The sequence below is a fragment of the Manis pentadactyla genome, chromosome 10 (genome assembly GCF_030020395.1).
Source record: "Manis pentadactyla isolate mManPen7 chromosome 10, mManPen7.hap1, whole genome shotgun sequence".
NCBI classification, from domain to species: domain Eukaryota; kingdom Metazoa; phylum Chordata; class Mammalia; order Pholidota; family Manidae; genus Manis; species Manis pentadactyla.
In genome coordinates, this window is record NC_080028.1 from 18,877,986 (window position 1) to 19,005,485 (window position 127,500).

Below are 127,500 nucleotides of genomic sequence, written 5' to 3' on the forward strand. Positions count from 1 at the left end.
GATATGTTCATGAAGAAGTTGCTCATGTTTATGTCCTAGAGATTTTTGCCTATGTTTTTTTCTAAGAGTTTTATGGTTTCATGACTTACATTCAAGTCTTTGATCTATTTCAAATTTACTTTTGTGTATAGGGTTAGACAATGATCCAGTTTCATTATCTTACATGTAGCTGTCCAGTTTTGCTAACACCAGCTGTTGAAGAGGCTGTCATTTCCTCATTGTATGTACATGGCTCCTGTATCGTATATTAATTGACCATATATGTTTGGGTTAACATCTGGACTCTCTGTTTTGTTCCACTGATCTGTGGCTCTGTTCTTGTGCCAGTACCAAATTGTCTTGATTGCTGTGGCTTTGTAGTAGAGCTTGAAGTTGGGAAGTGAGATCCCCCCCACTTTATTCTTCCTTCTCAGGATTGCTTTGGCTATTTGAGGTGTTTTGTGGTTCCATATGAATTTTAAAACTATTTGTTCCAGTTCATTGAAGAATGCTGTTGGTAAGGCACTTTATTTTTATTTTTATTAAGATATTATTGATATACACTCTTATGAAGACTTCACATGAAAAAACAATGTGGTTACTACATTCACCCCATTATTGTGCCCCCCCATACACCATTGTAGTCACTGTCCGTCAGTGTAGTAAGATGCCACAGTGTCCCTACTTGTATTCTCTGTGCTATACTGTCTTCCCTGTGACCCCACACACACCATGTGCAATAATCATAATACTCCTTAATCCCCTTCTCCATCCCCCAGCCCTCCCTTTTGGTAACCGCTAGTCCCTTCTTGGAGTCTGTGAATCTTGCTATTTTGGAACAATGTACTTTAGAGATGGGGGGAAGAAAGAATAAATCTTGCCTAATCATTTTTGCTTTGGTTTTAATCTCAACAAATTTCAAACTGTTAGTCAACAGCCTGGCTGATGCTTTAATTTGAACGTCACACACTCAAATACCAGGCCAGCAATAACACTGAGGCAGGTAATGTAACTGGGTGACTCAGGAGGGCCATCACATATACACATAAGAATATCTTTATTTCCACGCATGCACAAAACCCTCTCCCCTTTGTACTTGAATCACGTGGCCCTCTTGTCTTCCATTTACTGTTTTTTCTACAGGTGTGTGTGCAAATATTTCTCACCTGTAAAATACATAAGAGTGCAAAAGCATTATGATGAATGTCAGCTGACCCTGAGGTTATGAAAAGGAGATGAATAGTGGTGGGGACCACGGTGAGCATGAGCCCCTACTAAGGGGCAGGCAGTCCCTGCTTAGCCAAGGCTGATTGTTGCCATGAGGAAATGTGGCCCGTGTGGCAAACACTGTACCACTCCCATAAAATCAGCGTCTCCTAAAGAAGGGCTGAGAAGCGTAAACAGCTTAATTTGGATTGGAGCGAAGGCAATCCTTTTTGCAAGTCTGTTCATTCCATCTGGACTCCAGTTGATTACGTATTTTGAGTTCTCCCTGAAGCTGGCTCTGAGGGGAACTCTAAAATTATGTGAATGATGGGAATATTGGTTAAGTGTGTTGTTTCTCAGAGTGATTAGGGCAAAAAAAAAAAATCGTAATAACCTGGGTATATTGGGAGAGAAAAAAAATCTTTCTAAAATAAGTGGCGCCACGGGATGCCTTCCTAGGAATGACGTGGTGCCAGAGTAGAATTAACTGACCACCTCTGCGTTGGCTCCCTTCCTGTACATCGCACAACTTCTATCGTAACTTTTTTGTATTTAGTGGGGTGTGTTCATCTCCTCGACTAGACTGTGGGACCAGTGGCCAGGTCTAGTTCATTTTTGAAAACCCGGCCCCAAGCGCTGCGAGGCACCGGACACGAACCACACACTTAAGAATTTCAGTTTGGGCACATTTAGCCCAAAGGTTTCCTCTTTCAAACAAAAGGAACTATACAGCAGCTCCTCTTAGTGCAGTAAAAAATCATGATTTCCCAATTACTGTCAATACAGAAAGGGGTTTGTGCACAAGAACAATCAAGGCATTACAGCGCCGTCTGCGGGGCGGTGTCCTTGCGGGGCGGGTCCCAGCCACCTCCGCCCGGAGAGTTCGCCGCGCAGGCGCAGACGGGAGGGCGCGCGCCGGCCCTCCGCCCCTCCGCCCTGCAGGTGGCGCTGGCGGTCCGGCTGCTGCCGCGTCTCTCCGGGCCCGACCCTGGCGGCGCCTGCCGCCTCCCGGGCCGCGGGTCCGCCTCCGCCGCGTGGAGGGCGTGGGCTCCGGCTCCCGGAAGCGGCGGCCGCGGTGCAGAGCCGAGCGGCCGTCGGTTCCCAGAGCGACAATGCGTGGCGGCAGGAGGTTGTGACCTGAGCTCGGGCGCCGGGCCGGGGCTGCTGAATGGCGGCTCGTTGAGGCGGCGGCGACGGCGGCTCTGGCTGCTCGGGACGTGCCGCGGCGGCGGCCGGGGTGATGCTGCTCAAGCTCTTACAGAGGCAGACCTATACCTGCCTGTCCCACAGGTATGGGCTCTACGTCTGTTTCGTGGGCGTCGTGGTCACCATCGTGTCCGCCTTCCAGTTCGGAGAGGTGAGTATGCGCGGAGCCCCGGCCCGGCAGCTGGAACCCGCACGGCCCCGCGGCGCCCCTGCCGCGTCTTCCGAGCCCAGGCGCGCCGCATCTTCCCTGCAGCTCGGGGCAGGTCCCAGCGTCTGCCTTTCCCCCGGAGCTGCGAGAACTCAGCCCCGGGCTGCGTTTCAGTATCTGTCGAGATCCCACCCTCCCGGTGGTCTGGGGGGAGAGGTGCTCGCTCTCCCGATTGCCTTTCCTCCGGGTTCTTTCTTGGGGCCCACAAGTTTGACTTTCTCCTTCAGGCCTTGTCCCTCTCCACGAAGACCCTTCCTGGGACCCAGCGTTTTTGTCTTTTTCGCATTACCAAATTCTTCTAAATTCGCACTCCCTGCCCTTCCTACAGCGTTTCTCCTCCAGGTCACCCTTCTACTAATCTTTCCACCGTAGACAAAGGCATGTTATCGTCTTAATCCCGTTTCTTCCGGATCTCAAAACTGTCCAAGAGGCGTGTTTCTTTGCACGTGAAGTTGCAGTGGGAAGGGTGTACTGTCCTCAAGTTTAAAGGACTTGCGTGTGAAGGGTGATTTTTTGTTTTTTTTTGCACTTTCGCTCCTATTTGAGACAACTGTACATCATGAGCCCGAAGAGGATCTGCTGGTAGATGTGCACACACCGATGTTGGGAGGGTTCTTCGCAACTCCACACGCTTTTCTTTATCCCGAGGTCAGCTGAGGCTAGGACCCCTTCACATGACCAGGACACCTGACTAACCTGGATTCCAGCACCTGACCTTTTGGGATCCAGCACAAGCCCTTGGGTTATGGGATCTACTAGTAATTTTGACTCTAGATCACACAAACCAGGCCTTTCTCGATCTGTTTATAGTTAATGTGCAATAAAGTAGTTCAGTTAGATTGTAAACTCTTTAGGAAGTCCAAGCAACAGGTTTGAGAGGTGGAAACACCCAGGTTTAATAGATTTTGTTCCCCTCTGGATATATAGTTTCAACATTTTCTTGAATGAAACAACCTCTTGGTTTAGGTGGGGTAGTTATGTCATTATTGACAGTCTAATGCAGTATTCTTTATCATAAAGAAGTGTAGAGACACTGCATAGGTCAGAACCGAAGAGTACACCTCCTGTGTGATTTTAGAGAACACAACTTTAAAAAGTTAAGTGTCTGTAGCAACTGGGAGAAAAGTTATATTTTCACATTGTTAGAAATTCCGTCTTAAATTTTCTCTCTCCCCCATTTTTTTTTTTTTGGTAAGAGGCTGCAGAAGGTTTTGTAATTAACAGTGGTTTCTAGAAATGCTGCAGTATACATTTGCTTGAAGTTTGTACCCTCTTGTGGATTGTAAACTCCACAAGAGAGAGTGCTAACTACTGAAACTCTGCCCCAACCCTGGTACCAGGTACTGCCATAGTATGCAGTCTAAATATTTGTTTAGTGAATGAATGAATTATATGGCATGATTTCCAATTGTACACTTTTAGTAGTTCCTGTTCTAGGGGCTAATAAAACAAATTTTAAGGAAGGGTGAGACAGTGCCCAGAATTGTAAGTGTGGAATATGTGCCTAATACTATACCACCTGCTATTCTGTCTTTGTTTCATGTGTTGCAACTTAATATAGTGAATATATCTATGTATAGTTAAATGTCTTATTGCTGATAGAAGATTTCTTTTGGCCCTGAGTAGTTTTAAGTTAGCTATTTATTAACACCCCTGCAGTGTGAAGGTGACTGAAAGGCATCAGTTGTTAGAATTTTTCATTTTGTATATTCCATAGCTAATCATTTATTTACCAAAAGAAAGACATTTGTCAGCCTTGAAATGGCCACAGATCTTAAACTTTGGAAAAGATAAAAGAAATAAGAGGTAAAGAATGTCAGCAGGTGCCATGGGAGGTGGAGACAACCGGTTTAATACTATTAATATATTGCCTGTAGTTAATTTCTACAGCTCAGTGGAAAAAAGAAGCTGTAGGATTAGGATAGACTTGGGTCTGAATGCTGGGGGTGCCAGTATTAATGATCATGATTATAGCTAATGACATAGTGCTTACTGGATGCCACTCTCTTAACTGCTTTACATATATTAACTCATTTAATCCTCACAACATCCTCCCTGTGAGATGGGTACTACTATTATACCCATTTTATGGGTGATGAAATGGAGGCATTTGCACAAGGGAATTCAGTTAGTTCATGCAGAGCTGGGCATCAGACCAAGGCAGTATGTGGCTCCAGAGCTGTACCCTTAAAGCACATATCTTTATGGTCTCTCAGACAGCGCAGGCTATTCCTTGTATGATCTTGGAAAGGATACTTAATTTCTTTGAACATCAGCTTCCTTATTTTTAAAATGGAGGCAAGAATACCTTGTAGGGTTGATGGTAAGGATGAAAAAAGATCCGTATGTAAAGCACCCTTCACAGTTCCTGGTACATAACAGAATCTTACTAACTGGTAGTAACTACAGCTGCTAATATTCATCATCAGCTGTTTTATGCCCTTAGTCCTTATTTTGAAATAAACCCTTGAAATAGAATACTCTCATCATACAGTTAATGTTACCGACTTGTTAATTTCACTAACTGTAGTGGATTAAAGGACTAAGAAGACCATTGTTAAATGTGAATTCATTATCTTTTCTCCCCTTCTGAGTGGCATTGGCTGCTAAATTTTGATAAGCCGTTTGTACAGCTCATCCACCTTTAGAGAAAGAAACGTGTAATTGAGGGAGGAAGGAATTAAGATATTTTTTCATTTTCACCTTCAGTTGAGCCAAGTACTTCTTGGAGAACCCTTGGGAACTCTGATCTAACAAAAATAGAGCTGGATCCAAATCACAGGGAGGGCCTCAGGATGGGGACCAGTGACCCCTGAAGTATATGCTGTGGGGTGAGGGCAGCAAGGAGGAGCTTGTCTGTTGTAAACTCGTTGGCTTGGGCAAGTCATGTGGCCTCAGGGAGCCTCAGTTTTCTCATCTACAAAGGAAGGCACTATATTACTGTGCTCCTAGGATACTTTTTAGCTCAGAAGCTTCTAAATTTAAATGTTTGGCCTCTGTTAGTTGACATTGTATAGATTTTAAAACATGCTTTTGAGGTAAAAATTTATTATTTCGGTGCCATCATTACTTAGCAGAATCGTTTATTTGCAAATCTACAATCTCATCTGAAATTTCAGCTGAACTATCTTATAAACATTAGTATCTTTTACAGTGAAACATGACTGTTCATACTCGGTGAGGAAAATAGACTATAAATAACTTCAAGTTATTTTAGGTCAGGTTTTGCCACCAAAGGAATTCTCATCTGGCCAAGCTTTGCTGCCAAATGAGGTACAAAGAGATAGATACTCAGTGTTGAGAGCTCTTTGGCCTTCAGGATTGGGAATTTCTGCTAGGTGTGTATGTGTGTATTTGTGTGTGTGTGTGTGTGTGGCTTTTGTGTGTTTAAAATATCTGACTTCCTCACATGCGCTAAGTATGGAAACAAATATCCAAAAATCGGCTTCCACAAGGAAGTCAGATAGGTTCAGACAGAATCTGCTGACACTGGGTAGTAACCTTCCCCTGGCCTTCCTGCTCCCTTTTGCTTGTCTGCCTTCTGCCATTTCGGATTAGTACAGTATTGTTCCGTGAAAGGAAGATCACAAACTAGGTCCAGCTCAAGCTGTGTTTAGCCCTGGTGGTCAGATTCCCATAGTGCCTCATTTCAGGAAAGAAATTAGTTATCTTGTTTTTATTTGATTAGTTCACTCCCTAAACAGATGTATTTTGAGCTTGTTCTCTGCCAAAGACAACAAATAGGGGAAGTGAAAGGGGCCTGTCCTGGGACACAGGAGACAGCCTGGTTTCAGCTCCACCACAAACTGTGAATCTCAGCGGTTCCCCAACTGTGTTATTCCCAGCTGCCTCCTGGTTTGGGGCAGCCATTATTATCTGTTTTGCATACATTTCTTTTGACGGTGGGGAAAGCTTTCATTGTTAAAAATAATGTTTTAAAGTTTCTAGACTAGAATTCTAACACCCGCGTTTTAGTTTTAATGTTCTGTGAATATACATTTGTTGGGTACGTCACATAAGAAGTATGAACTAAGGACAGTACAGTGGGGTTTGTGCTACAGAGAAAATGTCAGTGGCTGCAGAGCCTTCTTAAGTGGTCTCTTTCTTGTGGGGGGCTTGGGAGAGATACACAGCCCAGCTAACTGTCCGAGCAGGGACCTTGTCTTATTCCCTGATGTATTCCTAGCACCTGGAAAGTGCTTGGTATTCAGTTGGTGCCTAATAAATACTTGATGGAGGGATTGATGGATGAATGAATTGGAGTGATCTTAACTAACATTTCCTTCAAGCTCATTTCCAAGCTTATTTCCGGAGGAATTAAGTAATTGAGTGTCTGGGTTGGTATACAATAATTGCTTAGAAAAATCAGAGGGAGGGAAGAAAATTAAGTGTGAAACATCTTAGAGGAAGTTCAGACTTTTACAAGGAGGCAGGAGCATTTAAAAAAAAATTATTAGTGGTTTAAAATTGCCACTGCTGTTAGCAGCATTTAGTTGTGACAGAATCCCAACTTAGACCTGGCTTAAGAAAAAAGGTAATTTTTTTACTTGTGTCATTGAAAAGTATAAAGGTGAAACTTCTGGCAGGGTTGGATCAAGGCATTCAGATGATGTCATCAGAAGTCTCCTTCTGTCCCTGTTCTTCAGCTTTGTTGGTTTCCTTCTTAGGCCCCTCTCCCCATGTGGGAATAAAGATTGCTGCCAGCAACTCCAGCTTCTTGTCTACCAGTTGAGTAACTACAGCAAAAACAGGACTTCTCTTTAGTGCCAGCTAGACCCAGGGTGACTTGGCTATCCAAGGAATGAGTGCCCTTGCTACACCCTCATTCACCACCTGGATTATTCCCAGAACCAGGGCTGTGGGGGAGCCGCCACTCTCATCTCAACCATTTGAAGTGAGAGTTCTCCAGAGGGAAGTCACCAGGTTGTTAGCAAGAGCAGTGCCAGAGCAACAGATGTCACAGACACCGGCTTGAGTCAAAACCCATTTCCTTTCCTTGGCCTTAATGTTGACATTGTGACTCTGATAGCTGTTAGCCCTTTATCTTCTAAAAGATATAAAAAAGAGTTGTTTCTGTTTTTAATATCTTGTTAATTACTCTGTGTTCAACTTGTATTCTTAGGTAGGTATTTAATACAGAGTTTAGTTAACCACAGCTCATGTGCCTTCATAAATCTTTCAGTAGTAATTCATTATACAATCTTTAAGTTAATATGGTGATTTGATAGTTGCATTTTTGGTACTGAGGGCTAAATACTGATTTTGTTAATTAAATTCAGCATGTTGTATGAGAACATGATCGAAGATGACCGTCTGCCGGTCTCTTGTGCGTGGCCCGCATCTGGTGCGCAGGAGACCCCATCCTTGTATCTTTAGGAGAGGAAAGATACTTTTCCTCTACTCTTCTAAGTAAGTTCTCAGCTACGGCCACTATAACAAAAGACAGATAAACGACAGAAAAGCATACCCATTCATTCAATGATTGCTTTACTGATACGGAATTCATAAGGAAATTTCCTCCTCGAGGAAATGAAGACTTAAAGAAGCAGTTAAACCTGGGTATTTTTATGGTAGGCTTGATGAAGAGTGGGGAGTTGTGGGAGAAATGGTGTAGAACAGAAGAGGGTATAGGCTGAGCATAGTAAGCTGGGGAAGCCCAAGACTTGTGCATTCAGATTCCTTTTGGCTGCGCTTTGTCTTGGGTGATGAAGATACTCCTTCCCTCCAGGTATGGAGAGGGCGCCTCTCACAGAGGGTCTTACGACCTGCTTTAGGGGAAGGTCAGAAAATCCTTCCTGCACTTTCTCTTTCTCAGATTCCTTCAGCTTGAAATATTCAATATACCAAGGTGCCATATTTGGGGTTGCATAGCCTGAACCCCGTCAGCTGAAGGCGGGGAAGTGTGGGCTGATTCCAGCAGAGCAGCAACCTCTCCCTTGGCCTCAGAGCAGTTAGCCCGCCAGCCCCGTATTTCTCAGGTGTGAGACAGATGTGGCACCCACCCAGTTGCATCGACCGTTAGTGGGCTCTCTTGGCGATTCCATTGAGCCCTTTGCCTGGGCTTGAGGTGAAGGGAAAGCGATTTCCACCCCTCCCCTTAATGAGGTGAAGCAGAATTCACAGAATGCCAGCAGCTTCCAGAAACCCTCCTCTGGACCTGTGTACCATGATTTGAATGAGTTTTCAGCTGCCTCCTTCTGGAAACTTTTCATCTTGGTCTAACACTTCACTTGTGGTATCCGGTACTTGATGCCTCAGAAGAAACTTTCATTTCTATGTGTGTAACTTCTCGATGCAGGTACCGGTTAATTGAGCTTGTCCAGGAGGTGAAACTTGTCATTTCTGTACTCAACATCCTGAATACAGAGACATTGTATCTTTCTTGTCCTAGAATCCCTGCACCCCAGCAGAGCACAGGAATCAGTAAGTTTTTATTTGAGCACTGTGTCAGGCCCCTGGGCATATAGAGAAGTGAACAAAACAGGTTCCTGCAGACAAGCTTCTCTTGTGGTTGTGCAGTCAGACATTAAATGCCACCTAATTACAGTTGTGAGAAATGCTACAAAGATGGAGAGAGTGTTATGGAAGAGACCAGCAATGAGAACCAGTCTTGCCTGGTGGCTGGGTCAGGGGAGGCTGGGTCAGGAGTTCAATTTGGAAGGGTCAGAATTACTGAGCAGAGGACAGAGGAGGGCAAGTCTGCTCTAGGCCCCTGGTTGTCAGCTGGGGGCGATTTTGCTCCTCAGAGGCATTTGGCAATGTCTGGAGACATTTTGGGTTGTCGCAGCTGGGGCTGAGGGTGCTGCTGGCTTTTAGCTGGAGACAGAACATCCTGCAGCGTACAGGTCAGCCCCGCAATGAAGGTTTCAGTACTTTACACATCAACAGTGCCCTGGGTGGGGAACCCTGTATTGAAGGGAGCAAGAATGGCTGCGGGGCCCTTGGGAGCCTTGGAGTAGGCTGGTGGAAGAGCATATTAAGAAAAGTGGACAGATTTGAGAGATTTGGGAGGCAAAATCAACTGGGCTTTATGTTGCATTGTGTGCCAGACACTCTGCTGATGTCTTGACCAAAGAGAGCAAGATAGTAGAATTCATTTTGGCTCTCCCAGACCCCAACAATAGGTGTGCAGTGAATACTTATTTGTTGAATGGATACTTATTAATGTTTACTTTTGCTCACTGATTGTGATTGCGCCTAGTGAAGAAAGGTGGTTTAAATGAGATGCCTAAGTTATATAAGGCACCTTGCACAGTGCCTGGCACATGTCAGTAAATGCCAAAATGCCACACGTCCTGTCCCAGGACTGTCCTTCCCTTGGCCATGAAGACACCTGCAGGAGACTTTCCTTCTGGGCTGATGGCCAAGGTCACCACGAAGAGTATAGTAACCTTTCATTAGACAGCCGGAAAGTTCAGTTTCTTTACCTGAGTGTACTTTGTTATGGTTGATATGAAGGCAGAGAAAGCAAGCGTGTTATTAATTTAATACTTGCTGCACTTTAAATAATGTATGTTATTCTAGTTCCTTCTAGAAGGTAACAGGTCCTGCTATGGTGTTATATATATTCACCATATATATTTTTAAGTTCTTACTGTCCTTTAGATGGATTGTTGTAGTCTTGTGATCCACATGCAGTGTCTTTACCAGGTGATTAGTCAGCCTGTGTGTGATTCATGCTTGTGCTAAATTAAGCAGGAAGAAAAGTGATCTTTCAAAAATGTTACAGACTAAGTTACACTTGTGCAAGGAGAGCCAAATGCATCCTACAATCAGACTGAAAACTGATTTAAAATTGCTTCCTAAATGGTTTCTTCTCTTAGTTTTTAGTTTCTCTTTCTCCTTTGATCTACCTTTTCCCCCCATTACCCCATTCCATTAATTTCATTTCTGTCTCTGATTAATTCCAAATTGGATGAAGCTTCTTTACCACATTTCCAGAAGTCTTCATTCAGCAGAGCTATGTAGAGGGGTTTACTGTGGTCCAGGTACTCTCCTGCTTACCAGAGACACTAAGATGGTTCAGTTTCTTTCTGCTCTTGAACTCACTCTCCACACAGGGAGATTGACAAATAGACAAATTTAGCTGCATTATGATAAATTAAGTTGAAGAGCTAGACATGGGTGTCACGGCAAGTTTTCTCAGACAGAGTAACATCTGAGCTTGATCTTGAAGGAGATGGCTGAGGGAATAAAGGGGAGCCCCACCCTGACCCTCCTCTTAAAGGGGGGTCATAGGTAAAAGTTGCCATAGGTATACAGGTTCTGGGTATGAGAAGCACTGTCACCCTGTGGGACCAAAACTAGCTCCGAAGGGCTGCCACATACCAGGGATTAAAGCTGGAGAGGCAGGCAGTGGCTTATTCAGGACATGCCTATTGAGTGGTGCTAAGGAGTTGGATTCATCCTAAAGAAAATGGGGACCATTCATATGATTTTAAGCTGCAAGGTTGAGGGGAGAGATTTTAAGCAAGAGAGTGATGAATCAGATCTATATTGAGAGACCAGTTGCTCTGGAGCTGGTGTTGAAGACAATTGCAGGTGCCAGAGAACTGGTAACAGGAGACTGTGGGGTGCAGTAGAAATTAAGGTGAAAATACCATGTTGAATACAGTGTTTCAGAATTAGTGGGCTTTGAATTGATTTTTATCATTGTACAAAGGCCTTGAAAAAAGGGTGTCTTTGCTTTTTGAAACTGGCATTATCTTTTGCTGATTACTGCTTGACCTTGGGCAAATTTCTTTATTTGAAATTTGTCATTACTTAATAGAATGTAAAGTAGAATAACTTATATCAAAGTATTTCAAAGCCATTGAGACTCTAGCATTTAAAAGTAAGCTCTTACCCTAACCCAGCAGTTTTCAAAGTATAGTCTGGGGTCCCTTTCTGGCTCCTTAAGGTCAAAACTATTTTTATAATACTAAGGCATTGTTACGTTTTTACTCTCATTCTCATACGACGGAGACAGAGGAGTTTTCCAGAGGCCTTCAGGACATGTGACATTGCAACAGACTGGAAGCAGAACAGACAGATATTCCAGTTCTCCTACTAAACCAGACGTTGAAGAAATTTGCGAGGATTAAAAACAATGCTATTCTTCTCACCAAATTTTCTCTGGGAAAATAGTTATTTTTTTCATAAAAATACTTATGTTAACTTTAATGGGTTTGTTTCCTTTTAAATGAACAAATATTTTTAAATTTCCTCAGTGTTAATTTTAATATGGTGAATATCAATAAACATAATTCACATTTAAAAAAAACTGGGGTCTTAAATTTTGATTTTTTAAGAGTATAAAGGGGTTCTGAGACCAAGAAGTCTGAGAATCTCTGTTCCAAATGTTTAATGAGAAATGCAAGGCATTTCTGTTGTGCAGAAACAAATATAAACCACCCTTACCTTTCACCACTCTTGTTCTATTACAATCCATTTTCCACACTGCAACCAGGGTATGTTTTTAAAAATGTGAATCAGATTGCATCATGCTCAGTTACACAGTAGAAAATGCAGACTCCTTCAAATAGTCTGTATGTAAGATCCTAAATGCGCCAAGTCTGCCCACCTCTTTGAGCAGGGTGTATCGTGTATCCACTGTGCATCATGTAACTATTTCTACAAAAATGCTCTGTAGCAAACTACCTCAAAATTTGCTGGCTTAAAACAGGGGCAGCAAACTACATGTATTTTTGTATGGCCCACAATTTAAGAGTGGATTTTACATTTTTAAGTGGTTTTGACACACTAACAGAAGGGTAATCTTTCCTAACATGAAAATTATATGAATTGCAAATACTGGTGTTCATAAATAAAGTTTTATTGGAACATAGCCATATCAATTCATTTACTTGTCTATGGCTGATCTGTCATTCCAACAGCAGAATTGAGAAACCTAAATGGCCTGAAAAGCCTAAGATGTTTACTGTTTGGCCCTTTACAGAAAAAGTTTTCAATGTCTGGTTTACAGTGATTCTCTGGGATGTGCAGGTCAGCTGGGAGTTGGCTCATCTGGGTTGGTGGACTCAGTTCGCTTTGCTCCACATTTCTTTCATCCTCTTGGGACCTGTGGGCCAGCCTGGACATGCTTATCTCAAGGAAATAGTAAAGGCACAAAAAATCAGGTGGATACTTGCAAACTTTCCTGAGGGTTTAGGTTCAGAACTGGTGCATCGTTTTTTCCCTTGAACACATTCAGTTTATTTCTGCCTCAGGACCTTTGCACTCTCTGTCACATCAACCTTCCCGTGGAACATCATGTGACATGCTCCTTCCATCCCAGTTCATTAACAGCCCAGTTCAGTAGCACTTTCCCCACCACCCACCCTAAGCCACCTTTCACCAGGTTATTCCTTACTATATTCCTTCCCTCTCTTCTAAATCTTTTTAAAAATAGTATCTGATATGCATCAGATGTTTAAGTATGCTAATACTCAGTTGGAAAATGTGTGTGTATGTATAGATTTAATGTCTCTCTCACCAAAATGCAGGCTCTATTGGAGCAGCGTTTCTGTCTTATTCACCACTGTATCCTCAGCCCCTAGAATGGAGCCTGGCATCAAGAAGTTGAGTGCAGAGGTATTTTTTCCCAGTGCCTACATATCCAAAGGTCACCTGCAGTGATCAGTTTCTAAATTCAACCTCAATAGCAAGTATATAGGTAGAGTTGATATTAGTTGATAGACATGTATAATTAAATCAGGGTTCTTCAGATAAACAGAACCAATATATGTGTGTATAGAAATAAATTTATTGTATGGAACTGGCTTGCACAATTCTGGAGACTGAGAAGTCTCCAAGATCTGCATTTAGCAAGGCCAGAGACCTGGGAGAGCCAGTGGTGTAGTTCTCATTTGAGTCCAGAGGCCTGACAACCAGAAAACTGATGGGGTAGTTCCAGTCCGAAGGTTAACAGGCTCGAGACTGAGGAAGAGCTGATGTTTCAGTCTGAAGGCAGGAAAAAAACTGATGTTTCAGCTCAAGGTAGTCAGGTCAGAGGAAATTCTTACTCAGCCTTTCTGTCACGTTTAGACCTTCAACTGATGGGATGAAACCCAATCCACTTAGGAGGGATATAGGCTGCTTTACTCAGTCTAGGAGTCAAATGTTAATTTCATCTGGAAACACACCCAAAGTAATGTTTGGTGAAGTATCTGGAGACTCTGTGGCCCAGTCAAGTTGATAATTTAATATATTTGATGTTTCAGAGCAGTTTTAAGTTTACAGAAAAAATTGCTTAGAAAGTACAGACTTCCCATATACCCTCTCTCCCCAGCATAATTTCCCGTTTTTAAGTTTGCATCAGAGTGGTACGTTTTTTATAATTGATAAACCAACATGAATACATTATTATTAACTAATGAGCATAAATTAAATTAGAATTTATTCTTTGTGTTGTACTGTTCTATGGGTTTTGACAAACACATAATGTCGTAGATATCTGCCATTATACAGAATAGTTTCAACTGCACTAAAAATGTCCTTGTTTTACACTCTGCATAGTCATCTTCCCCTCCCTACCCCCAGGCAATCACTGATTATTTTTTTTTTTACTGTGTATATATACTTATGCTTGTCCAGAATGTCATAAAATTCATTTCATAAAATGAAAAACAAAATTCAAGCAAGGATATTTGAAATCTACTTGGTTTTATTAAGCAACTCATGAATTGGGCAGCATCCCATCTAGGAAGTGGTGTTGCTCTGAGGAGTCTTACACTGTGGAAGGTCTTTATAGGAAGCAGGGTGGGGCAAGGAGTTATTCGCAGAAGAGAAGGGATTGTTTCAGGCAAGGTCACCTTCCCTGAGGGCTAGGAGCAAGGGTCTTATAGGTAGATGACCTCATCTTTTTCGGGGATGGAGAGGCAGCTGTGAGAGACTATCTCCTTGCCGACCAGAAAATACCTGACTTACATTTCTGGGGGAGTTTGAAACTGCAGTGAGGGTAGGTATTAAGCCCCGGCTTGGTGACTTGGCTTAGCAGAAATGACCCCGGGCTGTGGTTTTCTTTTTAACATTTTATTGCTGGTATATTGGAAAGCAGTTCACTTTTGTCTATCAACTTTGTGTCCTGCAACCTGGTACCTACAACTAAATCATTTTTTAGTTTGAGGAGATTTTTTTGGGCTACTTTTGGTCTTTTCTACATTGACAGTCATGTTGTCTGTGGACAAAGACAGTTTTATTTCTAGCTTTCCCATCTGTATACCTTTTATTTCCTTTTCTTGTATTATTGCATTAGTTAGGATTTCCAATATGCTGTTGAAAAGCAGTAGTGAGAAGGGATATCCTTCCCTTGTTCCTAATCTTAGTGAGAAAGCTTCAAGTTTCTTGCTGTTAAATGTATGTCAGCTGTAGGTTTTTTTGTAAGTAATTATTTTTCATGTTGAGGAAGCTCCCTTCTATTTCTAGTTTGCAGAGATTTTTCTTTTTAAATAAAAAATGGATGTTGGATTTTGTCAAATGCTTTTTTGTGCATCTGTTGATATGGTCACACGATTTTTCTTCCTTGACCTCTTTATGTGATGAATTGCATTAATTGATTTTTTAATGTTGAATCTGCATTAAAAAATTCATACCTGGAAGAAATCCCACTTGGTTGTGGTATATAATTCTTTCTATACATTGTTGGATTTGATAACATTTTATTGAGGATTTTCACATTTATGCTTGTGAGAGATACTGGTTTGTAAAGTTCCTCATAGAATATGTTAGGAAGTGTTCTCCCTGCTTGCATTTTCAGGACAAGACTGTAGAATTCACCAGTGAACCCATATGGACCTGATGCTTTCCATTTTGGAGATTAAAATTCTTTAATAGATATGGCCCATTCAGATTATCTGTTTATCCTCATTTGAGTTTTGGTAGCTTGTGTCTTTTAAGGAATTGGTCCATTTCATCAGAGTTACCAAATCTGTGGTCATAGAGTTGTTCATTTCACTAAACTTTTCTATGGCAATTAAGTTCTGCCAAAATAAAGTAAAAAATGAACCTTAACTTGACTAGTTTTGGCTTCTGGTTTAATAATTGTAACAAATATTTACCAGATTCAACTATGCTTTTCTTGATAGTTTGGTTCTACTTTTAACATGATTTTTGTAATTGTTTTGTATTTGTCTCCCCAGTAGTCCATGAGTCCCTTTAGGGGATAAATATGTTCAATGTTATTTCATAGTCTTAATACCTTATATTTCCATTGGTCCTTTGTAGTTGTCAGAATTATGGTATATAACAGCTCACTTGATTTTTTTGTAACAACCCCCTATGGGATAAGGTATTATTTAACTTTTACATTTGGAGCTTAGGTTTAAGTGCCTTGTCTAAAATCAAAAAACGGGGGCTGAGGTCTGGGCCTTCTTTTGTGACACTTAATCTCTAAAGATTGAATAGCCACAACACTGTCCAGTAGAACTTTGTACTGTGAAGGAAATGTTCTGTAACTCTGAGTTGTCCAGGACAGTAGCCACTAACTACATGTGGCTGTTGAGCACTTGAAATGTGGCTAGTGTGACTAAGGTACTGAGTTCTTAAAATTTTATTTTGTCTTAATTTAAATAAACACATGTGGCTGGAGGAATTGTGGACAGTGCAGGTGTAAACTCACAGGGAGAGTACCTATTTGCCAGGACCTTACAGTAGGGGCTCAAAACACTGGCAGCAGAGGCGGGCACTGAATTTAAAGTCCTTCCTATACAGTTCTACAATTTTGTGATTCTAGAAACTCTGAACCGTAAAACAAGTAAACTTAACATATACCTAGAAAAGTCAGTCTGAGCACATTTGCAAGTTTTTGTTTTTTAGTTTCCTTTTCCTTTTATCCCAATGTGGTTGTAGGAGCTTCTCTTTTTCCCTTCTGAGAGAACTTTTTTATGCTAAAGTGTACTGCCAAAGATTCAGCGTTCTTAATTCTGCCTTTTAATACAATTTCCTCCTTTATTTTGTCCCCATCTCCCTCACCAGCCAGAGGCAACAAGCCTCCCTTTTCTCTCTGCTCCTCTTATTTCCTTAAAAATCTCAGCATTCATCTACCTACCACTTCAGCATTTTATTAAAAATAATAATAATAAAGAGCGAAATGTGGTATCCACATATAAATCAAGTATAAAAATCAAATGAGTATTCATATTTGAACTGACTGTTTATAGTTCATAATGCATGAGCAAAACCGAAAGCTTCTGTGATGACTGCCCTTGTAATGTTCACCATGTAACTTATTCACTATGTAAGAATTTGTTCTCCATGTAAGAACTTGTTCATTATGCTTAAGAAGATTCGAGACTGATGAAAATTAGGCTTGGGGTGGATTAATGATTGTGCATTGAGCATTGACCCCCCTATACAGAATTTTATTGTTGTTAACAACCATTTGATCAATAAATATGAGAGATGCCCTCACACACACACACTATATATATATATATATATATATATATATATATACACACACACACTTCCAATTGTAAAATAAATAAGTAACCGGGATGTAATGTATAGCATAAGGAATATAGTCAAAATATTGTAACAACGTGGTATGGTGATAGCTGGTACCTAGAATTATCATGTATATAAATGTTGAATCACTGTGTTGTACACCTGAAACTAATGTAATACTGTGTGTCAACTACCCTTCAATAAAAAATAATTATCTAAAAAAAAAAAATTTCAGCATTCTCTCCTAGGAAAAGGAGAGAGATTTTGTTAAGCTGTTATGATTATAACCCTACCCTTGATCATTCCTTTTCCCAGAGAGTAATTTTTTTTTTAATGTTAATTAGCATTATTTATTTTGATATCGTTAATGTACAACTACTTGAACAACATTATGGTTACTAGGCTCCCCCTATTATCAAGTCCCCCCCACATACCCCATTACAGTCACTGTCCATCAGCGTAGTAAGATGCTATAGAATCATTGCTTGTCTTCCCAAAGAGTAATTGTTTTCATCTGTACTCATGTCTAAGCTGTTCGATAAGTATTCCTAAATCATTTCATGCAAGTAAGTGATTAGTCCTTAAAAGAGAAGTCAGCTTCTTGGGGACAGAGTCTTAGTTTCCATTTTGTGCTCCTTAATGTGTTCAATAAATGGATGTTGTGTGTGGAATTCTGTGAAGGATTCAAAGAAGGTAGAAATGGTGGGAAAGTGTCCTTGAGTTTAGTTAATGTTTGAGTGAGTAGTGGTCATGCTTCTTGGGTTTGGATCATTTCCTTTATGCGAAAAGGGGAAATTACCTCAGTTTTAATCACCATTCAAGTCCTGAGAAACGGGCTAATCTTTTATTTTAGCCACTTCATATTGGGAAATGTTACAGACTAAATGTTTGCATCTGCATTTATATGTTTATAAGTTTAAAAATTTATATATTGAAATCTTTTCCCCAGTGTGATGGTATTGGGAGTGATCAGGTCATGAGGGTGGAGCCCTCATGAATGGGATTAATGTCCTCAAAAAAGAGACCCCAGAGAGCCCCCTTGTCCCTTTCCACCCTGTGAGGACAAAACAAAGTCCTCTGCATGGAGCAGGAAACAGGCTCTCACCAGACAGAATCCGCTGCGCCTTGAGCTCAAGTTTTCCCCAAATCCAGAACTATGAGAAGTACGTTTCTGTTTATAAGCCGTCCAGTCTATAGAATTTTATCATAGCAGCCTGAACAGACTAAGACAGGAAAACAAAATGAGCATGTTTAATCAGATATGATTAGAAATGCTGCTGGTGCTGAGAAGCGTTGACTTCCTGATTGGTATCAAAAGAGGCAGGAGGATTTAGTAGAAAAGATAAAGCTTAGAACATCTTTAAGATATCTTGGTCTCTCTTTTCACACCTCTTAATGCAAAATATATTTTGTTTTCAGAAACTATGAAGAACCTGTTGTAATCTAGGAATATTATAAAATTCTGATGTGATTATCAATGTATGAAAAGCTCTGTCATTGTTACTTAGAGTTCTTACTGCTCGAGGTTGGAGGGCCCCAATATCTTAAGTTGTACAGGGTAACCTGTCACATTTCTGTGCTTGAAATACTGAAAAAGGGACCCATGCTTTTACGGAGAGAGAAAGTTTTCTGTCATTGTGTGCCTGGGTCTGCTGTTGTCTCTTTGAAACTCTAGCCTCTTTAGCCTTTACCTTGGCTCTCTGGGAATGGATCTGAACACAGAAAGGTCTAGAGGGAAGCTTTGGAGTGGTAAGCTGTTTTAGCATGTTTATTGGATGAAACTCTTAGCCACATCCATTCATTCTAGAATGTTTACTGATTTGGTGCCAGGCACTGTACAAGGTTCTGGGAATAAAAATAAAGAGATCAAGTTTTTGGCTTTCAGTTGCTCACAGAGATATGACAGATATTTATACGAATAAATTACATAGCATTGTAAGTGCTGTCTTTAAGAGACACGTGAATAATTTGCATGTAAGTATTGTTGTACAGCCCTATATGATTTGCACATCTCATTTACTCATTAAAACAATCTTGTGAAATAGGTGATACTAATATCCTCATTCTACAAAAGAGGAAATTGAGAATAGAGAAGTACCTTAGATTTTATTATTGGTAAGTGCCAGACTTAACTCATGTCTTCTGATTGTAAGTCTTAATGATCTTTGTGGTAATGCACCAGTTCTCTTCTTAATGATTACCTTTCTCCTTTCCCTAGCTGGGGAATTGCTCTGATATAAAGGATTAGGGGCTTGACTCTCATTCACTATTACTGTACCATAGGTGTGCATTTAATTCTGTTCTGGGGTCATAAAAATCTTCAACAAAAGTGTTGAAATTTATAATTTTTTAAAGTTTGTCATCTGAAAATTTTAGCATTTGTGTGCACAAACCAGAGACTATTAGACATTCTAAAAATATCAAGGAAAAACACAGCATTTATTATGTGACTGTGGTCATTTATAAACATGCCAGTTGTGGGTCATTAAATTAAGGGTGATAAACATACTAGTCTGAGAACTGGTTAAATGAACACATTCATAACTGTGTGTGTGACAAAGCTCGCTCTGTTACAGAAGCGTCAGAGGAGGCAGCCTGGCGAAGCTGAGAGGCCTGGGCAAAGGCGACCGCAGGATGGGCTCGGAGATGGTGGATTGCCGTCTCAGCCCCAGCATGCTCTGCTCTGTGGGCTGGAGCTTCTCTTTGGAAAATGAGTCACTGTGGTACCTGCTTCTCAGCTGGTGCCTTGTTACAGGGAGTCAGTGTGGAGGAGCCCCTGCAGGAGGGTGCTTGGTGAATGCGTGTATGTGCTCCTGCTCTTGTGCAGTCACGGCACTGAGACTGATTTTGGCTGTTGTTTTGTAAGACCTGGCCAACAAGTGGTCTTGAATATTTTGAAACCATTATTGGTGAATGGAAGTCTTAAAAGTGGTAAATGTTTTTAGTAAAATAAACTGCCTTTAGAGAGTTTTTTAAATTCTTTATTAATAATGCATTGTTTATGTGGCATTTCAGAGCTTATGCAATATTTTAATAAATTGTATTTTAGTTCATTGTATCTAAATTTTATCAACGACCTACCCTTAGTAGTGGAGGAAAGTAAATGCTCAGGAGATTAGTGTAGAGAAGATGTGTCTGTGTGTGCCTGTGTGTGTTGTGAGTGTGGGGTGGGGGAGAGTTCAAAATGTCAAGTAGGGAATTTTTTGAAGGCTAACATTGTATCTAAAAAAATCACATCAATTTTCCCATTTTTCTCTAGAAAAAATTTGTATTACTAATATAATATTTTAAATGTCTTGCCAATATGAAAATGGTGGTTCAGGAATATGTACTTTGTTTACCCACAACATTTTGTGTGCCTGGCAAACAAACTTCTCATGTCCCTTATTCTCCCACATTACGTGAGAATCGCTGGCCTAACACAGCAACACAACAAACTGATGTAATAGATTTTGTACTTAGTTCATAGTTGAATAAATTGAGGCCTGAACATTTAAAATTTACCCAAGGTTACCCAGCTACTCAGCTGTAGAACTGGGAGGGAAGTTCTCCCAGGAGGTGTCCCAGATTCCTAAATCCAGTCTTTTCCGTCACTCCTGCCATAACGAGATAATATATAAGAAGATATTGTGTAATGAATTGTGCTGGTTGTGAGTTGATGACAAATAGAATTGTAAGTAGTTCTCTACCCCTGAGTAGTGTATGACTTCATTGATGTGACAAGATGCTAACATGGAGGGAAAAGGTAACAATAACAAAGCTAAGTGATACAAGTTAAGACATGTTACAAGGCAATGGGTAATTGACTTTAAGTAAATGACGGATGTAAGTTAGAGTTCTGAGTGGAAGCTCTCAGACTGGGTTGACGAATGTGGAAGGGCTTTGTGGAAGGAAGCAAAGAGACTTGATTTTACAATAGTTAGTGTTCTTTTATAGTCTTTTCCTCTTGTCTTTTGCTTATTGCTATTAATGGCTGACAACAAGGTCTACGTACAAGTGTAAGTCTCTTTTGGCTTCTTTGTTGTTTGGAAGAAATTTATATTTTTATAGTTTACCTTGGAATTATAATTTGATGATTCCCTGTTCAAATTTCTACTCTGCCATCCTTGATAATTTTAAGAAAATGATCTTACATTAATCTTCAGATGAATTTTCTTTTTGTATCATTAATCTGCAGTTACATGAGGAACATTATGTTTACTAGACTCCCCCCATCACCAAGTCCCCCTCACATACCCCATAATCTTAAGATGAATTTTATTTAATTTACAAGTCTCTCCTTTTTCATTTCTCAAATAGTGCATTACTCATTCACTTAAAAAGGTTTGTTAATAGGGTGTAGTTGACAGTTGGGATTAAGCAGAAAAGGGAACTGATTATGATGGAAGAGATTCAAGTTTAAATGTTGGTGGGATTAGGGCCAGGGACAAGAGACCTGAAGAGGCTGAAGACAGGAAGAGACTCAGTGTTCTGATGGTGTGGACGTGTGGGCAGGGGAAAGGAACTGCGCCAAGCACAGCATCACCCACAGCTCTGCACCTCCTTTTGTCATATGCTTTTAGGACTGGAAGGCATTTCAAAGACAGTTTGGTCACACCCCCTTCATTTTACAGGTGAAGAAACAGCCCAGAGGGTAATTGCCTTGCTCAAGGTCTCTCATAAAACTGTCAGAGCTGGGATGAAACCCCCAGTCCCCTGAGTCATAACCAGCATTCCTGCTGTCTCCCCTGAGAGCTAAGTGTGCTGAGCTCTGGGCTAGAAGGAATGTTCCTCCATGTGTTAGATAAGGACTGTTTGCTCTGTTGTTCTTTCTAATACAACAAAGTGGTTTGGAGATGATGAGATTAATTTATCTGATGAAGGAAGACAGGTTGTGTCAACATACAGTATGTCAGCATTTCTCAACCATCTGTGAGATGTGCTCTCTGATGTTTTCTCCCCACCTTCTGAGTAGCCCCACTAGCCAAGACCAGTGATAGTGAACTTGTATTTTTTGTGATTTGTTTTATAAAGTAGCAGATACACTGGTTGTCCCTCTGCAAATGACACAGGGATGTTGATAGAGAACCACTTCTGTTTGAGGTCTATGAGTTGATCCAAATCAGTACGCTTACATTGTTAAAAATAGATACATCTTCTATATTCAGCAAAGGAGATGACATTTTATAGCAATCACCCTTGATTCTCTTCCTCTCCTTCACTCCCCCTTCCAGTCTGGTAGCAAATCTCTTTGACACAGCCCCTGTTCCCTAGCTGAACTGCTGACCAAGTTCTGCTTATCCTTTAAGACTGTTAACATTGCTTCTTTTTTTTTTTTAATTGTAGTATAGTTGATATACAATATTGTATTGGTTTCAGGTGTATAGCATAGTGATTTGACAATTATATATTTTATGAAATGCTCATAACTAGTAACTGTCGCCATAGAAAGGTACTACAATAATATTCAGTATATTCCTCATGCTATACTTGTAATGCCTGTGACTCAGTTTGTAATTGGAAGCTTGTACCTTGTTATCCCCTTCACCTATTTCAGTCATTCTTCCTTACCCCCTGTGGTAACTACCAGTTTGTTCTCCATGTTTATGAGTCTTTCTGTTTTGTTTGTCTGTTTTATTTTTAAGATTTCATATATAAGTGAAATCATAGTACTATTTGTCTTTTTCTGTCTGAATTCACTTGGCGTAATAATGTCTAGGTCTATCCATGTTGTCATAAATGGCAAGATTTCATTCTTTTTTATAGCTTAGTAATATTCTGTGTGTGTGTGTGTGTGTGTGTGTGTGTGTGTACACCACATGTTTATTTATCTATTGATAGATGCTTAGATTCCTTCCATATCTTGGCTATTGTTAATAATGCTGCAGTAAACAGAGGGGTACATATATCTTTTTGAATTAGTGATTTTGTTCTCTTTGGGTAATTTCCCAGAAGTAGAATTACAGGTCATATGGTGTTTCTATTTTTAGTTTTTTGAGGAACCGCTGTACTATTTTCCATTGTGGCTGCACCAACTCTCAATACTGCTACAGTTTAAGAGGGTTTCCTTTTCTTCACATCCTTGTTATTTTTGAGTTTTTGATACTAACATGAGGTGATAAGTCATTGTGATTTTGATTTTGTTTCCTGATGAGTGGTGATGTAGAGCATCTCTTTATGTGTCTATTGGCCATCCAGATTTCTTCTTTGGAAAAATGTCTATTCTTGTCCTCTGCTAATTTTTTAATTGGATTATTTGTGGAGTTTTTTTTTTTTTTGGTGTTGAGTTATAGTATGAGTTCTTTATGTACTTTGGATATTAACATCTTATTGGATATATCATTTGCATATGTATATTCTCCCATTCAGTAAGTTGCCTTTCCATTTTGTCAATGGTTTCCTTTTTTGTGCAGAAGCCTGTTAGTTTGATGTAGTCTGAATTATTTGTTTTTGCTTTTGTTTCCCTGCCTGGAGAGACACAGCCAGAAAAAAATCACTAATGCTGATGTTTAAGAGTATATTGCCTATATTTTCTTTTAGGAGTTTATGGTTTCAGGTCTTACATTTAGGTCTAGTCCATTTTTAGTTTGTTTTTGTGTATGGCATAAGATAGTGATCCAGTTTCATTCTTTTGCATGCAGCTGTTCAATTTTCCCAGTACCATTTATTGAAGAGACTATCTTTTCCCCGCTGAATATTTTGCCTCCTTTGTCATGTATTAACATTGCTTCTTCAGGGAAGTCTTTTTAGTGTCTTTCTAGAAGGAGTCAAGTGTTCCTCCTTCTCTGCAGTTGTAGCCATCAGTAAACTTGTCTGGTAAAAATAGCTGGCTATACATCTTATTACGCTGATGGTCAGTGATTCCAATGGGGTGGTTTGGGACTTGATAATATGGGTGAATGTTGAAACCACAGTGTTGCTCATGTGAAACCTTCATAAGACTGTATATCAGTGATACCTTAATTTAAAAAAAATAGTCGGGTATTATGCTCAGTGAAATAAGCCAAGCGGAGAAAGACAAATACCAAATGATTTCACTCATCTGTGGAGTATAAGAACAAAAGAAAAACTGAAGGAACAAAACAGCAGCAGAATCACAGAACCCAAGAATGGACTAACAGTTACCACGGGAAAGAGACTGGGGAGAATGGGAGGGTAGGGAGGGATAAGGGCGAGGAAGAAGAAAGGGGGTATTACGATTAGCATGCATAATGTGGGGGATGGGGGAAAGGGGAGGGCTTTGCAACACAGAGAAGACGAGTAGTGATTTTACAGCGTCTTGCTATGCTGATGGACAGTGACTGTAATGGGGGGGGACTTGGGGTAGGGGAGAGCCTAGTAAACATAATGTTCTTCAAAAAAAAAAAAAATAAATAAATAAAAAAAAATAGTCTGCTATAGTTGCTTGAAGTAGGTGACATTCTCTTTGTAAACCTAGTATAAGGCACAATACACCCTCTGTTTTAAATCAGTACATTTTAAAATCAATTGTTTTTAAATCAGTATATTGAGAGAATTATTAGTTGAATTTGTGGAATTTATGGGGCATCCCAGTAAAGTGAGACTGTCAGAGCAGGGAGAGGCCAGATCTTGAAAAGGCTGAAGGCCACTGAAAGAACTGAGCAATGGTAGCTGGGCATGTAGCTCCACAAGGCCTTCCCTGTAGCCAGATGTTGTCACCTGACCCCTTCTGGCCAATAAAGCAAGTGGTAGGTGCCCCTTCCAAGAAGTCCCCTTGAAGGAGGGTCGTGTCTTTCCCTTTCTTTCCTTTCTGCTGGCTGGAATGAAATCTGAATGACTGGGGCTACCTCAGACATGAGTGTAGCTGGGCCACGTTCTAGGACTTGTGGGACAGGAAGCTGGAAGAAGCCTTGGCAGGAAGGCTTTCTGGGAAGAGAAGCAGAACGAAAGGACACATTTCATGAGATAGAGGGCGATGACCTGGAGAAGGAGGCTGAAAGGGCGTCACCAGAGTGATGGGAGGAGAACCAAGTAAGTGGCTCGTGAGGGAGAGCTGGGCCACTGCTGCCAGCCGAGTGAGATGGAGAGGGGAGAATGCCAGTGTGTCTGACTGCACAGGGGCCTGGGCAAGGGCACGGGCACAAATGGGGAGCGCAGAAGTGATGCTGGAGTGGGCTGAAGGAGAGGCAGAGGAGGAGGTGACTCTAAAGAGATTTGCCCTTGAAAGAGGTGGAATTTGGAGTAGAGGGACTAGCTGGATGGGGGCGTGGAGTGAAAGGAAGGCCCTCCTGAGACCCTGGGATGTGCTGATGTGCTGATGGGAATAACCCTGTTGAGAGGGAAAGAGAAAGGGGGTAAGGTCTTGAGAGGATGAGTTGATGAGACCCAGAGCAAATGGAATGAGAGGGATATTTGCAAGGAGGGGGCCCACTTACTCGGTGGTAAAGGGAGTGAAGAAGAAAATGGGCATATGTGTGGGTAGGTGTATAGATTCAGGGTGCAGACATAGGGAGCTCCTATTTAAAGCCTTCCGTTTTCTCCAGAAATATTTAACAGGTTCATCCGTTGGAACCTCATAGGGAGTAAGGCCACTGCGCCCCATATCCTGTTGGTGTCTTCTGTCAGATTGTATTCTCCTGTGCAGTGAGAAGAGCCTTTCCCAGGTTTTGGTTGGGTCCTGTAGGGCCGTAAATCCCTTCAGCGCCTCCACTCCCCATGGCATACAGGCACCTCGCAGTCAGCACCCAGCCTCCTTTCGCAACCCCATTTCTCTCCAGTTACCACCTGTGCTCTAGTCAGTCAAACGTGCCATTGCCCTCCAGGCACTCGCCCTTGCTGCTCCTGGGCCTTCAGACATGCTGTTCCCCTTTCTCCCTACCTGGTGAGCTCTTTCTCCAAGACCCAGCTCTCATATTTAATTATTTTAAATCTCCTTGATTCCCCTCCCCCTTCCACAGGCTAGGAACCACAGCTTTTATTTATATAAATCTGTGTAACTATCCTTATACTGTAGCATGTTCACCTGGATCGAGCAGGATGTCTGTGTATGGCAGGCAGTGAGAGAATGGATGAATTTTGATTCCTTTACTTGTTCCTCTAGCAATTCTTAGTGAAATTAAAATGAAGTGAAAATTATATATTCTTAGTATTTGATGCAAAGAATTCAGTGTTTCTTTTTTCTTTCTTTTTTTTTCCTAGGTGGTTCTGGAATGGAGCCAGGATCAATACCACGTTTTGTTTGATTCCTACAGAGACAACATTGCTGGGAAGTCCTTTCAGAATCGGTGAGAAGAGATCAGGTTTGGAGAGTGGTTAGTCTGGACTTAAGTGATGAGTCTTAAGGAAACACCCTGGCTTTAAATATAATAGTTGAAGGGGTCTTTCCAAGTTATAGATATGGTTTAACTTATTCAAGACTGCTCCCCAGTGAAGGAACCTTGTAATCCATCTTCACGTTTTATGGATGAAAAATCTGATTCCCGAAGAGTAATCCTGCCTCGCAGTTTCTTGAGTACTTTCAGTTACATGATCTCATTTCATGCTTTCTCCACTTCTGTGAGGAATAGGTAATTCCATCCCCCTGCGGGGTAAGGACGCTGGGTGGCTGCTCTGCGGCCAGTTCCGGGCCCTGGCCAGTGTTGTCTTTCCTCCCCGTCAAGACAGACCTGAGTAGCAGCAGTCTTGCCCAATGTTCTCCTTCTCTTCTTATAGCTGAAATGAATCACAGAGGCTCTTTTTTTTGTCAATAAAACTGTTATGTGTAGTTTTGTATCATAAAAGCAGTGGTTGAACGCAGTTCAAACAATACAATTCTTGGCTATTGTAAATAGTGCTGCGATAAACAGGGGTGCATTGGTCTTTCTCATACTTGATTGCTGCATTCTTAGGGTAAATTCCTAGGAGTGCAATTCCTGGGTCAAATGGTAAGTCTGTTTTGAGCTTGATGTACCTCCATACTGCTTTCCACAATGGTTGAACTAATTTACATTCCCACCAGCAGTGTAGGAGGGTTCCCCTTTCTCCACAGCCTCGCCAATATTTGTTGTTGTTTGTCTTTTGGATGGCAGCCATCCTTACTGGTGTGAGGTGATACCTCATTGTAGTTTTAATTTGCATTTCTCTGATAATTAGCGATGTGGAGCATCTTTTCATGTGTCTGTTGGCCATCTGTATTTGTTTTGGAGAACTGTCTGTTCAGTTCCTCTGCCCATTTTTTAATTGGGTTATTTGTTTTTTGTTTGTTGAGGCGTGTGAGCTCTTTATATATTCTGGATGTCAAGCCTTTATCAGATGTGTCATTTTCAAATATATTCTCCCATACTGTAGGGTTCCTTTTTGTTCTATTGATGGTGTCTTTTGCTCTACAGAAGCTTTTCAGCTTAATATAGTCCCACTTGTTCATTTTTGCTGTTGTTTTCCTTGCCCGGGGAGGTATGTTCAAGAAGAGGTCACTCATGTTTATGTCTAAGAGGTTTTTGTCTATGTTTTCTTCCAAGAGTTTAATGGTTTCATGACTTACATTCAGGTCTTTGATCCATTTTGAGTTTACTTTTGTATATGGGGTTAGACGATGGTCCAGTTTCATTCTCCTACATGTAGCTGTCCAGTTTTGCCAGCTCCATCTGTTGAAGAGACTGTCATTTCACCATTGTATGTCCATGGCTCCTTTATCAAATATTAATTGACCATATATGTCCGGGTTAATGTCTGGATTGTCTAGTCTGTTCCATTGGTCTGTGGCTCTGTTCTTGTGCCAGTACCAAATTGTCTTGATTACTATGGCTTTACAGTAGAGCTTGAAGTTGGGGAGTGAGATCCCCCCTACTTTATTCTTCTTTCTCAGGATTGCTTTGGCTATTCGGGGTATTTGGAGTTTCCATATGAATTTTTGAATTTGTTCCAGTTCATTGAAGAATGTTGCTGGTAGTTTCATAGGGATTGCATCAAATCTGTATATTGCTTTGGGCAGGATGGCCATTTTGACGATATTAATTCTTCCTAGCCACGAGCATGGGATGAGTTTCCATCTGTTAGTGTCCCCTTTAATTTCTCTTAAGAGTGACTTGTAGTTTTCAGAGTATAAGTCTTTCACTTCTTTGATTAGGCTTATTCCTAGGTATTTTATTTTTTTTGATGCAATTGTGAATGGAGTTGTTTTCCTGATTTCTCTTTCTGTTGGTTCATTGTTAGTGTATAGGAAAGCTACAGATTTCTGTGTGTTGATTTTGTATCCTGCAACTTTGCTGTATTCCGATATCAGTTCTAGTAGTTTTGGGGTGGAGTCTTTAGGGTTTTTTATGTACAGTATCATGTCATCTGCAAGTAGTGACAGTTTAACTTCTTCTTTACCAATCTGGATTCCTTGTATGTTTTTGTTTTGTCTGATTGCTGTGGCTAGGACCTCCAGTACTATGTTAAATAACAGTGGGGAGAGTGGGCATCCCTGTCTTGTTCCCGATCTCAGAGGAAAAGCTTTCAGCTTCTTGCTGTTCAATATAATGTTGGCTGTGGGTTTATCATAGATGGCCTTTATTATGTTGAGGTACTTGCCCTCTATTCCCATTTTGCTGAGAGTTTTTATCATGAATGGATGTTGAACTTTGTCAAATGCTTTTTCAGCATCTGTGGAGATGATCATGTGGTTTTTGTCTTTCTTTTTGTTGATGTGGTGGATGATGTTGATGGACTTTTGAATGTTGTACCATCCTTGCATCCCTGAGATGAATCCCACTTGGTCATGTTGTATGATCCTTTTGATGTATTTTTGAATTCGGTTTGCTAATATTTTGTTGAGTATTTTTGCATCTACGTTCATCAGGGATATTGGTCTGTAATTTTCTTTTTTGTTGGGGTCTTTGCCTGGTTTTGGTATTAGGGTGATGTTAGCTTCATAGAATTAGTTTGGGAGTATCCCCTCCTCCTCTATTTTTTGGAAGACTTTAAGGAGAATGGGTATTATGTCTTCCCTGTATGTCTGATAAAATTCCGAGGTAAATCCATCTGGCCCGGGGGTTTTGTTCTTTGGTAGTTTTTTGATTACCGCTTCAATTTCGTTGCTGGTAACTGGTCTGTTTAGATTTTCTGTTTCTTTCTGGGTCAGTCTTGGAAGGTTGTATTTTTCTAGGAAGTTGTCCATTTCTCCTAGGTTTCCCAGCTTGTTAGCATATAGGTTTTCATAGTATTCTCTAATAATTCTTTGTATTTCTGTGGGGTCCGTCGTGATTTTTCCTTTCTCATTTCTGATACTGTTGATTTGTGTTGACTGTCTTTTCCTCTTAATAAGTCTGGCTAGAGGCTTATCTATTTTGTTTATTTTCTCGAAGAACCAGCTCTTGGTTTCATTGATTTTTGCTATTGTTTTATTCTTCTCAATTTTATTTATTTCTTCTCTGATCTTTATTATGTCCCTCCTTCTGCTGACCTTAGGCCTCATTTGTTCTTCTTTTTCCAATTTCGATAATTGTGACATTAGACCATTCATTTGGGCTTGTTCTTCCTTTTTAAAATATGCTTGGATTGCTATATACTTTCCTCTTAAGACTGCTTTTGCTGTGTCCCACAGAAGTTGGGGCTTAGTGTTGTTGTTGTCATTTGTTTCCATATATTGCTGGATCTCCATTTTGATTTGGTCATTGATCCATTGATTATTTAGGAGCGTGTTGTTAAGCCTCCATGTGTTTGTGAGCCTCTTTGCTTTCTTTGTACAGTTTATTTCTAGTTTTATGCCTTTGTGGTCTGAAAAGTTGGTTGGTAGGATTTCAATCTTTTGGAATTTTCTGAGGCTCTTTTTGTGGCCTAGTATGTGGTCTATTCTGGAGAATGTTCTATGTGCACTTGAGAAGGATGTATATCCTGTTGCTTTTGGATGTAGAGTTCTATAGATGTCTATTAGGTCCATCTGCTCTACTGTGTTGTTCAGTGCTTCCGTGTCCTTACTTATTTTCTGCCCAGTGGATGTATCCTTTGGAGTGAGTGGTGTGTTGAAGTCTCTTAGAATGAATGCATTGCAGTCTATTTCCCCCTTTAGTTCTGTTAGTATTTGTTTCACATATGCTGGTGCTCCTGTGTTGGGTGCATATATATTTAGCATGGTTATATCCTCTTGTTGGACTGAGCCCTTTATCATTATGTAGTGTCCTTCTTTATCTCTTGTTACTTTCTTTGTTTTGAAGTCTATTTTGTCTGATATTAGTACTGCAACCCCTGCTTTCTTCTCGCTGTTGTTTGCCTGAAATATGTTTTTCCATCCCTTGACTTTTAGTCTGTGCATGTCTTTGGGTTTGAGGTGAGTTTCTTGTAAGCAGCATATAGATGGGTCTTGCTTTTTTATCCATTCTATTACTCTGTGTCTTTTGATTGGTACATTCAGCCCATTAACATTTAGGGTGACTATTGAAAGATATGTACTTATTGCCATTGCACGCTTTAAATTCATGGTTACCAAAGGTTCAAGGTTAGCCTCTTTAGTATCTTACTGCCTAACTTAGCTCGCTTATTGAGCTGTTATATACACTGTCTGGAGATTCTTTTCTTCTCTCCCTTCTTATTCCTCCTCCTCGATTCTTCTTATGTTGGGTGTTTTGTGCTGTGCTCTTTCTAGGAGTGCTCCCATCTAGAGCAGTCCCTGTAAGATGTCCTGTAGAGGTGGTTTGTGGGAAGCAAATTCCCTCAGCTTTTGTTTGTCTGGGAATTGTTTAATCCCACCATCATATTTGAATGATAGTCGTGCTGGATACAGTATCCTTGGTTCAAGGCCCTTCTGTTTCATTGCATTTAATATATCATGCCATTCTCTCCTGGCCTGTAGGGTTTCTGTAGAGAAGTCTGATGTTAGCCTGATGGGTTTTCCTTTATAGGTGACCTTTTTCTCTCTAGCTGCCTTTAAAACTCTTTCCTTGTCCTTGATCTTTGCTATTTTAATTATTATGTGTCTTGGTGTTGTCCTCCTTGGATCCTTTCTGTTGGGAGTTCTGTGTATTTCCGTGGTCTGTTCAATTATTTTCTCCCCCAGATTGGGGAAGTTTTCAGCAATTATTTCTTCTAAGATACTTTCCATCCCTTTTCCTCTCTCTTCTTCTTCTGGTACCCCTATAATACGGATATTGTTCCTTTTGGATTATTTACACAGTTCTCTTAACATTGTTTCATTCCTGTAGATCCTTTTATCTCTCTCTATGTCAGCTTCTATGTGTTCCTATTCTCTGGTTTCAATTCCATCAATGGCCTCTTGCATCTTATCCATTCTGCTTATAAACCCTTCCAGAGTTTGTTTCATTTCTGTAATCTCCTTTCTGGCATCTGTGATCTCCCTCCGGACTTCATCCCATTTCTCTTGCATATTTCTCTGCATCTCTGTCAGCATGTTTATGATTCTTATTTTGAATTCTTTGTCAGGAAGACTGGGTAGGACTGTCTCCTTCTCTGGTGTTGTCTCTGTGATCTTTGTCTGCCTGTAGTTTTGCCTTTTCATGGTGATAGGAATAGTTTGCAGAGCTGGGATGAGTGACGGCTGGAAGGACTTCCCTTCTTGTTGGTTTGTGGCCCTCCTCTCCTGGGAGAACAGCGACCTCTAGTGGCTTGTGCTGGGCAGCTGCGGGCAGACAGGGTTTCTGCTTCCTGCCCAGCTGCTATGGAGTTTGTCTCCGCTGTTGCTGTGGGCGTGGCTCGGGCTGCTGCTCCAAAATGGTGGAGTCGCGTTGGAGCAGGAGCTGCTGGGAGGCTATTTATCTCCGTAAGGGGCCTCCGAGCTCCCTGCAGCCCAGGGGATTAGGGTGCCCAGAGATCCCCGGATTCCCTACCTCTGGATTAAGTGTCCTGCCCTGCCCCTTTAAGACTTCCAAAAACCACCCGCCAAAACAAAACAATGACCACAAAAAAAAAAAAAAAAAAAGTTTAAATTAAAAAGAAATGGCCGCTTGTTTTTCTTTATCCTCCGACGCCAGCCTCAGGCATCTGCTCACCGGTCTTGCTGCCCTGTTTCCCTAGTATTGGGGTCCCTATCCCTTTAAGACTTCCAAAAAGCGCTTGCCAAAACAAAACAGCAAAAAAAAAAAATGGCCGCTCGCTTTTCTTATGTCCTCCGGCGCCAGGCCTCCGGTACCCTCTGACTGTTCTTGCTGCCCTGTTTCCCTAGCATCCAGGGCCCCCTGGGCACGTACTGTGTCTGCGCTCTGGCCCGGATGGCTGGGGCTGGGTGTTCGGCAGTCCTGGGCTCCGTCTCCCTCCCGCTCTGCCTGCTCTTCTCCCGCCGGGAGCTGGGGGGAGGGGCGCTCGGCTCCCGCAGGGCTGGGGCTTGTATCTTACCCCCTTCACGAGGCGCTGGGTTCTCTCAGGTGCGGATGTGGTCTGGATATTGTCCTGTGTCCTCTGGTCTTTATTCTAGGAAGGGTTGTCTTTGTTATATTTTCATATATATATGTGGTTTTGGGAGATTTCCGCTGCTCTACTCACTCTGCCGTCTTGGCTCCCTCAGTTCAAACAATACAGAAAAATAAAAAGTAAAGCCTCCATTCTGTTCTGAACTTCCCCTCACCCAGAGGAGCCAAAATTCATGAATTTTTATTTTGGAGTCTTCTGGTCATCATTATTCTAACTTTAAAAACTGAGTTCTTCCCTTTTTGACTTACTCACCTCATGCAGTATCTGCTGACTCTCCTTCCCATGGTGATGCACACAGCTAATCTGTATGCGGAAGGAGTGACCACAGCAGATGCCGGGTAGCTAACAAAGGTGGCCAGTCTCACAAAAGACCATAACCAGAAACCGCCCTCGATCCTGACTACCCATTTTTCCCTCAGGCTAGGTCTCACAGACCCTTTCCTCTGCTCTCTCTGAACTAGAACACCTAATGAAATGCTAATAATAGGTGTCCGTTGGTGCATCTTGGCAGTTGTCTGATAACCTCTAGACTTTCACCAATTCCTCTGGAGCCGTTGTTCATCTTTCAGGAGCACTTCTTGTCCCTCCATTCACTTGTTAGGTTTCTATCAAATAAGTTGTTTTTAGAATGACTTACTAGATGTATGCACTATTTATGTATGCACTGTTAGAGTCCTAAACTTCTCAGTGAAGGGCGGTGGGGTTCCTTGGGCTGATCTAAAGCTTCACTCTTTGCTTTCATCTTTGAAGTACCTTATCTATGAATCACATTCCTCAATTTGTTCCTTCAATGATGATGGTATCTTTGAGCCTTACTCTGTTTAGACACTGAGATATGACTATCTACTATAAAGAATTTCATATTCTAGTAGGAGAGGTAGCTTGTAAGCAAGTTACTAGTGAAGTAGGGAAACTCTGTGTTTTTCTCTGAGGATCTTGTTAAAATAGCAGTTTTCAAACACATTGGGCGTCTGCAAAATCAGAGCTATTTTTATGACAATACTAAGATGTTGTTTGCCTTTTTAATTGTGTTGACATTTGCATGGTGGGTAAAATTGCTACACCTTAGCACGAGTCACTGTATTCTTCACCACCACATTTTGCAGGGGGAAGAAAAAAGCTAGTTTCACTTAAAAATGTTCAAGATGAGGCAGAAAAAATTAATTTGATTCCATCTTGACCCTTTGAGCACGTCTTTTCAGTGTTCTGTGCAATGAAATGGGAAGTACACAGCGCACCAGGCTGCTTGGTGTTTGTTCTGAGGAACAGCCCTTGTGGGACTGAGTTGCAGCCTGAGCTCAGCTGTGCTGTTTCACGGAACACTATTGTTACAACTTGAAAAGACAGGTGACAGTATGATTGCTCAGACTTAAGTTATTTGGCAGGTGTTTTCTTGACAGTGAACAAAGCAATCCGATCATGAAGAACAAATATCTGTAATTGTATTTGTTGCCAATGATAACATTTGAGCTTTCATGTGAAAATTAAAATTTTGGAAAAGTTGTTTCTAGCACCATGAGCTTAACAGCTTCATAGTATTGTAAAGGTTTCTCTGATTAGATTTGTGACGTTATTAAAAAAATTGCATTTGTTAATATTATGTAACAAGATTAAGGAAATGTGCCACCCTTTGACGGATTTGCATAACTCAGAAAGTTGTTATTTTCCAGATAACTGATACATTGATGTTACAGAATCTCGCATGGGTAAAAGAGCCATTCAAAGTGCAAGAAACACCATTGCATTTTAATGTAAAAGTGCAAAAAGTTCACTAATGTGGTTGGTTTCAGATTCCACACTGCAACAAATTTTTAAGAAACTACAACGTATTTTGGCAGTTTATTCAAAGAAGGATATCATTATATGAAAAGGCTATTAAACCTACAGCTCCCCTTTCCAGCTACCTAGTTGTGTGAACATGGGTTTTCTTCATGTACTTAAACCAAAATAACATATGGGAACAGATTGAATACAGAGGATTTGAGATGTTTGCTTTTTTCTATTAGTCATTAAGGAGATTTGCAGAAATGTGCAACAGTGCCTCTCCTCACTAAATTTTTTTTTGTTTTGGAAAATACTGTCATTTTCATTTAAAAAATGTTAATTCTTGTTAACATGCTAAGGAGCTTATTGTTTTAAAATGTATTAATAAATGTTTTAAATGTCTGTTGTATTTTTGAATATGGCAAATATGGGTAGTTATGACCTATAAACAAAGTTGTTTGGGATCCTTAATTTTTAAGGCATGATAGGTCCAGAGACTAAAAAGTTTGAGAACCATTTCCTTAATGTGGTAGTTCTCAAACTTCAGTGTTGGGTAGAATCTCCTGGATGGCTTGGGAAAATACAGTTTTTTCCCCAGCCCCAGAGTTTCCAAGTATGTAGGTCTCAGAAAAGCTCAGAGAATTTTAATTTCTAACAAGTCTGCTGGTGATAACCAAAGCTGCTGGTCTGGTGACCACAGTTTGAGAACTATTGCATTAACAGATTCTTAGTGAAATCAAGTTTTCCTACTTCTCTAATTTTTGTTTCAACAATGCTGATTTTCCCAAGAAGAGATCCAAGATTTTTTTTTTCACTCAACCATTTATTGAGTACTTATGCAACCTACTGTGCCTTATATTATTCTTGAGGCTGATGGGCCCACAGTTGCATAAATCACTGTCTGAAGGAGCTTCAAAACTTTTAGAAGGAAAACTGGCTTAGAAAATTGATATATTGAGGTCAGCAGTTTTAATCTAACATTCTTGTTCTGTTTCTGAAGAATTTGTGTGTGTGTTAAATATTTCTCCTCCTAATTTTAGATTGCACTAAAATATAGTTTGATTTTTTATGTGGGGTTATTTCAAAATTGCCTAATTTTGGTGGTGACAAGTAAATGGATCATATATAAATAACACATCTTCTTATATATTTTAAAATGCCATAGTGTTTTATAGGAAGTTTTTATTGTTTTGCTGGTTTTCCTACAAGTATTTTTTAAAGTTATTTGCTCTGAATGGGGGAAAAAAATCCCCTTCCTCTGTGTCAGTAACAAGTGAGTATGTGAATTATCTACTGCTACTAATTGTGAGGTGTTAAGTCAACCTGGGGCTCAGTTTTACTATCTCTAAAATGTAGATAATAGATTAAATATAAAGTGTCTTCAGTTCTTTGGTTTTTAAGACACTATTTAAGTTCTGTGTTTTCTTACCTACTTGAACCAAGGGACTGTTAAATGCGTTTATATTCACTTAAACTAAACTGATTAAAATAAAAGTATCACTGTCACTGTGGCTTTGGTTTTGAGTCATAGTTGACTTATTCAGACTTTAGCTCTAAGGCAAAGGCTTCCTTCTTATCTGGGAAGTAAGATAGTGGTCTTGTGGTTAGAATAAAGGACTCAAGCTCTCTGTGACCAAGTCTAAAAATAGCGAAACAACTGGCTCACTGATCTGCGGCAGATCACATGATCTCCTCAGGGCTGTCAGTTTAACACCAGAGAATTAAATTGATCATGTAATATGGCCCTATTAGAAGAGCCAGTACATAAATGCATTCTGCGCTTGTATTGTTTTCTTCAGCTCAACATATATAGATATCTCTTGATTCTATTAAAAAATCTTCAATAGCACATAATTACTTTTATCAGAAAGCTCTGGAATGTGCAGTTCGTTATTTCCTTCTTTTAAAAAACCTTTTAGAAACATGTCACTTAAGCAGTTTTTTTCGAATTAATTTTTCTTCTGATCACAGACTGGGAATTTGGGAGTAAGATGACCTTAGACAATTTATGTGTGGGTAATGTGAGGCAATTTTTTTTTTTAATGGAAAAGACTGATGGATGTGTTGAGGGAATGAGCCAATAGTGATTTAGCCAATAGTTATATATTAAGCCCCACTCACGTACATGGCACTATTCCTAGGCATGTAGTAATGAACAGGAGGAACTCATTGACCTCATGTAGAACTGACATTTTAGTGGGGAAAGCTTTTTTTTTTTTAAGTTAAAAATGGGAACTGTAATCTACATATATATATATATTTCAGCAGTTCTCAGTAAATTTCCAGACCAGCAGCATTGGCATTACTTGGGAACTAGTCAGAAGTACATATTTTGTGACTCCACTCCAGACCTGGTGAATGAGAAGTTCTAAGGATGGAGCCCAGCAATCTCTTCTACAAGTCCTTCAGGCTATTCTGATGCTGCTAATGCTTGAGAACTATTGGTGCAGGTGCACGTAGGAAAACCTAGATAGGAAGCTTTTGCATATGTTACAGTGGGGAGAGGAGAATGACTGAAGCAGGCTACAGAAAGCATGTTACCATTTCTGCCCCCTAGACACTGCATTTAGTGGAAAGTAGACACACATAACAAATAGAATTCAGTGTGCTAACGATTTCTTAGAGCACAAAGTACAGTGGAAGCTTCATGTTAAGTAGTACATTCTCGTGGGAAGGGAGGGAAGAGGGCAGCAGGGGAAGAAGGAAGCAGTTAAGAGAAGCGTGAGAGAAGGGATATTTTAGGCAGAGAATGGGTCGGTCATGTTCAAAGGCACAAAAGCCTGCAAGTCCTACCTGTTTGAGTAAAGGTGTATAGCTGCAGCGTCTAAGAGCCCAAGGTGCCGATTAGGAAGATTAGATTTTATTCTGCAGGCACCCGTGAACCTTGACAGGAAGGTTGGTAGCCACTAGTTATCACATGTTCCTGAGTATGAGGTGACTCCTCATTTTCCCCATGAAGCTGTGAGCCCCCTGGTGCCTCTTTGACTCTCATCTCCTCTTCCCTGTGTTCCCGTTGTCTCTGCCATACAGACCTCTAGTTCCTTGACCTGGCGTCTGACTCAGGGCGTTTTTCCGTGGGGTTTGTTCCCTTTCTCTGGACCATTCCTCCCTCACATGACTGGCTTCCTTACATCCTTCACATCCCTGCTAAAATGTCACTTTCCTGTAAGGCCACCTCTGATCTCCCTATTTAAAACTGACCTCCCACATAGATATATTTTATATCCCTATTTTCTGTTTTATTTTCTCTATAAAATTTAATATCATCTGACTGACTTTATTTATGTGGTTTATTTAGTGTCTTCACCTTTCTAGAATGTGAGCTCTATGAAGGCATACATCTGGGTTTTATTTTATTTACTGCTGAGTCCCCAGAACCTGGTACAGCGTCTAGCACATACTAAGTGTTCAATAAAAATTGCTTCAATGAATGGATGAATACTCCTTTCATCCAGTCACCTCACCCACTTCTTCTAAGCAGCTAAAAGTGGTTGTCACTTGTATTTATTTTTTTCATTCCATAGTTTGAAAGATTTATCCATCAAAGAGCATTTATTTTCCCATGAGGTAATTAACCCTCCCCTAAGTAATGTGATTGCAGCCAAAAGCAAAGATGTGATGTTGTGGTTAGTCTTTGGAGCCCTTCATCCTGCCCTGGGCCCGGTCCCATGCCTGGCCTCTGAGGAAGACAAGAGGAGGGTAAGCTTTTGTCCTTGGACTTAAAAAAAGCTGTACCAGTTCTTCACAAAGACCAAACTTGAAACCAGACCATCCAAACCATGTGTCATTATCGCTGTGAACTCCTGTGTTGTAAATCTGGAGCAGGCTCTGAAAGATGGATAGGATTTTGGAAAGTTGATGAAATAAAGGGGAGGAAAGCTTTTAGTAGGGATAAAACCTGAATCAAAAATGGGGCTCAGACAAGGCACTCAAGAGTTAAAAGCCTGCTTGACTCCTTATTTTGAGGATAAGGTAATAAGGGAAGATCAAGCAGGTTCAGGAAGGTCTGTGCTAGTGTCTCATATAAATCACTGATTCATTCAACAAATATTACCAAGAGTTTATGCATCAGACACTCTTCTAATCAGCTGGGTACTTTACTGAACAAAACAGGAAAGTTGCCTGCCTTCTTTGGAGCTTACATTGTGCGGGGCAAACACTAAAGTACCAGTGCAGGCAACAAGTTAATTATTTAACATGTTAGAAAGGTGGCAAGTGCTACATAAAAAAGAAAAAAAGGTTTGGGAGGGGGCTGGCTTGGGAGCAGCAGGGAATAGGAGCCCTGCAGCATTGAACAGTGCTAGGTCTTTGTGGGCTGTTGGGTGACTCTCTTTCGGTAATTTTCCTTATCTTCTAATTTCTATGTTTGGCTTCATTTGCATCCCAGCTCCTTCATGTGCTAAACTGAGAAAGAGCAGTTTAAACTGATCGTCCAAGACCTCCCCAATAATCTTGAAAGTGGAACAACTAGTAGCCTCCTTACAGGGTATTTGTAAGAAGCACATGATGCAAAACTACTTAAAGTGTTTAGCATAATGCAACACACAGAAGAGATTCTCAACAAATACTAGTTTCCCAGCTCCACTTTGAAAACTTGCAATTCTGTGACACACATCATGATTGGATTACCTTTTCATTGGCTTTTAAACATTACCTCTTAGTTTAAAACCTGTTAGGCTCTTGTTTCCGAATGTATTGGAAGAACGCACATAAGCCGGAGGACTTGTGGGTTCACCCTAGGCTCTGTCTGCCCATGCCCATCGATGTGGTTTACACCTGGGTGAACGGTACTGACCTTGAACTACTGAAGGAGCTACAGCAAGTCAGAGAACAGATGGAGGAGGAGCAGAAAGCAATGAGGTAAAGCCGATTTTTTAAAAAACAAAACAAGTTTTATGAATATAAGTTAACAGTGCATTTCAGAAGGGTAAGGTGATGTCCACAATGTTATTCAAATAAATGCATCTCAAGATTCATGCCATTACAAGGTTTTGGCAGTCATGCATCCAAACCTTGTTTCTTGGTGTCTAAGGAGGACTCAGACACTTTGGTGCTACATCCTGGCCTCATTTTGTTAGATGGACTTTTTATGACTGGGGTGCTTCAGTGAACCTTGCTCTCTGAGGGGCTGAAAGGTCAAGGAGGCTCCCAAGGGAGTCCTAGGCCTCCTGTTCAGCCTGAGTCCCAGGTGTGATGTCTTCGTGAAATGAATTACTATGCAAAGTAACTTCACAGTAAGACTTGTTATTCCCTTGAAAAATAAAACAGGCCTGCAGACTTTTTCCCATTTGATAAAGGCAGGAAAACCTATATTCTGTTTATCATTGATACCCCTTTATTATCAAAGGATATAAATTGATATCCCTTTAATATCAAATAGTACACTATGGAACTAGAAACTTTGGTAATTTTTTTTAATACAGAATTTTGATCATTTTATTTATCTAGGAAAGGTACAGTGTGTTTGTGGGGAGCCTTCACAAACTGATATAACTTCACTGATTCCTCAGGAGTATTTGCTAAGAATTTGCCCATTTATTTCTTCGTAAATGTTATGGGTACACCCCAGCTGCAGGTCACTGGACACATTCTACTGCAACAAAGTGTCTGTTTCTCTGAGGTAGAAAATACAAAGACCTTACCAGTGCATGAAAATGACTTTGATGGCCATGTTTTACTGATAAGATGTAAAAGCTTTTATTTTAATCTTTCATGATTACTGTGGAGGTTCATGACAATATTTGTTGATCTTTTATTATGTATTTTAAACATTATAAACATTGTAGTCCCTCCTAATTTACTGATGACTTGCAGTGGAGTAAACAAGAAAACCAATGTTGGAAGTTAACCCTCTTACATTTAGGGCCAGTACTGGTCTGTGCATATGTAATGAAATATTTTTGCTTTCATTAGAGAAATCCTTGGGAAGAACACAACCGAACCCACTAATAAGAGGTAAGCAACTTAATTTTCCTCTCAGGGATAAAAGTTGAAGGATTGAAGTGAAATTTCGAGGTTCTCACTTGTTTTTGTTGGGTTGTATGGTATTGTGTATTTACTCCATTACACTGTTCAGTCCCTTTTCTGCTAGTTGGACCCCCAAATTAAGTGTGTCCATTAGATGGGAAATTTTGTAGTGCCAGAGGCATATTTGATTGAGAACCCTGGTTGTTTAGTTGTAGATAACTATTGCTTTATCATTTCTGGATGGGTTAGGTAAAGTTTATTTTCTCTGTTGTTTCCATTATTCTGTTTTGCTATACTTGTTTGCTTGGTCCACTTAAAGTCTAACTTATGCCCATTGTTTTCTTTTACAGAATTTATATCCATCACTGAATTGTGTTCAATATGTATTTCCTTATCTTTAAGAGATGCCATAGTTATGTCTTATATTTAAGGCCTTGGGCAGGGAATATTGCCCAGTGACAAGAATCAGATACAAATACCTCATAAATTCATCCTAGAACCATGTCACGTTTGCTTTTGCTTGCATCAGTGTGGTGTCCTGTCCGATGTATTTAATTATATTCTAATTGGAATTGGTAAATTGTGTCTGGTAAGATGACACTCTGTTAACCAGAATTTATCTACTTCTAGTCTGCCTAATAATGGACTTTACTGGAATTTTTATGAATAATCTTTAAAGTGATAGTAATGAAATGATTAGTTTTTTGTATACCTTTAAGTTAGTAAATTTTGGTGGCAATCTTATTAACAAGAGTTTGAAAGCTCTGTGTTTAGAGTTGCACTTGGTTAATAATAACTTTATACTGTACTTAACTAAATTTTTATATTTATATAAAATCCCTTGTTTATTGAAAGATTAGGATTTTTTGCAGGATATAGAAAAACATCTGGAAAATGTAGTAGTACCAACTGGCTTTTCAGTGCTGATTGAATTTTTCAAGAATGTAGTTATGAGCTTGTTGGTGTTCTTTCCAGTGAGAAGCAGCTGGAATGTTTGCTGACCCACTGCATTAAGGTGCCAATGCTTGTCCTGGACCCAGCCCTGCCCATCAACGTCACACTGAAGGACCTGCCATCTCTCTATCCTTCTTTTCATTCTGCCAGTGACATATTCAATGTTGCAAAACCAAAAAACCCTTCCACTAATGTCTCAGTTGTTGTTTTCGACAGTGCTAAGAGTGGTAAGATCTTTTTGTTGTTGTTTAAAAATCATGTTATCGTTGGATGTTTGAATAACAAAATTCTGAATCAAACAGAAATTCAGTTTTAACGAAATGCTTGATGAACTAAAAACATAAAGACAGAAGCAGAAGAGCTGCCATTGTATTGGAGCCCTAACCCCAGAAGGAGATGGCCTGTATTTTACCCCTTGTAATACACTTGTCTTTCTGTGCTCTGGTCAGGACCTTGAACCTGGTACTCACACTTAAATTATTCTTTTGGCTTTGAGTTATTCTGGAGGCTTATTATTACTGTTATTTACCATGTAACTCCTCAGCAAGGTTTTCTGCATTTTGGACAGATACCTAGAGTATTCTAATTAACTGCTGGTTGCACAATGTGGCCATATCATAGAATTGAAACTACACCTGCATCTTTAGAGATTCCCATCCTCCCTCCTGGCCACTGAGCTCTTGAGTCCCATGCCTGTGTCACCTTCTCTAGCTTCTTGCCTCTTATTCTTCCTCTGCACTGAGTATCTTTTCTTGCAGGTTCTGTTTTTCACTTGTGTGAAATGAAAACTGTCATGTTCCCTTTATAACATTGAGTCCTAGTCTCAAGTTCCCAGTCTTTCAATGTCCTAGCTCCCAGCTTAAATCTCTGTTACCTTCCTTGACCTGGTCCTAATTTTTAGCTTCATAACTAATAATTAACCCCATGCAGTTACTTGCTTTTTTTCACAAGTGATTCTTAGATTTTTACCTTCTTACTCTTCTCATTTCTTCTATACCAGACTGAACTCCTTCACACAGGCGCCAGTAATAGACACCTCGCTGCTCTGCCTACCTGTATAGTTCTTCTCCAGTCTGTCCAGCACACAGCTATAAATAAATCAGAAAACTCTGATTTTATCAATTCACTCCCTTTTTGGGGAGACAAATATAGTAGCAGTAATATATTTGTTTTTCACATAGCAACAAACTCTCTTCCTGGTATTTAGGATCAGCATTGACTGCTTTGATTCTGCCCATTGATCCTCACGTCCCTGCCTTCCTTGCATCTTCTTGAAGCTGCCAGTGTCACACATGCCTCTCCCAGCCCATCCCAGCCCATCCCAGCCCAAACCCCTCCCACACATGCCTTTCCAACCCCATCTCAAGTTCTATCTCCAGGAAGATCCCAGACTAGTACATTCCCAATAATTTTATTTATTTTAACCTTTCTACACCCCAGTAGTACTTGGGACCTAACTAACAACTTGGTTTTTAATTGCACAGGAGTTGATGGTGCTATTAGCTAATTTCTTTATTGAGCAGAAACCTTATTGCTCACCAGTTTGTGTCCTGAGCGGATGTCTAACAGAGTGCTCACTGCCAGGTACTTGATAAGTTATGTGTAATTGGAAAGGAAATTGAAATGTATCTCTCTTTCACACTATAGATTTATTTCTGAGCAATTTTTTATAGATAAGTTATATTTTTCTATTGAAGTTATATTTTAAATCTATAGGGAAAGTAACGGGATAATCTTTGACAAATTATAAGAAATTATCTAATTTACTGTGTGGCTAAATTTACCTGTTTGTTTCTAAATTAGGATTTCTTTAAATTAAGGTACTTTGATTTCACTTGGAAAGAAAAAGAAATGACATTATGTTAATAATTACAACCCAGTTATAACATCTATAGAGAGAATCTTGGATTTTTCCCTACTAATTTTATAACAGAGCAGACTTAAAAGATTGTAAAACATTGCCATAAATAAAAGCTGTACTATAGTCTTTCAAACACTGTTTTTGAATTCCTACTAGAGTTTCTATTTGACTGTCCTCCTTCTCATATCCATTCACTCAGTGAAGATTTGTTGAGCTGCTTGCTGTTCTGAGTTGGTGGTTTTTCTAAGTACCAGGGAAATAGCAGAGAACAAAAAAGACACAGCCCCACCTTCATGGAGGTTACATTTCTCGTAGGCCACAAATTCACTCATTATCATTCTCAGTCATCTGGATCAGGGAATGCCAAATTCTCTCTTAAAAGACTAGGTAGTAAATATTTTAGGATTTGAGGGCCAAGAGGCAAAATGGCAGATAATGTGTAGGTATTTACCTAAGCATTAAACGTTTAATCATTTAAAAATAGCCAAAGTGTTCTTAGCTTGGGGCCATACTAAAATAAAATAGGCAGTGGCTAGATTTGGCCATGGGCTGCCAACCCTTCATCTAGATTAAAAAATTTGTAGCCACATTTGATGCTTCATTTAACCTCTTTGCAGTTAATCATCGATATTTATTGACTTTTTTCCCATCTGAACTGTGTCATTTCTGCCCCTCTTCTGATGACTCGGCCCCTTCACTTGTGTCCCGGAGTCTGTTAGCTGGACAGCACTCCATCAGTCCTACAGGCCAGCCTGCGCTTCCTCAGCAAAGGGGTTTATCCAGTCAAGCTTATCCTCTTAAGTGGATGTTCTCTTGAGACAATTCATCTTACCTCTGGACTGTATAGACTTACAAGGAATTACAAAGGGCTTGCTTATAAGCTTTCTGACACTTTTAAAATTTGTGCCCCTTGGTGTACTACAGAACCAGTGTAATCCCCTTCCCATGTGACAGTTCTTTTCATTTTTGTTCTTCTCATGATGAGCTTTAGTTTCTATTACTTTTAAAGTGTGTCTGCTGGAAATGAACATTCTATTTCACTGTTGTTCATTCTGCGAAGAGAACGGAACTGTTCATTCATTCATTATTTATTGAATGCAAACTATAAGCCAGGTACTTACTCTTCTTAGTGCTGAAGGTGCAGCAGTGAGCAGACAGGCAAAGCTTTCTGCGCTCACCGAGTTTATATCTTGGCAGAGAGACAGACAATAAACAACATATAAGTAAACTGCATAGTTTGTGGGAGATAAGTGCTGTGGAGAAAAATTGAGCAGGGGAAATTTGGTGGTAGGGGCAGACTCACCGAGAGGGTGATTTTTAAAAAAAATTAATTTTGTTGTCATTAATCTGCAATTACATGAAGAATATTATGTTTACTAGGGTCCCCCCTTCACCAAATCCCCCCCACATACCCCATTACAGTCACTGTCCATCAGCGTAGTAAGATGCTATAGAATCACTACTTGTCTTCTCTGTGTTGCACAGCCCTCCCCATGGCCCCCCCCCCACATTATACATGCTAATCGTAATGCCCCCTTTCTTTTTCCCCACCCTTATCCCTCCCTTCCCTCCCTTTCTCCCCAGTCCCTTTCCCTTTGGTAACTGTTAGTCCATTCTTAGGTTCTATGATTCTGCTGCTGTTTTGTTACTTCAGCCTTTCTTTGTTCCTATAGTCTTTGGGTTTGAAGTGAGTCTCTTGTAAGCAGCATAGAGATGGGTCTTGCTTTTTTATCCATTCTATTATTCTGTCTTTTGATTGGTGCATTCAGTCCATTTACATTTAGGGTGATTATTGAAAGATATGTACTTATTGCCATTGCAGGCTTTAGATTTGTGGTTGCCAAAGGTTCAAGGTTAGCTTCTTTAATATCTTACTGTCTAACTTAACTCAAACTTATTGAGCTATTTTAAACACTGTCTGGTCATTCTTTATCTGTCTCCCTTCTTATTCCTCCTCCTCCATTCTTTATATGTTGAGAGAGGGTGATTTTTGAGGGAAAATTTGCAGAAGATGAGAGAGCCAACATCATGAATATATGGGGAAGGAGTGATTCAGGTAAGTGGACTTGCCAGTGCAAAAGGCCTTGGTTGGTATTGGGAATATCACCTTTCCTACTCTGAGCTCTCTACTCCTGTTGAAAAGCACAGGACCGCAGTGGAAACCAGTCATGCACAGCACATTGTTGATTCACACTGAACTTGCTGTTGACGAAAAGTCCTAAATGGTGTTAAAAAAATTTATATGCGCCAATGCTCAGATATCTTAATTTATGCTTGTGTAGTTGGTTTTTGGTGCTAGGTTAAAGATCTTACCTTTGTTTGTTGGAGATTTTATTTTGCTAGATTTGACTTGTCACTCCAAATAATGACTTTGAGGGTCCATCAATCTGTTACCCAGGATAATAGCTTCTCTATCAGCCTTGTGTATGTCCACATATTACATAAGCATACCTTCTGTCTCTTCCAAAACCTTGATGGATTGTTGAGCAAGACTGAGCCTCTAGCAGACCTCTCTCTAGGTTGACTGTAGCTTTGTAATTATATACTCTCTGGTCAGATTGGTTACAATCTACCCAAATTAAGATCTAGCCTGTATGTGTCTGTTATATCCATAAATATGAAATGAGATGTATTTAGCTGCCCTGAGGTTGTGTACAACTAGATAAACTGCATCTATTAGAGTTCTCTGATCCATGGGTGTAGAACCCACCATGTCAGTGGGGAGACAGACAGACAGAGGTATGTATCTGATAAATTTATTCATAATGAACTCACACTCTTAGCACTAAGCACTTCCTTTAAATATAAACAGCATACTGTGAAGGCTTGCTTTCTCCAGTTTTCACCAAGCATATTTTTATGGTACATTTGAGTCTCTTGCCCAGGGTTGATGTCCATCATGCTAGCCAGTAATTTGCAGGACTTGCTTTCTGTGCTATGTTGAAGATCAGAATTACAGCCTTTTAACCTCTCCTGTTTTCCATGTTCCCCGAATGTCAGCAACAAGTTCAGCAGATGGTTCGCTGATCTCATTTGTCCACATCACTTTAAAGCGGTCTCCCAGTTGGGCTGTGTCATCTCCCCCACCTCATCGGTCTTAGTCAGCACTACCTGATGGAGCTTAGGTATTCTTAAGGAACCCTCAGATTTACAGTGGCTCCCTGCTGTTACCTAAATGCCACTGGCCTGGCGTTCGTGGGCCCCTTTCTTTTGGTGATCCTTTTTTCCTAGTACTCACCACTCCAAAATATTTTGCTCTAGTCAAACAAATTTTTTTTAAATTAAATGTCAGTGTTTGCTCTTACATCTGTGATTTCTGTCAGTCCTCCATTTCTGCTGCCTGCATGAATCTCATTTGGTATTGCAAAATTTAACATTTAACCGTACACTGACTAATGTTGTTCCCCTTTTGTTGGATGGATTAATTGTGTCTCCCTCGACTACCTTTTCTTTCTGAGATGATGTATTACACTACTTTAACAGCTCTCAAAATGCTTTGTAGTGTTCTGGTAGATACCATAGTTAGGTATTCATTAAAAATTTCTTGTTTATTGTATTCTGTATTGTAGTTGAAGATGCCCACACTGGAATGCCTAAAGGAAACAGCAAACAGACAGTTTGGAGGGGCTATTTGGTATGTTAGTTTAAGTTAATTGTGTTTTTGCAGTAGATTAAAATAGAAGCATGAGTGATAAAGCTATTTTACTTTGAGAATTTTATAATATTTACTATTTCTGTGAGGCTGGCTTACTGGTACGAATGTTGATTTAAGTAGTCTCACCCTTCTTATTCTTGCATGATACAATAGATCTTTACTAGTGTTCTCAGCTTATGTTTTCACTAGCCTTGTTATGTGGAAAGTGAGTCTGTTTCTCTCCCTTATTTTAGACAACAGATAAAGAAGTACCTGGGTTAGTGCTAATGCAAGATTTGGCTTTCCTGAGTGGATTTCCACTGACATTCAAGGAAACAAATCAACTCAGAACCAAACTGCCAGACAATCTTTCTTCTAAAATAAAACTGGTAAGAGCATAGAAAATAGAGGAATCGGTATAGCATATCTCATTTAACACACAACTCTTATAGTGCATTTCATTACAGTATAGCTGACAATAATAAGAAGCAAAAGAGACTTTCTGTTCTGCTACAATATGCTATCATGAGAATGGACAGGTCTTTATTTATAGAAGACCCTCACTCCTTACTTTTAATTTGGGCAAAATTCTAAGAGTCTTAGTTTTGTTTTCTGGTTTCCCAGATAGAAGCTGGATTCATTTGTCTAACAAATGAGCTTTTGCTATGTGTCAGTAGTTACACCTGCTGAGAATATAGCAGTGGGCAAGACAAAAAGCCTTGATGAAACTTCTAGTGTAAGGAATTGAAAGCATGGAAGGAGGCGATGGGGGAAATCATACATATAGTGAGTATACACAGACTCCAACTTGCATATTTATTAAGAGGTTTCACTCATAAAGAGAATATATTTCAGATATATGGAATGTTTGATAAAGTGAAACCTTTATTCATTAATAGCTAATTGAGCCATTAATGTATTTAGGATTTATGTGCACTACCTCTTTGCCGCTGACCGTAGATGCCATGTGTTAGAGTTGACTTTGGGAGCTGCCCCGTGACATGCCTTTTTCTTAACGTTTATTGTTTTTAGAGCCATTTCCCTTATCACATGGGTGTACTTTCCTTTTGGCCTCATGTCAAGATGCCTGTTCTATCGGAAACATTCCAGGTTGTAAAACATGAATGTCCTTTCTCTTAGAATAGAAGGCATAAAGTTCTGGATTCAGAATTTGTTAGACTGTTGTTTTCTTGATTTTACAAAAGTATGTTCTTTAAGTGCTACCTCAGTGTCCAGCTTCCTGACACTTCTCCTCTAACAATTTGGAGGTGAAAGCGTGGAGATGGAGGTGGTGGTGGGGTTCTTACTTCGTTCCTCCCTTGACCATGTTCTTTATACTCCCTTTAAAGTTCCCTTTAACTGGTTTCTTTCTCCCTATAAAGGTTTCACTGTTTTAAGATACACTGTATTACCTTTATAATATGAGGTAATGTGACATTTATATATTTTTCTTTTTTTTGTATTTTTCTCCGTAACTTTTGTTACGGTACCTGGAAATAATGGCAGTGCCCAACTAGGTAAGGGTTAAATTTTTCTTAATCTGCAGTTATTTAAAAATAGAAATTCTTCCTTCCCCCTGAGTTTTTTTTAATTGAATAAATCTGACATATAAATTTGTCATTTATAAATTTGTATAAATTTGATTGTATAAATTTGAGGTTTACAGTGTGTCACTTTGATACATTTATATATATTGTGATGATTGCCATTAAGCGATATTTATCACATTGTATAATTATTGTACAGTATTGTTGTCTACACTCATTATACTGTGCATTAGATCACTGTGGCCTATTAACTACTTATTGCAGGTTCATAGCATTAAGCACCATCAGTCTTAAGCTTCCATTCCATCCCTTGACAACTATCATTTTACTCTGTTTTTACAAATAGGACTTTTTTAGATTCCCGTATAAGTGATATCATACAGTGTTTGTCTTTCTCTGGCTGACTTACCTCACTTAACATAATGTGCTCAAGATCCATCCATGTTGTTGCAAATGGCAGGATATCCTCCTTTCTCATGTTCGAGTAATATTCCATTGTGTATATATACCACATCTTTTTTGTCCATTCACCCATTGATGGACATTTAATATTTTTTCTGTGTCTTGGCTACTGTGAATGCTGCAATAAACATGGGAGTGTATACATCTCTGAGGAGTTCTTTGGGTATATACACAGAAGTGGAATTGCTGAACCATGTGGTAGATATATATATAATTATTTGATAAACCTCCATATTGTTTTCCATAGTGGTTGGACCAATTTACATTCTTACCAGTAGTGCACAAAGGTTCCCTTTTCTCCATATCCTCACCAGTACCTGCTGTCTCTTACCTTTTTGATGATAGCCATTCTAACAAGTGTGGGAGAATATAGCAGAGTGATAGCTCATTGTGGTTCTGATTTGCATTTACGTGATGATTAGTGGTGCTGAGCATCTTTTCATATGCCTGTTGGCCATTTTGATACCCTCTTTGAAAAAATGTTTATTTAGTACTTTTACCAGTTTTTTAAATTGGATTGTTTTGTTGTTAAGTTGTATAAATGAATATATTTTGGATACAAACCCTTATACAATATATGGTTTGCAAAATTTTTCTCCCATTTTGTAGGTTTTCTTCTCCTTTTGTTAAGTGTTTCTTTTGCTATGCAGAGGCTTTAGGGTTTGCTGAAGTCCTGTTTGTTAATTTTTGCTTCCATTTGTGCTTTTGGTGTCATGTCAAAAAAACCATTGCTGAGACTAGTATCGAGGAGCTTCTTCACTACATTTTCTTCTAGGAGTTTTACAGTATCAGATCTTAAGTTTACGTCTTTGATCCATTTTGAGTTATTTTTGTGAGCAGGTCGTGAGACAGGGATCTGCATTCATTGTCCTGCATATGAGTTTCTCTCCCCTGAGTTATTTTTAGTGCTCATATGGACAGGTAAAACCGTAGATTACTATTCATTTTAGCCCAAGTATATTTGGTTTCTTGGCTTCCTTGTAATTAGTTCTAGAATTTTACACACATGTGTAGCTGTACTTTGTCAGCTCAAATTCCTCATGCAGGAAGAATGCCATTCTTGGTTCTATTTGTATAATTCCCACTATAATATAAGAAGGCACATGACACTTCCGCATTCCGCAGTCAGATTTGATCAGCCCACATCTGCCTGTGGCAGCTGCTTAGCGGGGCTGTGTGTTTCTGGAGCTTCTGCTGGAGAACGGTGTGTGCCACAGGGAGCACTGGTCTCTGGTGGCTGACCCATGAGCAAACTAGTTTTGGGGGGCATGGAGTGGTGTGGTCAGGTTGGGGCAGGTGGGGTAGTAACTTGAATAGGGCAAGGAGTACCTGCAGGCTCTGGGCTTGACGACACCCTCTTCTACCCGTCATTTACCCAGCTGGAGATTCGTTTGGATCCCCAGACTTGTCTTGGTGGAGGCCAACACCTCCTCGGAGGGTCAAGCTGATTATCCATACGTTCACTGCTCATTGTTTTCATGATGCCAACACGTGCAGAACTTCAGGAATTAGGACTTCTGATTTTGGGAGATTAGAGAGAAATGACAAAGAGGAGGATTGCAATGAGTGTGTCAGCCTTCAAGCCAATTCAAGTGACTGACTTTTCTCAGGTTCCACTCCCTGTTTTTATCATGAGTATCATGAGAATGAAGTTTCTTATCATTAGGTTCCCAATCCATTTAGAGCACGAGCTTTTATTAAATGCCTGCTATGTACTAGGAACAATGCTAAGGATAACTGAGTGAATAAAAGCATTTAAGTAATTTTTGGGTGTGATCAGTTCTGAATAAGTGTTATTATATGAAGTCCTGGGAGGACACCTGGGCTTTGGGTGTACTGGCAGCAAGGAAGGCTTTGTTGAATAGGAAGCATTTCAGCTGGGCAGCAAACAGAGCAGCCATTCTGCCAGCAGAGAAGGGAGTGGGAAAGGCCATTACAAGAGAGAACAGATTGAGCAAAGGGAGGAAGCTTGCAAGTCAGTGCTGATTCCAAAGAACTAAGGTAGTGTTCCTGGAGGCCAGAGCCCAGGCAGGGATTTTGCTGTGCTGAGATGGGGAAGATAGGCTGAGACCAGAGTGAGAAAGATTTCCAGGTAAGGAGCCTGGACTTTATCCTGGAGGCAGGGAGCATTGTTAGGAGGAGGAAGACATGATCTGTTTCTAAGGAACATAACAGGGGAAGGTGTTAGCAGGGTAGAGGATAGAGATCAGATAGAATGAGGTTGGAGGCAAAAATCCTGTTTAGCCACTGCAGCCATAGCCCAGACAGACATTTGGGTTCAGCAGCTGCCTTGGCAGTGGCGCTGGTGATGAGAATGGCTCCAGAAACATCTGAGAGAGACCCTCAACATGACCCGGTGACATGTTAGCTGTTGTGGGGAGAGGGAAGGAGAAAGGAAAGGGGAAGTGGATGTTACTCATGAAACTAGGTGTGATAGCATCAACCACATTCGGAGCATCAGTGGGAGAAGCAAGCGTTTGGGGAAGGAAACCCAGGGCTCAGTCTGGGTCGTGTTATGTTAGACCTTGGACTTGAGGACCTGAAAGGCTGAACCATTTTGCCCTCCCAGGCTCCTCCACATGGCTTTTGCCCAGGCCGGTGGCCCCTGGCCCACCTATGGCTCAGTTCTGCCCCAGAGACCCTCACCAGGCTGTGAACATCTCAGGACAGGTCCTGCCTGCTCACCTTTGTACCCCTAGTCATTACCTTGAGGCCTGGAACTTAGATGGCTGTTCAAGAAATGCTTGTTGAAGGAATGAGCAAGAAGAAGGGCTATGGCTGGACATACCCAACCTACACCATGTCTAGTGTGACTACTCCAAGAAGTCACTTTGGTTTTTGGCTCCATGTTGTATACATTTAATAACAGCTTTGCCGTTATCATTCTGTTCAAAGAAACACAAGAATCATCTGCCCTCCCCACCACCCGCCCCATCAGATGGGCCTTGAAAATGGTTTCATTTGCAAGACGATAGATTTGAATTCATAAAAACAGTTCTGTGGACTACAGTCTCACAAATCAATGTTTTCTCTTGATAGTTCACTAGTTTCAGATACCTTATGCCTTGAGTCCTTTTATGATCCAACCACCCTCTAATTTATCTGTAGAGTTTTTGTGTGTGATGGACACAGAATTTACCTTTTGAGAAATCAGATTATCTGATGGTATTTATTTTCAGCTCACTCAAAATCATTTTGTGGTTTCAGACATTTTCATTCATGTTTCGTTTGGTTTTTTATTTTTGTTTTCATCTTCTTCTTTAACATATGTTAGAGCAGTTGGAAAATCCTCAAAGTCTCTCAAGTGCATTCTCACATTTGGTTTAATTCAGTGATAGTGGTTGCTGAGTGGGTGTGCAGAAGTGGAGGACACGGATTTGTCCTCAAGGTCTGTATTTCCGTTTTGGTGGCAGTATGTGTGCATGTGAAGTATTCAAGTAAGGAAACATGTACTGTAAGGTTAGATATCAAGGAGAGTAATACACACTTTGAGTTGACATATAGAGATAGGAAAGGTCTATGTGGGTCAGAGACATGGGGGAAATTTTCAAAGAGAAAGAGGCTGCGTGGGATCCTCAAAGACTGTTCAGGTCTTTTTTTTTTTTTTCAACAGGAAGAACAGTGCGGGCAGGGTGGGAACAGCATATTATCTCACTGGACTTCCTGCGCCCTCAAACCTGTTCAGGGAACATTTTAAGTTCACAGTAAATTGTAGTAATATTGTGTTAATATCCCTTCATTTAGCAACTTTCCTGAAACCATCTCGTGTCCCTGCTCTTCTAAAGCATGGCACCCTTTCTTTTGGTTTTATTCCTAAATCACACACGTCACTAGATTAAACAAGCCACCCTGGAACTGATTAAGTTTCAGAAAACCACCAGGATGTGTTAAAATGTTAGTTGCCTTGAGTTGTGGAATTGCTGGAAGTAGTAGTTGTTTTTCAGTTGTATAAGCTGGCTTGTTTTTTCCCTAACCTTATGCTACCAGTATATCGTATCATTCTAGATAATGGAATTATAACAAACACCCCCAATCTGAGTAGCTTAAAAAAACAGCAAAGCGCTCTCAGTCATCTTACATGTCTCTGTGGGTCTGCAGAAGGTGGGGTGTAGAAGTTGTTCTCTCTTTGAGAAATTTATAATTTGAAGAATTAGATGAATTTATCATTTCAAGTAAGAAGCTATGTGTGGAGGCAGTTGCCCACACCTGCTCAAGCTAAGAACTCCAGCCTTAGGCACTTACTACAACCCGTTTTCCTTAGCGCCTCTTTCTCTTTTCTGTCCAGGGTTAGGGTGCCACTTAGTGGCTATCAGGGGATACTTCCTTCCTACCCTTTGCACTACTCATAACTTCGTTGATTACAGTTAAGAAAATCTTTTTCATACATATAAATATTCCCTTAAGCGCTTTACTTTTCACCTGTCTTCCAATTATTGATTATATAGTTACCTTAGGAAAATGTATATGAAATTTCGAAATAGTTTCCAGAATAAAAAAGCACTTTGGATAGAAGAGATTAAGATAAGGGAATATTCTCAACAAATTTTAAATTAAATTCTGATGTTACTGCATCTTTTTATTTCAAGTAGTGATTTATGCACTCCAGGGAGCCCTCCGTGGTGCTGTGGGACCACTGTGGGAACCATTGTGGGAGGGACAGGGTGGGGCAGGTGAGGCAGCTGGTGGGCAGTGAGATCCTGTTGTGCCCAGATAGAATATTCACTGTGAACAGCCTACTGTCCCCCACATACCAAAGCAGGATGGGGACAGCAGTGAGAGCTGACCTTCATGGGTGCTTAGTATATGGCAGGCGCTGTCAAGGGAAAAGAAAGGAAGATAGTACACATGAGTGCATGTGCACATGGACCCACACACAATGTGTGGCAAGAGCTAATGGCCTACATAATGAAAAGTGGAAAATATATAAATGAACTTCTAATTCCAACCTCTAGTTTTTGGCCTACATAAATTCAGGAAAATTTGAAAGATGAGTTAAATGTAGTCACATGGCACATACAAAGAGCTCAGAATGAGCGCATAATAATTAGTGTTTGCTCTGTTTTATAAGTTAAGAAAAACGACCATAAATTAAGAAAGAAACCGGCTCTGTTGGAAGAGCCTTTTTAGCAGAAGGATTTTGCTGTCCTAAATTAATGGTTTTCAATCCTCTACCTCTGTACCATCCCCCCATCTCTCTTAGCTCTGAAAGTTTCTTCTCACAGGAAATTAGATGATACAGAGTTAGAACCTAAAACCAGTGAGGAGTGTTGTGGACTGTGGTAGCGGTAGGAAAGCCTATTAGTTAAAGAGGTTGATGTTTGTGATGTTCCCTCTTAGCTATGTGATTGCTTCACAAACTTTGCCCCAAAATGTGGTTTTCCTATGGAAGCACTTGAAACAGCATTGCCAAAAACACCCCTCTTATGTGTGGGGCACAAGGCTGTTGGGACATCCTGCTAGCAGACCCGTTCTAGCACATTTACATTTCAGGGCCTTTCTCTGGTATAAGCAGATTGCCAATACTCTAGAACAGAGGTCTCAAACTGGTGACCAGATGTGTTTCGCTTGCATGTCTGACAGTTACACATTTGAGCCAGCATTGACAGCTGGGAGGTTTCATGCAGCTTTTGGGCATTCTGACCTCTCAGGAGATCTGGCCGCCACTTGTCCATGTTGAGTAATGGCTGCAGCTTTCAGATGGGCCTGAGATGCCCTATTTGCTACCACCCCACCACTCCCGCTCTTTTTTAAATACCTAGTCTATCCCATTCATTTGGGAAGTGTGTCTGGCTAATTGAGGTCTTCTTTTTTTTGGTGAATATTGGCTTGCTATTTCATATATATATATGAAACCTTTAATCTTTAAATAAATATAATACAGATGTAATCATGTACTATATATATTTATGTTTAAAAATTAAAGGTCAGATTGGGAATTTAAAGGTGTCTCTCCTTTGAGGCTCAGTTTTTCCACATGTAACCCTCTTGTTATTTTATAGTTGCAGTTGTACTCAGAGGCCAGTGTAGCACTTCTAAAATTGAATAACCCCAAAGGTTTCCAAGAACTGAATAAGCAGACTAAGAAGAACATGACCATTGATGGGAAAGAACTGACCATAAGTCCTGCATATTTGTTATGGGATCTGAGTGCCATCAGCCAGGTAAGGGAGGCAGAGATTCTTCTAAAACCCATATTGAGTGAGGGGTTAGATTGTTGAAGATCTATAAGATGCTGTATTAGAACAAAGAGGACTTACAGAGGGGGGTGTTGATTGGAGTTTTTCTAGTTTTTCAGTCACCACCATTGGTGGTTAATATTAACTAAAATGGCCTAGAATCAGATCCAAGAACATTTTCCTAAAAACATGTAAAAGAAATGTTTTCTTTTTCACAAATGCTGAATTCATATCATTTTAAATTTGCTGAGTGTTTTGCATTTTTTTTGTGATGTTTAAAAGCAGGGCTTAGTCTTTAAAAGTCTGCGGGAGCAGATTGGGCAGAGCAGACAGACAGGAGGAGGTGTGGCGAAGGGGTATTTTACATCCTCATGCGTCAAATGTCTTCTCAGTCTAAGCAGGATGAAGATGTCTCTGCCAGCCGTTTTGAGGATAACGAAGAACTGAGATACTCACTGCGATCTATCGAGAGGCATGCCCCGTGGGTTCGGAATATTTTTATTGTCACCAATGGGCAGATTCCATCCTGGCTGAACCTTGATAATCCTCGAGTGACGATAGTGACACACCAGGTACACGACTTTCCATTTATAACAAGGCTGCTCTTTCCTTTTCTGTCCCTTCCCTGCTTGTCCCCAGTCCATCTCCACCTCCCTTTAATTCCTCCATTCACCTCCCTTCCTTCCAAAACAAAAACACAAACAAAAACAAAAATAAAAACTCATCTATACTTTCTGCTTGTGGTTTTTTTTTCTTTTAAAAGGATGTTTTTAGGAATTTGAGCCACTTGCCTACCTTTAGTTCACCTGCTATTGAAAGTCACATTCATCGCATTGAAGGACTGTCCCAGAAATTTATTTACCTGAATGATGATGTCATGTTTGGGAAGGATGTCTGGCCAGATGATTTTTACAGCCACTCTAAAGGTCAGAAGGTGAGTATCTAAGAGGAAGGCATACCTAGCTTAGATGTCATTTAGAAGTTATAAATAGTAAATCAGGATATTAGTGTGTGTGTATATATATATACACATATATATATATGTGTATATATATATACACATTCTCAGACACCCAGAACCCACCCTCTCAATTCTCTACAACAACAGCTGAAAAAGCAAAACCACTATGAAACAAAACTGGTTAAAATATTGGCAAAAATGACAAAGATATAAATTAGCTCAATTTTCTGCTTAAAGAAATGGATAAGATTTCATTTAAGGCAGCCAGTCTCACTCTCATTCTCTCTCTGAGAGGCAGGATGGAGAAGTGGTTATGAGCACAGATCCAGGAGCCAAGAGTTTGTGGACGGGGCTGGATGATAACTTGAGCTGTGTGTTTCCTGTGTGCATGGTGGGGAAAACAGGGACACGCTGTAGCATGTTAGAAGGATTCAGTGAGAAGGTGCAGACTTACGACCCTGAGCTTACAAGTTACGGAACTCTGCAACTCTGAGTGCTCATTGCACAAGGCTCCTTTTCCTTTTGCTGTTTAGCAACCCCAGTGTGCTCATTCCTCGTCCCCCTGCTCAGCTGCCTCTGCTGTGTGAGATTGCAGGGCTGCAAAGTCGTGCTGTGGCTTGACAGGGGAGACAGAAAATCAGCAACTGTGTACAGTGATGTCTGTGCCAGCAGGCATGCCCTGGGCGTTGAGGAGTTGGGGGTATGAGAGGTTGAAATCAGATATAGAGAAAAATGCCATTCAACATTGAAGCGAACTTTGAAGACCAAGTAAGAGTTAACTAGGTGAAGAGAGACGTTCCCAATGGATGGAACACTTAAAGGCATATGGAGACTTTAAAAGGAGAGTGTTGTTTTTTATTTTTATGATTTTAATTTGGAAAGTAACCACGTACCATGTTGCTCATTTTGAAAGCAGGCAGACTCAACTCAGAACACCATGCTGATGAATTTATCACAGGACTTTGTGTGGAGATGAGGATATTGAGAGTTTGTGTGCTGCTTTCCTCAGCCTGGAGACGAGATTGTGCATAAGTAACATTCAGGAGTTAATGACAGTTGTCACAGAAAAACAGTGACTCGTGTGGTCTACTTTCCATGTGCTCTGCCACACTTTTGCACTCATATTTAAGTCGGATGTGTTGCTGTTTTATTTCAAAATAGATTGTAAGAACCATGTTGTGAAAAACTGACCCATGAGCTGAGTCCTTGTTTGCTTTCCTTGAGTAATGGATGAGAGTCCATGTGCTCAGTAAGGACTGTCCGCAGAACAGGACTCCGACTGTGCTGCAGGGACAGGCACACATAAGGCAGAGTGTGCTGTGGGAGTGCAGGGGGCCAGCCTGTGGAAAACTTTAAACTTTAGAGACTCAGTTTTGTTTTTTTTTTAAAGGAATCCTAATTTGTTATTAAAAAGTGTCAGAAACCAAAAACCATTTTATTTTCTCTCTGGTTTTGTCATAGGTTTATTTGACATGGCCTGTGCCCAACTGTGCCGAGGGCTGTCCAGGATCCTGGATTAAGGACGGCTATTGTGACAAGGCTTGCAATAACTCAGCCTGCGATTGGGATGGTGGCGATTGCTCTGGTGAGGATGTGGTCCCATGTAGTTTCCTTATGTTTCTGGAATTGTTTTCATGCTTATTCACTATTGAATATGTACGGTGACTTCATGAAACATTCTTCATGTATGAAAACTGCCAGTAACCCATAGACTCCTGGTAAGCAATGACTGGAGTCCCCACGTGGCCCCATTTATCCATATTATCCATTGGTGAGGGCGTTTTCCCACATTGGCCTCACACTTGAAAATACCTTTTCTTATTATTGTAAATACTAAAATCGAGAATACCCTTAATTACGGAAGCTCAAGAGCAAGAATCACTCTAACTGGTTCTTACATAACTGGGCATGGCTGGTGGTTTTCAGCAGCAGATTACTTAGTCTGTGAAAGATACAAAAGAAAGAAATATCTCCTCAGCATCTCTCCTCCCTTTCTTGCTTCTGTTTGGACTTGTTGATAACAACAGTTTTTACATTTATTTACTGCCTTTCAGTTTATAAAACCTTTATATTTATAAAGAATTATCCATTATCCACTTGAATTTCTTAGTCACCCAAAAAAGAGTGACTATGTACACAGATATTATCAACAGTGTTGCATTTTGGAAGAGGCAAAGCTGTACATCAGGTTGTGGTTAGATCTGTGAGCAGCACATTTGAAAAATACAGACTGCTGCAGGGAGAGAACACAGATGTGCAGCACAGATTTGTGCAGTCCAGAGAGCTGGCCCCTCATAGAACATGAACACTTGATAATGAGGTCAGCAACCCGTCCCAGTCCTCAGAATGACCTCTTCCTTTTCTCTGCTCCTCCACATGAACGCCAGCCGCCCTGTGCAAATGTGAGGTCCGTGCATCCGGATTGCACAGCGAGTAAGCACCATGGCTTGGTCATCCTGGGCCTGGTCCACTGTCAGGTGGTGCCCCCTTTTCAATCTGTCTTCTTCTTAAGCTACATCAGATCTTCTACTAGAGAATGGGGTGAACCTTTTCTGATTGATGTTCACATGTCAGCCTTGAAAACAGTGTTAAGAAATAAGAGACTGTCTGTTTTTCAAGATGATAAACATAGCAAGATTCTGTTTTCCTCGTTCCTCTACAGGTAGCAGTGCAGCGAGTCGCTATGTTCCAGGAGGTGGAGGCCCTGGGAGTCTCGGAGTCGGACAGCCCTGGCAGTTCGGTGGGGGAATAAGCGGTGTCTCTTATTGTAACCAAGGATGTGCAAATTCCTGGCTCGCCGATAAGTTCTGTGACCAAGCCTGCAATGTTTTGTCCTGTGGGTTTGATGCTGGCGATTGTGGGCAAGGTATTTTTAATCAACATAAGAACCTATTCAGAAGAAGGGGATAAAAATCCCTGATAAGTACAGGGGATTTTGTATTATTGTTGTTATTTAAATTCTTCTCTCTGTGTCCCTTTCCCAGTCTTGCACCCACACTAGATATAAGTTCAAAGTAAGAGAAGGGCACAGATCTTTGGACACTAAACTGCATCTTTTCCTGTTATTGCTTGAGTCTGATTTTTTTTTTCTTTTTACTAACAGATTTACCTTAGTTGAAATGCATGGTGAAGGTTAAAGAAACCAATAATTTATTAAGTAAGCATAGTTTGAATACTGGCTCTTGTTGATAACTAATTAATGGAGGTCATTTGGCAGAAGGTTGTATTTTATCAAATGGACAAAAAGACAGAAGTTGATTGTTGGAATTTGCTGTCAAGAATCGTGCTGTATCTTAGTGAGTCAGACTCAGCATTCCATGTTGATAATAGTGATTGCTTCAGGGAGTAAATGAGCCCTACACTGTAGCTCTTATGTTAGAACTTCTGATTATTTTGAAGTCAATTTAAAGTCATTATTAGAAAGTGAAAACTCAGACCTAATAATTAGGGAAAAGGGGGAAAAATGCCTGTTTTTTTTTTTAAAGTGATGTTTGTGTTTTTTCCTCTAGATCATTTTCATGAATTGTATAAAGTAACTCTTCTCCCAAACCAGACTCACTATATTATTCCAAAAGGTGAATGCCTGCCTTATTTCAGCTTTGCAGAAATAGCCAAAAGAGGAATTGAAGGTGCATACAGTGACAACCCAATAATTCGCCATGCTTCTATTGCCAATAAGTGGAAAACCATCCACCTCCTAATGCACAGTGGAATGAATGCAACCACAGTTTATTTTAACCTCACATTTCAAAATAAAAATGATGAAGACTTCAAAATCCAGATAACAGTAGAGGTTGACACAAGAGAGGAACCCAAACTGAATTCTACGACCCAGAAGTCTCACCACAGTTTGGTTAGCCCTGTAACACTCCTACCCGAGGCAGAAATCCTGTTTGAGGATATTCCTGAAGAAAAACGCTTTCCAAAGTTCAGGAGACATAATCTTAACAGAACAGGAAGAGTCCAAGTGGAAGTGAAAATTCCCCTGGTAAATATTTCTCTCCTTCCAAAAGAGGTCCAGCTGAGTCTCAATAAGTTGGATTTGCAACTAGAACGTGGAGACATCACTGTGAAAGGATATAACCTGTCCAAGTCAGCCTTGCTGAGGTTGTTTCTGGTGAACTTACAGGAGGCTGAAGTAAAAATGAATCAAACTAAAAAAGCAGGTGAAAGAAATGACAGTTTGAAGGCCCCACTGGAAAAGCAGTTGCACAGAAACATCTTGCCAGACAACTTAGAGGCACCTGAAAGATTACAGAGGTCAGCTCTTCCGGCAGTGACAATAAAAGTGAATGGCCATTACCCGAGTCAGACTTCACCCCTGGACTTAGAGGCTGAAGGAAGGTTTATATCTGAAACTCTGGCCCAAAAAGTAGGAGGTGGAAGCGTGCTGAAAGAAAACCTCTCATCTCTGATTATTCCATTGGAAAACCAGGCAACAAAAGAAAAGAAAATCGCAGAGAAAGAACAAGAGAAAAACAGGGTGGAGGGAAATGCTAATAGTCCCATAGGTGTTAATGAAGTATTACCTGGGAGAAAACTGCAACATTACACAGGTGGTTACCTGGGCTTTCTGCCATGGGAAAAAAAAAAGTATTTCCAAGATCTTCTTGATGTAAGTTACATGTAGCCTTATTCGTTCTTGTGCTCAGGAAAAAATAAATAACCTTGTAATGTAATGATAATACAGTAATAGCTACCACCTGCTCAGCACTTTCTCTGCCAACCACTGAGCTAAATGCTTTTCTTACAGGATTTCATGGGATTTCCCTAACAATTAATGATAAAAATACTTTATAGTGGTATCTACTATTGGTATTCCCATTTTATAGTTTAGGAAACAGCCTTAATGTGAATGAGAGGGATTTAACTATGAGCACACCCAGAGGAAGTAGGAGACAAGGGTGGTATCTTATCTTTACTTGGTATGTTGTGATTTCAAAAAATGCTTTTGTGTGAGTCAGATCTGATATTTTTCCACCTTCATGGATGAAAAAAACCGAGGTACAGGTAAATTCATTAGCTTCCTCAACATCACAACAGCAAGTTAGTATGAGCCAAGCCTCAAAATCGGTGTGTTCTCCCTCATGCCCCATGGCCTCTGTGGTGCTGTGGTGTCGTTTGTACATTTCCCAAGTGTCCCCACTGCTAACTTCTGTGGGATGCAAGATGATTAGAATACATGCACTGCTTGTACAGACTAAGAGCAAACTGGGAGGATGGATCTGTGGGCAAATAATTGCAGTCATGTGCTAAGTATCTGTTGAGGTATGGGCAAGAAGTCCAAAGGGAAAATCCCTGAACTCTGTCCAGAGGTACTGAGGAAAGTGTCTATGAGAAAGAACCCTGTGAGCTGACCTTTGAAGGTGGGGTAGGAGTTGACAGACCAAGAAAAATCCTGTGGTCTAGGCTGTCTTATGACCAAAGCATAGCAAGGAATGGATATGAAGCCTGGAAGAGAAGAGGATGAAAAGGGGAGCTGTATCTTACTCCTCTCGTTGTTGGGAAGTAATCTGGTTCCTGACACCATAGGTATTAAGTAATTGTTGAGTGAGGGGCTGTAGAGTTCTTGCCTATGTTGATTCCCTCACTTTGTCCCCTTTTCTTTCCTTTTTCTTCTTTAAATTACCAAAATGCCATAAGCTAGTGGTAAAAATGGCAAGCAATGCAAAAAAAAGTACAGTGAAAAAGGGAAAGGTCTTCCTTTTTCCTTAATCTTTCTGCTATTTCATTAGGAATAGTTTGGTGGTATTCTTCTAGTATCTTTCTATAGATAAGCAAACATACTAACTATACAGTTTCTGTTTTGCAGCAGTGAAATTACACTACACACATTGCTCTGCCGTTGCTGTTTGATTTGGCAGTATGTGGGGAGACTGCCCATGTCAGTGCTATTCTTTAACATCTGTGATTTATTTCCAGTGTTTTGCAATTACAAATAGTGTTGCAGTCAATGTTCTTGTACTTATATCTCACTCCCCAAGAAGGTTTTATTTCTGTAAGTAGAATTGCTAGGTTAAAGGGTGTGTTGCATATACCATTTAATTGTGTCCTTCTAAAATATGCATACTTACACAGTGTACAAGAGTGCTTGGTTCACAACTAACCAGCACCAGTTAATATCAATGTACACTTTTATCAGTTTGAGAAGCAAAAAAGTTTCATCTTATATAAAGTGTGTTCATAGTTCTTTGCCAGCATTCTTTGCCCATTTGTTCAGTTTTGCCTGATTGGTTTTAATATCTTAATATGTTATAATATTAACACTATTATTTGGTGAAACCGATTTTATATTAGTCCTTATGTTCAAAACTCAAATGCTGCTCTGGTGTCACCAGGAGAAATAACATGATATTGAGAGTGCTGTCCAATTTATTTGTAAGTGAATTTTCCAAATATTGCATTGAATTGGCTGTGAAATCTCCTGGTCAATGCCTAGTCCTTGAAGAATACCCTGCAGGTGGATCTCCGCTGACCTCACAGCTGTTCGCAAGCCGTGTTGGCGATAACTTCCCTGAGGTCAAGTTTAGTCCTGCTCTTAAGCTCTTTAAAGTGACCTGTAAGTGCTCATTTCATTTGTCTCTCATGGACAGTTAGTAACCAGTTATTACCAACATTATATAAAATAGTACCTTTATCTCTTGTTAACAGAGTGTACTTGTGCCCTAAACATAAGGCTGCATTTCGTGGAATTCTCTTTCAGGAAGAAGAGTCACTGAAGACACAACTCGCATACTTCACTGATAGCAGACATACTGGGAGGCAACTAAAAGATACGTTTGCAGATTCCCTCAGATATGTAAATAAAATTCTAAATAGCAAGTTTGGATTCACATCTCGGAAAGTCCCTGCACACATGCCTCACATGATTGACCGGATAGTTATGCAAGAACTGCAGGACATGTAAGCCTTGCTTGTATTTGAGCTGCACATGTGCTCAGAGCTATGGTGGCTTGCAATACGTGTCTTTGCTGTGTTAAATTATGCCTCTAGTTCTTGATGACTGATAGGTGGTATTGTCTAAATAAGGGGGAAGGAAAAGATTCTAACTCCACAAATGTTAAGTACTGTATATATTTTAAATATCCAGAGCTCACTTATATGTTATATTTGGACAGGTTCCCTGAAGAATTTGACAAGACGTCATTTCACAAAGTACGCCATTCTGAGGATATGCAGTTTGCTTTCTCTTATTTTTATTATCTCATGAGTGCAGTTCAACCACTGAATATATCTCAAGTTTTTGATGAAGTTGATACAGATCAATCTGGTGTCTTATCTGACAGAGAAATTCGAACACTGGCTACTAGAATTCACGACCTGCCTTTAAGTTTGCAGGTGTTGTATTTTTTTTTTTTTCCCTGAACTCTGACATCTTAAATTTTTAATTTTGGCACTTTTTCTTTTCCCCTATGTATTTCAGTGTAATGCCGGTAAAAGTAATTCTTAATATTTAATGAGAGTGTTCAAGACTAGTCTATTTTTAGTGCCATAATGAAGGCGATTTGCAGTTCATATTTTATGAGATTATTTTTTTGAGGCTTTAGGTAGGATTGCTTATTGTATTATTTGGAGAAGAGCCAGGCCATACCTGCATAGAAGGTTCTTATGCCAAGTTCCTTCAGGGGCTTCAGGTGTCTCTGACTGGAGATCTGTCTCAGCCAGCCTGGTGGTGCTGTGCAATCCCCTCTATCATGACATCCGCTGGTCTCAGGAGTATGAAACTCACTAGGGGAGAGTGCCAGGATGAATCTAACTGCAGGACATTCAATCTGGGGGTCCCCTGGACCATCTTGTTTAAAATGGTGCCTCAGTCCAGTATGTTCTACACTGAGACAAAATGAAATCTTTGTATTTGCATTATCTTATTCTGCTCATTTTAGGGTGTCTTTACCTTAAGAATTGCATAGTCAAACTCTTTGAAGATAGCTTTTAAATCAATTTTTGGGGACTTCTACATAATTTTTATATTTCAAACCACATTCATGACTTGTACATAGATGTTTTATCCTTTTATTTTGCTTTGTTAGGATTTAACAGGTCTGGAACACATGTTAATAAATTGCTCAAAAATGCTTCCTGCTAATATCACTCAGCTAAATACCATTCCACCAACTCAGGAAGCATACTATGATCCCAATCTGGTAAGTGGCATGGGTTCTTTTATGTAAAACAGAAAGTATAGCTTCATTGGATGTTACTTACATCATTTCTGTATAGCACTTCAAAAACTAGAAGCAGGCTCTATATTTATATGTCTTTGGTGGGAAGTAATAGCACAGATAATCCAGAATCATTTATATCTTGCTATAGAATATCTTTTTGCCACCCTAATGGATGTTAAACTTATATTGAGATTAGTTGCTTATATTCTGCAAGTAGACATCTATTTATTAAGGATGATGGAAGATAGCCCCAAAGTATTCTCACTGGCCTAGCAGAACAATCCTGAGGTTAAACATTAACCAAGGAAATATTTACCAAATGGAGTATCATCTTTCATCAAAGCTGCTTTGCTTTGATGCTGGCACTTTCTTGGTCTTACCAGGAGGGGCAGTGGGTGATTCATACCCAAGTATTTTGGAGTGTCACTGGCTGAAATGATTGGAAGACTCTTTTGATTGTAAGATGCATCCCAATTTGAGAGAGATGATAATGCGAAAGAAAAAAAGTCTATTTAGAATTGGTGCAATAAGGGTATAATGCAGCCATTAATGTGATGCTTACAGTTAACTTTTTACTGATAGATGGGAAAATGTTTACAGAAAAAAGTTAGGTGGGGCAACATAGATAGTAGTACTGCATACACAGTATTATTTGAACTATGGAAAACAACCAGATACCTTCACACACACACACACACACACACACACACACACACACACACACACACACACACACACACACACACCCACACACACCCACACACACCCACACACACCCACACACACACACACCACCACCACCACCACCACCACCACCACCACCACCACCACCACCACCACCACCACCACCACCACCACACACACCCACACACACACCCACCACCACCACCACCACCACCACCACCACCACCACCACCACCACCACCACCACCACCACCACCACCACCACGTCCACGTCCACGTCCACGTCCACGTAATGGAAATGACAGTAAATTAAATCATAGGCAGTTTCCAATTTCCTTTTTTAAATCTCACATTAGTATTTTCCAAATTTTTTATAACAGCTTCATTTCCATAATCAGAATAAAACATTAAAAAAAAATTCGCCATCTTGCAAACATTCAAGTCAAGCTGTTGTAATTGCAAATGAAACATCTGTAAATGAATATAGAGCAGAGTAATAAATCAGTTAAAAATCTGATTCCCGAAAGAAGGAAATCATTCAGTTCACATTCACTGTACATATCAGGCGACTGTGTTCCTCGCTTGTGTTCCCAAAGAGCCCCATGAAGGCTTGCTCACGAGGAGACAGTGTGACCAGTGGCAGCCACTGGGGGGAGGTCAACACAGCAGCTGTTGGAACATCTGGACCAACTATAAGCATTGCCAATCATGTGTTGGTTCGTTTAGAATATGACATGGTATAGTATACAGATAGTTGCCACTTTAAAGTCAATTCACTAAATATTCTAAACTTTAAAGCCACAAAATCAGTAAATTGGAATAAAGAGAACAGTAAGACCTGGTATCAGTCCTAAGGGAGCTTGCTGTAGTGTATGAGTAGGTGTGAATTGGCAGGTGGGAAATGAGACTAATTATGGGTATGGGTTCGTGGGAGGCCTCACATAGAACTGACGCAATCAGGCTGATAGCAGAAGAGCCGCTCATCGTGTGTAATGCACCAGTTTCTTCTGGATCTTTGGCACAATCCAGTGAAAAATGCTTTATAAACTCTTAGACTATTTTATGAATGTTAGTAATTCTTTACAAGTATGTCTTCATGATAAAAAAGGTGCATAATTGTAGTAGGTGTTCGTCCTGTCTCCAGAGAGAATAGGATCAAAGTTTATAAAAAACAAGAAATTAGATTGCATAGGCTAAAGAACATTCTCCATTGTAAGACTTTTTAAACAATGACAGCTTTTTTCTGTTTTTCCCAAATCTGGAGTGAACCTAATCCTAACAAAGATAATATAATCAACTCTAAATTATCAGAGGTCAGTGGCCTGGCTTAAAATATGTTTTTCAGTGTCTAGGTATTTGTCAAGATAACAGATGTTTCCATGAGTTACCAGTTTCTCCACGAGCAGGACAGTGAGCTCTGAGTTCTGTGCCGCTAACTTGTCCTTTCTGGTACCTTCTTAGTGGACAGCCTCAAAGCCTTCGAGGAGCTAAAAAGGAGAAAGCATGCCGGGCTCCGAAACCATTTCCCCCTCAGCCTCTTTCCTTCACCAGGCCTCACTGGTCTTCACTTTCTTCAGGACCATAGCATGATTGTGCCTTCAGGTTGCTTCAGAGGCCGCTGACTTCACCCCATGGTTCAGAAGCTTTACTGGTGGCACAACCTGTTTTAGCTATCACCCAAGACTTCTCTCTCACCCCCCTGTATTTCTACATTTGTCTTTTCACTTATCTTTCCTGCTTTAGTTTTTTTTTTTCTTTCTCTTAAAAACTCTAGGTTCCTAGTGAGATTTTTTTTTTTTGAGAGGGCATCTCTCATATTTATTGATCAAATGGTTGTTAACAATAAAATTCTGTATAGGGGACTCAGTGCACAATCATTAATCAACCCCAAGCCTGATTCTCAACAGTCTCCAGTCTTGTGAAGCATAACTAACAAGTTCTTACATGGTGAACAAGTTCTTACATAGTGAATAAGTTCTTACATGGTGAACAGTGCAAGGGCAGTCATATCACAGAAACTTTCAGTTTTGATCACACATCATGAACTATAAACAATCAAGTCAGATATGATTCATTTGATTTTTATACTTGATTTATATGTGAATCCCACATTTCTCCCTTATTTTTTTTTTTAATAAAATGCTGAAGTGGTAGGTAGATGCAAGATAAAGGTAGAAAACATGATTCAGTGCTGTAAGAGGGCAAATGTAGATGATCAGGTCTAGCCTATAGACTAAGTATTAATCCAAGCAGACAAGGGCAACAAAACATCCACGGATGCAGAAGATTTCTCTCAAAACGGGGGGTGAGGTTCTAAGCCTCACCTCTGTTGATCCCCAATTTCTCACCTGATGGGCCCCCTGCGACTTCCTGTCTTAGGTTTTTCCTCCATTGAGGAATCCTACCCATCTCTGGCTAACCAGCCATCTTCCGGGGCCATACAGGGAAATGTAAAGTTGGTAAGTGAGAGAGAAGCAATATTCTTTGAAAACGTTAGCTTTTTACTTCTTTGCAGATTTGTGCCCTGTGGCTTCTATGCCCAGCATTTGTCTTGAGGTATCTTTACCACTTGGAAGAATTATGATACTCGGTAATTTTCGATATGAGGCACGAATTCTACTAAAGGGTTGTAATTAGGAAGGAAGAAGAAAAGCTATAGGAGTAGCAGACGGAAGAAAACATGGGAAGATTGATTATTTCTTTGACATATCTTCTTGTAGAGTAACATAAGCATGTATAGGTTTTAACAAACTACTAATTAAATTGCTTACACACATTAACAGAATAGGAATACAGATACATAACAAAATCAGACCTACAATTGCCAGCCATATCCAGTGAAACCAAGAAAACCAGTTAGGTACCCTAGGCATTTGTGAAAACTTATCGAAGATACGATGGATATTGTCTAACTGAATTTGAATAGTTTGAGAAAAATCAGACAAATTAAAACAACACATTCCTGGGAGCTGTTCACATCCCATATGTTCTTTTAACAGTAGATAGTCTATAGTCGCATGATTTTGGAGCACTGCAACTTGCACTTCTCCTAATTCTTGGTTGAGTTCCGACAATATAGATCCAGTCAAATTTGTTGTTTTACTGTATGCACAGGCCAGCTTAGATACCTCCTTCTTCATTCCAATGGCAAGTCCAGGAACCGGTGGGGTGAATGCAGCTACAACTGCAACTGTGCCAGGATCTTTGTTGAAGTTTTTTGATGATCATCTTTTGGAATGACTCTTCCAGAGGATGTTGATGTTGGAAGTTCTTCTTCATATCGTATCTTAATTTGTTTTCTGGGTAGCCAAATTAGGCTTTGATCCTCTGTATAAACACAAACAAACCCTTTGTCCACACTTTGATATGACCTTTATACCATTGTTAAGAACCTATTGGAGACCACCACACAGGAACTGCTTTTTTTTTTTTTAAGAGAAATATCAGAAAAATGTGCTTCCATAGCTGATCATCTGACACCCCCCTTCACCGAGGCGCTGGGTTCTCGCAGGTGTGGATGTAGTCTGGCTGTTGTCCTGTGTCTTCTGTTCTCTCTTTTAGGAAGAGTTATCTTTGTTGTATTTTTAAAAATACATGTGGTTTTGGGAGGAGATTTCCACTGCTCTACTCACTCTGCCATCTTTGCTCCCTTATATCCCTAGTGAGATTTTGTAATTATCAAACCTCTGCACTTAATGTAGAACTTGCACAAGTATGTTCTTTTCTAAGGAAGATGATATGCACATAGAAGATAGTTACTCACCTTGCCCTGTTACGGGTATAATAAAACATTATTGAGGGAGTTTGGTTTTCTTTTGAAATGCATACATTTTCATTCATTCGCAGTGTATTTTATTTTAGTGTTTGCCAAATTGCTGGCATGAGATTTAAAATCAGCAAATACCCTTTCAATGTTTAGTAAGTAAAGGCTGCTTTGTGAATGATCATAAGTTAGTCTTGAGGCTCATGCAAATAAACTGTTCAGAGCATAAGTACTAGTTACACTGGCGACATTAGTTAACATTCAAGTCAGCTCTTAGCCAAGGTACTGGTTTCGTTACTGTAATGATTACACATAGGATATAAAGTATTTTCTAATTAGACTATAAAAATGACAATTTAGGCTATGAGTATCATATAGAACAGTTTGTTACAGTTTGTTAGAAATTTATTTTCTTAAAAAAATTATACCAATAACTTACAACTTATATATAATTGTGCCAATAACTTACAAAATATACAATAACTTATAAGTTATAATTACAAAATCATATGTACTAATGTACAAGATAGTGTGTATTAATGTGATTATAATAAAAGTTTATTTACAAAAACAGGCAATTAGTCCGCAGGTCATAGTATCCCACTTTGATTTTTAAAAATAATATTGCATTAAAATATTGGTCTTGATTCCCAAGCCTTTTGGTGCCTCCTTAAATTTTGCTCCTGAGACAGATGCTTCACTTGCCTCACTCCAGTCTTGGCCCTGATGTAATGTCTGTATTTTCTCACAGCCACCAGTTACTAAAAGACTAGTAACCAACTGTAAAGCAGTAACTGATAAAATCCACAAAGCATATAAGGACAAAAACAAATATAGGTAAGTAGTACACACATTTTCTCTTTGTTTACTTTAAGAAAAATCACAGGAGCCTGGCATTTTTGTAATTTTATAATAGTTTATTAAGCATTCCTTTAAAATTTATGTGAGGTTATTTTCTTTAGAAATATTAAATACTAAGTCCTCAGGATGTTGAGTCTGTAAGTTTTATAAAATGCTTTTCTTATTGAAATTTTGTTCTTCATATCCACATATTTACATTCTCTCAATATGTTTTGATAATTAGGTTTGAAATCATGGGAGAAGAAGAAATTGCTTTTAAAATGATTCGTACCAATGTTTCTCATGTGGTTGGCCAGTTGGATGATATAAGAAAAAATCCCAGGTACTGTTTTTCTTAAGTAATAAACTTTAATTTTTAAGGCGCTTTTAGGTTCACAGAAAAATGGAACAGAAATACAGAGAATTCCCCAAACTTTAAATATTGTCTTTAATCATGCAAGTAAACATGAAAAAAAGCAGTAGGGCCGAGAGAAGGAAGTGACTTACTTCTTTTTGCAGCAGACAGAAATGTCTAATGGTGGAGGTAGTGTTTGACCTCAGAGATAGGTGGTCTGAACTGAGGTAAGGCCCCCCATGTGGAGGCATTAGCATGGGCTTCTAAGAGTCAGGTGACATGAGCTGTTCAGTCGGGTAGGAGGCCAGAGAGCTGGGACCTTCATAGCACTTCTAAGAAGGTTTTTCCAGAGAAGTTGTTTTGGTGGTTAGACTTATCTTTGAAATTCAAAGTAAAATTCAGATTTTCCTCTGAGGAAATGGAATTGTTACCATAAATGTGAAAATCCAGTAAACTGCACTCATTCTTTGGAGATGAATAAATGTTCAGGTTTGCATAAACGTTGAAAATTTCCAGCCAGACCCCTTAGCAGTTGCTTTGGATAGTTAGATAAAATTGGTTAAATCTGCATTTTTGAGTTTTGAACTTTAGTGAGAAATAGGTATTTCATCCATTACCTTTAAAAAAATCCTTGGCATAGTGATTGCATTGGGGTATGGGTGGGGACTTGATAATATGGGACAATGTAGTAACCACATTGTTTTTTCATGTGAAACCTTCATAAGAGTGTATATCTATCATACCTTAATAAAAATAAATAAATTAATTAATTAAAAAATAAAAATAAAACTGAATATTTTCACCTGAGTCTTTTAAATGCTTTTTAAAGTTTTCAGTTTCATTTCATTTAAGTTATAATTTTAATTATAAATGATCAGAGATGCAAAATTTCTAGACATTTTAAAGCCATGTTATTTTTTTTTTTTCTCTCTAAAAATCCTATGTTTATTGGGGGTTGGGGGTAGAAATTGGAATTTTAAGAAAAATGACAATAAATATCTTTAATGCTTCTTTAGTGTCTTCAGCATTTAGTAAAATGCTTTATTTCCTACAGGATAACAAACACTTCCCACAAGCCAAGCAAACAATAAGCCATGTAAATAATAATTACCTGGCTCATCGCTCTCTTTGTACATGCTGCTCCCTCTGCCTGGATGCCCTGCACTAATTTTTTAAAGTCACTTTAAGAACCAGTCTAATTCCCCCATTCTGTTGATGTGCTGTCTTGGTAATTAGCGACCTGTAGCAATGCCATGTGAGAATTTGCAGCTTTTAGTTTTATCCTGCACTTTCCTGTCTTTGTGTCAGTTTGAAAGTTGTTGGGTGAGAGATTCATAGGCCTTCCTTGTACTTAAAGGGACAGAGGGACAGGATTTTACTAAAAAACATGTGGCAGGTCAGGCTTCTCTAGCATGTCTGCCAGACCCAGGTAACTTCCAGTGACCCTGAGGAGACTGTGTCATTTTTAACTCTGACTGGTTTGATTTTACCTTTATGAGGGCTCATTTTAAGTCAGGAGAGGAAAACCAGTCTTCTAAATGACTTAAACATTTAAGGACAGGTTTATGCCATTAACCAGGAGGCTGGGAGGGGCTGGGCCCAGGCTTCACTCTGCCCTCTGACTCTTCATGTCGGCTGCCCTCTTGCGTGCATTGGCTTCATCCTCACAGCAGTTCTGGGTGGATCAGCCCTTCCTGTGTGTTGTGTGCTGTGCCTGCCACTGCCATAGCAGTCACTGCGATGGGGAGGGAATTCCCTTCTGCTAGGCAGGCGGTGCCTCTGGGTTGCGGTGGAGTCGCCTCCCAGAGTCAGCTCATCAGGGGAGAAATGCTGAGCAACATGCAAGTTCTCTGTGGAAGGAGATGGGCTTGGGGGGGATGTTTGCTGGGCACCCAGCAGGGTCTGCTTTAGCTACCCTCTATCTACACACACCCTGTGTCATATGTACATTTTTTTCTTTAATTTTCCCCAACTTCTTGAAAAATTTTGAAGATGCAGAAAAATCGAAAAATAGTGCAGTAAACCCCAAAATACTTACAAGATTTTTAAATTTCTGTGTTTTGTCATATTTGCTTGATCTCTCCCTTCATCTATCCATACACACACACACACATCATTTTTATTTTGTTGTTTTGCTGGACCACTTGGAAATAAGTTGTGGACATCCAGGTGCTTTACCTCTAATCATTTTACCATGTCTCCTAAAACAAAGTCATTCCCCTTTGTACCACACAACCATTAATATATATCCAAGAACCTTAACATTGACTAAGTCATACCGTCTAACAGTCTGTATTCCAGTTTCTCCAGTTGCTTCCAAAAGCCCTTCATAGTTGTCGTCCGTAATCCAGGATACAATCTAAGTTCATTGTATTTGGTTCACATATCTCTTTAGTATCCTGTCATTTAAAGCAGTCCTCAAGTTTAGAGACAGACAGGATGATGTACTTGCACATAATCATCACTCATCTCAATGAGGAGCAATTTATGTTTGATCTTGTTTCATCTAAACACACCTACACCTTCACTACCACTTCCCGATTATTTTTATGTAAATCTCAGATATATCACTTTATCTGTAAATTTTTCAGTATTTTTCTCTAAATTATAAGGACTCTTTAAAAATAACCACAGTATTCCTTAATATGATAAACTATCTGGTTTGTGTGCTCATTTCCCCAATTGTCTTTTATAAGCATTTATATGTTCTTTTTAAGTTAGTTGGTTTAAAATGGTATGAACTTGCAATTAGCTATGGGTTTCCCCTAATTCTCTTTTTTAACCATATAGTTTTTGTATATATGAATAAATCCAATTACATATTCCATTTGTTTCCTGCACTTTGGGCTTCTCTGATTGTATCCCAGTTATTTGACATGTTCTTACATCCCTGTATTCCCTGTAAAATGGTAGTTGGATCTGGGGCGTTATTAGATTTAAGGTTTTTGTTTGTTTGTTTTTAATTTTAACAAGTGTATTTCAAAAAGTGGTGTTATCCCTACTTACTATTTTAGTGGGCCCTCAGTTTAATGACTTTTGCCTTGAAGGAAACCTGAAACAGTAGAGATGTATTGCTGTAATTTGCTTTAACCAGAACTCTACCATCTTACAGCCTGCTTGGAAACATAAAGAAGTATTTAAACTCATGGAATCTATATAAGGCACCATCTCTATCTCAATTATCTAAATCACTATTCTTAGTAATATAACTATCAGTTCAAAGAACTTGGTTTTAAGTACTTAATAATCTTTTTTTCCCTGGCTGCTGACCTAGTGCTCCATTCAGTTAACTGCATTCATTGAACACTTAACTGGAGACATGCTACAGAGAAATCATTAGATTAATTTACTCCCACAGCTAGAAGGCACTTGCAAGATCACCTTCCCCAGTTTTCTGTTTTACAGGTAAGGAATATCCAAAGAAAAATTTTACAAAACATCATTTCCCTAGTGAACCACATCAGTAAATGTAACAACTGGAGACATAAGTCCACTTTAGACGTACTTGGAATCCACATTTCTTGTTTTGTTAAGTTCAGGATCATCCTTATGGTAACAATAACCCTGGGTCTCCATTATTTCCAGGAAGTTTGTTTGCCTGAATGACAACATCGATCACAATCATAAAGATGCCCAGACAGTGAAAGCTGTTCTCAGGGACTTCTATGAATCTATGTTCCCCATACCGTCCCAGTTTGAACTGCCAAGGGAATATCGGAACCGTTTCCTTCACATGCATGAGCTGCAGGAGTGGTAAGTCCTCGTGTTTCATATCTGTGTGTGTGTGTGTGTGTGTGTGTGTGTTTTAGAGTGATGGAATTTCTTTAATGTGTTATTTGCTCTAAATTTCTTTGTAAAAATATATGCATAGTTTTTATTGTACTTAATAGTTGAAGTATAATTTTTATTGACCTCACTGGCTGAGCACACCTGCTGAGACTTTCCTATGGTCATCACTGTCATCGAGTAGCTACCTTGTTTCTTGAGTACCTGCTATAAGGCAGACACTGCTGGGCGGTAGATTTACTGTACTCTTTACAATTAAAGGTACTGTTATTGTCATGAGAATGTGGTAATAGAAGCTGAGTGAAATGCTCCAGGTGAAGCAGCTGATCGGTGGCAAATCCAGCCTGGTTACCCACCCCCTGCCCACTCCACTACATTCCAAGCTGCTTTTAACATTTCCTTCATCTTTCATTTTATTACCATTTCCAATACTAACTCAGGGAGACAGACAACTGGGCAAACAATTGTGATACAGAGTGCTATATATAGTAGGGTTCAACACTATTGGAATACAGAGGACAGAGCAGCTAATTCTGTAAGGGGAAGGTGACATTTGGACTTGGTTTTGAATTATGAAAAGGATATATCCAGGTAGGAAAGCATGTTTGTGGAAGAAATGGTGCATGCAAAGGCACAGAGATATTAAAAGAGAGTGCTTGAAGAGAGATTGTGAAGGGCTGTTTATGAATTAGACTTTTTTTTCTTTAGAGAGATTTTTAGATGTTTGTTTTCATCAGACTTCATGACTTGGAAAGATAGGTAGCAATAGTGTGTGTGTGGTGGGGGTGGCGGACTGGTGAGGAAGTTGTTTGGAGTGAGGCAGTGTTGACTGGAAACTGGAGGCAGGGAGTCAGGCAATAAGCATTTCAGTAGTCCTGAAACAGTCAAGGTGTGAACCAAGGACGCAGGCCAGGGAGTAGAGAGAAAGTAGTGGACAGAGCTGGGAGAGATTTTAGAGAGGAAATTAGCAGACCTTGGCAACTACAACTGTGTTGCTTGGAGTTGGGTGAGACAATTAGCATGCATATTGCTGATATTTATATTGTTTTTACTTTCCAAGGGGAAGTTATTATTAAATTATGGGTCCTGTCTTCCAGAAATGGCAAGGAATGGCTTCTTACCATTTTCACTGCCCTTTAGCTCAGAGGAAAAAGATCTTTGGATGGTTTCAAATGTTAACTCCCTAAATCCAGTTTGTGATTAAATTTACCTTCAGGGACCCAATTGAATAGGAAAGGAGTGGGTTTAAGAGTCATTTGAGAGGACTTTGATCCCTGTGTTGTAAAGATGGGACAAATCAGTTATAAGATGTTCTTTGCAATTCCCTGATCTGGGGACTGCTTTTTCCTCACCCTGCTTAGCTTCTGTATTGTCCTTTCACTGCTGACCCACCAGCCCCGCTCTACTTTCTAGAAACTGTCCTTTTTCTCTTTCTTTTCATGACACTCACTCACCCTTCCTGATTCCTTTCTTCCTATTCCCCTTCCTTGGGTATAGCACTTATGGTCTGAATGCTGTGCCTGTTGCTCCTAGTAGACTGTCTTGTACTCATCTCTGAGTCCACAGTGCCTTCTGAGCACACAGGAGGGGTTCAGTGGATGGGTAGCTTGGTTCACCTGCCAGCTATTTATTATGGTTGCTGGGACAACTCATAGCTATGGCTTCTTTGCTCATTAAATTACACATAGATTCTGAATGGCACTGTAGACATTAGAACTGACTAAGTTGGTTGTGATGCTATTAACAGACCTAGGAAATTCAGAATTATGAATATGTGACTTGAGATAGAGCCATCCACCACCAGACAGCTGTAAATGTGAACCTGGAACTCAGCACAGAGGTCTTAATTTAGTAGTTATTAGCATATTTTCAAAGTTTATGTTAAGCATTTATTTAGTCCTTATAAGAAATTACTCATTATTTCCATATTACAGATGAGGAAACTGCTATACTGCCTATTATATCCCCAGAACACTGTCTCCAAGTCCAGTTGATTCAACTCTCAGAGTGTCTCTTCTGTTGCTTATTTCTTTTCATTCTCATGGCTCCTCAGTCTTTTTCATTCCTGGACTAACATGACTGCCTACCCCTGCTCACTGCTTGTGACATCCATCCTTCAAATGGCCACCATTTTCACCCGGATTCACACACACACTCATTCTCTCTCTCTCTCTCTCTTGTGACATCCATCCTTCAAATGGCCACCATTTTCACCCGGATTCACACACACACTCATTCTCTCTCTCTCTCTCTCTCTCTCTCTCTCACACACACACACACACACACACACACACACACACACTTCTCTGCCATTTCATCTGCTTTCCTTATGTCCAAACCCTAGTGTTGCATGTTTCGGGAATCTCTGCAACTCACGCCCACACGCCTCTCCATGGCTTCAGTTGTCCCCAATGCCACCAGGCTTCATTCAGCTCTGCAGGACTCAGCTTCCTGCTCTGACACAGCTGATGCTCATTTCCCGTCTCTGCCAAACTTTTTACCTCCCTGTGTCAATGTTTAAGTGCAGTGTCACCGTCTCTGAGGTGCTTTCCTCATTTCTCTAGGTTTTTCCATAGGACTTTGCTTTGATAATACCTTTTCTATCCATCTCGTCTGATGGCTTGTCATCTGCATGTCAGTAGCTCGCCAGGCTTATAGATGTTTTAGAGCAGGAACTTCAAATTGTTTATCTGTGTCCACAGGTAGTGTTTATTGGTGACTGAGTGAATAAATGAATATGAATAAGTAAATAAAAAGAAATGGCAGTATGCTTTTGTTTAAATGCTACAAGTAATTTTCTTTTGAAATCCTCTCCTCTGCCTGGGTAACTTTTGCTAATTCACGTATAATACTATAATGTAGTGAAAAATCTGAACTCATGTTGGAAATATATATTGTATTAGCATTTTAAAATTGCCTCTAGACAATGTTTTTTGTGGTTTATACCTAATATATAAATAACTAGTACAGTGAAACCATGCACAGAGTTACGTATTTGCTTTCTTTGAACAGGAGAGCATATCGAGACAAATTGAAGTTTTGGACTCATTGTGTATTAGCAACATTGATTATGTTTACTGTATTCTCATTTTTTGCTGAACAGGTAAGTTTATATATTTTATGTGGGGATCAGTCAGTATTTCTTGGTATATTAGTATCTGATTCTTTTAGAAAATTATATAAATTCACAGGAAAATTTTAATTTCTTCTATTGGCTTGTAGCTCATATGTCAGTATATAAATATATTTCATAATATTCAGGCAGCAACATAATAGCTTTTTATTCATTTATCTTCTAGATCCATTACTAGTATTCTTTTTACCTGGAGCTCAATAGGTTAACTTGCAGACTTAAACCTAAAACTAAAAAGCTCTAAATATTTTTAACCAGAAAAAGCCTATGTAGAATCTTTATCTGGTGCCAATATTTTATGGGTCTCCAGTGTTTTTTATTTCTTGAAACTTTCTAAAAATGACCACAGTGTCTTATCTTCAGACCTCCCACTGTCCTGTAGTGCCTGTTGTACTCTTACATTTCCTTTGAGTTGCTGGGAATTCTCCATTCCAGCACACACACAGCCTCCTTCAGGTAAGGGTCCAGGAGGAGGAGGGAGGTTTGTGACGTAAAACAAAAGGGATGGAAGGATGATAGTCCACAGGTATGAAATGTTCTTAAGAAGGACTGAAGAAGGACAGGGATGGAATCTGGGCAGACCTGACTTGCACGGGGCAAGCGAACCTCACCTCAGTCTCCATTCAGGGTGAATGTTGAGTACAACTTTTCTAGCTTCACTTATGGGGAACTTAGGCTGAGTTTACTGACACTGAGGAGGAGGAGGCTGAAGTCCTGAGAACTTTAAGATAAACAGTGCCTTGGTCTTTTGCCCCAGATGGAAGGACATTGAGGAAAGAGAGGCTGGCAAGCAGGATGGCAGTTTAACCTTCCATCTGCTTCTCAGGGGATATAAATCTCGTTCTTGATATTTGTTGCCATTGTTATTACAGTCTTAGAAAAAATGCTTAAAAAGTCTGCACCTGCTTTTAGCACAGAGATCCAGTGAGGAGCCTGTGAGTCAGCTGTGTGCTGGCCTGTGCTGGGGAAGGAGGGGGACCCTGGCCCAGAGCAGCAGGTGGTGGCAGTGGAGGGAACAGGAGGATCCGTTCTACGTCTGTGTCATGTGTGCCAGGAGAGAACAGGGAACCAGAGGCAGAAGGAGAGAGGAAGGGAAGAATAAATACCTTGTCCTCTCTGGTACCCTGCTCTTTCCCTACTTGAATCAAATTTCTTAACCTCTAGCACACTAACAAATCATTCAGCCAGCGGTCTCCTCCTCCGCTCCAGAATCCCAGCTCTTCATTCAAATCATGGTGGCTTATGCTTGGGTAAAGCCCTGCTTCCATCTTGACATGAAGAAAGAGACAGTAGGATCCCAAATTGAAGATTTAAAGAGCACATTTGTTTTCCCATTGAAACTTTATTGTAATGGTGGTCAGGTTTTCCATTTGAGATGTATCGGATAAACTGTTCCTCTGTGAAGGAAGTATTTATCCAAGTTCTAAGCTAGTAATTTACAAATAAACTTTTTACACTACAGCCCATTCATAAATTGGGTATTACCTGTGTTTTCCAACAATTGTTGCTATGTTTAAGTATTAAAAAATAAATGATGATAGGAATTTAATAGTTTTTTTTTTTTTTAAGAATTCTGTCTTACATAATGTAGTCATTTTTCAAACCCAAAGACCATGTATTAATGGTTAAGCAGAGCCAGTTTCCTTCAGTAGAAAGGCTTGACAAACACCCATCTTGAAAATGAATATGCTTGGTAATCGCTGTATAAAACTGTAGTGTCAGGTCTTAGAACTAAGTGAAGCTTGGGCCAAAATAATTTTAATCCTCACGGCACAAATCTAGACATACTGACTCTATACAGCTAAACAAAAGCAGTAGTTGATTTTGTTTTGGGGGAGGAATGATGACTTTTTTGTTGCTGTTTACTTTTTATCTATTAGATTGTGGAATTGATTAGAGATACATGACTCAATTTAAAGTTTGTCAACATGGAATGTCAAAATTTATTGTCTGTCTTTCATCATGTAGTTAATTGCACTTAAGCGGAAGATATTTCCCAGAAGGAGGGTACAGAAAGAAGCTAGTCCTGATCGAATCAGGGTATAGAAGATCATCATTTGAAAATCATCTACCTCAGCATTCACTGAGCATTTTAAAACTCAGCATCACAGAAATGTCTTCATGATGTAATTAATACTTAGCTAGCTTGGCCTGTAGGAGGAAAAACATCCAACACAATACTTGTTTTGTGTAAATAAAGCCTACTCATCACGATTTGTTTAACTAACACACTGAAAACTTGTGTGTTGAGCAGCTATGAATTGATTTTTACCTTTAAAGCCTTTGCTTATGGACCTGATATTCTTTTAATGAAAAGGCTCACTGACAAGACACACTGGTGAGATTCCATAGTAACCATTGCCAACTACCTTTAACATGAGAAGCATGGGAGTGATTGACAAGAGACCCCAGTTTTTGCATTCCAAACCTATTGCTATGGTTTTACATTTTTGCTTTTTTTATTTTTTCCATTTTCTTGAATAAGTTTAAAAAAATAAGTAGCTACTAAGTTAACTAGTTATTCTTGCTTCTGAAAATAATGACTTGGGATATCTAAAGATGTTTTTATAGATGTTATTTAAATACAGCAATATCACCTCTTATTGGCAATATCTTAATTGTGGATTTCAGTAACATTTAAGGGGGTAAGTAGTGTTAAACCACTTAAGACTACTGATGAGCTCCATAACTGACATTTTACTATGTGCTTGTTTACTTTAGCCCCTAAGAAACTGCGATTTCATGTGGAGGTCTAATTACAAAGGGCTAGATTAAGTAGCAGAACTACTTTCCAGATGTAATTACATTTTGGAAATGTACATATTCGAACAGAAGTGCCTCATTTTAGAAATGAGTAGTGTTGATGGTACTGGCATATCACAATGGTGTCTTTTTAAAACTCATCAGTATATTCCAGTAGCTGTCTCTTCTAATTGGTTTCATATAATGCAGGGGTCAGCAAACCTTTTCTGTAAAAAGCCACATAGTCTCTGTTGCATATCCTTTTTTGTGGTTAGTTCAGCTATTGTTGCTATTGTTTAACATTTAAAAAATGTCAAAACCATGTTTTGCTTACAGCTATACAAAAACAGGCCATCATCTGTATTTGACCCACAGGCCATTGTTTGCTGACCACTGGGATAGAGAATTAGTATTTTTATGTATGGGTAAGCCCTGATGTTCAGCCATATTTTATTTATGTTATTTTACAGTGGATTCTGGAGGTCACATTCTGTGAGTCCTTTTTGAACTCTTTAACAGGTATTTTAAGTCATGATTTCAACAGTATTCCTTCAAAATGGCATAACTGTTTTGTAAAAAGACTTGTAAATACTGTGTTTGTGCTGTAAAAGTTACGTTTCAAGACCCAAAGTCTCATAAAAACTTAATTTTGTCTGGTGCTTTGATTTTTAAATCTTTCTGAGTAATCAATTTATTGTTATCCAGATTCAACAATCACATCAGTGCTTCTACAGTGTGTCAGGGTCTATGCTGAACATGACTGAAAATAAGTGGAAAGTAGTATAAGGGAAGGGCAGTAGTACAGCATACTGGGGAGTGTCATTTTATATGGGAAAATGAGTTCTACATGGGACTTAGCAAATGGTAAAAATGTATGGAATATCTGGGTATCATTCTTAAATTTAAAGAACATTCTAGAAGAGTTATAAATAAGTGAATATTTGGATGTGAGGGAGATCTCTGTGGTTGGATGAATGTACTCTATTAACATCCCATTAATAGATAATGGGATGGATAACAGAATCATAGAATATTCATTGAATCATTTTTCCAGTGATCCTGTGGAATCATTAGAACAGAGGAACGTCAAAAGTTGATGTGTAGTCAAATAGTTGAAAAAATTTTTAAAACCTCCAAACCATTAGTTCAAATGAAATCCTGTTGAAGGCCAATATGTATATAGAAGAAGGAAAGCTGCTTATGCTGTTTGACCCCAAGGTGGTACCTACAAATTCCCAGGCCTCACAAGCAGTTTTGGAGTGACTGCCCAGACCATCCCCTGAATTTTATCATTGAGGACTCCAGGTTCAGGAAGTTTACAAGACTTACCCAAGGTCCCACAGCCAGTCAGAGGCAGAGGTGGGTTGGAGCCCAGTTTGTGTCTTCTTTCCCGTCCCTATCAGGTTATGCTATCTCCCCATGACATACTGGCTCTAGCAGGTAAAAAACAAGTGTCTACAATCAAACTTCTGGGGTTTGAGTTCTGGGTCCTGGGTATTGTTTGCTACAATTTAGTTTTTACTTCTAAAATGTGGGAGGCAGCACTGGTGTTATGGTGGTGATGAAAGGCAATGAGTCATGTAATGCATCCAAGCACTGTGCCTGGCCAATACTCCTGCCTGGTAAATGTCAGCAATGATGATGGTAGTGATGATAGTTTGTGTAATGGCTTGTTACCATGCCAGGAGTGAGATTTAAAGTATAGCCAATAGAATGACATGATTACATTGCAGCTAAGAAAGTGACACAGTTTGTCATTAAGAAATCTTTTTCTTTATTTCTTCAAAGGTGTTGATGTTAAAATTATTTCTACCTATACCATAAAGTATACAAATAATGACTAACAGATCAAGGATTTAGAAGGAAAGTGCACTCACGACTCAGGTCAAAACATTTAAGGAAGAAACAGTACCAATTCCACACACACAAAAATCTCCAGAATGTAGAAAAAGAGAAGGAAAACACCGTATAACTCATTGAGGTAAACACAACTTCACACCAAAGCCTGGCTCAGTTCCCACAAAAAAGGAAAACCACAGGCCGTCTGTCTCAGAATCCTAAATGAAACACCAGCAAGTCAAATTCAGTTATTCCCACAGAAGCAACGCTTTATGATCGAGCTGAGTCTACTCCAGGAATGAAAGTTTGGCACAACACTTAGAAATTAGTGCAATTCACATCAGGACTGAAAAGAGAAACTGCATGATGAACTCAGTGAGCCTTTATTTCTCTAAAAGAGATTATTATGAATGTTTTATAATCTCATTTAATCCTCACCACGTTGCCATTTTACCACTGGGGAACTCATTTAAGTGCCTTGCCCACGGCCTAACAAGTGGCTGCACCAGCTTATGACCTGCCTCTCCAAAATTCACTCTTAGCCAGTAAGATATGTTTACATTGCAAGGGGAAAAAAATATAACTCAACTTGCTCAAGGAAAAAATGTAGAAGGATGCAGAAGACCAATTACCTGTCAGAATTTCACTCAACATGGCCCATTTCTGCCTTTCTCTACATGTCAGCTTTTCTCCCCATAGTGAGATCATGGCAGCTCCTGGCTCACATCCCCCAGAGAAGCAGAAAGCTTCCTCTCTGGCCAGTATGAAAATCCTGGTGGAAATGGTTTGCTCATTGGCTTAGTTTAGGTTCTGTTCCCATTTTCGTGGCCAGGGAGATATGGAGACTTACACCTCAAGAAGAGGGTGCTGGGCTGACGTAACAGCTCTAGCCTGACAGAATAAAGATACGATGCATGTGGAAAACTAAGTTCTTGGATTAATTACTCAAGTTGAAGGCAAGCTGCCATTCTTGAAAGCAATTAGAAAAATCAGATCTGTTAATTGGAATACAATGAGCCTTATACATTTTCCATTTTTGAAAGGATTCAAAGAAATGTTTGTAAAGTATCAGTACAGTACCTGACATGTAATAAATGCTCCATAAATCATTCACAAGTATGGCTATTAAGGTTCACAATTGGTCGCAAGTTATCTTTCTGATCTTCGTTCACTCTCTCCCAGCCACACACTGTACCAAGCACATCACATTTCCTCAAAGATGCTGTGCACTTGTATGCCTCTGTACTTGTGCAGACGCTGTTCTTATTGCTTGACCTGCCTTTTTCTTTATCTATCTGTTAAACTCCTACTTTTACTTTAGAGTCCATTATGAATAATTGTAATGAGAAATTTTCTGAGACTGACAGTATCACCTTGAGTTCTTTGAGACAATAAGGAAATAGATGTAGTATTTAAACTTTCAAATGACCTTGGTTTGTACACCACTGGTTACTAAAGAAAATGAGAAAACAATTTTTTAGGAATCTAGGCAATTGGAGTAAATGGACAATAATACACAGTTAGGGGTGTATTAACTGTGGTTGTCTGGAGATCATTGCAGCATTATTTACAAGAGCCAACATGTGGAAACAACATATGTGTCCATCAAATGAACGGATAAAGAAGATGGTGGTGTACAGACACACACATACTGGAATGTTACTCATCCACAGAAATCTTCCCATTTGTGATGACATGGATGGACCTTGAGAATATTATGAAGTGAAATGTCATACAGAGAAAGACAAATTCTATATGATTTCACTTAATATGTGGAATCTAAAAAGCAAAGCAAAACAAAGCAAATACAGAGAACAGACAGGTGGTTATTACAGGAGAAAGGTGAAGGGTGTCAATTATATGGAGACAGTAACGACATTGTGACAATCACTTTGTAGTGTGTGTAAACATTGAATTATGTTGTACACCTGAAACTACTAGGATGTTACATACCAATTCTAACTCAATAAAAAATGAAAAAGAATGAGCAGAAACACTTGAACTAGGAGGTCTGAAAGTGTGATCAGGTCAATAAAAGCCCAAAGCCCTCTGTCTGACAAATCATGGATAAAGGAAGTAGAACACATGATTTAAAAAAAAATTGCAGATCTGGTATCAAAAACTAAGGCAGGGAATACAATGGGGAAATGACAGCCTCTTCAACAGCTGGTGTTGGCAAACCTGGACAGCTACATCCAAGAAAATGAAACTGGATCATTGTCTAACCTCATACACAAAAGTAAATTCAAAATGGATCAAAGACCTGAATGTAAGTCATGAAACTATAAAACTCTTAGAAAAAAACATAGGCAAAATCTCTTGGACACAAACATGAGCAACTTCTTCATGAACCTATCTCCCCAGGCAAGGAAAAAGTAAAAATGAATAAGTGGGACTATATCAAGCTGAAAAGCTGTACAGCAAAGGACACCATCTATAGAACAAAAAAGGTATCCTATAGTATGGGAGAATATATTAATAAATGACAGATCCGATAAAGGGTTGACATCCAAATAAAGAGCTCATGCACCTCAACAGACAAAAAGCAAATAATCTAATTAAAAAATGGGCAAAAGAGCTGAACAGACACTTCTCTAAAGAAGAAATTCAGATGGCCAACAGACACATGAAAAGATGCTCCACATCGCTAGTCATCAGAAAAATGCAACTGAGATATCACCTCACACCAGTAAGGATGGCCACCGTCCAAAAGACAAACAACAAATGTTGGCGAGGATGTGGAGAAAGGGGAACCCTCCTACACTGCTGGTGGGAATGTAAATTAGTTCAGCTATTGTGGAAAGCAGTATGGAGGTTCCTCAAAAAGCCCAAAATAGAAATGCCATTTGATCCAGGAATTCCACTTCTAGGAATTTACCTTAAGAATACAGCAGCCCACTTTGAAAAAGACAGATGCACCCCTATATTTATTGCAGCACTATTTACAATAGCCAAGAAATGGAAGCAACCTAAGTGTCCATCAGTAGATGAATGGATAAAGGTGTGGTACATATACACAATGGAATATGATTCAGCCATAAGAAGAAAACAAATCCTACCATTTGCAACAACATGGATGGAGCTAGAGGGTATTATGCTCAGTGAAGTAAGCCAGGTGGAGAAAGACAAGTATCAAATGATTTCACTCATATGTGGAGTATAAGAACAAAGAAAAAAAAACTGAAGGAACAAAATGGCAGCAGACTCACGGAACCCAAGAATGGACTAATAGTTACCAAAGGGAAAGGGACTGGGAGGCTGGGTGGGAAGGGAGGGATGGGGGGGAAAAAGGAGGCATTACTATTGGCAGACATAAATTACAGGGGAGGAGAGGGGCAGGGGGAGGGTTGCACAACACAGAGAAGACAAGTGGTGATTCTATAGTATCAGTACGCTGATGGACAGTGACTCTAATGGGGTATGTGGGGGGGACTTGGTTATGGGGGAAGTGTAGTAAACATAATATTCCTCAAAAAAAACTAAGGCAGCTTTTACAAAAGCAAAATATATATGTTTAAGTTACTTAGGGGAAAATACATATATGCACAGAGAAAATGAAATATTACCCAAAACTTAAAATTGTGTATTATATCTTGGTAATAAAATTATAAGTGAATTTTTATTTTACAATTAATATTTATAATTAGAACAATTTAATAGTAAATTTTAGGTAAAATTTTGACCAATACTATGTTTTTAGTGGAAAACAATGGTTTTTTTTTTTTGTATCATTGATCTACAATTACATGAGGAACATTATGTTTACTAGACTCCCCCCATCACCAAGTCCCCCCCACATACCCCATTACAGTTACTGTCCATCAATCAGCATAGTAAGATGCTGTAGAATCACTACTTGTCTTCTCTGTGCTGTACAGCCCTCCCCATGCACCCCCCCCACATTATGTCTGCTAATAGTAATGACCCCCCCTTTTTTTTTTACCTCCTTATCCCTCCCTTCCCACCCAGCCTCCCAGTCCCTTTCCCTTTGGTAACTGTTAGTCCATTCTTGGGTTCCGTGAGTCTGCTGCCATTTTGTTCCTTCAGGTTTTTTTTTGTTCTTATACTCCACATATGAGTGAAATCTTTTGATACCTGTCTTTTTCTGCCTGGCTTATTTCACTGAGCATAAAACCCTCTAGCTCCATCCATGTTGTTGCAAATGGTAAGATTTGTTTTCTTCTTATGGCTGAACAATATTCCATTGTGTATATGTGCCACATCTTTATCCGTTCATCTACTGATGGACACTTAGGTTGCTTCCATTTCTTGACTATTTTAAATAGTGTTGCGATAAACATAGGGGTGCATCTGTCTTTTTCAAACTGGGCTGCTGCACTTAGGGTAAGTTCCTAGGAGTGGAATTCCTGGGTCAAATGGTATTTCTATTGAGTTTTTTGAGGAACCTCCATACTGCTTTCCACAATGGTTGACTAATTTACATTCCCACCAGCAGTGTAGGAGGGTTCCCCTTTCTCCACAACCTCACCAACATTTGTTGTATGTCTTTTGGATGGTGGCCATCCTTACTGGTATGAGGTGATATCTCATTGTTATTTTAATTTGCATTTCTCTGCTGATTAGTGATGTGGAGCATCATTTCATGTGCCTGTTGGCCATCTGAATTTCTTCTTTGAAGAAGTGTCTGTTCAGCTCCTCTGCCCATTTTTTAATTTGATTATTTGCTTTTTGTTTGTTGAAGTGCGTGAGCTCTTTATATATTTTGGATGTCAACCCTTTATCAGGTCTGTCATTCGTGAATATATTCTCCCATACTGTGGGATGTCTTTTTGTTCTAGAAAATAGAGTGCTTTTTATTAACCAACTCCAGGAAACTAACTTTGAAAAACTATAAAATGCTCTGTGGTTCCATTTTAAGAGAATGTGGCATTCCAGTTCTTGTGTTTTTTAGTTTGGGTAAAGATTAAAATTTGAAACATGAATATAGATGAGTTCTCATTTGGAGCTAAAAAGGTAAAAAGATGACATCATCCAATTTTGATTATTCGTGGGGCAGAATAATTCATTCATATATTTTGTTCCATAATTCCTTCCTGTTTTTCACATTTTTAAGTTTCCTAACATTTGAGAAATAAAGCAATGGCATTAGTAAGTCACCAGATGGTGATGTTGAGCTGTCCTTGCTAATGTGACAAAGTTAGTGTTTCTAAACTTTGGTCAGTATGACAGTAACATGGATAATTTATTTAAAATGTAGATTCCTCGTCCCCACCTACAGAATTAATTTGGTAGGCCTTGGATGGTGCCTGGGAACCTGGATTTTAACACCCTTCCCCTCCTCTACCATCTCTTAATCCTCTGTAAGTGATCCGAATACAGGCTGGCCCATGAACCACACTGGGAAACTTTGGTACTTGAAGCCAAAGGCCTTCAAGAACACAAAAGATAACCAGCTAAAAGATATAATGAAAGCAGAAACAAACTTGATATACTAACACCAGAAAATATAAAACTGTATTTTAAAATACAGGAATAGGTAGGAAAACGCTGGAAAAGAATAGCTGTGAGCGGGAACTGGCTTACAAGATACTGAAGTATACCCATAATTGTCTATTTCAGAGTGGTATACTGATACATGAACAGATAGACCAGCTAGAGGAATCTAATAGAAAACCTAGAAGTTGACCCAACTCCATATGGAAATCTGTATGATAAAGGTGTTTTTCAAATCAGTGTAGACAAAGATGGACTTTTTAGTAAATGATGTTGGGATAACTGCATTGCCAATTGGAAAAAAATGAAATTAAATCTATTTCTCAACACTGTACAATTCTGTCTGCCCTTCAGAGTTTCTAATGGGGGTTGGTGAAAACAATGTAAGTAAATTACATACTATGCTAAAAAGTGGTTAGTGCCTAGAGAAAGGTATATGGGGAAGGGAATAGGGAAGGAAGAGAAATAAGGTGCAGAGTTTGCATTCACAGTATCTAACAGCGGGGCAGAGAAGACCTCATTGAGATGAAGAATGGCATTAAAACAAAGACTTGAAGAAGAGGGAGCAAGCCATGTGCATAGGCTTGATTCCAAACCAGATAGGGACAGTATGACAAGGGAATATTATGAGCCAATCTCAGTCATGAAAATGGACACAAAATGTTGAGCAAACCAAACAGCAAACAGCAATATACTTGAAAAGTTAATACATCATGATCACAACTTGGGTTTATCATAGTATATATTATTTTGGCTTAACATTAAATATAAATCTTATATTAAAAGATTAGAAGAGCTATGTTAATATTAAAAAAGAATTGAATGGAATGCAGCACTCGTTTATGATCTAAAAGTGACAAGCAAGCAACAACTCTTAGCAAACTATGAAAGTTTCAAAAGGAGGAACTACTAAAAACCTACATACAGCATCATTAACAGAAACTTTAGAAGCATGACCTTTAAAATAGGAAAGAATGTCCAGTATTGATGCTTCTATTCACCTTTGTACTAAAGATCCAAGATAGTGTCTTCAGAAAAAGGCCAAAAAGAAAAAAAACCTAGGAATTAGAACAAAGACAAAAATGTCAATTATTCACAGAAGATATGATTATAAAATTCCAGCCTCTACAAATTATTAGGTAATAAAAATGTTTATCAAATTGCTGGAAATAGTAAGATCAATATCATAAATTTAATTTTTATATACCAGCAATAATTAGAATAAAATAGCAATAAAATATAAATTATAAATCTAATAAAGTGCAAACCCTACATAGAGAAAAATTACTTAATTGAATTACATTAAAGAAGTTCTAAAATGGAACATATACTTCAAGAATAGGAAGACTCAGTTCTCTCCAAATTAATCTATAGATTGAATTGCGATTCCAATCAGAAACCAGCAGGGTTTTTTTCCATGGAACTTGGAAAACTGATTCTAAAGTTTACTTGAAAAGCATAAGTTCAAGAATACACAGGGTATTCCTGAAGAAAAAAATAAGGCGTGATACTTGTCTTTTATATGCCAGAGTTTTAATCACGCTGGGATGTTGAAAACTGGTTTTGGCACAGGGACGGACAAATTGAGCACTGGAATAGGTTAGAGAAGAAGACTCAATACATGGAAATGTGACATATGAAATAGCTGTTATAAGGGACACACACACCGTTCAATAAATTGGTTTCCAGATAGGGGAAAAAAAGCAATTGTATTCTACCTGACACCAGGCACAAAAACCAATTCTAGATGAATAATACATGAAATGAAAAAACCTTAATATTTTTATGACTTTAGGCGAAAGATGTATTTCTTTGAAGTTACAGAAAACAGTCGTAAAGATGAATATCCAGCATGTATAAAGACTTACAAATCAGCAAGAACACTTACTACCCAAATGAAAAGTGAGCAAAAAACCCAAATACATAGTTTAAGGAAAAAGAAATGCAAATGGTCAATAAGCATAACAAGAGCTTAATCTTATGAATGATTGGAGAAATACAAAAGACCTTAAAGCAACACCATTTTACACCCACTAGAATGGTCAAATTAAGAAATCTGTCTATACCAAGTAGTGATGAGTATATTGAACAATGGGAAACTCACTCTGTTGGTGGGAGTATTAACTGGAAATCAATGGATCATTACTGAGTATCATCTAGCGAAGACCTATTAACTTCACACCTACATTCTCTCTAAACACCGAAGCATATAGGCATGAGATTATTCATAGCAGCATTGTTTATGTAGGCTGTAATCTAAAAATAATCCACATGTCCACAGTTGAGAAAAATCAACAAATTTTGGAATAGAGTCACAATAGAAAATTATACAGCAGTGAAAATGACAGATTTCTCTCTCAGGGATGTAATGTTAAGGAGAAACTCAAGTGGTAGAATACTACATAGAATACGGTACAATTTTCCTACTGCCCAGACACAAACAAAACCAAGCAGGCTTGCTTAAGGACAAATATATGTGGTAATAAAACAAAATGGGAAGGGTTGAAGATTTACACAAAATTGAAGATTATTTTAATTAATATCGCTAAATAGAAAATGAGGGGATGGGATGGAGACGACTTCCTGAGGAGATTCAGTGGGTTCTGGTAAAATTTCTACTTTACAAATTCAGTAGCGTTCATCATGCTTTAAAACATACATACGCTTCTGTAACTTTCAAATATCATTGAAAATTTAAACTTAAAAAAAAAAACAAAAACACTGGGACGCAAATGGGCCTCAAACGAGCTAGGCCCAGGCCTCAGCTGGCAAGGTACGTGGGTCAGCCGTCTGAAACGTTAGTCTCTCGAGGGGGCGGAGACCTGCGACACGCCGCACTCATGTGCTCTGCGATTGGCCAATCAGCGTCGCCCCTGGGCAAGGCGTCGAGCATCGCAGCTGCAAAGCAGATACTTCAGGTGAGGAGCTGGGCCGGGGAGGAGCTGCGGGCGGAGTCTTACCGGCGCGGAGCCCTGACGGGATCCCTCTGACTGTGGTCCTCGGCCACTGAGGTTTTTTCAGGCGTGAGGAGGAGACGAGTTTGTTCAGCGCGTGAGTCTAAGTTAGAAGCTTAGACTGAGGTAAATTTTTCCCTTTGGCTCTACCTCGGGCCTCTGACGGGGGAATGGAGGCAGCGAACCTCACTGCGGGCCGGGCCTTGCGTGCGGGGGCGGTGGGAAGCCGCCGGCCGAGTTGGGGCCCGCAGGTCGCGAAGCCCTTGGTAGGCTTACAGCCGGGAGGAGGGGTCCTTGGTCTGCGCCTCTCCTTCCTGCCCGCCCCAAACCCGTCAGAAATCATTAAAATGAGCTAAGGGCTCTTCTGAATTGGTCCTCGGTGTCCGTGTGGCGGAAGTCAGACACGGACGTTAGTCTCCCAAGGCACGGGTCGCAGAACTTTTTAATTTTATAATTATGTTGCTCTAAACCTCTTTGTGGCACGTTCAGGCCCCATCCTGGCAACAGCTACGATTTGTCTTTGTGCTTGAAATGCGAAAATCAGATTTGGCCACATTTAGCCAGAGTTTGGCAGCGGCGGGGCTGAAGTTCAGTTCTCAGTCCTCAGCTGCCAGGCGCGCCTGGAGTCAGGGTCGCTGCTGTCCTTAACCTTTGTTGTTAACTGTTGGTTAACAAAATAAATGAGGAGACTCCTGAAATGTAACTCAGCTAAGATCATTTTCATTTGACAACTGTCATTTCGAAGTTTGCCTATATGAGTGATATTTTTTGGGTTCACAAGGGTTGTGACATTTAATTGTTTAATTTAAGTCGGAGAATAGCTGAATATGGTGCCCTCTGGAAGAAAACATCCCGCGAGAAGGGGAAAGACAGCAGTGGAGGGTAAGGTTATGCGAGCCAATGACTTCAAGGACGAAGTTAAGAAAGATCTGAGTGGTCCCCAGGAGGATGTCGTTGAAGGTACAGTCAATCTAGTATCAGTGGGCAGGGACCATGTCTTGCAGTTCATTTGTTCTTAATCGCCTACATTTTAGCTCTAATAAACCTTTGTAAAGCATTTTCGTGTTCTTCATGTCTCTTATTTGGAGTTAGAGAAGCTTACGTAGCTTTTTTCTCTTGCCTTTGCACTCAATTTTATTCCCCAAATGTCTGATAAATAGTACCTGGTTTATTATGACCTTAACACACTACCACCTGCAAAATGGTTTCTGTAAAGTGGCCCTGGGTCCTGATTTAATTCCATCTAACCTGCAGAGAAAGTATTGGATTTACATGCCTACTTTAAAATCTTATGTTGGCAAAAAGCTTGAACAACCTCGAACTTAGGCTATCACTCCATTAAAAAATTACCAAAATGACATACTTAGTTTTAAAATGTTTTTCTGTTTTATTGTCAATACAGGGAAGACTACAGTAATTGATAAATGTGGGAAGAAAAGAACTTCTGAAGAAATAGTTGAAGATTCAGGGTAATGTGCTCAAAATGATTTTGCATGTTAGATAATTTACTAAGTTTACTTTAGTTGTCCTATGAGTATTGTGTGTAAAATACTGTGTAATATTTCTTGCAAAACGTGTTATTTTATGGATGATTAATGAAAAAGCTTTTAATTGTAATTTCTTCACAGGGGTAAACTACAGAATATGGTAGAAAGACTTACAGGTATGCTTTAGGAGATAATTTGTATTTAAAGAAAGTTTTAAACTGTGTAACTTGTATAATAGGGAATGTTAATCAGTGGACTATAAGACTGTTATATAATGCCTTGTTTTCATGTATAAAATTTGCATGAGATTCACCCTCATAGAATTCCTTACTTAACCTTTTCCAAATGTTGATGTGAAGAGTAAAGATGTTACTAACAATAAAGAGGTAAAGATGCTTTTATTTTATACGTGTGTGAATTTAGAAGACTGGAATTTTAGGACAATATTGGATAGAAAAGTCGGTGTCCCTCTTTGTATGGGTTTTCATGAAGTGATACAAACACACACACATCTGTATATAGTAGTTTTTCATTTTCTTAATTTAGTTATTTTCTATGACATGCCTCTGTTCTCTTCTTTAGGAGGGGCAATGTAAATTGATGCTTTTAAAATAAGTATTGTTATTTTTACGTTATTAAACTACACAGTTGCGAAAGACAACACTACTAATTAGTAAGAAATGTTTAAAAGTTCATAAGCTTTAAATGGTATGTTAAATACCAGTTATATTAACAGTGTTAGGGGATAGTACTCTTCAAGTATTTGGTTCCTCTATATAGATTATTCATACAATTAATTCTTCTTTGAAAACTTTACTCTGTGGTGGTAAAAACTTGTTTTGTAGTATGATACATTTATTGTTAGAGATGGTTATTGGAAATATAAACTATTTACATAATAGTGCAGCTCCATCATGATTATTGAAAAATAACTATTGATGGTAGAACCATATGTATGTTTAGTGAAACACTATTTGAAGTATTAAAAATTTTATGAAATATAGTACTTATAGGTAAAAATGCCCTATAAAAAGCTCTGTGGAAGTATTTAAAAGGGCTTTTGAATGATTTTGTCTGGATATTTACTTAAGATTATCCTATGCTTAGTTCTTAGTGAAAAGTATATTTGGAAGTATCACTGTTTTTTAAAAATAATTTTTAATTCTTTAACAATTTTTATCCTTTTGGATTTTTTCAAAAATAGTTTTGTGTGTTTCATAGAATGAGTTCTAACAGTAATTTATCTAAATGTGCTCTTTCAGTTGGAGAGTATTTTAGAAATTAAGAAAAATTTAGCCTTTTTTAAAGTGTTTTTTTGTGAGGAAATTAAGCTGTGCCCTTGAGACCCTTTCTTTCATTTTTAGCTCTTTTTCATCTTTAAATTAAATTCTCTCTAGTTAGGAAAATCAGAATTGGGTTACTAGTGACTCAAATTTTTCTCAGAAAAAGAAGTAAGCAAATAATCTTGCATTTGATATTATGCCTATTTTAAAATTTAATTTTAAATGTCTTTCAAAAATTACTGACCAAGCTTTACCCATATTTATTTGAATATGTGGAAACAAAAGTTTTCTTCAAAATTCAATTTTAATGATAATTTATTTTCAACATAGATGGCATTAATAAGTCTCTTCTTGCCAAGAGAAAAAGACTAGAAATATATGGCAACGCTTCTTTCAAAACCAGTAACCAGAAAATTGAACATTTTTGGAAAACCCAACAAGAACAAAAGTAAGGATGTTGTTTTTTTTCACAGCCACAACATTTATATGATTTCCTTATTATTCATTGCTGCAAATTAAGAAAAATACAATCATCTTCTATTTATTGGGGTCTCTAGTAAAAAACATATTTGGCTTGATTTTTCTTTTAAGTCTTTCAGTCCTGTAAACTCACTCCTTCATCGACTTGAGACATATTTCCTAGAAATCAATAAAGACTACCCTTTCCCAGATTTAAAAAGCAGTTGAGGTTTTTTTATAGTATAAATGTAATTTTTATTCATTCTAGAAATATACTAGTTGAATAAGAAGTAATTGTCATATAAACCATAGTTTTGTAAGAGTTAACTGTTTAACAATGTAGAAAAAGATCAGTCGAATATTATAATTTGTATATATTAGCTGAATTAACTTTTCTTTTGTATAAAAATCATTGTTTTACCAAAATGGGGAAAAATCAAATGACATATTTCTACTTGGAAATCTTATAAATACAGTAATCTCATAAATTTATGTCAGAATGTATATTCAGTTGGAGGAAATGAAGAATAAACTAGAGATAAAGACTTTGCTAGGAAGTTTATATATACAATAAAACTTCCATAGTTTTCAAGAACTAAAGCATATGAGAGGACTTTTCTGTTAGCTGGTTAGGAAAATAAATACTTCTGAAATCAGCATAAATCATAATTTTACTTCTTGGGTGATTTCACCTCTGAAAACTTAAGGGGCTCTCTTTTCCTTTATTTGTTACAGTGTAAATTATGGCAAATCAATTTTTTCTCATATTGGTATGAAATATAACTATTCATTTTTATGTTTTATAGGCAGAAGCTTAACCAAGAATATTCTCAGCAATTTATGACTCTGTTTCAGCAGTGGGATACAGATTTGCAAAAAACTCAAGAACAAGAAGGAAAACTAGCTGTTAGTATCACGCTTAGCTTTATCATTAATGTATTATAACCAAAAGACAAGTAGGAATGGAGAGACTAGCCTTGTGTAGATGTGGAACTCAGCCAGGTTCTATTACCATTGCTGGCTATGTGTTTTGGTTCCGCTGAATGGTAAATCAGAGAAGTCAGGCACATACCATGCGCATAAAAGCTGTTGCTCTTTGCTTCCTGTATTGGTAGGTGTTCTTGCACTTCCAAGTGACAGAAATTGTCAGAGTAAAAGGATTGTTTATATATAAGAAGTCCAGGGGTAGGTTAGCTTCAGGCACTGCTGGATGGGAGTGGGAATGGTTGCTCGTGTAGGTCATCTGGGCTCTGTCTCCAGTTCTTAGTCTCTCTCAATATGTTAAGCAACATAGCTTCTTGTGATGCTAGATTCACTACAAATTTAGTAGTACTGGTGGACTAAGGTAGTCTTTAAGCCCTCTGAAGGAATATCACGGGATCATTTGCTCACTTCTAGACATGGTCAAAAAACGTGGTTTCCTGTTAATAGCCAGATATGTGTTACCTGCTCATCTTTATGAGTGATGGAAGTCAGTCCCACTTACATACCCGATAACTACATTAATTATCCTTTCATTGTTTGTAAAATTATGTTTTCTATCTAAGAGCAAAGGTATTGTTCTTATCAGATGTTTTAGGAGTTGGTTGATCAGCTCAGTTTTGGAAATGTTAAATTTAAGATACATATGAAACATCCAACAGGAGATGTTAGGCCATTGATGCATGAGTCTGGAGTTGTGGAAAGAGATATGGATTGAACATACAAAGTTGAGAATTCTTAACATAAATACAACATTTAAGCTATGAGAGCACCAGCGGCCTCATTATAAACATCAAGGAGAAATCTAAGGACTGAGGGCTGGAGTAAGGACTTCATTGTTGAAAGTTCAAGAAGGTGAAGGAGAACCAATAAAAGAGACAGAATGAGTGGCCTAATAGATAAAAGAAAGCCACTCTGACCAAAGTGAAAGAAGCCTTTTAAGAAGGACAGAGGATAGAAGGGGTAATTGCTGAATTGGAAGGGAATGTGAAAAAGCTGACCTTAGCAGGAAGCAAGGATAGTTCATCCTCAAAAAACAGGAGACAGGGTCGAATATGTGAGCACAGGTGGATGTAGGTGAGTAGATAGATATTGTGATGGGAGTTCTCATGGGATTGCTTCTATTTCTTTAGTGAAATAATGTCATCAGAAGGTGGAAAGATTTTGAGGTCAAATGAGAAGGTATAAAATACTTCCCTGAGAGTGGGCCAGTGAGTGGAGAAGGGAAATACAATTTCCAAAGAGGATTAAGGGTCCAACTTAGGCTAATGAGCATAGTGATCGTGATTAAAGTGAGACCTGTCAGCATAGCTGTGAGGTTTTCTCCAATAGTGACCAGATTCAAGGATGCAGGCATGGTAGCTGGAGGGTTGGATTTTCCAGAGTTGGGGTTCAATCAAATAAGTGTGGCAGTAAGAGTGGAGCAAGGCATATGTACAAAGGAGTAATTATAATTACTGTTGATAGAATTTAAGCTGGGAATGAGGAAGGTGAAAGATACACGAATAGGGATAGGAGGCAGTGAAAAGTAGGTATGATGAATGAATTTAACATCTTGGTAGAGCTCATTGAGCTTTGGTAGTAAATAGAATGAGCTAAAATGCTCCTATGCTAGTGAGTGAAGAGTGGATATGGAGAAATAGCGATTAATGTTTAGATCCTGGATTCTGGAAAAATAGTGTTTGGAGTCACATTCTGGTTGGACCAAATGCTAGCTGTGAAACCATGGAAAAATGATTTATCTTTATACCTCAAGTTTCCTTATCCATAAAAAGGGATATAATAATAGTAACAATCTCACAGTTGTTTTGAGGATTAAATGAGTTCCTATATAGTAAGTTTGTTTAAAAGTTCAGTAGTACCTAACACATAGTTAATATGAAGTTTGCTATTATTAGTACTATGTGGAGATTACATTTATTGGGTTTAAGTATATAAATGAATGGCTGAAGTGGTGGAGGAGAGAAATCATTGGTGGAAAATAGGCCAACAAATGGAAAGATCAACATTATTGGAAAGATTATCTGTGTTTTAGTAAAAGCACCAAGATTTAGGATGTTTGAGTATTAAGTTTTCCTACTCAATGACCGTTAGGATTATTGTCATTTTTTTTTTTTGTGGTGAACACAAATTATCTAACCTTGCTCATAATAGTTGAAACAAAATGTTAAAAATAATGATTTAAAAACTGTTCCTTTTAAGCATAATGTAGAATTATTTTTTGCTAAGTTTTAAATTTTACCCAAATTGTTATCACATGACTTTTTCTTTTATATCTGTAGAGCATATTTCAGCAGCAGCAAAAGATTTTTCAACAATCTAGAACTGTTCAGAGCCAGAGGTTGAAAGCAGTTAGACATTTATATGAACAGTTCATAAAGGTCTGTATTTTTAGTAGTATACTACATTCTCATAACACACAATTTTTATATGGAAGTATAAATTTTTTCTAAGTTTAAACATTGCTTATATATTTTAAATTCTTAATTTTCTGTTTTGTATTCATTTCCATATTTATTTCAGTGCTAAATGAATTTCTACTTTAACATTCTAATGTTTTTGTGGGGATTATTCAAAAGAAGTAATGGTAAATTGGGAATTTCACCTAAAAATGTATATATTGCACATAAAATTTGTACTTCATTAACACCTTAATAATATTTCTCTCAACTGAAAATAAGTCCATAAATAATTTCTAGGTAATCTTTTACTTATCTCTGTATCCCCAGTATTTGTTAAATAGAAAGTACCCAGTTGAAGTCGATGAATATTTCTTTTATTTTCAAGGGTCCTATATATGTACTTTAAACCATATTTGCCTTTAGGATTATTATAGTGTCTAAAAAAGGCCTTATATGCCAATTTATAAGAGATGGCGTAGACATATAATAGAATGAAAAAGCCAGGTGATTAAAAATTTGTAGATTGAGAATTATCTTCTGACATATGCTTATTATTAGGAAATTGTGGTCTGTGGCACTGATCTCTTATTCACGAACATATGTATTTACTTTTGGGTAACTATTCATAGGAGTATATTGGAATCCTGCATATACTTTTTTTTTTTTTTATGGGAGGGTTTTTCAGATAGATGGTCTTGTTCAAATACATGTTAAAATGTCACCCTTCTAAAGGAATTGGGATGTTCTGAGTACACTAGTAAAACAGTTTTAAAACTAATATTTTAAAATAACTTTAATATATATATGAACACAGGTTATTTTTTAAAGTGCTTCCAATCAGCTTGTTCTAATGCTTCGTAAAAATGACCTGTTAATTGTTACGAAGGTTTAATAAAGTACTAGAAAAGATTTCTAAGTGTTATCACTAAATGTTACAACTTTAGTGTAGGAACTTTACTTTTATATTTGACTCTTCCATTTCCCTTACACTTCAGTTCCAATTATAGTTAGGTCTTGTAATTTTCTCCTCTGCAGTGGTTAATTCCCACTGGTACTGCCTGAGTTCAGAACCTCATCATTCTTTGTTTATAGTATTAAAACTCTTAACTAATTTCTCTCCAATCCACCTTCATAGATCCATGATATTATCTTCCTAAAACATCTCTTCCCTCCTGAAAAACTGTCAGTAGCTCCTAATACTAAATTCTTAGGTATTCAAATGCAATCCCGGCCCAGCTGCAATAATCTGGTCCTCTTTACCCTTTAATTACTACACTCCTCCATTACTTCCCCAACCCTGCTACATAACTGCTTTCTCTGAACTCCTTCACTGTGCCCTTCCATGCCTTTGCTTATGCTTTTGGCCCTAGAATACTATTAACTCCTTTTAGTCTGTTGAAATCTTATTCTTTTGCCAACTAAATTAGAATTAATCCCCATTTTCTATTACAAAATCATAGCAAATTGCATTTCTATTCCTATTAAATTTTGTGTTATTTTGTTTATATATGTTTCTTCTTACTGGAATAAAGGAGTGATCAGGTATTATTTTTTTCATATCGTATATCACTTGACATAGTACTTGATTACATAATAGGCATTAGGATCATTGTTGGATAAATAATAGTAAATATTTGTATTTCATAAATCGAAGAAATAGTTATACTATAGATCATTTTATTCCCTTCAATAAATTCATATCACATTGACTATTTACTGGTTATAATATTCTAACAGAACATAGCAATGTAATGTTTAGAAGACCTTTTAGATGTTTTCAAAATTATGGTGTTCTCTTTTGTTTTTTTTTGCCTAACAGTTCATTAATCCATTGTTTTAAGCAAAGTACACTTTGTTATATACCTCCTATAATAATATTTGACTCCTGTCTGACTTTTTTTATTCCTTTAGTGGGTATTTTGGTTTTCATGTATTAGAGTATTTTTGTTTGGAATCAACTGTGAACATTTTTTAAAATAAAAAGTTCTTACTTTTGAAAATTAATTATAGAAGTTAATTTTTGTGGTTTGTAATGGAACTAGCCTTTTCGGTTTTAGAGTATGGAGGACTTAGAGAAGAATCATGATAATCTACTTATTGGCGCACAACGTGAATTTAAGAAAGACATGGCTTTGTTGCAAAAAAAAATTATGATAGAAACTGTAAGTTATATTTAAAATTGAAAAAATGAGGATTAATATGAACATTGAAATATTTCATTTGTTGAAATATGTATAACACTTGCCTAAACAAATGTTTTATATCTCCTTTCATGTAACAGCAGCAGCAAGAGATGGAAAATGTTCGAAAGTCTCTTCAGTCCTTCTTATTCTGATGACTCTTTGAAGGAAGAATATGAACCTAAGTAATATGATACAATTATAACATTGGCTAAGAGGCATTAAGTCCTTAGAGTGGTTCAAAATTCTAGTTTGAAGTATTACATCTTGTTAATCATTAGCTTATGTGTAAGACTCCTTGTTCTGTTACCCTCCAAATAAAATCTGAACAGTTATGTGAATAGCAGCAATTCCTAAATTACATGTACCATGCTCTCAGCTCTTTAATAGCAGTAAGTGGAATTTTTCCTTTAACATTTTTCGATTAACTTTTAGCAATAAAGATTATTTAACTTCAGGTTTTGGCTTCAGTGTATCTGTATCAGTCCCAAAAGGTAAAAAGCACAAGTACAGAGGTTATATTGTTCTTTTATTTATTTATTTTTATTATTATTTTTTCATTTTGCTATCATTAATGTGCAATTACATGTACAACATTATGGCTACTAGACTCCCCCTATTATCAAGTCCCCACCACATACCGCATTACAGTCACTGTCCATCAGTGTAGTAAGATGCTATAGAATCACTACTTGTCCTCTCTGTGTTATACTGCTTTCCCCGTGTACCCCCTGCCTACACTATATGTGCTAATCATAATGCCTCTTTTCCCCCTGTATCCCTCCCTTCCCACCCATCCTCCCCAATCCCTTTCCCTTTGGTAACTGTTAGTCCATTCTTGGGTTCTGTGAGTCTGCTGCTGTTTTGTTCCTGCAGTTTTCTCTTTGTTCTTATACTCCACAGATGAGTGAGATCATTTGGTACTTGCCTTTCTCTGCCTGGCTTATTTCACTGAGCATAATACACTCTAGCTCCATCCATGTTGTTGCAAATGGTAGGATTTGTTTTCTTCTTATGGCTGAATCATATTCCATTGTGTATATGTACCACCTCTTCTTTATCCACTCATCTACTGATGGACACTTAGGTTGTTTCCATTTCTTGGCTATTGTAAATAGTGGTGCGATAAACACAGGGGTGCATCTGTCTTTTTCAAACTGGGCTGCTGCATTCTTAGGGTAAATTCCTAGGAGTGGAATTCCTTGGTCAAATTATATTGTTCTTATTTCAGGGGAAAAAAATTATATGTACATCCTTTTGTATATACTCATTTAAATTATACAGCCAAATCTAATGAAAATAAGATTTCAAAAGAAAGTCTATTCACATAAAAAATTTATTAAAAGCAAGTTGTGTTCTAGAATAAAGTAAACAGCTAAAAACCACTAAGACAAATGAAGAGGATATATACCAGATTAAAAAAGACCTGGCTTATGAGCATGTCATTTCCACAAGGACAACAAAATGCCATTTAATTGTGCCTGATCATAAATGACATATGCTCTTAGTAATGATTAAGAGCATATCATTAACATACTGAGTTATTTATGGTTTAAGTATTGAACATCTATCTTTCAAGTTAAATATGTAGAATTTTTTTTCAGCTTTAATGTCCAGTAAATATATGAAAATTTTTTATTTTACATTCACTTCCCAACTTGAATATTTAATTCTTATCCTTTTATAATGTACACTTTAAAACATAAAATATGAAACACTTGATTTAATAAATACTAAATTGTTTCAGCATTTGTTTGAACTAGGTCAGTTAAATGTTCTGTATCTTGTTGAAATTGCTTTCACTGAATCATTCAAAATAAAAAATATGCCAGTTAGGAAGAGAGGAGTGATTTTCTCCTGTGTTTCCGTATTTTAAATTCTAATTTTTGCTTCTATAGCCCACCCTTCTCTTAGGTTTAACGTTTTCCAAATTTTTAAAACAAGCCCAGGCCAGTTCTCTCTATGATGTTACACAGGAAGAAATTAGTCCTCCATCGTTAATGAATATCTGCCATTAAGGGGACAGTTTACTTACTAAATTTTTGCATTTTGTAAAGGATTCTCCTTTGAAGTTAAAGTATAGGTTGGAATATAAATCTTAAGTACTATTCACACTTCTAAGAAGGTCCTCATTTGAGATTACCAATAGTTACAGAGGCAAAATAAGTACTCCAGAGTGTTTTCTGTATAATTTTTTTTTTTTAGATAATTATTTTTTATTGAAGGGTAGTTGACGCACAGTATTACATTAGTTTCAAGTGTACAACACAGTGATCAAACATTTATATACATAATCTAGGTTCCAGCTATGACACTACCAAGCTGTTACAATATCTTGACTATATTCCTTATGCTATACATTACATCCCGGTTACTTATTTATTTTACCATTGGAAGTCTGTCCTTTTTTTTTTTTGTGAGGGCATCTCTCATATTTATTGATCAAATGGTTGTTAACAACAATAAAATTCTGTATAGGGGAGTCAATGCTCAATGCACAATCATTAATCCACCCCAAGCCTAATTTTCGTCAGTCTCCAATCTTCTGAGGCATAACAAACAAGTTCTTACATGGAGAACAAATTCTTACATAATGAATAAGTTACATAGTGAACAGTACAAGGGCAGTCATCACAGAAACTTTCGGTTTTGCTCATGCATTATGAACTATAAACAGTTCAAATATGAATACTCATTTGGTTTTTATACTTGATTTACATGTGGATACCACATTTCTCTCTTATTATTATTTTTAATAAAATGCTGAAGTGGTAGGTAGATACAAGATAAAGGTAGAAAACATAGTTTAGTGTTGTAAGAGAACAAATGTAGATGATCAGGTGTGTGCCTGTAGACTATGTGTTAATCCAAGCTAGACAATGGCAATAAAACATCCACGTATGCAGAAGATTTCTCTCAGAATGGGGGGTGAGGTTCTAAGCCTCACCTCTGTTGATCCCCAATTTCTCACCTGATGACCCCCCTGCGACTGTGCCTGTCTTAGGTTGTTCCTCCCTTGAGGAATCTTACCCGTCTCTGGCTAACCAGTCATCTTCCGGTGCCATACAGGGAAATGTAAAGTTGGTAAGTGAGAGGGAAGCCTTATTGTTTGAAATGGTTAGCTTTTTATTTCTTTGCATATTTATGCCCTGTAGCTTCTATGCCCAGCATTTGTCTTGAGGTATCTTTACCACTTGGAAGAATTATGATACTCGGTAGATTTGATATGAGGCACGAATTCTATTTAAGGGTTGTAATTAGGAAGGAAGAAGAAAAGCTATAGAAGTAGCAGGCGGAAGAAAACCTGGGAAGATTGATTATTTCTTTGACATATCTTCTTGTAGAGTAACTTCAGCATGTATAGGTTTTAAGCTACTACTTAAATAGCACACACACATTAACATAATAGGAGTATAGTTACATAACCAAAGCATATCTGTAATTACCAGCCATCTCCAGTGAAACCAAGAAAACCAGTTAGGCACCTTAGGCATTTGTGAAAACTTATCTATGATATGGTGGATATTGTCCAACTGAACTTGAACAGTCTGAGAGAAATCAGACAAATTAAAACAACCCATTCCTGGGGAATGTTCACATCCCTTATGTTCTTTTAACAGTAAATAGTCTGTAGTTGTAAGATTTTGGAGCGCTACAATTTGCACTTCTCCTAATTCTTGGTTGAGTTCCAACAGTATAGATCCAGTCAAATTTGTTGTTTTACTGTATGCACAGGCCAGCTTAGATATCTCCTTCATTCCCATGGCAAGTCCAGGAGCTGGTGGGATGAGTGCATCTACAGCTGTAGCAGTGCGTGGATCTTTGTTGGGGTTTTTTGATGATCAACTTCTGGCATGAGTCTTCCAGAGAGTGCAGATGTTGGAAGTTCTTTTTCATATCGTATCTTAGTTCATTTTCGGGGTAGCCCAATTAGGCTTTGATCCTCTGTATAAACGCAAACAGACCCTTTGCCTACACTTTTATATGCCCTTTATACCCTTGTGTAGAACTCATTGGAGGTTACCACACAGGAACTGCCCTTTTTTTTGGTTTTGTTTTTGGTATCACTAATCAACACTTACACGACGAATATTATGTTTACTAGGCTCTCCTCTACACCAGGTCTCCCCTATAAACCCCTTTACAGTCACTGTCCATCAGCATAGCAAAATGTTGTAGAATAACTACTTGCCTTCTCTGTGTTGTACAGCCCTCCCTTTTCTCCTACCCCCCCATGCATGTTAATCTTAATGACCCCCTACTTCTCCCCCCCCTTATCCCTCCCTACCCACCCATCCTCACCAGTCCCTTTCCCTTTAGTACCTGTTAGTCCATTCTTGAGTTCTGTGATTCTGGTGCTGTTTTGTTCCTTCAGTTTTTCCTTTGTTCTTATATTCCACAGATAAGTGAAATCATTTGGTATTTCTCTTTCTCCGCTTGGCTTGTTTCACTGAGCATAATACCCTCCAGCTCCATCCATGTTGCTGCAAATGATTGGATTTGCCCTTTTCTTATGGCTGAGTAGTATTCCATTGTGTATATGTACCACATCTTCTTTATCCATTCATCTAGCGATGGACATTTAGGTTGCTTCCAATTCTTGGCTATTGTAAATAGTGCTGAGATAAACATAGGGGTGCACTGATCTTTCTCATACTTGATTGCTGCATTCTTAGGGTAAATTCCTAGGAGTGGAATTCCTGGGTCAAATGGTAAGTCTGTTTTGAGCATTTTGATGAACCTCCATACTGCTTTCCACAATGGTTGAACTAACTTACATTCCCACCAGCAGTGTAGGAGGGTTCCCCTTTCTCCACAGCCTTGCCAACATTTGTTGTTGTTTGTCTTTTGGATGGCAGCCATCCTTACTGGTGTGAGGTGATATCTCATTGTAGTTTTAATTTGCATTTCTCTGATAATTAGCGATGTGGAGCATCTTTACATGTGTCTGTTGGCTATCTGTATTTCTTTTTTGGAGAACTGTCTATTCAGTTCCTCTGCCCATTTTTTAATTGGATTATTGGTTTTTTGTTTGTTGAGGCGTGTGAGCTCTTTATATATTCTGGACGTCAAGCCTTTATCGGATGTGTCATTTTCAAATATATTCTCCCATACTGTAGGGATCCTTCTTGTTCTATTGATAGTGTCTTTTGCTGTACAGAAGCTTTTCAGCTTAATATAGTCCCACTTACTCATTTTTGCTGTTGTTTTCCTTGCCCGGGGAGATATGTTCAAGAAGAGGTCACTCATGTTTATGTCTAAGAGGTTTTTGCCTATGTTTTCTTCCAAGAGTTTAATGGTTTCATGACTTACATTCAGGTCTTTGATCCATTTTGAGTTTACTTTTGTATATGGGGTTAGACAATGGTCCAGTTTCATTCTCCTACATGTAGCTGTCCAGTTTTACCAGCACCATCTGTTGAAGAGACTGTCATTTCGCCATTGTATGTCCCTGGCTCCTTTGTCAAATATTAATTGACCATATATGTCTGGGTTAATATCTGGATTCTCTAGTCTGTTCCATTGGTCTGTGGCTCTGCTCTTGTGCCAGTACCAAATTGTCTTGATTACTATGGCTTTATAGTAGAGCTTGAAGTTGGGGAGTGAGATGCCCCCTACTTTATTCTTCTTTCTCAGGATTGCTTTGGCTATTCGGGGTCTTTGGAGTTTCCATATGAATTTTTGAATTATTTGTTCCAGTTCATTGAAGAATGTTGCTGGTAGTTTCATAGGGATTGCATCAAATCTGTATATTGCTTTGGGCAGGATGGCCATTTTTTTTTTTTAATTTTAAATAATTATTTTTTATTGAAGGGTAGTTGACGCACAGTATTACATTACATTAGTTTCAAGTGTACAACACAGTGGTAAAACATTTATATACATAATTTTAGGTTCCAGCTATCACCCTACCAAGCTATTACAATATCTTGACTCTATTCCTTATGCTATACATTACATCCCGGTTAATTATTTATTTTACCATTGGAAGTCTGTCCTTTTTTTTTTTTTTTGTGAGGGCATCTCTCATATTTATTGATCAAATGGTTGTTAACGACAATAAAATTCTGTATAGGGGAGTCAATGCTCAATGCACAATCATTAATCCACCCCAAGCCTAATTTTCGTCAGTCTCCAATCTTCTGAGGCATAACAAACAAGTTCTTACATGGAGAACAAATTCTTACATAATGAATAAGTTACATAGTGAACAGTACAAGGGCAGTCATCACAGAAACTTTCGGTTTTGCTCATACATTATGAACTATAAACAGTCAGTTCAAATATGAATACTCATTTGGTTTTTATACTTGATTTATATGTGGATACCACATTTCTCTCTTTATTATTATTATTTTTAATAAAATGCTGAAGTGGTAGGTAGATACAAGATAAAGGTAGAAAACATAGTTTAGTGTTGTAAGAGAACAAATGTAGATGATCAGGTGTGTGCCTGTAGACTATGTGTTAATCCAAGCTAGACCAGGGCAATAAAACATCCACGTATGCAGAAGATTTTTGGGTGGAGTCTTTAGGGTTTTTTATGTACAGTATCATGTCATCTGCAAATAGTGACAGTTTAACTTCTTCTTTACCAATCTGGATTCCTTGTATTTCTTTGTTTTGTCTGATTGCCGTGGCTAGGACCTCCAGTACTATGTTAAATAACAGTGGAGAGAGTGGGCATCCCTGTCTAGTTCCCGATCTCAGAGGAAAAGCTTTCAGCTTCTCGCTGTTCAATATAATGTTGGCTGTGGGTTTATCATAGATGGCCTTCATTATGTTGAGGTACTTGCCCTCTATTCCCATTTTGCTGAGAGTTTTTATCATGAATGGATGTTGAACTTTGTCAAATGCTTTTTCATCATCTATGGAGATGATCATGTGGTTTTTGTCTTTCTTTTTTTGATGTGGTGGATGATGTTGATGGACTTTCGAATGTTGTACCATCCTTGCATCCCTGGGATGAATCCCACTTGGTCATGGTGTATGATCCTTTTGATGTATTTTTGAATTCGGTTTGCTAATATTTTGTTGAGTATTTTTGCATCTACGTTCATCAGGGATATTGGTCTGTAGTTTTCTTTTTTGGTGGAGTCTTTGCCTGGTTTTGGTATTAGGGTGATGTTAGCTTCATAGAATGAGTTTGGGAGTATCCCCTCCTCCTCTATTTTTCGGAAAACTTTAAGGAGAATGGGTATTATGTCTTCCCTGTATGTCTGATAAAATTCGGAGGTAAATCCATCTAGCCCGGGGGTTTTGTTCTTTGGTAGTTTTTTGACTACTGCTTCAATTTCGTTGCTGGTAATTGGTCTGTTTAGATTTTCTGTTTCTTTCTGGGTCAATCTTGGAAGGTTGTATTTTTCTAGGAAGTTGTCCATTTCTCCTAGGTTTCCCAGCTTGTTAGCATATAGGTTTTCATAGTATTCTCTAATAATTCTTTGTATTTCTGTGGGGTCCGTCGTGATTTTTCCTTTCTCGTTTCTGATACTGTTGATTTGTGTTGACTCTCTTTTCTTCTTAATAAGTTTGGCTAGAGGCTTATCTATTTTGTTTATTTTCTCGAAGAACCAGCTCTTGGTTTCATTGATTTTTGCTATTGTTTTATTCTTCTCAATTTTATTTATTTCTTCTCTGATCTTTATTATGTCCCTCCTTCTGCTGACCTTAGGCCTCATCTGTTCTTCTTTTTCCAATTACGATAATTGTGACATTAGACCATTCATTTGGGATTGCTCTTCCTTTTTTAAATATGCTTGGATTGCTATATACTTTCCTCTTAAGACCGCTTTTGCTGTGTCCCACAGAAGTTGGGGCTTAGTGTTGTTGTTGTTGTCATTTGTTTCCATATATTGCTGGATCTCCATTTTGATTTGGTCATTGATCCATTGATTATTTAGGAGTATGTTGTTAAGCCTCCATGTGTTTGTGAGCCTTTTTGCTTTCTTTGTACAGTTTATTTCTAGTTTTATGCCTTTGTGGTCTGAAAAGTTGGTTGGTAGGATTTCAATCTTTTGGAATTTTCTGAGGTTCTTTTTGTGGCCTAGTATGTGGTCTATTCTGGAGAATGTTCCATGTGCACTTGAGAAGAATGTATATCCTGTTGCTTTTGGATGTAGAGTTCTATAGATGTGTATTAGGTCCATCTGCTCTACTTTGTTGTTCAGTGCTTCCGTGTCCTTACTTATTTTCTGCCCGGTGGATCTATCCTTTGGGGTGAGTGGTGTGTTGAAGTCTCCTAGAATGAATGCATTGCAGTCTATTTCCCCCTTTAGTTCTGTTAGTATTTGTTTCACATATGCTGGGGCTCCTGTGTTGGGTGCATATATATTTAGAATGGTTATATCCTCTTGTTTGACTGAGCCCTTTATCATTATGTAGTGTCCTTCTTTATCTCTTGTTACTTTCTTTGTTTTGAAGTCTATTTTGTCTGATATTAGTACTGCAACCCCTTCTTTCTTCTCACTGTTGTTTGCTTGAAATATGTTTTTCCATCCCTTGACTTTTAGTCTTTACATGTCTTTTGGTTTGAGGTGAGTTTCTTGTAAGCAGCATATAGATGGGTCTTGCTTTTTTATCCATTCTGTTACTCTGTGTCTTTTGATTGGTGCATTCAACCTATTAACATTTAGGGTGAGTATTGAAAGATATGTACTTATTGCCATTGCAGCCTTTAAATTCGTGGTTACCAAAGGTTCAAGGTTAGCCTCTTTAGTATCTTACTGCCTAACTTAGCTCGCTTATTGAGCTGTTATATACACTGTCTGCATATTCTTTTCTTCTCTCCCTTCTTATTCCTCCTCCTCGATTCTTCATATGTTGGGTGTTTTGTGCTGTGCTCTTTCTAGGAGTGCTCCCATCTAGAGCAGTCCCTGTAAGATATTCTGTCGAGGTGGTTTGTGGAAAGCAAATTCCCTCAGCTTTTGTTTTTCTGGGAATTGTTTAATCCCACCGTCAATTTGAATGATAGTCGTGCTGGATACAGTATCCTTAGTTCAAGGCCCTTCTATTTCATTGTATTAAATATATCATGCTATTCTCTTCTGTCCTGTAGGGTTTCTGTTGAGAAATATGATGTTAGCCTGATGGGTTTCCCTTTATAGGTGACCTTTTTCTCTCTAGCTGCCTTTAACACTCTTTCCTTGTCCTTGATCTTTGCCATTTTAATTATTATGTGTCTTGGTGTTGTCCTTCTTGGATCCTTTCTGTTGGGGGTTCTGTGTATTTCCGTGGTCTGTTCCATTATTTTCTCCCCCAGTTTGGGGAAGTTTTCAGCAATTATTTCTTCTAAGATACTTTCCATCTCTTTTCCTCTCTCTTCTTCTTCTGGGACCCCTATAATACGGATATTGTTCCTTTTGGATTGGTCACACAGTTCTCTTAATATTGTTTCATTCCTGGAGATCCTTTTGTCTCTCTCTATGTCAGCTTCCATGCGTTCCTGTTCTCTGATTTCAATTCCATCAATGGCCTCTTGCATTCTCTCCATTCTGCTTATAAACCCTTCCAGAGTTTGTTTCATTTCTGCGATCTCCTTTCTGGCGTCTGTGATCTCCCTCCGTACTTCATCCCATTTCTCTTGCGTATTTCTCTGCATCTCTGTCAGCATGTTTATGATTCTTATTTTGAATTCTTTGTCAGGAAGACTGGTTAGGTCTGTCTCCTTCTCTGGTGTTGTCTCTGTGATCTTTGTCTGCCTGTAGCTTTGCCTTTTCATGGTGATAGGAATAGTCTGCAGAACTAGGACGAGTGACGGCTGGAAGGACTTCCTTTCTTGTTGGTTTGTGGCCCTCCTCTCCTGGGAGAACAGCGACCTCTAGTGGCTTGTGCTGTGCTGCTGCGTGCAGACAGGGTTTCTGCTTCCTGCCTGGCTGCTATGGAGTTAATCTCCGCTGTTGCTGTGGGCGTGGCCTGGCTTGGGCAGCTACTCCAAAGTGATGGAGTCGCGTTGGAGCAGGAGTGGCTGGGAGGCTATTTATCTCCGTAAGGGGCCTCCCTGCTCCCTGCAGCCCAGAGGTTAGGGTGCCCAGAGATCCCCGGATTCCCTACCTCTGGATCAAGTGTCCCGCCCTGCCCCTCTAAGACTTCCAAAAAGCACGCGCCGAAACAACGACCACCAAAAAAAAAAAAAAAGAAAAAAAATTTTAAATTAAAAAAAAAAAAATTTTTTTTAATTAAAAAATAAAGGTGGTCACTCATTTTTCTTTATTCTCCGGTGCCAGCCTCAGGCCTCTGCTCACTGGTCTTGCTGCCCTGTTTCCCTAGTATTGGGGTCCCTATTCCTTTAAGACTTCCAAAAAGCGCTCGCCAAAACAAAACAGAAAAAAAGCAAAAAAAAAAATGGTCGCGTGCTTTTCTTATGTCCTCCGGCGCCCGGCTTCCGGTGCCCGCTCACTGTTCTTGCTGCCCTGTTTTCCTAGTATCGAGGGCCCTGCACTCTGGCCCGGATGGCTGGGGCTGGGTGTTCGGCAGTACTGGGCTCCGTCTCCCTCCCGCTCCGCCTGCTCTTCTCCCGCCGGGAGCTGGGGGGATGGGCGCTCGGCTCCCGCGGGGCCGGGGCTTGTATCTTACCCCCTTCGCGAGGCGCTGGGTTCTCTCAGGTGCGGATGTGGTCTGGATATTGTCCTGTGTCCTCTGGTCTTTATTCTAGGAAGGGTTGTCTTTGTTATATTTTCATAGATATATGTGGTTTTGGGAGGAGATTTCCGCTGCTCTACTCACGCCGCCATCTTCCGCCCCCTCCTGTTTTCTGTATAATTAATGGACATAAGTATTTTTTTTTTTTATGGACTATGAACTTTCACTTCTTTTTCAGTATACCTTTTTCTTGCTTAAGGTATAGTACATGTTCATTACTCCTTTTTAAAATTATTTCATATGGCTTGTGGTCTACAGAACTCTTGGATAAAAATAGGGTAAGATGGGAGCTGAGGATCTGGAACACCTAGGATCCTTGTGATAGTTCGAGTCACAATGAGCAGTATACTTTCATGTGGGAGTGAAAAGAATCAGCACAGAGTGTAAGTAGCAGTTGAATAACTGATGCTTATTTTTCTCCTTTTTTACCTTAAATGAGTCAATGTGTACTTGAAGTAACTGGCTGAAACTCTAAAGGGAAGATACTTTTGCCATGTTTTCATAAGTTACTACTTTTCTTACATGTCAAATGTGCTTTAGCTGCTATTTTTTTTTTTCATAAAAGGGAATACATGTCCACGTTTTGTGACAATCAAATTTTAACTCGGAATACCAAGAAATAAGTTACCTTCACTGTAAAGATTTTGTTTTTCTGAACTGGTAAGACATACTCCTTCTACTAAATAGAAATTATAGCAAATTCTGGCAGCCCTTTTAAATTCTAGTTGGTATACTAAAGCAAGTATATCCTTTATATGTCAGTAATTAATATACCTCTTGAAAAATGGCTAATAAAAATCTTACAACATCTGACTCAATAATTAACAGTATTACAAGCCATGCAGTCTTATGAACACCTCAATTTTTGGCAATCAAAGTAAGTATCATCCTCAAGATGTATAAAGTCTAAGTCATGAATTTTTATGTAATCCTTTGGCAGTGAATACCCACCCAATTGTTTGATAAGGATTTTTGAGACAGAGATTGCTATTTATAACTATCTATTCATTTTTTATCCTTAGAAAATTGGAATTTCTTTCTTTGGTTTTGTTTCTAATTAATTTATAGAGTATATTTCTCCCGTAATACCTGTGATCAAAAATGCTGATATACAATGAAGGCTTCATAACTGAAATAGGCATAATGGAATCTATAGGACAATGTTTTATATTCAAATATAACCTTATTTGGTAGTATACTAGCCTCCTGGAATGGGATTTCCCTGACTCATAGGTTCCCCTAACTGCTTCTCTTTTCCTTGGGCTATTATGTGCTTCTGAACCTGTTCAGGCGCTTCATGACATGAAGTCTTGAAGGTATTTAGATGAAGGTGTCTTGAAATTCTCAGGCATGAAGTGCTAAGGTACATAATCATACCAAATGAAGGTACAACCTTTAGAAAAAAACATAAGATGGATTATGGTCTATCTTTTCTGAAACCTTAGCCTAAATTTATTCTCCAAAAATACTGCACTTAAGAGTGCTTTCATATATTTCGTATTTGGACCTCACTATAGTCTTTTGGAAACATGCAGAGTATTTCACAGTTACAGAAGCTGAGGCTTATAGTAAAAGGCCTAGACTAAAATACAAAAGCTGGAAAGCAACAACTCAAGTCTTCTGACTCCATGTTTTCGATTTTCTGCTGTGCAACAAAGTCATAAATTTTTTACTGAAAGAGGCTATCAGTCATTTTAATGAAATCATTCCATCTTATGTATTTCTTAGTCCTTTGAGATTGATTCTAAGAAAAGTAAAGCCCTGGAAAAACACCACAGTTGAGGGGGGTCATATACAAAATTGTGTTGTATACAAAAGAAGGAGGGAACACATTGAAACCTTTCCAAGAGACTAGGGGCAAACGCTTCCTTTCAGAAAAAGGGGTCTCAGCTCTCTGACGGACAGGGAACGCTCCACCATGGGAGAAAAGCTCTGTTTGAAAAGCTCCATGTGATCCTCTTCTCTCTGAAGCAAGAACCTTTTCCCTAAGGATGCCAAAAGCAACAAGCACGTTTTGCTTGGCCCATACAGCATTTTTTTTGTTTTTAATTGTAGTTGACAGTGTTTTTAAAAAAACATTCTCCATCACTTTTGATTATTCCTCACCATACTCTCCACCACTTGTGTTAGCTAGGGCGACTCACACAGTACAAAATAGGTGCTTGAATCTGATATTTTAATTATAATTTCATTTGGCGATACATAATGTAAGTCCACTAAAAGAAACCCCACATTGAATTTATAGATTTTGAATAATCACCCCCTAGCTCTTAAGTTTAGGTTGAAATTTGAATTTGAAACCATAAAAATATTTATAGTGGATACCAAATTAAAATTATTCTGATTTTTTGGCACTGTTTAGAATATTGTCTGAAAAATTCCCAAGGATTGAGATTTGCATCTCACCATCATTTGAAGAATGGGAGACTTCTGAATGGACCAAAACTGAATATTAAGTTACTAATTTACTCCAGAAAATGTACAATACTATAGAACCTAGTATAAAGGATCATCAGATGTATGCCTGTGGTCCATGCACAAAAGAGATATAATTTTTTTAATGCCTAAATCTAACAAATTAGATGAGATATTCAAATTATTAAAAGATTCACTCTTTCTTTTAGCACACTTTAATATGTGTTTATCACTGACAATTTGGTGAAGGCCACTGAGGTACAGAAGTAGTGTAAAATAAAGCAAATTTTTTAAAACTACCATTAATTGAAGACCAACCATCAAGACAATGTCTAAATAAAATAAAACATTTAATACTGCTGCTTTCTTTACCTGCAGTTGTGATTAAGGTATTACTCGGAATAATTTTCTTTTCCTCTAATGGCTAAAGCTTCTCTCTTAGGCCCTATAATACTATGTTTTATAATCATTTTGTATAGGAAGTAGTACATGTGTTAAATCCACATCACTTTCTTAAGCAGGATGTAATCACTGAGAATTTAACCTTTTCCTGATGAGAATCATCATTGTTAATATGACTTATGCACCATCCTCAGGGGCCATACAGATACACAGATTTGCTTACTTCTAGCACAAAGTAGTTCCAGATTATTGTACTTGATAGTACTGTCTGTTCTGGTTCATTTCCTCAGTTTTAGCTGACAGTTCTTGATGCAGTAAGTGCCCACGTTTGCTAACACTAATCCCATCTAATTTACCTGTTACCTGCTATCACTTAGAGTAATTCTAACAAAGCTAATAAAAGTCAAAGTGAGACACTAATAAATATTTGTAGTCCTTTGGGCAGGGTTAAGTGATTTTTGACCTCTTTGTACCTTTTTTGAGGGGAAGAAATTTTTAAGGTGCACAGTTGTGTTTTCAAGCATTTCAGTTGTTGGACGCCTGATTTCCAGATAGGTGGGCCATTTCTACACACAATAAAAGCTAGAAAGAAGGAATATAAAATATTCAGAAACATACTGTGTGAATTGGATAGTGAGGCTACCTGATATCTCACTGAAATGTCACTTAAACATGTTATCTGATATCTGTTGAAAATAAAAATGTTAGCAGAAAAGAACTTACCATTGCTAACCATAGAACAACATATTCATCTATCAAATTATTAAAGTGCTGGTCTAGAAATAAAAGACCTGGGCCAAAAAAGACAGTGTCTTGAAGATACAGTTCACTTTTGGTCATGTGAGCTATCTATAAAAAAGTAAACAAAATAATTTCACTATTAAATGCTAGATGTTTTACCTTTTAGGTTTCAGGGCACAATTAATTATAACTTTAATTCACTATTAAGACAAGGATACAATTAAAGAGAGCACTTAATCTCATATTTGATACAGGAAAATTGAATCTAAAACTTACCAAATTCATGACTGGGTAGTTTATTTAAGTTTCTAATATTGAAATTCCCTGATATCAAAGTTATAATTTATAACTACAGCTAAACAAATAATTAAAAGAACTTAGTATATTATGGAGTCTGTCTCCTGAATATAACATTCTCATTCACAGTTTTACTTGAGCACAAGGAGCTAACTATTGTGATGCTAACACCACAAACACCCATCTACTCTATAAAATAGTTTCCAGCTTTGTGTTTAAGGACTGGGTACATTATTTATATCATGAATCATGAAAGAATTCCTCACCACCAATTTTTGTGAGGGTTTAGCAAACACACATCCAAACATTAGGGTATAAAGACAAGGATGCTTTGCAAGCACATTAGTTGCTGACTTTTTATAGATCATTATTGCCAGTATAATAATAATTCCTATGTGGACTCCAGGTGACAAGACACTGGTACCCTGAAGGACAAAGCAGACAACTAACATCACATCATAACTTCATACTTATTCCAATGGAAACATTTTCTGAGCATCTACTTTGTGCTAGTAACTAGAGCCCTAAAGAAGAGTATGAGGTAGTGCATGGCCTAAAGGAGTACAGAGACCTTCACTGTGTTTTTCAATCTTCCACAGAACCTTAGGGTTGGTTATACGAAGGTGATACAGTGCCACAGATGTTTGATTCTAATTTTATCTATACACACATTTTCAACTACTAACCACTAAAAAATAACACTATGGGAGGCGGAGCCAAGATGGCGGCGTGAGTAGAGCAGCGGAAATCTCCTCCCAAAACCATATATATATTTTTGAAAATACAACAAATATAACTCTCCCTAAAAGAGAGACCATAAGACACAGGACAACAGCCAGACTACATCCACATCTGCAAGAACCCAGCGCCTAGCGAGCAGGGTAAGATACAAGCCATGGCCCTGTGGGATCTGAGAACCCCTCCCCCCAGCTCCCGGTGAGAGGAGAGGAGTCGGAGCGGGGAGGGAGAGGGAGCCCAGGACTGCCGAACACCCAGCCCTAGCCATCCACACCGGAGCACAGACACACTGTGTGTGTGTGGTGCTGGAAACTAGGGAAACAGGACAGTAAAACCTATGAGCGGGTCCCCAAAGCCAGCGCCCTGGGGACAAAGAAAAGCGAGTGCTTTTTGAAAGTCTTAAAGGGACAGAGACCCCACAGCTGGATGGAAACATCCCAGGACACTTAGCCCAGCAGCTGGGAATCCAGGGGAACTTTGGGCACCCTAACCCCCTGTGCAGCAGGGTGGCTCGAAGGCCCCTCACGGAGATAAACAGCCTCCCAGCCATTTCCCCTCCAATGTGGCTCTGCTATAGCGGATCAGCAGCCCGAGGCAGGCCACGCCCACAGCAACTACAGAGCTAAACTCCATAGCGGTCGGGCAAGAATCAGAGGCCCCATCTGCATGCAGCTGCCCAGCACAAGCTGCTAGAGGTTGCTGTTCTCCCAGGAGGGGAGGGCCATAAACCAACAAGAAGGGACGTTCTCACAGCCATCACTCACCCCAGCTCCACAAACTATCTCTATCGCCATGAAAAGGCAGAATCTGAGACAGACAAAAATCACACAGTCAACACCTGAGAAGGAGATAGACCTAACCAGTCTTCCTGAAAAAGAATTCAAAATAAAAAATATTAAACATGCTGACGGAGATGCAGAGAAATATACAAGAGCTAAGTAAGGGGTGATGTCCGGAGGGAGATTACAGAAGTGAAACAATCTCTGGAAGGGTTTATAAGCAGAATGGATAAGATGCAAGAGGCCATTGATGGAATAGAAACAAGAGAACAGGAACACATAGAAGCTGATGCAGAGAGAGATAAAAGGATCTTCAGGAATGAAACAATATTAAGAGAACTGTGTGACCAATCCAAAAGGAACAATATCTGCATTATAGGGGTACAAGAAGAAGAAGAAGAAGAGAGAAAAAGGGATAGAAAGGACAGAGTATTAAAGGCAGCGAGAGAGAGAAAAAAGGTCACCTACAAAGGAAAACCCATCAGGCTATCATCAGACTTCTCAACAGAAACCTTACAGGCCAGAAGAGAATGGCATGATATATTTAATGCAATGAAACAGAAGGGCCTTGAACCAAGGATACTGTATCCAGCATGATTATCATTTAAATATGAAGGAGGGATTAACCAATTCCCAGACAAGCAAAAGTTGAGGGAATTTGCCTCCCACAAACCACCTCTACTGGGTATTTTAGAGGGACTGCTCTAGATTGGAGCACTCCTAAAAAGAGCACAGAACAAAACACCCAACATATGAAGAATGGAGGAGGAGGAATAAAAAGGGAGAGAAATAATCATCAGGTTGCATTTATAATAACTCAATAAGTGAGTTAAGTTAGACAGTAAGGTAGTAAAGAAGTTAACCTTGAACCTTTGGTAACCACGAATCTAAAGCCTGCAATGGCAATAAGTACATATCTTTCAATAATCACCCTAAATGTAAATGGACTGAACGCACTAATCAAAAGACACAGAGTAATAGAATGGATAAAAAAATCAAGACCCATCTATATGTTTCTTACAAGAGACTCACCTCAAACCCAAAGACATGCACAGATTAAAAGTCAAGGGATGGAAAAAGATATTTTATGCAAACAATAGGGAGAAAAAAGCAGGTGTTGCAATACTAGTATCAGACAAAATAGACTTCAAAACAAAGAAAGTAACAAGAGATAAAGAAGGACACTACATAAGGGGTCAGTCCAAAAGAAGGATATAACCATTATAAACATATATGTACCCAATACAGGAGCACCAATATATGTGAAACAAATAATAACAGAATTAAAGGAGGAAACAGAATGCAATGCATTCATTTTGTGAGACTTTAACACACCACTCACTCTAAAGGACAGATTCACCAGAAAGAAATTAAGTAAGGACACAGAGGCACTGAACAAAACACTAGAACAGATGGACCTAATAGACATCTATAGAACTCTACATCCAAAAGCAACAGGATACACATTCTTCTCAAGTGCACATGGAACATTCTCCAGAATAGAACACATACTAGGCCACTAAAAGAGCCTCAGAAAATTCCAAAAGATGGAAATGCTACCAACCAACTTTTCAGACCACAAAGGTATAAAACTAGAAATAAACTGTACAAAGAAAGCAAAAAGGCTCACAAACACATGGAGGCTTAACAACATGCTCCTAAATAATCAATGGATCAACGAACAAATTAAAATGGGGATCCAGCAATATATGGAAACAAATGACAACAACAACACAAAGCCCCAACTTCTGTGGGACGCAGCAAAAGTAGTCTTAAGAGGAAAGTACATAGCAATCCAGGCATATTTAAGGAAGGAAGAACAATCCCAAACGAATAGTCTAATGCCACGATTATAGAAATTGGAAAAAGAAGAACAAATGAGGCCTAAGGTCATCAGACGGAGGGACATAATAAAGATCAGAGAAGAAATAAATAAAATTGAGAAGAATAAAACAATAGCAAAAATCAATGAAACCAAGAGCTGGTTCTTCGAGAAAATAAACAAAATAGATAAGCCTCTAGCCAGACTTATTAAGAGAAAAAGAGAGTCAACACACACCAACAGAATCAGAAATGAGAAAGGGAAAATCATGGCGGACACCACAGAAATACAAAGAATTATTAGAGAATACTATGGAAACCTATATGCTAACAAGCTGGGAAACCTAGGAGAAATGGAAAACTTCCTAGAAAAATACAACCTTCCAAGACTGACCCAGAAAGAAACAGAAAATCTAAACAGACCAATAACCAGCAAAGAAAATTGAAGTGGTAATCAAAAAAGTACCCAAGAACAAAACCCCCAGGCCAGATGGATTTACCTCGGAATTTTATCAGACATACAGAGAAGACATAATACCCATTCTCCTTAAAGTTTTCCAAAAAAACAGAACAGGAGGGAGTACTCCCAAACTCATTCTATGAAGCCAAGATCACCCTAATAACAAAACCAGGCAAAGACCCCACCAAAAAAGAAAACTATAGACCAATATCCCTGATGAAAGTTGATGCAAAAATACTCCACAAAATATTAGCAAACTGAATTCAAAAATACATCAAAAGGTTCATACATCATGACCAAGTGGGAACATCTCAGGGATGGAAGGATGGTACAACATTCGAAAATCCATCAACATCATCCACCACATCAACAAAGAGAAGGACAAAACCCACAAGATCATCTCCATAGATGCTGAAAAAGCATTTGACAAAATTCAACATCCATTCATGGTAGAAACTCTCAACAAAATGGGAATAGAGGGCAAGTACCTCAACATAATAAAGGCCATATATGATAAACCCACAGCTAACATCATACTGAACAGCGAGAGGCTGAAAGGTTTTCCTATGAGATTGGGAACAAGAGAGGGACGCCCACTCTCCCCACTGTTATTCAACATAGTACTGGAGGTCCTAGCCATGGCAATCAGACAAAACAAAAAAATACAGGGAATCCAGATTGGTAAAGAAGAAGTCAAACAGTCACTGTTTGCAGATGACATGATACTGTACATAAAAAACCCTAAAGACTCCACCCCAAAACTACTAGAACTGATATTGGAATACAGCAAAGTTGCAGGATACAAAATCAACACACAGAAATCTGTGGCTTTCCTATACACCAACAATGAACTAATAGAAAGAGTAATCAGAAAAACAATTCCATTCACAATAGCATCAAAAAGAATAAAATACCTAAGAATAAACCTAACCAAGGAAGTGAAAGACGTATACCTGAAAACTACAAGACACTCTTAAGAAAAATTAAAGAGGTCACTAAGAAATGGAAACTCATCCCATGCTCGTGGCTAGGAAGAATTAATATCGTCAAAATGGCCATCCTGCCCAAAGCAATATACAGATTCATTGCAATCCCTATCAAATTACCAGCAACATTCTTCAATGAACTGGAACAAATATTTCAAAAATTCATATGGAACCGCCAAAGACCCCGAATAGCCAAAGCAATCCTGAGAAGGAAGAATAAAGTGGGGGGAGGGATCTCGCTCCCCAACTTCAAGCTCTACTACAAAGCCACAGTAATCAAGACAGTTTGGTACTGGCACAGGAACAGAGCCACAGACCAGTGGAACAGAATAGAGACTCCAGACATTAACCCAAACATATATGGCCAATTAATATACAATAAAGGAGCCATGGGCATACAATGGGGAAATGGCAGTCTCTTCAACAGATGGTGCTGGAAAAACTGGACAGCTACATGTAAGAGAATGAAACTGGATCACTGTCTAACCCTATACACAAAAGTAAATTCGAAATGGATCAAAGACCTGAATGTAAATCATGAAACCATAAAACTCTCAGAAAAAAACATAGGCAAAAATCTCATGGACATAAACATGAGTAACTTCTTCATGAACGTATCTCCCCGGGCAAGGGAAACAAAGGCAAAAATGAACAAGTGGGACTATATCAAGCTAAAAAGCTTCTGTACAGCAAAGGACACCATCAATAGAACAAAAAGGTACCCTACAGTATGGGAGAATATATTCATAAATGACATATCCGATAAAGGATTTACATCCAAATTATATAAAGAGCTCACACACCTCAACAAACAAAAAGCAAATAATCCAATTAAGAAATGGGCAGTGGATATGAACAGACACTTCTCCAAAGAAGAAATTCGGATGGCCAACAGGCACATGAAAAGATACTACACATTGCTTGTCATCAGAGAAATGGAAATTAAAACCGCAATGAGATATCACCTCCCACCAGTAAGGATCGCCACCATCCAAAAGACAAACAACAACAAATGTTGGCGAGGCTGTGGAGAAAGGGGAACCCTCCTACACTGCTGGTGGGAATGTAAATTAGTTCAACCATTGTGGAAAGCAGTATGGAGGTTCATCAAAATGCTCAAAACAGACTTACCATTTGACCCAGGAATTCCACTCTTAGGAATTTACCCTAAGAATGCAGCATCCCAGTTTGAAAAAGACATATGCACCCCTATGTTTATTGAAGCACTATTTACAATAGCCAAGAAATTGAAGCAACCTAAGTGTCCATCAGTAGATGAATGGATAAAGAAGATGTGGTACATATACACAATGGAATATTATTCAGCCATAAGAAGAAAACATATCCTACCTTTTGCAACAACATGAATGGAGCTAGAGGTATTATACTCACTGAAATAAGCCAAGCAGAGAAAGCCAAATATCAAATGATTTCACTCATCTGTGGAGTATAAGAACAAAGAAAAACTGAAGGAACAAAACAGCAGCAGAATCACAGAACCCAAGAATGGACTAACAGTTACCAAAGGGAAAGGGACTGGGGAGAATGGGAGGGAAGGGAGGGATAAGGGTGGGGAAGAAGAGAGGGGGTATTATGATTAGCATGTATAATGTGTGTGTGGGGATTGGGGAGGGCTGTGCAACACAGAGAATACAAGTAGTTATTCTACAACATCTTACTATGCTGATGGACAGTGACTATAATGGGGTTTTTGGGTGGGACTTGGTGAAGGGGGGACCCTAGTAAACATAATGTTCTTCATGTAATTGTAGATTAATGATAACAACAACAAAAAATACTGAGTGTGTAATATTTCTTGCAAAACATGTTATTTTATGGATCCTTAATGAAAAGGCTTTTAATTATAATTTCTTCACAGGGCTGAAGTACAGAATATGCTAGAAAGATGTCAAGGTATGTTTTAGGAGATACTTCTATTTAAAGGAAATAGTTTCAAACCATGTAACCTGTATAATAGGGAATGTTAATCAGTGAACTATAAGACTGTTATATAATACCTTATTCTCATATATAAGATTTTGCTTTAGATTCAGCCTCATAGAATTCCTTACTTAACGTTTTCCAACTGTTGATGTGAAGGGTGAGGATGTTACTAACAATAGAGAAGTAAAGATGCTTATATTTTATATATGTGTGAATTTAATAGACTGTGGAATTTTAGAACAATATTGGATAGAAAAGAAAAATATTGGAATTTTAGAACAATATTGGATATCCCTCTTTGTATGGGTTTTCAAGAAGTGATACACACACACACATCTGTATATAACATGTCAGTTTTTCAGTTTCTCTATTTAGTTATTGTCTATGACATGCCTCTGTTCTGTTCTTTGGGAGGGGCAATGTAAATTGGAGCTTTTAAAATAAGTATTGTTTTTTTACGTTATTAAATTACACAGTTGTGAAAGACAACATTGCCAAGTAGTAAGGGATGTATTAAAGTTCATAAACTTTAAATGGTATGTCAAATACCAGTTATATTAGTGTTAGGGGATAGTACTCTTCAAGTATTTGGTTCCTCTATATAGATTATTCATACAGTCAAGTCTTCTTTGAAAACTTTACTCTGTGGTGGTAAAAACTTGTTTTGTAGTATGTCTGATACATTTATTGTTAGAGATGGTTATTGGAAATATAAACTATTTACATAATAGTGCAGCTCCATCATGGTTACTGAAAAATAACTATTGATGGTAGATCCATATGCATGTTTAGTGAAGCACTATTTGAAGTATTAAAAATTTTATGAAATACAGTACTTATAGGTTTAAAAATGCCCTATAAAAAGCTCTGTGGAAGTATTTAAAAGCGTTCTTGAATGAATTTATCTAGATATTTACTTAAGATTATCCTATGCTTAGTTATTGCCTCTTTTAGGAAAAAGTATATGTGAAAGTACCACTGCTTTTTAAAAATAATTTTTGATTCTTTAATAATTGTTATCCTTTTGGATTCTTTAAAAAATAGTTTTGTGTGTTTCATAGGATGAGTTCTATCAGTAATTTATCTAAATATGCTCTTTCAGTTGGAGAGTATTTTACAAATTAGGAAAAATTAGCCTTTGTTAAAAGTGTTTTTTTTTGTGAGGAAATTAAGGTGTGCCCTTGAGACCCTTTCTTTCACTTTTTAGCTATTTTTAATCTCTAAATTAAAAAATTATCTCTAGTTAGGAAAATCAGAATTGCGTTACTAGTGACTAAAATTTTTGTCAGACAAAGAAGCAAATAATCTTTCATTTGATATTATGCCAATTTTAAACTTTAATTTTAAATGTCTTTCCAAAAATTATTGAGCAAGATTTACCCACAGTCAATTGAATATGTAGGCACAAAAGTTTTCTACAATATTAAATTTTTTTTTTCAGTTGAACTTTTTTTTTGGTATCATTAATCTACATTTACATGAGGAACATTATGTTTACTATACTCCCCCCATCACCAAGTCCCACCCACATACCCAATTACAGTCACTGTCCAGCTTAGTAAAATGCTGTAGAATCACTACTTGCCTTCTCTGTGTTGTGCAACCCTCCCCGTGTCCCCCAACCCCTACCTTATGTCTGTTCATCGTAATGCCCCCCCTTTTTTCCTCCCTTATCCCTCCCTTCCCACCCATCATCCCGAGTCCCTTTCCCTTTGGTAACTTTTGTTACCCCTTCCCTTAGTCCATTCTTGGGTTCTGTGAGTCTGCTGCTGTTTTGTTCCTTCAGTTTTTTCTTTGTTCTTATACTCCACAGATGAGTGAAATCATTTGGTACTTGCCTTTCTCCGCCTGGCTTATTTCACTGAGCATAATACCCTCTAGCTCCATCCATGTTGTTGCAAATGGTAGGATTTGTTTTCTTCTTATGGCTGAATAATATTCCATTGTGTATATGTACCACATCTTCTTTAACTATTCATCTACTGATGGACACTTAGGTTGCTTCCATTTCTTGGCTATTGTAAATAGTGGTGCGATAAACACAGGGGTGCATATGTCTTTTTTCAAACTGGGCTGCTGCATTCTTAGGGTAAATTCCTAGGAGTGGAATTCCTATGTCAAATGGTATTTCTATTTTTAGTTTTTTGAGGAACCTCCATACTGCTTTCCATAATGGTTGAACTAATTTAAATTTGCACCAGCAGTGTAAGAGGGGTCCTTTTTCTCTACAACCTTGCCAACATTTGTTGTTGTTTGTCTTCTGGATGGTGGCAATCCTTACTGGTGTGAGATGATATATTATTGTGATTTTAAGTTGCATTTCCCTGATGATTAGTGATGTGGAGCATATTTTCATGTGTCTGTTGACCATTTGAAATTCTTCTTTGCAGAAGTGTCTGTTCAGATCCTGTGCCCATTTTTAAATTGGATTATTTGCTTTTAGTTTGTTGAGGTGCATGAGCTCTTTATACATTTTGGATGTCAACCTTTTATCAGATATGTCATTTATGAATATATTCTCCCATACTGTAGGGTACCTTTTTGTTCTATTGATGGTGTCCATTGCTGTACACAAGCTTTTTAGTTTAATATAGTCCCACTTGTTCATTTTTGCTTTTGTTTTCCTTGCCTGGGGAGATATGCTCATGAAGAAGTTGCTCATGTTTATGTCCAAGAGATTTTTGCCTATGTTTTTTTCTAGGAGTTTTATGGTTTCATGACTTATATTCAGATCTTTGATCCTTCAAATTTATTTTGTGTATAGGGTTAGACAGTGATCCAGTTTCATTCTCTTACATGTAGCTGTCCAGTTTTGCCAACACCAACTGTTGAAGAGGCTGTCATTTCCCCATTGTATGTCCATGGCTCCTTTATCGAATATTAATTGACCATATATGTTTGGTTAATATCTGGACTCTCTATTCTGTTCCACTGGTCTGTGGGTCTGTTCTTGTGCCAGTACCAAATTGTCTTGATTGCTGTGGCTTTGTAGTAGAGCTTGAAGTTGGGAAGCGAGATCCCTCCTGCTTTATTCTTCCTTATCAGGATTGCTTTGGCTATAGAGGGTCTTTTGTGGTTCCATATGAATTTTAGAGCTACTTGCTCCAGTTCATTGAAGAATGCTGTTGGTATTTTCATAGGGATTTCATTGACTCTGTAGATTGCTTTAGGCAGGATGGCCATTTTGACAATATTAATTCTTCCTAGCCAAGAGCATGGGATGAATTTCCATTTTTTCGTGTCCCCTTTTAATTTCTCTTAAGAGTGTCTTGTAGTTTTCAGCATATAGGTCTTTTACTTCCTTGGTTAGATTTATTCCTAGGTATTTTGTTCTTTTTGATGCTATTGTGAATGGAATTGTTTTCCTGAATTCTCTTTCTGCTAGCTCATCCCTAGTGTATAGGAAAGCAACAGATTTATGTGTATTAATTTTGTATCCTGCAACTTTGCTGACCTCAAATATTAGTTCTAGTAGGTTTGGAGTGGATTCTTTAGGGTTTTTTATGTACAATATCATATTATCTGGAAATAGTGACAGTTTGCTTCTACTTTACCAGTTTGGATGTCTTGTATTTCTTCGTTTTGTCTGATTGCCATGGCTAGGACCTCCAGAACTATGTTTAATGAAAGTGGGGAGAGTGGGCATCCCTGTCTTGTTCCCAATCATAGAGGAAAAGCTTTCAGCTTCTCACTGTGGAGTATGATGCTGGCTGTGGGTTTGTCATATATGGCCTTTATTATGTTGAGGTACTTGCCCTCTATGCCCATTTTGTTGAGAGTTTTTATCATGAATGGATGTTGAATTTTGTCAAATGCTTTTTCAGCATCTATGGAGATGATCATGTGTTTTTTGTCCTTGTTTTTTTGATGTGGTGGATGATGTTGATGGATTTTCGAATATTGTACCATCCTTGCATTCCTGAGATAAATCCCACTTGATTATGGTGTGTGATCATCTTGATGTATTTTTGTTTTTTTGTTTTTTGTTTTTTTTTTAGATAATTATTTTTTATTGAAGGGTAGTTGACGCACAGTATTACATTACATTAGTTTCAAGTGTACAACACAGTGATAAAATATTTATATACATAATTCTAGGTTCCAGCTATCACCCTACCAAGCTGTTACAATATCTTGACTATATTCCTTATGCTATACATTACATCCCGGTTACTTATTTATTTTACCATTGGAAGTCTGTCTTTTTTTTTTTTTTTTTTGTGAGGGCATCTCTCATATTTATTGATCAAATGGTTGTTAACGACAATAAAATTCTGTATAGGGGAGTCAATGCTCAATGCACAATCATTAATCCACCCCAAGCCTAATTTTTGTCAGTCTCCAATCTTCTGAGGCATAACAAACAAGTTCTTACATGGAGAACAAATTCTTACATAATGAATAAGTTACATAGTGAACAGTACAAAGGCAGTCATCACAGAAACTTTCGGTTTTGCTCATGCATTATGAACTATAAACAGTCAGTTCAAATATGAATACTCATTTGGTTTTTTATACGTGATTTATATGTGGATACCACATTTCTCTCTTTATTATTATTATTTTTAATAAAATGCTAAAGTGGTAGGTAGATACAAGATAAAGGTAGAAAACATAGTTTAGTGTTGTAAGAGAGCAAATGTAGATGATCAGGTGTGTGCCTGTAGACTATGTGTTAATCCAAACTAGACAAGGGCAATAAAACATCCACGGATGCAGAAGATTTCTCTCAGAACAGGGGGGTGAGGTTCTAAGCCTCACCTCTGTTGATCCCCAATTTCTCACCTGATGAACCCCCTGCGACTGTGCCTGTCTTAGGTTGTTCCTCCCTTGAGGAATCTTACCCGTCTCTGGCTAACCAGTCATCTTCTGGGGCCATACAGGGAAATGTAAAGTTGGTAAGTGAGAGAGAAGCCTTATTGTTTGAAATGGTTAGCTTTTTATTTCTTTGCATATTTATGCCCTGTAGCTTCTATGCCTAGCATTTGTCTTGAGGTATCTTTACCACTTGGAAGAATTATGATACTTGGTAAATTTGATATGAGGCACGAATTCTATTTAAGGGTTGTAATTAGGAACATCTTGATGTATTTTTGAATTCAGTTTGCTAATATTTTGTTGAGTATTTTTGTATCTATGCTCAACAGGGATATTGGTCTGTAATTTTCTTTTTTGGTGGGGTCTTTGCCTAGTTTTGGTATTTTGTATACCAACAAAATGGGTATAGAGGGCAAAATGGGTATAGAGTTGTGCTGGCTTCGAGTTTGGGAGTATTCCCTCCTCTTCTATTTTTGGGAAAACTTTAAGGAGAATGGGTATTATGTCTTCTCTATATGTCTGGTAAAATTCAGTGGTAAATCCGTCTTACCTGGAGGTTTTGTTCTTGGGTAGTTTTTTGATTAATGATTCATTTCGTTGCTGGTAATTGGTCTGTTTATATTTTCTGTTTCTTCCTTGGTCAGTCTTGAAAGGTTGTATTTTTCTAGGATGTTGTCCACTTCTTCCAAGTTTTCCAGCTTGTTAGCATATAGGTTTTCATAGTATTCTCTAATAATTCTTTGTATTTCTGTGGGGTCTGTTGTGATTTTTCCTTTCTCATTTCTGATTCTGTTGATGTGTGTTGATTCTCTTTTTCTCTTAAGAAGTCTGGCTAGGGGTTTATCTGTTTTGTTTATTTTCTCAAAGAACCAGCTCTTGGTTTCATTGATTTTTTCTATTGTTTTATTGTTCTCAATTCCATTTATTTCTTCTCTGATCTTTATTATATCCCTCCTTCTGCTGACTTTGGCACAAATTGTTCTTCTTTTCCCAATTTCAATAATTGTGACTTTAGAGTATTCATTTGGGATTGTACTTCCTTCTTTAAATAGGCCAGGATTACTATATACTTTCCTCTTAGAACTGCTTTCACTGCAAACCACAGAAGTTGGGGCTTTGTTCTGTTGTTATTATTTGTTTCCATATATTGCTTGATATCTGTTTTAATTTGGTCATTGATCCATTGATTATTTAGGAGCATGTTGTTAAGCCTCCATATGTTTGTGAGTCCTTTTGTTTTCTTTGTACAATTTATTTCTAGTTTTATACATTTGTGATCTTAGAAGTTGGTTGGTAGAATTTCAATCTTTTGGAATTTACTGAGGCTTTTTTTTTTTTTTGAGAGGGCATCTCTCATATTTATTTATCAAATGGTTGTTAACAACAATAAAATTCTGTATAGGGGACTCAGTGCTCAATGCACAATCATTAATCCACCCCAAGCCTAATTCTCGTCAGTCTCCAATCTTCTGAAGCATAATGAACAAGTTCTTACATGGTGACCAAATTCTTACATAGGGAATAAGTTCTTACATGGTGAACAGTACAAGGGCAGTCATCACAGAAGCTTTCGGTTTTGCTCATGCATTATGAACTATAAACAGTTCAAATATGAATACTCCTTTGATTTTTATACTTGATTTATATGTGGATACCACATTTCTCTCTTTATTATTATTATTTTTAATAAAAGCTGAAGTGGTAGATAGATACAAGATAAAGGTAGAAAACATAGTTTAGTGTTGTAAGGGAGCAAATGTAGATGATCAGGTGTGTGCCTGTAGACTATGTGTTAATCCAAGCTAGACAAGGGCAATAAAACATCCACATATGCAGAAGATTTCTCTCAGAATGGGGGGGTGAGGTTCTAAGCCTCACCTCTGTTGATCCCCAATTTCTCACCTGATGACCCCCCTGCGACTGTGCCTGTCTTAGGTTGTTCCTCCCTTGAGGAATCTTACCCGTCTCTGGCTAACCAGTCATCTTCCGGGGCCATACAGGGAAATGTAAAGTTGGTAAGTGAGAGAGAGGCAATATTGTTTGAAAAGGTTGGCTTTTTACTTCTTTGCAGATTTATGCCCTGTGGCTTCTATGCCCAGCATTTGTCTTGAGGTATCTTTACCACTTGGAGGAATTACGATACTCCGTAAATTCAATATGAGGCACGAATTCTATTTAAGGGTTGTAATTAGGAAGGAAGAAGAAATGCTATAGGAGTAGCAGACGGAAGAAAACATGGGAAGATTGATTGTTTCTTTGACATATCTTCTTGTAGAGTAACTTCACCATGTATAGCTTTTAAACTTCTAATTAAATTTCACACACACATTAACATAATAGGAGTACAGTTACATAACCAAAGCAGACCTATAATTACCAGCCATCTCCAGTGAAACCAAGAAAACCAGTTAGGCACCTTAGGCATTTGTGAAAACTTATCTATGATAGGTGGATATTGTCCAACTGAACTTGAACAATCTGAGAGAAATCAGACAAATTAAAACAACCCATTTCTGGGGACTGTTCACATCCCATATGTTCTTTTAACAGTAGATAGTCGGTAATTGTAAGATTTTGGAGTGCTACAACTTGCACTTCTCCTAATTCTTGGTTGAGTTCCTACAGTATAGATCCAGTCAAATTTGTTGTTTTACTGTATGCACAGGCCAGCTTAGATATCTCCTTCTTCATTCTACTGGGAAGTCCAGGAACTGGTGGGATGAATGCAGCTACAACTGCAGCATCACATGGATCTTTGTTGAGGTTTATTGATGATCATCTTCTGGTATGACTCTTCCAGAGAGTGCTAATGTTGGAAGTTCTTCTTCATATCATATCTTAGTTCATTTTCTGGGTAGCCAAATTAGGCTTTGATCCTCTGTATAAACACAAACAGACCCTTTGCCCACACTTTGATATGCCCTTTATACCATTGTGTAGAACTCATTGGAGGTCACCACACAGGAACTGCTTTTTTTTTTGAGAAAGGAATATTATCAGAAAAATGTACCTCCATAGCCGATCATCTGACACCCTTTAAGTGATCAAAATTAAGGATATTTAAAGCATGCATTAATCGTTGATTTACAGTTAGTTTTTTTTTTTTTTTTTTTTTTTTTTTTAGATAATTATTTTTTATTGAAGGGTAGTTGACACACAGTATTACATTACATTAGTTTCAGGTGTACAACACAGTGATTCAACATTTATATACATGATAATTCTAAGTACCAGCTATCACCATACCAAGTTGTTACAATATTTTGACTATATTCCTTATGCTATAC

The 127,500-nt window shown here is 38.6% G+C and overlaps 2 protein-coding genes across 9 annotated transcripts; both read left to right on the forward strand.

Moving 5' to 3' along the window:
* Positions 1–1,929: 1,929 nt before the first annotated feature.
* GNPTAB (N-acetylglucosamine-1-phosphate transferase subunits alpha and beta) lies at positions 1,930–80,086 on the forward strand. 4 transcript variants are annotated; one of them, XM_057486463.1, is made up of 21 exons: positions 1,930–2,475; positions 26,162–26,247; positions 38,846–38,965; positions 40,019–40,060; positions 41,048–41,253; positions 46,457–46,521; positions 46,776–46,910; positions 54,530–54,691; positions 55,099–55,278; positions 55,470–55,640; positions 57,129–57,252; positions 58,330–58,533; positions 59,177–60,282; positions 62,371–62,570; positions 62,786–63,005; positions 63,698–63,811; positions 69,031–69,116; positions 69,364–69,462; positions 73,060–73,227; positions 76,273–76,363; positions 78,362–80,086. In XM_057486463.1, the coding sequence occupies exons 1-21, from the start codon at positions 1,945–1,947 to the stop codon at positions 78,437–78,439; spliced, it is 4,188 nt and encodes a 1,395-aa protein (XP_057342446.1). In that variant the 5' UTR covers positions 1,930–1,944; the 3' UTR covers positions 78,440–80,086. The 4 variants fall into 4 exon arrangements, with proteins under 4 accessions (XP_057342446.1, XP_036747058.2, XP_036747062.2 ...); XM_036891163.2 differs by having other exon boundaries at positions 2,275–2,542; XM_036891167.2 differs by lacking the exons at positions 1,930–2,475; positions 26,162–26,247; positions 41,048–41,253 and having other exon boundaries at positions 38,876–38,965.
* Positions 80,087–89,198: 9,112 nt separating this feature from the next.
* Positions 89,199–98,631, forward strand: SYCP3 (synaptonemal complex protein 3). Of its 5 annotated transcripts, none has more exons than XM_057486468.1 (9): positions 89,199–89,508; positions 90,193–90,264; positions 90,785–90,851; positions 91,011–91,045; positions 92,483–92,600; positions 93,418–93,517; positions 95,875–95,973; positions 98,052–98,160; positions 98,279–98,631. In XM_057486468.1, exons 2-9 carry the CDS (start codon positions 90,210–90,212, stop codon positions 98,338–98,340), a joined length of 645 nt encoding a protein of 214 aa, XP_057342451.1. In that variant the 5' UTR covers positions 89,199–89,508; positions 90,193–90,209; the 3' UTR covers positions 98,341–98,631. The 5 variants fall into 5 exon arrangements, with proteins under 5 accessions (XP_057342451.1, XP_057342450.1, XP_057342452.1 ...); XM_057486467.1 differs by having other exon boundaries at positions 89,202–89,508; positions 90,164–90,342; XM_057486465.1 differs by having other exon boundaries at positions 89,337–89,508; positions 90,193–90,342.
* The last annotated feature ends 28,869 nt before the right edge of the window (positions 98,632–127,500 follow it).

Excerpts from the sequence above, each read along its gene's own strand:
- SYCP3 (XM_057486467.1), top strand. The coding sequence starts at position 90,210 with ATGGTGCCCTCTGGAAGAAAACATCCCGCGAGAAGGGGAAAGACAGCA. Across the intron at positions 93,518-95,874 it reads AACAAGAAGGAAAACTAGCT|AGCATATTTCAGCAGCAGCA; the intron begins GTTAGTATCACG and ends TTATATCTGTAG. Across the intron at positions 98,161-98,278 it reads AATTATGATAGAAACTGTAA|CAGCAAGAGATGGAAAATGT; the intron begins GTTATATTTAAA and ends ATGTAACAGCAG.
- GNPTAB (XM_057486463.1), top strand. The coding sequence starts at position 1,945 with ATGATTTCCCAATTACTGTCAATACAGAAAGGGGTTTGTGCACAAGAA. Across the intron at positions 55,641-57,128 it reads GCCACTCTAAAGGTCAGAAG|GTTTATTTGACATGGCCTGT; the intron begins GTGAGTATCTAA and ends GTTTTGTCATAG. Across the intron at positions 69,463-73,059 it reads GATATAAGAAAAAATCCCAG|GAAGTTTGTTTGCCTGAATG; the intron begins GTACTGTTTTTC and ends CATTATTTCCAG.